The sequence below is a fragment of the Mus musculus genome, chromosome 1 (genome assembly GCF_000001635.26).
Source record: "Mus musculus strain C57BL/6J chromosome 1, GRCm38.p6 C57BL/6J".
NCBI classification, from domain to species: Eukaryota; Metazoa; Chordata; class Mammalia; order Rodentia; family Muridae; genus Mus; species Mus musculus.
Window position 1 is genome coordinate 121,072,732 of NC_000067.6, and position 144,179 is coordinate 121,216,910.

General features: G+C 43.8%; 2 long non-coding RNA genes across 3 annotated transcripts; one reads left to right on the forward strand and one right to left on the reverse strand.

Moving 5' to 3' along the window:
- The first annotated feature begins 14,673 nt into the window (after positions 1–14,673).
- On the forward strand, positions 14,674–48,244 carry Celrr (cerebellum expressed regulatory RNA). 2 transcript variants are annotated; one of them, NR_038008.1, is made up of 5 exons: positions 14,674–14,825; positions 26,308–26,356; positions 41,027–41,130; positions 44,578–44,734; positions 47,127–48,244. It is a non-coding gene; the product is annotated as a cerebellum expressed regulatory RNA (long non-coding RNA). The 2 variants fall into 2 exon arrangements; NR_110450.1 differs by lacking the exons at positions 41,027–41,130; positions 44,578–44,734.
- Positions 44,245–75,256, reverse strand: Gm46155. The gene is made up of 2 exons (XR_001779388.2): positions 75,172–75,256; positions 44,245–44,648 (listed from the first exon to the last, which is right to left on the reverse strand). It is a non-coding gene; the product is annotated as a predicted gene, 46155 (long non-coding RNA).
- Between the last annotated feature and the right edge of the window lie 68,923 nt (positions 75,257–144,179).

Genomic DNA, 144,179 nt, shown 5'->3' on the forward strand with positions numbered 1-144,179 from the left:
AGACTTGATCAGAATACCAAACAAACCCCGCCCCCAAATAAAAAATTCCAGGCATGGTAGCACACATGTGAAACCCTAGCACCCAGCAGAAGAGGGAACAGGCAGCAGATCTGTGATGCTTGCCAGTCTGGGTACCATGATAGACCTGAATTCAAGAGGCTTGAACTCCATTCCTCGTGCTTGCTGAGTAAGCACCTTACCAACTGAGCCATCTTCCCAGCTCCAGAAACACTTTACAGAGATCCCCCACAGACCTGTGTGTTCTCTTCTGCAGTGAGTTATATATCAAACTTGCTGATCTCTGTGTCTAGTTTTGGTGGCTGTTTTGGTGTCCTTTAGCTGAAGGACATTGAAACTAATCAATACGTCCCTCTTCTCCCCAGTTACCATATTAGTCTGTGTTGATAACACAATATTCTGTGTGTGTGTGTGTGTGTGTGTGTGTGTGTGTGTGTGTGTAGACCAGAGGGCAGCAACAAATGTCATTCTTCAGGTATCTGTCATCTGTTTTGTTTTGTTTGTTTGTTTCTTTTTGAGACTGGGTCTCAGTAGTTACTTATTTATCCAACAGGTTAGACAAGGGCAGGCTGGCCAGTGAACCTCAAGGGTCTTCTTGTCTCTGCCTCCCCCATTCTGGGATTACAAGTGTGCATCACCACACCCAGCAACATGGTCTAAAGTTCCCACAGCAGCTCTTGGAGCTGGGCCTTCTAACCCAAAGGTTTAGAAAAGAGAACAGAAGACTAAGACCATACAAGTAGAGATGGTAGGTTGGGATTATTTTCTGTCTGTGGACTCCAGAGTTTCTCTTTTACCCCAGTACACAACAGTAGCTCCACATATAGACTCCATCTCATTTGGAAATGATATTATAACAGGGAATAGGTTCAGCAACAATCTGGGAGCTGAAAACCACAGAATTGACCAGAAAAACACAAGAATGGCTGAGGATGTAGCTTGGGCAGTAGAGGATATGTATCTAGCAGGCAGGGCACCCTGGTTTGATCTCCAGCACCCATAAAAGCAGGCACAGCAGCACTCACCTACAATTCCAGCACTGGGGAAGTGGGGGCAGGGGGAACAGGAATGTTCGAAGTTGCTTTCAATTGCTGTAGCGGTCAGTTTTAGCTGTCAACTTGAGAGGATCTACAATCACTGGGGAAGACTATCTCGATGAGCAATGGTCTTCATCAGATTGGCTTGTAGACGCACCTCGTGGTGGAGCAGACTGTCTCAGTTACCATCCATGGGAAGATCTATCCTGAGAGAGTACAGCACCATTGCCTGGTTTGTGGTCCTAAAACTTGTTTTTTTTTTTATTTTTTTAAAGAATCAAGATGAATACTAAGGACACACGTGCTCATTTCCCTCTGCTCTTGACTGTTGTGTGCAAGCTAACTCAAGTTTCTGCTGCTTGAATTTCTCCACAGTGATGGGCTTTGACTAGGAATTGTGGGCAGAGGCGAGAACACTGTAACTGGGGGGACAACCTGGGCTACATGACATTGTGTCTCAAAAAAAGAAAAAGAAAAAGAAAGAAAGAAAGAAAGAAAGAAAGAAAGAAAGAAAGAAAGAAAGAAAGAAAGAAAAACAGCAGTGCTGGGCCAGCTCCCTGGAGATCAAGATCCACAGCTGTTTTTAAAAATATTTATTGTTATTTTTTATTATTATCACTGTCATTATTGTTAATGCATGCACGTGCATGTGTACATGAACATCTATGTCCATAGAGTCGGGAGGAGCTTCCATGTCCTCTGGAGCTGGCATTACAGACACTTGTAAGCCTGCTGATGTGTGTACTGAGACCTGAACTCTGGTCCTTTGCAAGATCAGTGCGTGGGCTTTACAGCTCTTAATCCCTGAGCCATCTCTCCAACCGCAAGACCCACAGTTATTGAGCCAAATGCTTTACAAAAGAATAAGGGATTTGAGGGAATTTTCAATATCTCAGTTAATAAAAATGAGAAACAAAAGAAGTTAAGTGGGCTGGCTCCAGACCAGCTCCTGTGAAGGAGAGAGGGACAATAACAGCTGGGAAAGCCTTTAGAGCAGCCAACAGGGCAGCCATGCTCCTGCCCCAGGGAGAGCCCAGGAGGGGAAGAGAAAACAAATGTAGAAAGGTAAAGACCATGTTATCAGTGTGAGAGGGCTCCTGGAAGGGCAGAAGACAGTTCCCAGTCACAGCTGGGAGGCACATCAGTGGGAGTCACCTCCTGCTAGCAGAGGACCCTCCTGTGTGTGCCGCTCTGCTGTTTCTGCCTCTGGGGTGGAGGATTCCACAGTCTAAATTTGTTTTCTCTTGGCAATGAGGATGTGTCCTTTCTTGGGAGCAGGGACTGAGCAGTAGAGACAGCCTAGAGCACTCGGTGCATGTCACTTTGCCCTTGAGAACAACATTTTCTTTATGAGTGTAAATGAATCAGAAACATATGGGTGAGATTTCTCTGGTCGGTTTGAGTAGTTCTGCCTCACTCACGTCCCCAGGCACTCCCCTCCAAAAGGATGCTTGGAATGTAAAGGTTAGTGACAAGATCCCAGGATGCCCTAGGGCAGGGAGATGTGTCACAGGTGTAGACCTCACCCTCAACCCTGCATCCCACCCCACAGCAAGGCCTCCATCCGAATCTCCCCAGGCAAGCAAGGAGTTCTCCCTGTGCGACCATCTCCTCCCCCTCAGCTGCATGCGTTCTCATTCAATGACAGGTTGAGCCTACAGGTGTGTACATACATTGTGTGAGCATATCCCTGTTCTCAGAGGATGGTATGAACTAGGAGACCAAGCTATACAAAGAACATAAACAGATAATGTGCATTTTTACTGACATGATGACATCTTCCTAGAGGCAAGGTAACTTATTAAATTTCACAGAAATACTAGTATTAGATAGTTGAACACTTATAGCAAAACTGAGCCACAGGCTTTCAGCATCAAAGTCCCGGTTGTAAGAGAGAATGTTGGTTAAGCACCTGTTAAGGATGGAAGAGGTAGCAGCCTCTTAGTTTTGATGCCAATCTTGCAATCAGCACCTATGTTTCAGGCAGAGCAAGCAACCCAAACTGGACTAGGTTTCATCACTGAATATGGATCAAAAAGGCAAAAGTCAGGACCAGGGAGGCCTAAGGAGATAGCTCAGTGGGTAAATGCACTTGCTAGGAAAGTGTGAAGATCTGAGTTCAAATCCCAGCTCTATGGAAAAAGCCAGGCACGACTACATGTGCACCTGCAATCCCAAAGCTGTAAAGAGTAGAGACAAGAGGGTCACTGAGGAGCAGCTCCAGCTTCTGAGGAAGAGCCTGTGCTGGTTAAAATGAAATGCCTCACCTCATGAGGATACTCCGCCCACATTTGTTTGGGAGGCTTGGAAAGTATGGCTTTTTTGGAGGAAGTGCTTCACCTAGGGTGAGTGAGCCCTCAGCTCGCAGCTTCCAGTTCCAGACCTCATGCTGGCTTGCTGCACATGTACCATTCATGATGAGTGTGGACCCATATTTCTCTGGAACTGTAAGGCCAAAAGAATCCTTTCTTCCACAAGTTGCCTTGGTCATGGTGAGTTTTTTCGGTTTGTTTTGTTTTTTCCCTTTTTATTTATTCTTCTTCCATATATTATATCCCCACTGCAGTTTCCCCTCCCTCTCCTCCCCTCCCCCAGTCTCTCTCTCCCCTACCTACCCCTGCCCCATCCCTGTAACCTCTATACCACATCACACACACACATCTTCCCCCACTTTACCTCCCCCAGAAAAGAGCAGACCATACACGGATATCAATGAAATACAGGCTAACAATCTACAATAAGACCAGGCACATATTCTCACATCAAGGCTGGACAAGGCAACCCAAGAGGAAGAAAAGGGTCCCAAAGGTAGGCAAAAATGTCAGAGACAGCCCTGCTCCTACTGTTAGGATTCACACAAGAACTCAAAGTCACACGACCATAACATATATACAAAGGACCCAGGTCAGACCTGTTCAGGCTCCCTGATCTCTGTGAGGCCACTTGAGTCCTAGTCAATTGATTATGTGGGGAGTGTTCTCTTATTGTTCTTGGTCCCTCTGGATCCTCCAATCCTTTCTTCTCCTCCTCCAAAGGACTCTGGGAGCTCTGTCTAACATTTGGATGTGGAACTCTGCATTTGTTGCATGGTATTTTAACACAATAGAAAAGTATCGAATATAGATCCTGTCTCAGAAGAACAAAGCAGAGAGTAACAGAGCAGGATGCATGAGACAAGACTTCAGGCTGATGGCTAAGGTGTGAGCTCAGCTGGCACAATACTTGCATTGCAAGCATAAGAACCTGGGTTTGATCCTTGGGTTCTATGTAAAGCCAGGTATTGTCCCAGTGCTGAGAAGGTGGAGACAAGTGGCTTCCCTGGGGCTACCCATCCAGCCACACATCAGTGGTTCCAGGCCAATGAAAGTATCTCTCAAAAAAGTAAGAAATGAGTCAAGTGTGGTGGCACACGCCTTTAATCCTGGGGCTCAGGAGGCAGAGGCAGAGGCAGAGGCAGAGGCAGAGGCAGAGGCAGAGGCAGAGGCAGAGGCAGAGGCAGAGGCAGAGGCAGAGGCAGAGGCAGAGGCAGAGGCAGAGGCAGAGGCAGAGGCAGAGGCAGAGGCAGAGGCAGGCATATTCTAATACATTTTAAGCCAGCCTGGTCTACAAAGTGAGTTCCAGGACATCCAGGGCTATACACAGAAACCCTGTTTCAAAAAGAAAACAATGTAAAAAAGGTATAGCCTAAGGGATGACATCTGAAGTGTCCTCTGACCTCTGAAAACACGTCACATACAGAGAGAGAGAGAGAGAGAGAGAGAGAGAGAGAGAGAGAGAGAGAGAGAGAGAGAGAGAGAGAGAGACATCACACATGTTTACCTACACATATAAAAAATTCAGATTTATTCAGAAGAAAATATTCACAGAAGTCTCTCTGTTGGCACAATAGCTCCAAATCACTACAAATGCTACATGAATGTCAGGATGAGTACTGCACAACCCTTGTGTAAGTAGTAAACCTCTTTCTTGATATTTGCTACCTTTTTAGTGTTAGATAAGTCCCTCAAGTCCTCTGAGCAATTTTCTAACACAAGATCCCATGTGGCCAGTGCAGCTATTGTACCAAAAGCACCCAGCTCAGAAGGAATCTTACTCATGATGACCACATGCAGAACGGAGAGCTTCTCAATTGCGCTTTCAAACCACGTATGCTGATTACGTTTTTTGTAATCTTCATACCAAGCTGAAATCATCAAAGAAGAGGCATCCTCAGATGAGAAAATGCCTCCATCAGATTGGCCTGTTAGTAAGTCTGTGGAGCATTGCTTTGGCTAATGATGAATGTAGGCATCCCCAGCCCAAGTGTTGCTTATGCCAGCAAGCTCGTCAGCATGGTTCCTCTGTGGTCTCGGCTTCCCTCAGTGATGCACCATGACATAGAAGTATACATCAAATACATCTTACTTTCCCCCAGGTTGATTCTGGTCATAGTGTTGTCACAGCAACAGAAACCTACTTAAAAAATCAGACCTGACCTTTCCCAACTCTGAGCTGAACTTCGGACATATTCCTTGGGCTTAGATATAAAGGGTCCATCCCATATGCCAGGTTAGAGTCTCATTCCTTGTCCTTGAGTCCTTATCCCTGACTATGCTACCATGTCAGTCAGTTCTCTGTCACCATGAGAGAAGATAGCTGTCTTGAAGGCTCTTCTCCATGGTCAATTGGCCCTATTGGTGTGGAACCATGGCATCCAGGAAGTAAAAGAAAGAAACTGGAAGGAGACTAGGTCCTAATACTCACTTCAGACCACACTCCCAATAAACTAACTTCTTCTCACGGGGCCCCAGCTTCTTTTGTGAGTGTGTGTAGTATATGTAGTGTGTGTGCATGTGTAGGTGCACTTGTCTGTGAGGGTGTATGGAGGTCAGAGGTCACGGTCAGGATCTCTTTACTACTCAATTCCCCACCTCATTTTCAGGCAAGGTCTTTCAGTGAACCTGAGGCCTGATGTCCGGTAATCTCCAGGGACCCACTAGTCTCTGACCCCTTGAGCTCTGACATTATCTCTTGGGGAGTACCAAACCAATAGCTTATATTCCAGAAACTCAATACTACCCCACACTCAATGGGCCTCTTTTCAAAATTCTCCTTATCTTTGTTTTACTTAAGCAAAATAAATCAAAATTATTTGTTCTATATGGTACCCTCCCAAGAGTCTTCCAGTTCTAGCTAGATGCAATTTCCTACATTTTCTCCCAAGCATGTCCAGTTCTGACCTACCCCAGTGTAGTCCTGAACTGTTTTCATACTTGTCTTCTTTTATATATTCCCAAATCCTAGCTTTCTTTCACGATGTCAATGCCCTTGGACTCATTAGGACAGTTAATCTTGACTTTTAGCCTACACAGGATGTACAATCACCTCAGAGCATGTTTGTGAGCAAGTTTCTAAATTGAGTTAGTTGAGGTGGGAAGAGCCACCCTAATCTGAGGAGCACCATCCCATGGGCTGGGGCTGTGGAGTGAATACAAAGGAGAAAGTGAACTGCACACCAGAATTCATCTCCCTGTGCTTCCTGACTGTAGCTGTCATGTGGCCGGCTGTCTCACAGTCTTGCTGTCGTGCCTTCCCCACCATGATGGACTGACTGTGTATCCTTAGACAAAATAAACCCTTCCTTCTTTCAGTTGCCTTTCTCCTGTTATTTTGTTACAACAAGAAAATAATTCCCAGAATACTCCTTCCTATGATAGTCCCTCCTTTTATGATTACTCCAGCACACCTGTCACTCTACCATACTACTGTGTGACAGCATCAGACCTCACTATGGCCACCAGCTTTTGTGTGAAAGCTGGCTTGACACTCTGAGAACATAAGCACCGTGAGGGTAGGAACTATGCTGTGCTATACATACTCCGAAGTGAGAAACCGGTCTGTGTTTTATCATCAAAAAAGGTAGGAAAAGGTGCTGGAGAGATGACACAGCAGTTAAAGCTTCGTACTGCTCTTACAGAAGACTGGAGTTAGCTCCCAGAATCCATATTCGGCCCACAGCAAGCAGAAACTTCAGATCCAGAGAATCAGATAACTTCTGGCTATTGCAGGAACCAGTACTCAAACACACACACACACACACACACACACACACACACACACACACACACAGAGAGAGAGAGAGAGAGAGAGAGAGACAGACAGAGACAGAGACAGACAGAGATCAAAATAAAACATTTTAGAAACTGTAGAAAGTTGGTATATAATCCAATTTTACCAATTTTAAAAAGATTTTGCTGCTGGGTAGGTTCTCAGGTTTCTTGAACCTATAAACCCCTTTGTTTCTGGCATCTCTGGTGAACATCAATGGAAAATGAGGAGGAGGGTCAAAGGAACACACACACGGCCTCAAAGAAACACAGTCAGGTGCACCCTCAGAAAGTGTCTCCTCATTTCCCTCTTGTGCGAGACCTTGGTCTCAGGTGATGTTGTAAAATTGCTAAGGACAAGGAGGTCACAAAGGGCTGAAAGGCTGAGCATGAATCTTGTAGCTGGGAATGATGTGGCTAAGTCTGGGTTTCTGAAGCCTGACTTGTTTTCCTTAGATCAGTGCTTCTCAACTTGTGGGTCCCAACCCAACCCTTTTGGGGGTCAAACAACCCATTCATAGGGGCCACCTAAGAACAAGACCATCGGAAAAGTCATAGACATTTACATTATGATTCATAAAAGTCACACAATTACAGTTATGAAGTAGTAACAAGAATAATTTTATGACTGGAAGTCACCACAGCATGAGGATAGTTGAGAACCACTGCTGTAGAGCATAGCATGTGTATCAGCTTGGAGTAAATGCTACCTTGGCCCAGTGGCCCTGGCAATAAATGAGCAGACCAATACCTAAGTAGCTGGATCTATGGTAATAGAGCTGTTGACATGCCTAGTAGGAGAGAGTTAGATAATCCCTAACCTGAGATTCAACTATTATTTCTTCCTGCCCTCACTTAATGTGGTTGTGACCTTGGGATATGCTAGAACATACGGCAAATAGAAGATTGACTGAAAATGGACTTCATGATGCAGCTTCCGTGATGTCACCATCCATGATGGTGGAGGACTTGACAGGGACCCAGCCGCTATGTGTGCCCCAAGCTCCTGTAAGTAATCCTTTAACTATGCTCTGTAAGTGAGCCAAATAAACTCAATGACTGAGTTTTCTGGATTCATCTCTGTTGCTACAATGAAAAATTCTGGCAATAAGCAACAGGGGAGAAACAGTTTACTTCAGGTCACAGTCTGTGATGTCTTTGCATATGCTCGGCTCAGGGAGTAGCACTATTTGGAGGTGTGGCCTTGTTAGAGTAGGTGTGGCCTTGTTGAATTCAGTGCATCACTATGGCTTAATCATAGGGCTTAATACACATTTTAACTGTGTGGAACTCAGTCTTTTCCTAGTGGCCTTTAGATAAAGATGTAGAACTCTCAGCTCCTTCTGCACCATACCTGCCTGGACACTGCCATGCTCCTGAATTGATGATACTGGACTGAGACAGGAGAATCCTCAGACACTCACAGGCCAGGCAACTTTGTGTATACATCAGAAAAAAGAAGACCCTGTCTTAGAATAGGTGGAAGATAATGACTGAGACCTGAGGTTGAACTCTGATTTCTACAGGTGCCTTGCCCTGTACCCTCACATATTTGTCATATGCCAGACACACACAGGAGCTTTTAAAGGCCATGTATGACATGATTTCATTACTATGAAATGTATAGGGTATGCCATCTACATCTGAAAGCAAAATTGTGTTTCATATAGATAAGGGTATAGTTTTTTGGGCAAGGGGTGCCTATAAAAATGTTATTTAATGACATGAGGAACGGTTAAACAACTTGTATACTTTTTTGGTAAAGCATTGACTTTTAAATTATTTTGCATATTTAGTGTGTGTGCGGGCAAAGGCCCAGATGTCAGGTGTCAGACAACTTACAGAACTCTGTTCTCCGCTTCTACCTTTTGGGTTTCGGAATTCAATTCATGTTCTCAGGTTGTAACAGGCATGGTTTCCAACTGCTTCATCTCACCAGTTTCTCAACTGTATACTTTTAAAAGGTAAATTTTATGATAAACAAATTAATGCTATTTTTTTAAAGAAAATAACATAAACATTTTAATTAGCACGAAGCCCAGTAGATATAAATGCTGTGAAAATTCTACTGTGACTGGATTTACCATTATTGAAAGGAGTAGGAGATAAGAAAGCCATTCAGTGAGGCGTGAAACTCAGGCTATTCACTTGTTTTTGTTTTTATTTATCTTGTGTGTATGTGCACATGTGTGTGGGTACCTATGATGGTGATGCACATGCACTTAGGTTGATGGGTTGGTACATGTGTGCGCATGTATGCAGTGGCCAGAGGTTAACTTTGGGTGTCTTCTTTAGTTACTCTCTACCTTGATTTATTTTCTTTCTTTTATTAGTGTGTATATGTGGGGTGTCTGTACATATTTGGTATGTGGATTCACATGCCTGTGAATATACACACAGAGGCCACTGAGTGTCCTGTTCTCTCAATTCTGGCCCTAGTTCTTTGAGCCAGAGTCTCTCATTCTGGGGGTTAGGCAGGCAACCAGCAATCCTCTTGACCCTCCTGTCTCTGACCACACCCCACTCCCACTGCAGTGCAGGCATTACATATGTGCATCCACATCTGGTTTTTACATAAGTGCTGAGATCTAAACTCTGGACCCTTATGCATGCACAGCAAGAGCCTTTATCCACATAGGCTAGGCCAGCTGGCCGGCTAAACATAGGATCCAGCCTCTCTGGAGCTAGCGTTATAAACACTTGCCGCCAGAGCAAGGTTTTGTTTGAATGGGTTCTGGGGAAATAAACTTGCTCTTTATTTCTGATTGAGCATCTTCTTAGCCCAGACCCTGAGTGCTCAATTCACCGATTATGCTGAGTGACCTTGGGCTAGTTATTTCAGCTCTTTTTTATCCGGCTTCTGCAGAGGTTAGCCCACAGGGAGCCCACACATCCTGCAGACAATGCCAGGTAGCAGCACACACAAAGCTTCTTTGCGCGGTGCTTCCTGGCATGTTGGAAACAGCCAGTAAGCTAGAATCCTCTTCCTATTAAATCTCATTCCTGCAGTAATTCTCAGAACACAGCTGGAGCTGGCCAAGAGCTGGGCTTGCATCCCTGGAACTAATGAGAACCCGGCAGGGATTCGGGTTGGGTCCTATCTTGTGGAGGATGCCCCAGAGAGCCCCTGATGCAGACTAAGCAGGAAGGGGAGTGAGCGTCACCAGAGGAGGAAACACAGAGACCAGGGCAGCAAGGCACACCATGCAAATGCATGAAGTAGGTCTCAGCAGCCAGACTGCAGTCTGAGTGGAGGGACAGGGACCGAGCAAAACAAGCAAGGTCGGGATCTGGAACAGAGACTGATGGATCAGAGTAAAAGGTGAAAAGACAATGGTGGAAGGGCCCAAAGCAAGGCTCTGCCTGTTTATTAAAATATGCTAAACTATGGCTGGGATGGATGATCTAGTAAAACCCCTGCTCCACAAGCAAAGGACCTGTGTTTCGATACCAGCACCCACAAATAAGCTGCTTTGTAGTGGAATCTGTAACCCTAGACCTAGGGCTGGTGGGTGGCAAAGTCAGGTGGTTCTCTAGAGCTAATTGCTTATCCAGTCTACCTACATCAAAGACCCTGTTTCGCAACACTGGGTGGATGACTTTGGAGATTATTCAGTGGGTAAAATGATTGTTGTGCCAGCATGAGGACCTGAGTTCAAATTCTCAGAACTGGAGCAAAGCCAGGTGTGATACTGTGCCTCTACAATGCAGAATTCCTGCAGGAAGATGGGGAGGGGGGGCAGAGATGGGAGAATCTCCAGCAGCTCACAAGCTAATTCGCCTGATTTACGCAGAAGGAAAACAAACAAACCAAGAGACATGGTAGAAGGTGAAGATCTACACCTGAGGTTGTCCTCTGAAGTCTACATGTATACCACGGCATATGGATAGCTACACTTGTACACATACACACACACACATCACACACACTGAAAACACTCATAGATAAATGGTAGAGATAGATAGATAGATAGATAAAATATAGATACATAGAAGATAGATAGAGAGATAGATTGAGTAATAGAAGATAGATGTATGGAGAGAAACATACATAGATACATAGATGATAGATCACAGATAGATAATAATAGGTAGATACATAGAAGATGATAGATAGATAGATAGATAGATAGATAGATAGATAGATGATAGATAGATAGATAGATAGATAGATAGATAGATAGATAGATAGCAGGAAGTGATGGAGACGGAATCTTGACATTGCCTCTGACTTTCACTTGCATGTGCACACCACACACACACATGCATAAAGACACTAAACTAGATTGGATCTAAGACCTGATATCTGTTACCCTCAACTACTCTGTAAACCATTCCTCCTGTCATAGAAGCCTACAGAATGGGAGAGGGGGAAGGGTAGAGTAGGTCCTAGGGACCTGGACATCATTAATCATCACCATCTCTCCCAAGACAATGCAGTTCGGTGTGCAGCAGCTGGGAGTGGGAAATCCTTCCCTGGACATTCTCCATGTCTTATCCTACAGCCCAGCAGTGCTGCTGCCAAAAATGTCACCACAGAGTAAATTTAAGGACAAAATGCACTGATTTGTTAAACTCGCAATCTTTGAGATGCACATCTTTACTCAAGAGCTGAAATTATTGCATTGATAAATGTCTGTCTTTGCCTGCCAGCCACAGCCCAAAGGGTGGGGGCAGAATTTTATCCTATGAAGAAATCCTCCTAGCTGTCTCTTAATCTAGTCTGTGATCAATATTCATGCTGTTGAAATACTTAAACTCTTCCTCTGATTTGTAATCCATATACATATGAATTCATTCCAAAGGCCAGATGCAGGACAGTGCAGTATCCCCAGATATTATCAGGAAAGATTGCAGCTAAGGAGGTAGTTCAGTGGGTAAGAACATTTGCTATGCAAGCATGAGTATCTGAGTTCGAATCCCCAACACTGCTGGCCATGGGTGCATGCATGTCTGTAAACCCAGGACTGTGAGGTATTGAAATGCAAGGATTTTTGAGGCTTGCTAGCTGCCAGACTGACTTCAGTGAGAGACTGTATCAAGGAAATAAGGTTCAGAGGGATAAAGAAAGACACTGTATATCTCTACACACACACACACACACACACACACACACACACACACACACACATACACATACACGCACACATACACGGTCTTCATAAGAACACAGGCATATTTGAACACACACATATACTACATGGACTCACACACCATAGTGTCAGGGAGAATGAGAGGGTTTATTTTATTATGATATACACAGAAGGTTCTTGGTCAGCATAATAAATGACACCAGGCTCCAAACAGGGGGGCATAATTCAGATTTTCTTCCTTCATTCTTCAGCAGAGCTCAAAGGCCATTGGATTTCAAGGCTGAGCAAGCACATGTGTTTTTGTTTAGGACTTGCAACTGCAGTGATGTCCAGGCTGTTTCTTAGGGACCTGGCCTGTAAAGCCCAGCCGAGCTTGGGTTTGCAGCAGTGTTTCAATAATTTCTCCTTTCAGGAGAGCATCCTGTATCCCCAGGCAGAGACTGAGGTTTAGAGCCTGCTGGGAACCAACTATAACAAAGCCTTTGGCAGCCCAGAGGATGCTGGGTCCTCTGTTGGCAGCAGTCCATCTCCTGATTTGCACATTCGTCCACTTCACTGGGTGACACATATGCCCACTTACCTATTCAAATTTAGATCCCACTGTGCAAGTCTGTTGGCACACATTTCCCACACACTCACTGAACACACATCCACACATGCTCAAGTATGTCTGCACACATATAGTTGAAAATACTGGGGCTGGAGAGATGGCTCAGTGGGAAAACTGCTCACTGTGCAAATGTGAGGACTCAAGTTCAAATCCCCAGAACCAGTGTGTGTGTGTGTGTGTGTGTGTGTGTGTGTGTGTGTGTGTGTGTGTGTCCTTATACTCTTATGAGGGAATAGAAAGCTTTCTGGACAGTTAGCCTGGTCTACTCCACAGTGAACATGAGACCTTCTCTTAAGCAAGATGGAAGGAGAAGACTGATGATAACCTAGGTTGTTAGCTGACCTCTACATGGGGTGGAGAAGTTTAAAAACCACAATAGACAACCCTCTCCAAATATTCACACACACACACACACACACATATGCTGACATGACCATGTTAGTTCTCCCACCAAAGGCATGGATTCTATCATGATTTTGTGGCATTCATATTATATTACAGCTGTATAAATCATCCTGCAGACAGTTGCACTGTTATTGAACTGACAGTTCTTAGGAGACATAACGAAAGCAATACCAGCATGTGTTTCACCACGGCCCCTTAGACACTGCACTTTACTCTTTCACAATCGGGAGAGGCAAAGTGTTGTTTGAAGTGTAACTGCAGTATGACCAGGTATGGAAATGGGAGGAACTAATACTAAGTAATGCAAGCCAGTGGATAAAAGCTGATTTGAACACTAGCAACTTCTTTATTTTTTAACCTTGATGTCTGTGTGTGATGAATTTGCGTGCGCTTTTGTGTGTGTGTGTGTGTGTGTGTGTGTGTGTGTGTGTGTGTGTGTGTGTAAGTCAGAAGACAACCTATGTCCTCCTAGTTTGAGCCAGTATCTTTTTGTGATGTCTAGCCTTGTAACATGCCAGGAAAGCCAGTCCACCAGCTTTGGGGGATTCTCTTGTCTGCCTCATGGCTGGTTATACAAATACTGTCCAGTGACTTATATGGGTCCCAGTGATCCGAACTCGGGTCCTCACACTTACACAGCAAGCACTCTACCAACTGAGCCATCTCTCCAGGCCTCTGGCAACTTCTGAAGGTGAGAGTGAAAGACAGGAGGATGTGAGGGCCCTGTTGCATCAACCTTGCCCAGTTCTGGGCATTCGTGAGTGCCTTCTAGTCTGAGGGTATTATTTGCCAACAGGCTTTCAGTGGTTCCAAACGAGCCCTGCGCTTATGGATTTTTTAGGTTGATGAAACCACACCTTGGAAAGGAAACAAGAATTTTGAAGCCATTCACCAAAGACCAAACACCCAATTTACAGACAGCCAGGGCAAGTCTTAGTGGGTTGTGTTTGCTCTTAAATAGTTGGCAGTGGAAATTACAATTTTCTTCAAAACAGCATTGAAGAAACCTTTCTGTTTCCACTTACTCCTACTCCTAAGTAGGACCTCACATACCGGCTTCTGTCCACCGTCCACCTTATACCCTAATAGGCAGACTCTTCTACCTCTGACCCCAGGAAATAGGAAGCAAGTGTAGTCTGTGTTTTGTTTTGTTTTGTTTTGTTTTGTTTTGTTCAAGGTTGCTCTCTCTCTCTCAGGCTCCAGTAACTGGTGAGAGCTATCCCTAGCCAGAGAAGTTGGAGTGGGTGGAGATTAGGAGTGGGTTGGGATGTGGGGGTGGGAATGGAGAAGCCTAGTGCTGCCTGGAATTCCAAAATGGGAAAGAGACCTCAGCTGCTTTCATATGGAAATTGGCCTGGAAGCTGACTTTGTCTCTGCACAGAACCCTAGCCAACACCAAGTTCAGTGAACCTAACACACTGTTCATTCAGCCATTGAAACCCAGCAGAGGAGCAGGCAGGGAAGGGAGGGTGGAAGGACAGAGGCTCCCCTTTCTTCTGGGCTTGGTTCCGGAGGAGGCCAAAAGAGAGTTTACCAGGGAAGCAATTTGAAGGCAAAAGTCCACTCTAAAGTGAAGGTGAGTTTGCACTGGCTGTAAGTGGAAGAAGGGGAGAAAAGAAATGGGGGTGGGGCGGGGGGTGTCCATGATCTGCAACTGACCTTGAATGGGTTAATGTGCTCAGTGTGTCCTAGAGAAGGAAGAGGCCTTGCTGGTAACCAGCTCCCGCAGAGGCACATCCCCACCCTTCAGAAGACCCTTAATGCGAACGTTAATGGTATTTCTCAGGTTTCCTCTGGACCAGTCTTTGCCGCTGCTGTGTTTGTTCCCAGCCTCACTCCGAGTCAAGGAAGCACCTGAATCCACAAGAGGCTAATGCACTTCTTAGATACTTTTTTGGGGGAGACAAGTTTCCTGTCTTTTGTCCTTGATTTATTATTGCTTTTATTTGTTCTCCTCCATTTAGTTCATTTTATTCTGATTTTAAAAGAACAGCTCGCAGGCCCTCCTATTTTCATGGAAATTGCTCAGCAATAACAATTTCAGATAGCTCGCAGAAGAATAGTCATCATGCCAGGGCCAGTTCACCCAAGATGCTTTGCAGGCATTTCACATAACAATTTACTAATTAATGGCAAATTAAATGGAATTTAGTAAGAAGAATCAGAGGTTAGAGTGCCGGTATATATTATGTATAAAAAAGGTATGCAAATATCTTCAGCCCATTTGTGGTTCATAAGTGGGAAATAATAGCTTTTCTGCTCAGAACCCTCACAGACAGGAGGGCTGTTGCATCGAGGCAGAACTTCAAATTACATATAATTCTAATTTTTTAACAGTTTCGTTGATTATACATTGTGCCTCCATTTTCCAGATACAATGAACTTAGTCTTCCTTGTTTTAATAGTTTAGAGTTATGGAAAGTCACCTATACTTTGCTGCTTATATTAACTGCATATTGAAGGCTAGAAGTCATGTTTGGGAAAGTTTTTACTATTGACCTAGTTAGCTTTGATTGTCGACTTGGCACAACCTAGGAGCCTCAGATAGGATTAGCTTATGGGAGGTCTGTGGGGAGTTTTCTTGATTGTTAATTGATTTAGGAGGGGCAAGCTCACTTTGGGCAGCACTTTTACCTGGGCTGGTGGCCTTGTGCTGGGTAAGAAGTCTAGCTAAGCATGAGCTTTCGAGCCAGCAACCAGGTTTTCCAATGGTCTCTACTTCATGTTCCTGTTTGAGCTCCTGTCCTGACTTCCCTCAGTGATGGACTATGACCTAGAAATATAAACTCAATGAATCCTTTCTTCTCCTAAGTTACTTTTAGTCAGAGTGTTTTACCACAGTGACATAATAAAACCAGAACGATCACTGATTCCAATCTCCTACAGTAGATCCAGTACATACTGGAAAACTACAGGCTTTCTGCTTTTGTAAATAAAGCTTTATTGGAATACAACTACATGCATTTATTTGTAGCTTGCTCAGGGCTGCTTTTGAATCACTAATGCCACGTATATTTGAAGCACATAATGACTGCAACATTTCTAATCTGGCCTTTAGTATATAAAACTTGCAACTTGTTTCATAGGTAAAAGTGGAGAGCGAGAATATTTATAGTGAAGAGCAAATAAAACATTTTAATAAAAATATTGCAAAGAAATTAAAAGACTTGCTATTACCCATAAAAGTCTATAAATGCTTATCATTATTCCAAAAAATCTCTCAAGCATTAATGCATGTGCGTATGTGAGTCTCTCTCTCTCTCTCTCTCTCTCTCTCTCTCTCTCTCTCTCTCTCTCTCTGTGTGTGTGTGTGTGTGTGTGTGTGTGTGTGTGTGTGTGTGTGTGGTGAGAGGGGTAACTTTCTTCTCTCTGCTCCCTTTCTGTAGCCCAACCAATAGTCAGCTCCTCTGAAGTGAACACCAGCCATAAGAAAAACCCACTTGTGCATTAGTGGCATAGCTATTATGGGGCTAACCAATTACTTTGCATTTAGATTTGAAATGGCTCCATGAGAAGGAATTCACATCTAGTACTGTAAATTCAACCTGGTCAAAAGTCCATGGCTGGTGAGGTAATAGACCCTAAAAAGAGAGGACGAAAAAGAGTAAAAAAAAAAAAAGTGGGCGTGGGGGGGGTGGGGTCGGACACAGACCACACTAATAAAGAAGAAAATCTTTATCAGGAGTGAAGTATGTTTGTCACGTCTGGAAGCATAAGTTTCCCAAGTCAAATAAGATGATTGACTAAACATATATCAGTTAATACATGTTTACTATGTACTTTGTCTAACTTTGTGAGACAATGTTTCTATTTGGATTTCCATCATAGATTTTGTTCTACCATGGCAACCCCATGGCAGATTATAAAAAAAGAGAGGCAAATTTGCCAAGCTCTCTAAGCCCTCAACTCAGGCCTCTTAGCAATCTCTCCTTATCATTTCACAGGACTTGCTGACACAAGTTACAGTCAGTTCATAGTAGAGTCCCTCAGTTAGTTAGTTAGTTAGTTAGTTAGTTAGTTAGTTAGTTTTGGTTGGTAATGTATTAGGGGGAGTCACTCAACTCTCTATCAGGCACTACAAGAACCTGACATAAAGCAACCCCTAAAGAACAGAGGTTTCTTTTAGCTCATTGATTTGGAGAGTTTAGCCATGATCAAGGTCTCTCAGAAACTTTATTTAAAAAGAAAAGATTTATGTCATTCCAGACCCGGGACGAGGCAGTGTATACCACTGGGGAGCTGTTGATAGAGAAAAGCTGATCACCTCATTGCCAGGAAGCAGAAAAGAGGGGAAAAGACTGATATACCCTGCAAAGGGTACACCTCACTCAGGAGAGCCCACCTCAGAGTTCCCACCACCTCCAAATGCCACAGTAGGGAGTAAGGCTCTGGTGTTTGGGGGAAATATTCCAAATGCTAGCGGTGAAGAAGCAGAAATCCATCATAAGGAGCACACACACACCGAAAGAAAAGAGGAGCACACACAGAAAGAAAGGGAGGAGCACAGACACAGAAAGAAAGGAGGAGCACACACACCGAAAGAAAGGAGGAACACACACACAGAAAGAAAGGAGGAGCACAGACACAGAAAGAAAGAGAGGAGCACACACACAGAAAGAAAAGCAGATTTTTGCCTTTATTTGTTTGTAGTAGGATCTCATGTAGCCCATGCTGGCCTCAAACTCACTATGTAGCTGAGGACACTGAACTTCAGATCCTCCTGCCTGACTCTCAAGCCCCACACCACTCTGCCTGGTTTAATTTAATGCTGGGCTGAAACCCAGGGCTTCCAACAAGCTAGGCAGGCACTCTATCAACTGAGCCACACCCACAGCCTTCTATCTTTAAGTCACACCAGTACTTGTTTCAAAGTTGCTGGGGAAGAGCTGGCTAGCTGATTGATTCATAACTCACTGATGAAACCCTTCCTCACACCCAGGCCCTAAATCCCGACTGCTCAGTTGTCAATTGAAAAGGCTAAAGAAGCTCTAATCTGTGCCTTCGAGTGTGGCTTTCCGATGAGGCTAGCCGACAAATATAAACCTTCCATTTCAAGGGCTGAAGAGATGGCTCAGCTGTTAAGATCACTTGTTTTTTGCAGAGGACTGAAGTTCTGTCCTCATCACCCTTACTGAGAAGTCCACAAATGCTTGTAACTCCGGGTTCAAGGAAGCCAGTGTCTCAGTCCTCCTTGGACACCAGCATATACGCATACCTAGACATAAGTAAAAATAAAAGTAACCTTCAAAAGTCCTTGTCCATTATGAAGGGCTTATGTATTGCTCTGGTAACATCAAATGACCAATGGCAATTTCCTGACTGGCTTACTGCCTGAGTACATTATGCCTATGAAGTACCCAGTGGTTTTCCTTCATTCGCTACTTATCTGTTGTAGCCTACAGAGTTTGTGCTAATTGTTGTTGGAAAGGCTTGGACTCAAGACAGGCAGATTTGACTTCCAAATGCATAGAGTACCAGTCTGTTTACCTTGAGAAAAATCTCTTTGTCTGTGTGTCTCCATCTGTTCCATGGAAAAACCTAAGAAGTGCTATAAGAATGAGCAGAAATAGGGGCTGAGGAGAAGGCAAGACATTAAAGTGCCCGTCATGCAAGTGTAAGCCCATGTAAATGGTGGATAGTTGTAACAATCCTCCTGTAGTTCTACATTTGGAAAACAGAGACAAAGGGATTCCCACACTAGCTGACTATCTAGATTGATGGCTCTGGGTTTGATTGAGAGACCCTTCTTCAATGAACAAGGTAGAAAAATAATGGAGGATGACTCCATACATAAAACCTGGGCTTCCAGACAGGCATGTGCACACACATGTACTCCCATGTAAACAATCATACACATATATGCACATCACACACGCATACAGAAATAGAAAGACAAGTAAGAATTGAAATAAATACAAAACTGGATCACTGACTTACACTGAGCATTCAATAAATGTTAATGGCTACTGATGATTTTAGAAGATTATGATCAGACTCACAATGGAGTCTGGCTTGAACTTGAATTTGAGGGATAAATAGAAATTGGGGAGCAATTTCATAGAATAGCAGACAAAAACATACAGCACTGTGTATCATTTGGTTGAAAACTAACTAGACACTTGGCTGGGTTCTCTTCTCTTTAAATCCAACCCCTCTTTCCAAAGATTCAGGAAATAAAGTAGGGAAAGACCCTTAGGCAGAAGTGCAAAGACTTTACATGTCTGTCCCAGGAGCTCTCCGGTATTTTTTCCAGCATACAATTGAAGTCATCAGGAGAAGAGGACAAAATAGAAACCAAGCAACACAATAAGGAAACCTGGTTGTGTAGCATAATGAATATACAAGAAAGAGTCCAGAAGGAGAGGACCACAGGGCATGAGAGCTTGAGCCTGTCTTATACACTTGAAGTGACTTGAAATTCCAAGCAGTGATTCTTGGGTTTCATTATGACATTTGCATGCATGTAAATAATGTATTGTGGTCATATTCGCCTCCATTACCCCCATTCTCTCCCTTTTCCTCCCTCTGATCCACTTCCTATTTCCAGCTTGTCCCCCTTTACAGTCTAGGCTTTTTACATGTGAGAGCTTACACTTTTATTTAGGGTTAATTAGAGGAGTTTCAGCAAGGGTCATTTATAGGACTATGGGCAACATACCAATCACTGCTCCACTGAAGAAACCATCCCCCTACACTCCCACCCCTACCTCTCTAGCCACCACTGACTGCCTGTGAATCCCAAGGAAAGGGCTGGGTCTTGTGAGCCCCTCCCTGACTCCAATGAGTCTGTGTGTCCAATGTTGTGCTGTTGACCACAGATTTTAACACTCCTGCTATGGGAACATGAATACTTCCCATTCCCTTGAAAATGCTTCCATCTCAGTGACTAACCTCTAAGGCAGAACTGTAAACAAATACATCATGACAGGACTTGCAGGACTAGGACAAGATAAACAGCATTATCCCTTGCCTGCCCTTTCTCTATTAGGCTTATGACTTGGAACTCAGGTCCAAGCTACGAGAAAGCCAAGTTACCCATAGATAGACCATGTGGTGTGTTCACCCCAGCCCTAGCTGCAGTCCTAGCTGATAACCAGTATCAACCTCAGGCACTTGAATAAGACAGTCCCTAGAGGACGCCAGTTTCACCTGCAGTCAGCCCTCGCTTCCTCCACAGCTGAGGGCACGTGAAGCCAGATGAATGCTATTCAGTAAGTTCTGCCCAAACTGCTGTTTTCGAGTAAAATGAATATTGTTGATATTTTTAGTCACTGGCTTTTGGGGTGTTTTGTTACACAGCAGTGGTTAACTAGAAGCAGCTGTTTTAGATGCTGGGTAGGCATCACACAAGCTGTTTATGCTTATGCGTTTTCAGAAGGCATGATCTGGAAATCAAAATATTTGGATGGAACGTTCCCTACCCATCACCCTCTCCGTTTTCTTCATGGCCTTTATCGCGATTTGCTATTGTAGTCTTCATTTGCTCCTGTATTGATTTATTTGGTGTGTGTTTGTTTTATTTCTTCTTCTCCCATTAGGATAGAAATCCCTTAGTCCCCCAGATCTTGTTTGTCTCACTCACTGCTATATCTCCTTACCCATCCTAGGGTCTGGCATGTCAGGATCACATTGTAAACATTTGTGGGATAATGAACAAGCAGATAAACACCATGAAACTTGGACGTGTCCAATTTCATTACACAGAAACCACCACGTTCACAAAGCATGCGCTCAAGTTTTTCAAAAGAGAAAGAAAAAACAAAACCCATACAATTTAGGTCGGCAAACAAAGGGGATGCTTTTCCCTTTTTGTTTATTCGTTGCATATGTATGTAAACGTGTGGTATGCGTGAGTGTTCGGGTGTCTGAATATGTGTACATGTGGGTAAGTGCACGAGTGTGTACACAGGTGTGTACTTACATTGTGTGGGGCCCTAAGGTTTATGTTTGGTGTCTTCCTCAATCACTTTCCACCTTATATAGTGAGGCAAAGTCTCTCCTCTGACCCAGAGTGTCGTTTCAGTTAGCTAGCTGGCCAACTTGCTGTGGGAACCCTTATCTCTGACTCCTGTGAGCTGACATTACAGGTAGACCATTATACCCACCCAGCGTCAATGTGGGTTCCAAAGATACTAATCCCAGCCCTTACCTTGTGTAGAAAGTACTTTTGCCACTGACCCGTCTCCTCAGACTGTGTGTATTTTTTCTTGTTATGAATTGGACCTAAGCAGTCTATGTCCCTGTGTTAATATGCCCACTTTAGCTGGATTCACACCTTTGCATGTGTCCCCAGTTTTCCTATATCAAAAAGCACAGAAATTTCTCATCATGTCAAAGTCTGGGAAGTTCAGGATCAAGGTACTAGAGGATTAAAGTCCAGAGAAAATCAGCTTCAATGTACATCTCAGAATAGACCAAGTTCTGGGGCCTCTTACAAAGGTTGGGATTCCACTCACCAGGGCTCCATCCGCGTGATCTTCTTGCCTCTGCCTCCTTAAGCAAATCCCGAAGGTTCATGCCACCACAACCTGCAAAATCCATTCTCATAAACTAATCGTTCCTAAACAGTTCATCTTCTAATATAATCATACTTGTGATCGAGTTTAAATAAGTGTATAGTAGCAGAGATTCAAACTATAGTTGCCACTCTTGTAGTCACTTAGCAAACTCTTCTTCTCTATGTATGAATATATATATACATATATATATATATGTGTGTGTGTATATGTGTGTATAAAATATTATGTATACATGTACAGATATCTATGTTATACATAGATACATGTATGTATATTATGCCTCACAGAGATTTGCATATATGTGTGCATGTATGTGCATTCAAGCATGTTCACGTGTGTGTGTGTGTGTGTGTGTGTGTGTATGTGTGCATGCACACGTGTGCTATGACACCCATGCGGAAGCCAGAGGATGACTTTTGGATGTTGATCCTCTCCTTCCACCATGTGTATCCCCAGGATTGAACTCAAATTGTCAGACTTGGTGGCAAGTATCTTTACCTGCTAGGCCATCTTACCTGCCCTTCTACAATCTCATATGGAACACATCCTATATGTAATAAGATAAAAACCATGAGCAGATGGGAAGAGAAAGGGGTCATTTACCTGAGAATCTGATTGAAGCCTCTACCAGCTGAGAATCAACAGTTCTAACAATTAACAACATTTTCTTAAAGCCTTTCTCCTTTCCCAGTTATAGATCTATAACTTTCTAGAAATCTTATTAGAAACCCCTTCTGCAACCCTTGTGGCTCTTGGTTTTATCAGACTGATAGATACCTCACCCAAGGTACCTCCCTATACTCTCACTTTCAAAGAGAGAAAAGGCAAGAAGGACAGGTGTTTCTTAGCAGCCCATTTGACACATCGTCTGAAGGTCATGCAAATGTGCCTAACCCTAAGGCACTTCATTGTGACTCTCCTTTGAGAATCCTGTACCACACTTGGATGTGCCTTATTCTTTCCCTTAACCCTTGTGCTTAAAACATGTGTTTCTGTTTTGTTCTCTTTTAAAATAAGCTGTGCCTCTCTCATTGAGAATCCCACACCCATGCTCCAAGGTTGGCTTTGGTCTTTCATTGGACCCCATCTTCCTATTTTTAATAAGCTCTTATCCAACTTTATAATGGCTCGTTCTGAAATGCTTTTCTGGAAGCCAAAGATCCAGTTTTACCTAAGAAACTGTCCCTAAGAGAATAAAGGAAGCCCACCTGTACTGAAGCGGGCTCCAAGGTGGAGTCGTGCTTCTTCATGAAGCTGCAGAAACACTACCGTGTACTGTACAGCCTAGACTACGGTATGCACAGTCTCTAAGAAAACGGGAAGGACAAAGGCCTCTCTAAAGAGAAAGGTAAAGGACTTGGAACTCTCAGGGGTGTTGAGCCTTGTTGAGCCATGCAGCCAAGGCATTGCAGTCACATAGAGGCCTGTACAGACCCATGGCCCTGTGGGCAGGCCCCACCATTAAAGTCATTCTTCATCCCAGCTTCTTCAACACAGGGTCTCTCTTCTCTCCAACTTTAGTCATCTTTCCCTTGAGCCCCAAAAGAGTACTTAAGGCTAAGAAGGAAGCTCTCATTATCTCGGCCCTGGGTAGACAGCACCATGCCTTTTGAGAGCACATAGCTTTCTCCTCCGTGGTAGAAAATGCTGAGGTTGAAGCAAGGAGTTCACCAATGACAGGCCCCAAGTCAACTTTAACTGGATACCCCTGGCAGGATAAAATGTTTTTGTTGTAATATTGTTACCATAAAAGGTACTGTAGTATTTAAAAACTAGCATCGATCCTTCAGTGAGTGTCAGAAATCCTCATGGGATTTGAAACCCTGACCACAGAGGGCATGGCAGGATGCTATCTATCCTTCCGTTTCCTAGGCCACCCACAGGAAAAGGGCTCGAGGTCCCACCAGTGTCAAAGAGAGATACTAGAATCCCCTAGTGTCACCCGAAGAACTGAAGAAAAACTGTTGGAGCTAAGGAATTGAAATAGGAAGGGAGATCACCCTCTTACTTTTATTAGGCCTTGTTCAGAATCAATATAAGCCCCAGGGCCCAGGATGCTTCACACTGAAAGGGAATACAGCCCTTCCCTCCTAAAAGGAAATCAGGCCCCTTAAGTAAAACAGATGTTAGCACTGAGCTCCCAGCCGGCTCTGGCTTCCACTCGCCCCAGCTCATCCTCAACAGCACAGAGAAACTGTCTCCCAGAAACCCACGAGTTCCGGTCTGGTTGGAGAATTGTGAGCCTTGTCTCTTTCCTTAGCTCACTGAAGTTTTCCTTTCTGTTTACCAGGAAGAGAGCTAGGGGGGCTGGGGGGGGGGGGGTGTGGAGGGAGGAGGGGAGGAGGCAGCCAGACTGTTCGCAGAGGATTTGGAGATACAGTGGAGACTGAATGGAGAAGATTTTCATTTCCTGTGTTATGCGGCGCAAATAATATCAGTATGAAAAACCTGGCAGGGAGATGGGAGATAGCAGTTTTTACATTGATAAGTATTTGTTCATTTCCTAACAACAAAAAGAAATAGAAATCTCTCCAGAAATTAAATAGCCTGGCTTGTTGGAGCAGTTTTTTTGTGGGGCTGCTGCGTGCGGGGCTGGCTCCCTTTCTGGGCCCCCGCGCAGATAATCGAGGTTAGGCTATCACCTGGGATCACGCGGGCTGTGGGGGCCCAGCTCGCAGGGCCCAAGTCTCCTACTTTTTTTTTTTTTTTTTCTGTCACTTATTTTCTCGGCGGGCCCGATTTGCATTTTAATGGAAGTAGTTTATAGACTTCTCTGCAGCCTTTGCCGAGCCACAAGTGGCATCATTAAGTGAGCTAAGCCGGATTAATGCCGATAGTAAAGTCAGATAATACAATAACAGCGGCCTCCATTCCATTTGCATTAGGTGAGGAACGCCGGGCTGCCTGGTGCCTAGCGATAATTTGTAAGCGCGATATGTTGTACTTGAGAGGATAAGATTAAATTTAGTGGGTTTAACTGTCATCCCGGTAAGTCAATTACTTCATCTTTTCAGCCTTTGAATTTCTTTTATAAATAAAATAAATGGAATATTGAGCTGCTCCCGCAGCCATTTCGAGCTCCCATGAAGAATTACACAGGCTGGGCCAAATAAATAAATAAATAAAAAGGCTTCGGATTGAGCTCCATAAACAAAATATAAACTCCATTCAGGTGCCGACGTGGCGGCAGCCCCGAAATATTGTCCGTCTCTCATATCACAAGCATGACGGATTCCATTGTGGCTTCAGTTTTTCCATAATAGGAAATATTTATGTCGCGCCTGGGTCTTTTCTATCCCTATCCTCCCATTGTAGGAGGCAAACACAAGCAGACACAGCCATGGGCTTCCTACCTACCCCTCCTTCCCTCCCCTGCCTTCTCTTGCCCCAGTGCTAAGTATTTAGTGATCTAGAGGATAGGAAGGAAGCCCCATGACCCAGGGACTTGCATCCAATTTCCAGGGTGCCTCAAATAAACGGGTACAACTTCCTTCTGATCTTCTTCTTCCGGACCATGGACTAGGGCCCTGGAGATGGATTTTCTGCTAAAGAGTTGAGCTAGGGAAATCTTGATAGGTTCTCACAGCAGAGATGCTGGGAGTAGGGATGAGGCTATGGGACAACAAAGAGAAAAAGAACTGTCAAAAGGTAGGAGGAAGAAAGGAAGGAAGGGAAAGAGCGGGAAAAGAGAAACGAAAGAAGGATAGGAGGGAAGGAACAGAAAGAAGGCAGGGAGAGAAAGTACGGGGGTCGGGGGCACAGAGACAGGAAGGAAAGGAGAAAGGGACAGAGAAAGGAAGGAAGAAACAGAAAGAGAAGAACCAAGCATTCGAAGCCTGCTGGCAGTTACCAATCAATAAGAGCCATCTTTAAGACATGCAGATCTATTGGCCTCCTAGTACACTAACAGACATGCTCACTAAAAACACAAAACAAGACACAACAAAAATAAGTACATAAATAAGCAAGTAGATGACAAGCTAGAGAGTCATAGGGCAGAATCTGTGTGGGGCCCCTATATACTGGTGACTACAGAAATGTAGCCCAGGTTGGCCTCCAATTTGATATGCAGCCAAGGGTTGACTGTGGATTTCTGATCCTCCTCCCTCTACTTCCCACAATACTGTTAAAGCACTGATGATAATATAGTCTGTATTTAAAGTATTGTCTGTTACACTGTGTGTTATGTGCACACACGCGCATTCGGGTGTGCTCATGCACATGGAGGGCAGAAGGGGGTGTCAGATGTCTTCTATCTCTCTTTAACCTCATGTTGGGAGGCAGGATTTCTCACTGAGCCTGAAGCTCACCGTTGTTTTAGTTTGGTGTTCTGACCCGAGGTCCTGGAGATCCTCCCCGAAACGCCTGCTTTGCAGTCAGGTGTGCCTATGTCTGGCTTTGATGTACCTGCTGGGGCTTTGAACATGATTCCCTCTGCTTTCATAGCCATCTCTCACACAATACACCACTTGGCCAATCAAATGTCTATTACATTTTTAAAACATTTTGATATCTAATGCACCACCTTTGTCAATGCAGATTCCTCCAGAAGCCGTCCACGGAGACCACGATCAGGAAGCCTGGGCCGGTAAATAGCAGTCATAATGAGAAGGGTCTGTGTGTGTGCAAACATGCATGTGTGCTTCTCTGACTTCATTCCAAAGCCAAAGATATAAATGACTTTTAGATTGTCCCTTGTTTTGTATTATCCACGCCTCTGCCCTTCACTAGTGCAGATAATCGAGAGCTCACTGTACTGTGATTAATTATATGGCCAGGGCTGACAGCCAAGAGTCACTGAGAGCAGAGGGTTTCAGGCCCTTTCAAAGGTGGAAGGATTCTGTTTGCCTGTTCAACTGTTTCGTTGTTTCTGGCCTTGATCAAGTGTTCACTCGGTGCCGGGCTTCCTGCCTTTTACCTGTAACCTTCCGTATAACCCTCTGTGCATGGTCTGTCTGGACACTGAGCACTTGTATTGTCTCTGGTCAGAGGGGTGATGATCTTCATCATCTCCCCAAGTTACAGAGACTCACAAACATCCAGTAAAATACCACCAATGAATTGACCCGTGTATTATCTAAGAATCAAGACACTACATGTATTTTCACTTTATTACCGTAGTGTCCCTTTAATGGCTTCAACACTGAACATCACATTGCTTTCTAGGTTTTCCATATAGATAGCATGAAGTCTGTTGATTGACCAATAAAGCAAACTTTGATCATTCCGGCTTGTGTTCAAGCACAAGCCTTAGCTGACAGCTAAGGATGCTGCTAATAGCTTAGGTGGCAGTGGCCATGTGTTCTCTTTCAACCCTCTTACGTTAATGTGTGTGTGTGTGTGTGTGTGTGTGTGTGTGTGTGTGTGTGTGTGCATGCGTGTGGTGCATGCTCACATAGAAACCAGAGGTTGGACTTCAGTGTCTTCTCTGTTATTTCTCTGCCTTATTTTATTTGGAGACAGGGTCAGGAACTCACCCATTGGTTGGACTGGTTAAGATTAGCTGCTCCGGCATGCCCCAGAGATCCTCCTATGTCTATGCAATGCTGGGATTAGCTCTCCCAAGCTTGGCTTTTCACATGGGTGATACAGATCTGCATGCTTGTGAAGAAACCACTTCACTGGCTGAGCCATCTCCATAGCCCACATATCCCTGATGAGTGCTTCCGCACAGCAAGGGAGAGAAAAGGCACCAGTTGAGGTGTCGCACTGTGAGCAAAGGTACTGGACATTCCCAGCCCAAGTCCAGACGATTAACAGTGTTATTTTCTTGGTACAGAGGAGCCTGGGGACCAGGAAATAAAGAGTGCTTGAGTCATCTATGCTATGTGGGCTTCAGAGTTCACACTCCCCAAGCTCCATGGAAGCCCAGATTCTCCACCACAGATCTACAGTATTACTTACACAATGCCAGTGAACTATACAAGATGTCAGCCTGTGTCTGTGATATATCACAAAGCCGAGCAGTGGGTTTCTAGGCCATTATCTCAAGAATAATAATTCAGGTCTTCTGTGAATTATTCTTCGTCTGAGTCAAAACAAATAAATAAGCTTTTGTGTTATTTGTTTAGGGCCTAAGTATTCTCCACTTTTTGTCTCTAATGCTACCATTTCATGTTTTCCTGTCTCAATCTTATTCCTATTTCTATACTAGTTGTAGGTGTGGTTTAAAAGCTATCCCACAGAAGAAAAGTTTCCTTAAGTCATCTTTAACTTCCTGTTTCTGTCTCTCAATGTTTTGCTCACAAGTTCTTACCTGCAGGCATACACACACACACACACACACACACACACACACACACACACACGCTCTTTTCATTACTTTTCAGTTATATTTTATTCACTTGCCAAGGGTGAAGTGTATGGGCATACCAGTGCCATGCGTGAAGGTCAGAGGTTAGCTTGGGGCAGTCTCTTCTTTTCCTCTCCCACTTGAGTACCTCAAATCAAACTCAAATTATCAGGTTTGACAGCAAATATTCCTATCCATTGAGCCATTTCGCCAGACTTGTATTTTTCAATTTTTCTTTATTTATCATTGGGAGTATGGACTCAAGGTGTGTGTGAGGGTGGGTGCATATGTGACATGGTGCATGTGTGACATGGGGCATGTGTAGAGATCTAAGGACACCTTCTGGGACTCTGACCTCTCCTTCCATTGTGAGATCTGAGAATTAAACACAGGTCAGCAGATTTATTTTTCAAGTACCTTTACCCATTAAGCTGCCTGGTTAGACCTTACTATTATCACTACTACTTAAATTTTGTTTTCCCTGCAACTAATGAGAAAACTCTCTTCACCATGTACCCCATTGTAGAGTCTCCTCGTGAACTTGAGGAAAATTACTAATTTATTTTTGAGTATACACACACACACACACACACACACACACACCGTGCCACAGTGAAACAGAATTAAACGGACTCCATCATTTCGGAGCTCGGTTCCCTGAATAGCTTGCCCCCTGACTGTTTTATTACCACTCCGTCTCATGAAACCCTCCTAAAGAGCTGACATTACATTTTTTTCATCTCATCCCCAAGAACATTCTTCTAATAATAATATTTCCCGATGCCGACACCGTTTTGAGGTTTGATTCTGTGAGAGGTGGAAGTGTTAATCCGCATCCCAAGCCTGCGTGTGCTTGCAGATATCAGTGTCCCATTTTCTCTAAAATTAGCAATGTCACGCAAGCTTTCAGATGCTGTAATTACAACAGCAACAGACCAGAAAAGCTCCCAACACCCACCCTGTCTTGGGACCAGCCATCTGCAAACTCAGGTCTTCCTTTCTTTTCCTTTCTTCGTGTGTGTGTGTGTGTGTGTGTGTGTGTGTGTGTGTGTGTGTGTGTTTGCACGAGCGTGAGCATTATGTATAGGTGCACACGTTTGCATGTGTATAGGGGCTCATGTTTGTCCATGTGGAGTCCTCAGACTAAGGTTAGGCGCCTTCCTGGACCACTCTCTGCCTTATACACTGAGGCACAGTCTCTCACTTAGAGCCTGCAGATTCAGCGACTCAAACGCTTCAGTTTGCAGTGGGGTCTCTCTGTTTCCACCTCCTGTGTGCTGGAATACAGTGGGGCTGCCACACCTACCCAGCACTTAGGTAGACCCCGAGGATCGGAGCTCTAGTCTCCAGTGCTTGCACAGCAAGAACTTCACCCAGTGAACTGCTGCCCTAGCCCCACCCAGCTCCCTTTCACTTCTGCCTCTTACAATTGGCTTTTGCTTGAGTTCTAGCCTCCTAATTCCCCAACACAATGCAAGTTAGCCCCCCTTAATACATCATTACTGTCCACTGACTGAACGTGTCAGTATCTAAACCAACATTGACTGATGTCCCACCTTCTCTTAGAGGTACCAGGTCACAAGCTGAACCAGTAGAGACACTGGACTCAAGAAGACCAGCTGAAGTCTTACAGGAGGCTAAGAGAACAGCCATCTATCTTTACAGATGTGGAAAAAGCTCAGACGAACCCTTCTCCTAGATACATGCCCTGTTTCTCCCACTTAGAATGTCCATACTACCAGCTCCTTGGGTTTAAAGCCATATGGTTGAGCAAATGGACAGCATCTTTTCTCATCAAATATTCCTCTTTAGTGTCTACCATTTCCTGGTAGAGAACAATACTTCCTGGTGAAATCAAAGACCTATTTCTCCTCCCTCAGTCCCAGCCCCTGTGAATCCTTTCAGTGATAGTTATAACCCTGGATAGTTTAGTTCTATCCAGCCTTAGACACATTACATTAGTTTTAGTTTAGGAGTTTTTGAAATGATTTTAATTTTAATTTCAGCTAAGTGTGGGAGTGGGAGGGCTTGCATGTATAAGTGTGGTGTCCTAAGAAGCCAGAAGAAGGAAGGAGATCTGCTGGAGATGGAGTTACAGGTGAGTGTGAGCCACCCAACGTGGGTGCTGGAAACCAAACTTGGCTCCTTAGCAAGAGCAACAAGCACTCTTAGCTGCTGAGCCACCTCTTCGGGCCCTTGTCTTTGTTACTTTGAGAAAAAAAAAAAGTTACCATTTTAGTCCTGACTGGCCTAGAACTCACTATGTAATATGCCTCAGTCTCCCAAATGTTGTATACATACACAGATATCTGGACTTCCAATACACAGATATCTTCCCCCCACCCCCACAAGAGTTAACCGGAAACTACTTGTTGCATCTGCTCAAAAGTGTCACCAGACTCTCAATGTACCCTACGACATTACAGGAACTCAATAAAGGTTTGTTGAATGAGTAAACAAACTACAGTTCTTTAATGACCTGAAGAAATATCATATGTAGTGAATAAATATTTAGTGAATGAAGTACGTAAATGTAGTTAAGAAAAATATCTGTTGGCAGGGAGGTTGAAAGGATAGTTATAAGGGTTAAAAGAAGTTATCTGCTTAATATAAGATTGTTCACACCTCCCCAAAACAAAGACTGCCTTCTAAATGTGTGTGTCACAGAGCAGCAAGTAGGATATCTTAGTCCATTCTTCCTTCCTATATTTGGATGCCATTGCCTTGGTTATTTATAGAGAGAAGTTAATTGGCTCATTTTTCTGGAGACCAGGACATCCAAGATAACAGGGTTGACATTTGAGGGGGCCCTTTAACCTGCATTATCACACCATGGAGGGAAACACAAAGCGAAGTCAAGAAAACAATGCTCTCACATCACAGCTGCCTGGTCCCCAGCTCATAATCCACTGCTGTGTGGTTGTTCTCTTTCAGGAACTTCCCCTCATGGTCCTACAGAGACTCATGGGATAAAGAAAAATAAGGAAATACACTAGGCTCTGTAAACTCAGGATGTCACAAGCTTCTTGAGACCCCTCCCCAAGATTATAGATAAACAGCAATGGTTGCCGAGGAGAGTAGACTTGAGTGGGTTACATGGAAGCTGTGCAGAGCCCTTGAGGGATGAAGTTTATGGATGCTGTCACCTATGCTAGTGTAGCTTCCCCATGCTGCTTTTAGTCACACTCAGTTCATCGAGCTAGACATGTGTGGAATCATTTTGGAATGAACAAGGTACTTGTGCACATCTCTGAAGGAAAGGTCATGGGATAAGTCTGTCCATGCACATGGCCTTCGTCTCTCCCTATGCCAAATTTCTGCCTCTCAACACTGCTGTGTTGAGGCTGGTTCTAGTTTCATCCTGTGCTGTTATAAAACACTCTGAACAAACAAACAAACACAACAAAAATAAGTGGGAGATAGGAAAGGGTTATTTGGCTTATAATTCTAGGTCATAATCTATCATTGAGAACATTCAGAGTATCGACTCCAGGCAGGAACCTGGAGACAGGAACCATGGAGGGAAATTGCTTACTGGCTTGTGCTCTGCCTCATTCACAGACCCGTGCTTAGGTAGTTTTCTTATATAGCCAAAGACAACCTGCCTAGAGATGGTGCTGCCCACAGTGGTCTGGGCTCTCCTGCATCAATTAATAATCAAGACAACCCCCTCACGCCCCCATACATGGTCACCAGCAAGTCAAGGCAATTCCTCAATCAAGGCTTTCCCCTCAGATGACTCTAGGCTGTGTCCAATTGTCAATTAAACCCAACTAGGACAAGGACCAAGTTTTCAAGACATGGAATTAGGAGATGTCTTCAAACCACAGCAACTGAGAGAAGACTTTGAACTCCCTTATGTCTTTCTAGCAAAAGAAGGAAATTTTAACTGATTTTTTTTTACGTCACAGTGTTTGATAGTCATAACCTGTCGATAAAGGTCGTTTATCTTTCCTTCCATTAGCCTTTTATTAAACAAAAAGACAAAAGAAAGCATTGTCCAAAGGTGGAGTAATTCAAATATTCATCCAGTGGTTTTAAGTGTCCACAGATTCTTTTATGCCCTTTTCCTCAAGGGTATAGCCTAGTTATCTTCCCCTTGAGCATTCTGAACTTTGTTTTAATCCGTGAATTGGAAGTTATTATTTTCAGTCCTAGAAGCCAGGACATAAAAGACTCAGTGGCTTCTAGCAGCAAGTAGCTGATTCACTCTCAGGCAGCTACAGCTGAGAGAAACCTAGCCTGATGAGAAGCATAGACACCAAGGCGACATTCTGCTTAGAAGTGGTTCCCGCCACCTCAGGAAGGTCTTCTCATACCTGTATCCCTGGCCAACATTTGGTCTGTCTCCTCAGAAAGGTCCTGGAGCCAATGTCACTCAGTTAACCTGCTTTTAAACTTGACCCACAGACCCTGTGGGGTCATCAGTGCTTGTTGTAAGCCAGCACATTTTGCAATGATGCAGAAACTTCAGCTCCACAGTGAGTGCAGCCCTGTAAAACCAGAGGCCTGATCAGCACTCCTGGGCTCCTAACTCCTTTGCTTCCTCTGACAGGTTCAGTCCTGGATTGCTGGGGTTTGGTCAGGTGCAGCAGAGCACGCCTACCTTCTCCCCCTGCTGTCCCTCTCATTCCATCTTCTTTCCTGTCTTATTTGCAACCCCACTTTTCTTTGCTTCAGTGGCTTCATAACTTTTGCCTCCGTGTTTTCATCATGGTAAATCCTTGAGGAGATTAAAACACCCTCAGGTCAAACAGGACCCTTCTTGCCTTTCCTTTCTTTATTGGCACTGTGTTTTAAGATGTGAGCTGTGACTGAACAGTTGGAAAGCTAGTTGAGCTGTTCATTGATTCACTTTCCTCCTCTGCTCTTTGTTTTCATTTTGTTTACCTAATAGATGGTTATAAGAAGCAATTGTCACATTAGATATGCAACATGTAAGATATATACACTTGTCATGTATAGTAATGCATATGATAATGAATACATACACATTGATGCATTTGGAGATAAGCATATGCCCATACAGCCATGAAACCACCTTCATGATCAATGCTGTAAATGTCTTTATCACCTCCAAAAGTCTCCTCCCACCTGGAAGGGTTCTTTTAATTAACATGACTGGCAATATATATTTAATTTTTCTCCCATCCAATAAAAAAAAAATGGAAAGGTGCTAGTGACCTGGAAAGATGGCTCATACATAAACCTGTTTGTCATGGAGCCTGCCAACCAGAGTGTGATCTCAAGAACTCACATGGTGAAGAGGGAAGCTGATTCCTGCAAGCTCTCCCTCTCTCAAACCCCGGCATAAGTGCTGTGATCTATCAACAGTTATCTATCTATCTATCTATCTATCTATCTGTCTGTCTGTCTGTCTGTCTGTCTATGGTCTATCTATCCATCTCTTTCTCCCCATCTCCCTCTTACTCATACACACAAATAAGTAAATAAATAAACATAATTAATTTTTTTTAAGATGGAGCTGAGAGATGGCTCAGAAGTTAGGAGCATTTGCTGCTCTTCCAGAGGATCTGGATTTGTTTTCCAGAATGTACGTGGTGTCTTACATCCAACTGTAACTCCAGTCCCAAAGGATCTAACAGCACAAGCACCCATACGGTGCATGGACATACACATAGGTAAAACATTCAAAAAAATTGAATTAAAAAGTTCAATTTTTAAATTGAAGTTAATAGGCCTCAAAGACAACAATAACTGCAGAAGATGCAACAAAAGATGTTAAGAGACTTTTGGAATCAGGAAGAAGGGGAGCTTGTGGGGCAGCAGCAGCCCCACCAGAGTACCTACAGAGGAAGAGCAAATAGCAGCCTTAATGTTCCCTAAACACTCATGAGATCATCCAGGGACTTTGGGTATGAAACTTCACAAAGACATAAAATATATTCTAAGGCTCTCTAGAGAAAAAGAACCATGAGGATAACTGAGAAGACAGTGCATGGATAGATGGATGGATGATAGATACATAGATAGATAGATAGATACATACATACATATATATATACATAGATGATAGATAGATAGATAGATACATACATACATAGATGATAGATAGATAGATAGATAGATAGATAGATAGATACATACATACATACATAGATGATAGATTGATAGATAGATAGATAGATAGATACATACATACATACATAGATTGATACATACATAGTTACATATAGATAGATAGATGTTAAAGTTTGCAAAGGGAAATGAAATAGCCAATGTTCTTGTTTTGAATAAGTTGCTATATCCTTAAGTGGCTCCAAAGAGGGAATGAAGAAATGGCAGACACATGGACATAGGAAAGCTGACATTGGGTAGTCTGGGCTCTCAGATGGAGAAGCTGCCGTACCCCAGAAGCTCAGAATGTTTATTGTATCTAGTTGAACAGGGAGGAAGGATCAGTCATACAGCGAACAGGGAGGTCTTTGAGAGTGCAGCATGTTTATTATACACTGTTGAACAGGAAGGAGGGGTTACTCCATACACCTGAGCAATAAGGCGGGCATATGAGAGCACAGCATGTTTCTTATGTATAGCTCAGAGTGATTACTATATATAGTTAACATGAAGGCAGGATTATTCCATACACCTGAGCAAGGAGGTGGAGTTGTTATATACAGCTAAACAAAGAGGCAGGATTATTATGTACTTCTGAACACAGAGACAGGATTATTATATACATCTGAACATGCAGATGGGTTGAGCTAATCTCATTAGGGACAGTATCTGTAGCAGCACTGTCTTCGGGCTGATTTATATGGGGGCAGAAAAGAAACTAAAGTGGACATTTTCTGCACGCACCGTCAGTTTTCACACTTCTGACCCAAGGAAAGCTTTTCCATCCCTCTGAGCATCACCCTGGGAAGGCTCTGCTCTTCCATGGTGTTGAGGTCCTTGACATGGCTGTGCCCATGTCAACAGCACAGATTCACTCAGGACATCCATTGTTCCATCCAACAAGCAGCAGCATTGCACACAATAGCTATTGGTTTAACCAACAACTGCATCAGAATAGTTCTGAGATAATAAGAAAAGGAGGGAGAGGGGAATAAGGCATCTTGTGAGCAGTGAGAGGTTGGTAGACACTGTTACAACAACAACAACCAACCAACCGAACTAGTACATCAAGGCTGGAGAGATGGCTCAGTTCTTACAACATGTGTCGCGCTAGTATGGGGAACTGACTTCAAATCCCCCAAAGTCACACAAAGTTAAGCACAATACCATTTGTAATTGTGATGCTTCTATGGAAAGGGAGGAGATGGACATAGGAAAATCCCCAACAGCTTGCAGGACAGCTAGCCTGACATACACAGGGATCCTGTCCAAGAAAGGTGCAACTGTCAGCTGAGATTGTCCTCTGACTGCCAGACACATGCCCTCTGGGTGTGGCCATATGCACACACACACACAAATGTGCACATGCATTCATATCACACACACACACACAAATAAATTAATCAATCAAGAAGTAGTTTCTAGAAGAAACTCATGAAAATTCCAGAAGTAGCTAGGGGATGTTGGTTGAGTCCAATGCTACTAAAGTTTTGCTGGTTCTGTCTTTTGTTTTTGATTTTTTTTAAATCATGTGAGGTGGTGAGTCTTAATTATGAACTGGGATTGATAATCACCATGGGAACAAATCTCTGGCCATAGTATGGAGATTCTACTTTAGGTTAGTTGAGGAGCGACCTAAATCCACCCTAGAAGTGGGCAGCTCCATCCTGTGGCCTGAGCTCCTGTATTAAGTAAAGAGGAGAAAGCAGGCCGACCATCGTTCTTCATCCTTCCCTGCCTCCCGACTGTGGATGCGATGTGACCAATGAACTTCTCATGCTCCTGCTGTCACCCTCCTGCACAGGGATGTGCTGTGCCCTCAAGCTATGAGCCAAGCTGAAGCTTTCCTTCCTTAGGTTGTTTTTGTCAGTGTTTTGTCAGAAAAATGAGAAAAGCAACTCCTACAGCACACATAAGTGAAGCGGTAGTATACTAATCTGCTCTAAACTCCCCCGAGGGTGCACGTGCACTCCTCACTATACACACACACACACAGACACACACACACACACACACACATGCACACGCACACACACACAGATACACACACACACACACGCACACACAGAGATATATATACACACACAAACACACACACACACACACAAACACACACGCAGGCACACACAGATATATACACACACACAGAGACACACACACACACCCCATGACACAGACACACACAGACACACACGCAGATATATACACACACAGAGACACACACACAGACACACACACAGACACACACACACACAGATATATACACACACAGAGACACACACACAGACACACAGACACAGAGACACACACACAGATATATATACACACACAGACACACACACACACAAGCACACACACAGATACACACACACAGACACAGGCACACACAGAGATATATACACACACACAGACACACACAAACACACACACAAACACAGATATACAGACACACACACAGATACACACACACACAGATATATACACACACAGAGATATATACACGCACAGATATATACACACACACAGACACACAGACACACACACAGATATATACACAGACACAGACACACACACACACAGACACACACACACAGACACACACAGATATATACACACACACAGACACACACACACAAACACACAGACACACACACAGACACAGACACACACACAGATATACACAGACAGACACACACACACAGATATACAAACACAGACACACACACAGATATACACACACAGACACACACACAGATATACACACACACAGATACACACATAGAGATACACACACACACAGTCTTATTTTTAATATGCCCTAAGCAGCTCAATGGCTAGGCCACTCCAAATCTTCCATGGTGCTAATGCGTCCCCACCAATATTCCTGAATTATTATTTACTAAAATCTATCTTTCATCTCTGCTACCCCAGACCAATCAGGGGAGAGGACCCTGGGGCCACTCTTCCCTGATTCTTATGTGGTTGTATGCTTTCTCTCCTGAAGCTCACAGCCTTGAGGTTTCTACTTCCCATCATGGCGATTCTAAAAAGTCTTCCTCTCTCAGGGCTTTCTTACCTGGGAAATTTAAAGTCCTGACTCTGTCTCCGTGCCCAGCCACTGGCCAGCAGCAACTTTACTTATGATTAGAACCAACTGGGTGCATGGACTCTCAGCATCTAACAGGCAAATATGTGGGTTCCTGAGTGATTTGGGGAGCTGAATAAATGCAAATAGCATATGAACCAATCCACAACATGTAAGTGTTCATGCAACAAAAATGTTTCAGTGGACATTTTAAAATAAAAGTCCAATCTCCTGGTTTCTTTTGAAAACAAGAGGAAATTACACTGCAGGGCCCACATTCTGGTAGGGAACGATCTGAGGGCTGAGCACGGACAGGCAACCTTCAGTTTGCCTTAATCCCCACCGTTCCCATGCCAGTCAATCAGCTGTTCAGACACTTAATGGTCTACTGTGAAGCTTGTTGTATGTAGTGCATGAGGACATATCTGGAAAAGTACTCAAGAATAAAGAAAAGTAGCTGGAGAGGTGGCCCAGTGGCCAAGAGCATGTGCTGTTCCTATAGAGGACCCTAGTTCTGTTCCCATCTCCTATATATGACCGCTCACAACTTCAGGACCAGGGTGTCTGGCACTACTTTGGCTTCTGCAGGCACTACATTCATGTGTACAAACATGTGCATGCATGTGCGCACACACACAGAGGTGTGTGTGTGGGGGGGTGTAAATGAGTTATCAGCAGCCAAAGCAACTAGTATTAATTCTGTAGTGAATGTCTAGCTGGGCAATGTTCCTGAAGCTGTCCCCAGTGATCAAGGGAGGTGGGGGGTGACCCATGAAGAAATGCTTAGTATCTGCTCACATTGACAAATACTAAGTCACCCTTCTGCAAGTCACAGTGATATGCCCAGTGGTCTCATTTACTAATGGTTAGCTGTATCAAGATACTCGTGGGGTTTGGGGTGAGATAATTTAGTCTGTCAGACAGGATCTGAGTTCAATCTCCAGTTCCCACATTTAAGAAAAGGTGAATGTGTTGGGTAGTAAGGAGCAAGGTGGCATTTGCATGTAATTCTTGAGCTAGAGAGGCCGAGACAGCTAGGTCTCTGGATAGGCCAGCCAGTCTGGCCTACTTGATGAGCTCAGGACTAAGGAAGGAGGAACCCCATCTTCATACAAGGTGGGAGCTAGAGAGATGGTCCAGCAGTTAAGAGGGCATACTCTCCTTGTAGAGGTTCATGGTTCAGGTCCCAGTATTCACATCCATTTGTTACTCCAGCCCTAGGGGTTCTGACACCCTCTTTTGGATTTCCCAGACACTTGCTTTCACACCTGAATACACACACACATACAGACACACAGACAGACAGACAGACACACACCACATACACACACACACACACACACACACACACACACCACAGACACACAACACATACACAGACACAGACACACCACACACACACACACATACACACACCACATACACACCCATACACCACACCCACACACTACATATACACACACCACATACACATACTACACACACACACACAGACACACTACACACACATATACCCCATACACACATAGACACACACCACCACACACATACACACAACATATACACCCACACACCCACACACTTTCACACACACCCCACCTACTCCCCCCGCCACACATACACCACACACACACATACCACACACACACACACACACACACACACACACACACACACACACACACACACACACACACTATGTTGCTATAGAAAAGTAGCCCAGGCTTTGACTTTCCCACAAATGGCTAGCTTCTACTTGTAACCTTCACTTGTAGACCATGTATCTCTTCACTAAGGCAGAAGCCACAGATCTGAATTCCTTCCCAGATGTTGGAGAAGCACAAGGCCTTCCCTAGCTTGGGAGTTCCTTGGGATGGGCCAACCTGGGCTGGCAGCAGTGGGTGGGCCTTGAGGACAAGCTGTCCTGGGAGGCCCCTGGTGACTATTACATTGAGAGATCTCTGAGGCCCAAGTCTGCTTAAATTATCCTGGTTTCCCAGAGTGACTCAGAGTCATCATTTTCTGTTCTTGGCTGCAGCGCAAACCTTTCATTTATTGCTGATGGACTGTGTGAAAACAGGAATACACAGGCCATTCATTCCGAGCTCTGTCAGCCAGGAGGACAGCATGCTTTGCAGAGGCCATTCAGAGGGAAGTCTCCTGTTCAGCTCACCAAACAATACCAATTCCTCAGCCTGGCTCTCATTGTCTTTGCTGTTCTCCCCCTTCTCCGAGGCCAGCTGTTGTGTTTCCCCATCCTTTGATGTAATGCAGTCCTCATAGAGTAATATGTTTGTATAATACCCAGACACAAAATCTAATTATCTCTAGAATCCCCTTCTTGCTGTTACAGTTAGGAGAGGGGCCCGCCAAGCTGCCAGCACACTTGTAGACTTTAGCAGGGCTTGGGGCACTGGTAGCACATCACCATGTTCTGTACACTCAGAATGCTAACCACTTTCACAGAGATTTTTTGGGGAAGGCATTGCTCAGAAAAATCTTACAGTGCATATTCTTTCCAGATGTGAGGGTGAGCTGGCTCCAACATCTGCCACCCAATACATATTTGTAATACTTTATGGCACTTTCTGTTTACAAGGCTGTGCTTCTCTGGATGGACAGCCCCTCGTGGGCCAAGACTGTCTTAGACTGAGCAGATGGAAAACAAGCCAAAGCATGTAGAATAAATGGACCATGCTCACTAATTGATTTATTAAGTGTGGCAAGGGTCAGGGTTCCTGGAGAAAAATACTCATTGTGCATCCCTGCCTAGGAATCCTGGGATTTGGAAGGAGGACTCTGAGGTCATCCTCCATTACCTCACCCTTGGCCTTCTAGGAGGGATGATGAGAATTTGGATACACTCCATTTGGATTCCAAAACTTTGGAGGTTTGGTTAACATTGGAAGGAAACAATGGGAGAGGAGCAGGAACTGTGCGCCAACTGCATACCAGTCATGACATGAGATAATGCTGTCATTGTGAGATCTGTATTATCCCTTCCGTTTACACAGGAAGAAAGCAGGGCTGGCACAAGAGCTTCTGCAGAGAAAGAGGTACAGATGAGACCATTTGTACTGACTCTTCTGGCCAGTGAGCTCTCTCTCTCTCTCTCTCTCTCTCTCTCTCTCTCTCTCTCTCTCTCTCGTGTGGGAGGGGTGTGTCTGTTTATCTGTATGTTTGTGTCTGTGTCTGTGTGTTGGTGTGTGAGCGTGAGCAGAGGGATAACACAGTACTCAAGTGTCGATCTTCCACGTTGTTTGAGACAGTTTACCGTTCACCATTGCACATTCCAGATGATCTGGCCAATCAGTTTCCAAGGGCACTCCTGTCTCCTTGCCCATCTCCCCATATGAATACTTAGATTGCAAGGTCATGCCACTGCACTTGGCTTAACATGTGCACTAGGGATATGAGCATGGGTCCTCATGCTTTTGCAGCAAACCTAACTCACGTGCTCACTTCCCTGCCCCCTCACGTGCTCATTCTTATTCCGGTCATTTTGAGGTTGATATTATCAGTTGAATCAGACAGGGGTCACTAAAGTCAAAGTCAGGGAGAGGCTGAGGCTGATGCTCACTAGAAGAGCCATGTGAGACATACTTTGAGAGCTTGGGGACAAGATATTTTTCCCTTTGATTTCCAGAAAGATATGGTTGAGGCATCATAAGTCAAAAGCAATTAGGAGGGCTGGGGAGATGTCCAATGGGCTAAAGTATTTGCCTCAGAATTCTGAAGACCTCAATTTAGGTCCCTAGAACCTGTGCAAAGCCAAGTGTGGTAATGCATGTCTCTAATCCCAGACTGCCTATGAGAGGTGAACACAAGAGATTCCCCTGAAGGTCACAGACCGGCTGGTTGGTGTATGCAAAAGAGAAAGAGAGACCCTGTTTGAAAAAGGCTGAAGGTGAGGTACAATATCTAATGTTGTCCTGTGATGGCCACACAAGTTCAGACACACACATCACATTCATATATACATTAAACACATGCCCACCACATATACACATATGCATGCACATTTGCACATAAAGCACATATCACACAGTATTATCAAACATGTTTTATATTTCCTATAATGTTGTTCCTTCAGCCGAAATATCCCATTCAGAAAAGATTGGAACCATCAGAGAGGAGTAAGTGGATTTTTTTGCCTTCCTTTTACTAGCCCTGATTTTAGCTAGACAATATATTTTTTTCCTACTCACATTCAGAAATCTCGTGAAGGATTCTCTAGGGAAACAGCCAAGGACCTCCCCAAACCCCCAAATTTGTGACTGGAAATTTTATTTAAAGTGGTGGCTTTTTCTTGAATCACATTTCCAGAAGCCACAAATTTCCTATTCAGAATCCCCACCAAACATTTACCACTTTATTGCTTAAATGCAAACTCTATGTGGTCATTCCTGACAAAAATATTGAGTCTGCTTTTCCTCTCCACCAGGGGAGAATTAATTCTTATTGCAACACTGGTTAGACATTAGCTCTCTATAAGTCAGACTGTAGTTCAAGTCTGTGACTTAGGACAGCTGCAAATGCTACTATGCCATAGTCCATCCAGGTCATCCCCCTTCCCCAGCTAGGACTCAGCCAAGGTGTTGTTAATTGTGATATTTTCCAAAAGTCTAAGTCACAAGTGGCAAACTGGTGGGCCATGTCATCATGTGACTTTATCTGGGAGCTAAGAACAACTATCTATGCCACACCAGATAAAGCAAACCAACAGCAGAGCAGAGAAATGACTACACTCAACTACAGCTTGGTGAGCCAGTCAGTTTATTAGGACTATTTGCAGGAGCATGGGTGTCTCAGAGACAGTGACATCACACAAAAGTCCACATAGTATGGGTGAAGACGCATGAAAGTTGCATCTCTGGAGCTCCCTGCATGACCTGCAGACAGCCCCACTGGTTAGAGTTTGTTCTCTTCACTAGTTTTTGGCTGACTATAAAATTTGAGGAAGGAGGGGCTTTTGTGAATCTTAAACATTTCAGGGATTTCCTGGAACTTGTGAGTTGTTTGCTTCCTGAGTCTTAATGACCCTCCCTTCAAGACGCAATGTTTCCATTTTGGAAGGACGTTACTACACAACATATGGTCTAGGTCCATCCCACTGGCACATTTCCCTTCGTCCTTGGTCAGTACCATATTTGGAAATACTGCCTGACTGTCAAGGCTTAAAATGTGTCTAAGAAATAGTATGAATGTTTAGCTTCTCTGAAAAACCTGAACTATAGATCTGAGCAGCTAGAGAAGTGAGGTAGCCACTGCACGTCTGAGTCAACCATACCTCTGGGAACCATGGTCCTCACCATTCTCCATTGTCTTGTAGCAAGTCTGTGCCTATCATCTTCAGCCTTGTGATCTCATATCAGTCCTAGGCTGTTTACTTTTTTTGTGTACACACACACACACACACACACACACAGGAACACACACACACACACAAACACACACACAGAAGAGAGAGAGAGAGAGAGAGAGAGAGAGAGAGAGAGAGAGAGAGAATATGCATAGGCCAAAGATCACCACCAGGTATCCCCCGTCATATATTTTTGATACAATGTCTCTCACTAACCTCACCAAGTCACCTAGGCTGTCTATCCAGCAAGTCCCAGGGCTCCTCTTGTTCCCACCTCTCCAGCACTGGGATTACAGAATGCATCATCACATCCAGATTTTCCTGTGGGTCTGTGCATCAGTTCAGGTCCTTATGCTTGTGTTGCAGACACATTACAGACTAGGTCTTCTCCTCTGCACCCTAATCATATTTTTAACAAGATATTTTCAATAATAAACCTTTTAGCTACAGCTATTGAAAGCTGAGATATACATCTTGTATGCTCTTATATCTGTCTCCTTCCATGAGATGCATATATGCCTGGGGAAATTGCCCCTCCATCCCCAGCACACAGGTGGCATGGACAGACGAAGCAAGTGAAAAGGTTAGACACTCAAGCACATTTGTACTCCAGAGACAGCAGATAACGCTTAAGCCTAAATATATCCCATGAAACTTTCAAAAATGTTTGTGCCCACACAGTATTAAAAAGTAATGCCTTGGGTGTTGATCTGTGGGTAATTTAAATGTAAGTTTAAATTTAAAGTAAGATTTATTGATGATCTGAAACTCAGGGCGGTTATTGCCAACCCGAACATAGAACACTGCCTGGAACTTTACATGTCTTCATAACACTTTGTGAAATGCATGAATACAGAAATATATGAATAATTGACAGCTCAGGGGCTTAAATTGGTTGTGAGTGGCTAGGTTTGATAATTTCTCTGCAATGAGACAAGGGGATGAGGGAAGAAGTGGGAGGGGTGGAGGGAAGAGAAGAGAGGAGAGAGGAGAGAGGAGAGGAGAGTCTCTAGGCATTAGGACAAAGATGATGCCATAATTAGAATTCATTTCATTGCCAGGGCTCATCTTTGGACAACCAATTTTGCTTCTGTTTATGTTTCTGTCTTCACATCAAAGCACTGGGTTACACAAGGTCTAATGCCCTGATCTGAGGCAGCAAAGACCATTGAGATTTTTAACAGGGAGTTTTTCTACTGTGTGTAGAATAACACACAGTAACTATGCATCTGGAATTGGGGCCATTCTTCCTGCCTCTCATCAGCTCTTCAGAGGCAGGCAGAACAAGACTGGTAGGCCTCCATTTATTTATGGAGAAACGGAGAGGCTAAATGATTTATTCAAGATTGCACAGCTTGGAACTGATAAAGGAGCACTTTGAACTGAGCTTTCTAGCATCAAGGCCAAGTGCCTTCTACTGGATCGCATTACCTCCATAAATATGAACCCTAACTCCATTCACTAGGCAGAGCCCCTTTTGTAAGCCAGAGAGGATTCACATATGTAAACAGAGGTTCAGTCCACAAGCCTGCCCAGTACCCGCCCTTCCTGGCTATGGATGTCGGCCAACTCTGGCTCCTGCTATGAAAGATCTCGGATAAAGAGTGCATCCCTTTAAATACTTTGTTCAATGTAAAAGACAATCAATTTTACATTCAGTCAGCTTCAAATGCATTTATTTCACAAAGCTGGCTCCACAGCAGACCAAAAAACTGTAGACAGCGTCTAAATTTGGGTTTTAAAATCTGTTTCCAAGTATTAATTTTGAGTGGAAACAATTTTGGTTGAATTCAGGGATTATAAATATTCCCCAAGAGTTTTGGGGCTCTTGGCCGCTGTCTCTAAGTCTCACTCTGGTTTCAACCTAGGGGGCTGTTAGATCAGAAGTAGACAGCCTTGGCATGTAGCTGCTCCATGCGCCTGTAGCTGTCTTTAAAACATGATCTAGAAATGTTGATATTATAAATGACCATTTTTTTTTTCCAAAATAAGGTTTGCTGAGTTGAATGCCAAAGAGTCTTCGAAGGACGATTTCCATTCAGGGAGATCCGGTTACCCAGCTCCTAGAAAAGGAAGAAGACATTCCTTAGGGCAGCAATCCACACATTGTTGGAACTAAAACAGTGGACACTGTGGAGACACAGGATTTGTGAGTCTTTAGATGGACTAACTTTACCCATCCATGCAGGAGCCATGGATAATTTTAGACAGACAGGCAACTGAAGAAAGTCCCCCAATGTCACTTACAGTGGGATGATGCTCCAGGTACAACAAAGAGCAAAAGACCAGCTATGCATAGAAATCCTGGTGCATAGCATACTAAGGAGGATTATTTAAAAACGAACAAAGGTATATTTTTAAGTCAGTTCTGACTTCTAAGGTAGGAGTTCAAACTAAGCCAAATTTCATGAACATATCATCATTGAAACCATGATGGCTGAACTTCTTGTAAAAGGACCTCATGCTTGGAGGACCTCTGTGTGCCTGTGAACTTAACCAACATGTACGAGATAATGACCCCAGGACTGCTGTGTGCAGCTAAAGCATCACGATTATTATGTAATGATATGGTGTTTGAGGTTTGGTGGATGGTAAGAATAAGGTAGAACCTGTAAAGACAGAAATTCAAGAATCCAGCAGCTCAAGAAGGAGGGAGAGAGAGGAGCAACCCCTGCAATAAATCTTGGCATCTGAGGTTGTAATCGATGGAATTCTTGCCCAGTCTATCATAAGGTTTCCAGAGGAGAGAACCAACCTGGATACAAGAGGCAGAGCTCAAAGGTCAGAGAGTGGCCCGAGAGCAGCAATACTGTGAAGACAATGACTTAATTGGGAGTGTAACTACCAGTGGTTACCACAAATGGAACTCCAGCTATTCCTTCAGAGGCCCTACCTGATCACAGAGGAAGCTCTCATACCTAGGTTGCCCCTTCCCAGTTATCCTTCCTTGAGGCACAGGACCTAGACTTTCCTGCCCATTCCCAGGAAGGACAACTGAGTTCTGCCAACGTTTCTGTCAACTGGAGGAATGCTTTATTCCACCTTAAATGGGGTGTCAAGTATTGGGGTTATACCTGGATCTAGTTTTTTAAACCACTGGGGATTTACGTGTCTTACTAGTTGTTACTAGTGTCAGGGCATGTTGCAAGATGAATAGTGCCAGCAGATGTGGGGCATTCTATCCAAAGCTCCAGCCTTAGTGTACTCATGGAGGCACAGACAACACTCCACTATTGTCTTCTGTGATCTCTAATCTACAGTTTTCTCCAAAGAAATGTAGTTAAACTGCCTCATCTAAAGATGAGAACAATTGAATGTCTTATTACAACTAAAGTGAAACAATGGATTATTTCCTAAAACAACAGAACAGCTAGTAAAATAATGAGTGGTGATGCCCTCCTAGGTTCATTTTATTTTACTGTTATTTTGAAAAAGTCTCACTCCTATGTTTTGTTGTTAGATATGAATTCTATGACACCGTTGAGAGTAAGACCCTCAAAGACCCATCAATCGGAGTCTATTGTTATTAGTCAGAACATTTTATTTGAAGCACATATGTTAAGTCTTGTGACACAAGCCTGTGCATAACCTAAAGCTTCTCAGGAGAATCACAAGATCAAGACCCAACTGGACAACTTAGTGAGATGCTCTCTCAGAAACGTTTTAAGTGAAAGAGCTGCAGATATAGCTCAGTAGTGCAGTGCTTGCCCAGCATGTGTAAAGCCTTAGGTTTGGTTCTCTGACTTAAAAAAATAGAAAATGATAGATAGATAGATGATAGATAGATAGATAGATAGATAGATAGATAGATAGATAGATAGATGACAGATAGATGATAGATACATACACACATACATATACACATGCATATATACATACATACATACATACATACATACATACATAGGTAGTTGATTTATAGAAGATGAATGCTACTAGATCAAACACATTTAAAATTTGTTGACAGTGGTTCTCAGCCTCAGTCAGTCTCTCTCTTGGTTTATTTCCTCATTTTGCTCAACTTTTTTTTTTCTCTAAGTATTTATTATCTACCAGCACATTATACTAACTCCTGTTTTTTCTCTTCTATGGTAGCAAGTTGCATGCAGACAGAGGCATGCCCTGTTTGCTCACAGATACATCCTAAAATCCCAGAACATTCCCTGCTCACACTGTTCCTCTGGTATCTATTGTATAAGAACCACTGTAGTTCGTGCTTAAGACAGAAGTGCTCTTTCATTCCTCATGATTATTCTTTTAGCCCAATCTCATGAAAGAACAGATACTGTTCATCTCATTTTCTTCAGCTCATCCTCAGAGCAGTCCAGAAACCCCAATCCTAAGTCCAGGACATCCCTAGAAGACAACCTGGTGAGGCTCAGAGGCAATTAGACTACTCATCAAAGTCCCCAGTCTGGCTTTTGCTATTGTCTTCATACCCCAAGCTTTGAGTATTTGTTAGGGTTTGAGAAGGAGGCAGGGGCCTCCCTTATCAGCCAGAGGCAGGGAGGTTGATGCATTCCGTATGTTCTGTCTTCTAGGACTTTCTCCCCTACTGTGATGACGATCCCAGTATTTACTGCCACCAGTATTGATCAAAGGTACCAGATCTCCTGTCAAGAGACATTGTACTGAATGGAAGAACTTCTTGATATTCTCCTAATAAAGGATACAAAGTCTTCCCGGATAACCTGGATGGTGAAAACTGTTCCTTCATGGAATGTCACCATGTGGCACAATCATACTTCACTTGAGCCATAGAAAATTCAAACACTCCCAAAACAACTAGTACACCATGGAGAGAGAAAATCTAATGGCTTCATGTTATAGTTTGAATTTGAAATGCTCCCCACAGGTTCATGTATTTAATTTGGTGATACCATTTGGGAATACTGTGTGACATGTAGGGGTCACACCTTGATGGGAGAAGTGCATCACGAGGGGCGGGCCTTGAGAAGCCTAGTCCACTTCCTGTTTACTCTACATGTTTCACAACTATGTATGCCATGTGACCAGCTGTCCTCTGGCTCCAGCTGCCACTCCCTCCATGTTGTGATGGAAAACAGTCCCTTGAACTATAAAAGAGAATAAACAGCCAAGTCCCAACTCACCAAAATCTGTTATCAGTAATGACTTGCCCTATAAAAATTTCACTAATAATGTCCATGAAAAAAATGGTTAAAACCTTTAGGGGTATCCATCTTTTGACATTACAACATGACAATGTCATCTACAAATGTTCTGGGTAGGATTTGTAGCTATAGGAGAGTAGAAGATACCTGAGAATCACAAGTGGCAGCTTGGACACACCTGCCAAATAACAGGGTCCCTAACTTGAGACGGTTTAACTTACATTCTTCAATTTTATTGTTCTACAAGATCGATAAGCATCCGGTAAGTACTATACTTCAAATCTTTCATCTGGATCTTTTCCAAGGCTGGTCTTGTTAAGCAGCTAGCCACATTCTTTCGTTGACTATTTGTAAGTTTTGATGCTCAGTAGGTCCTATTATTAAATGCTTTTTGACACAAAGATAATTTCAATTTATGGATGTTTATGAGGATGTAACTCAGTTCTAACTCAAAGAGCAGTTGGAGCTTCTTTGACAATATTGTTAATTAAACAGGGAGTGTGCACTGTGCCTGCCTGCCTACCTTCCTCTTTCCCTCTCTCCTTCCTTTCTTTCCTCCTTTTATCATCTATATCGTAAAGAGAAAAATATACTCTCAATAGAAAGATACATCTCTCATAGTTGTATTAGATGCTAGCTTGAGTTGAAGCAACAGATTTGCGAGTTGAAGTTGACATGTTTATGGGCCTTCTACTTAAGTGTGGCAATGTGCACACTTAATCAGAGAGGAAAGAGAACACCCTCACCATTCCGAGGCCTCTGAAATAGTATTTCGGGCATAACCAGAAGCAAAACTGCCTGGAAGTTATTTAAAGGCACGGATAAACATTTGAGAACCTGCAGATACACTGGGGTTTACACTTTTCCCACAAAAGATCAACATTTGTCTAAGTCAACTTGCATGCCTGATGTGGAGGCATGCAGATGGGAAAATGCTGACATGGTGAACAGGGCCAAGAGGTGTAAGATTTAAGGCTATTATCGCTCACTGTCGAGACCAATGACTCGTCAAAGTAGAGGAGATTGGTACAAACCCAACAATGCCGTTCCCTGGCAATGGAAGCACAAGAGCAACCTCCACCAATTATTTAGGATCTTGTTTTTCTGGACAATGCTACTGATTGCTCCTTGGCTGTGATGTCCTTATAAGAATTGAAGTTATTGTGTCCCTCTGAAAAGTGCAGCTCAGACAAGGCTTCTATGCATAACACGCACATTTCCCAGGACAGTGAACACAGACAAGGTGTGTGGGAAGAGGCGTGTTTTGCAAACCTCTTGACTTATGGAAATACACACATCCTAAAACCCACCAAGAGATATGAACAGGACTAACTCTTTCCTGGAAGATGGCTTAGAAATCTCTCCATGGAAATGGTATCGCTATTAGTTCAAACAAAAGATCCTGATAGAGAAAGGAGCCTCAGATACTACTAAAGTGAACGCCTTTTATTTCTTAAAAAAATAATAATCTTTTTTTTAATTGTGTGTGTCTGTGTGTGTGTGTGTTTGTGTCTGTGTGTGTCTGTATGTGTCTGTGTGTGAGTTTGTAAATGTGAGTACAGTGATCACACAGGCCCAAAAGGGAATTGGATGCTCTGAGGCTGGGATTACAGGGGGTTGTGTGCTACCAGAGGTAGGGGCTGGGGCACTGTTCCAACTCTCAGCAAGAGTAGATTCTTAACTGCTGAGTCATTTCTCTAGGAGAACTCTAGAGGAGGAAGAGGAGGAGGAGGAGGAGGAGGAGGAGGAGGAGGAGGAGGAGGAGGAGGAGGAGGAGGAGGAGGAGGAGGAGAGAATGGCTCAGTCAGTAAAGTTCTAGCCCCAAAAGGATAAGGACCCAAGTTCTATCCCCTAGAGCCTCCATAAGAAAACGAGACATGGTGGCTTGTGCTTAGGAGTCCAGCACTGGAGAGGCAGAAACACCACGGGAATCCCTGCAGATTCATAGATGAAAATTAAGGTGGAGAGGCACAGCAAAAGACACTGAATGCCAACCTCTGGCTTCCACACACATGTGCACACATATGCAGGAGTATTTACATACATGCAAATAAAGAAACAACATTTTTAAAAAAGAAAAAAAGAAGATGAAGAACGTTAAACTAATGTACTCCTAGCATCTGTCAGCCATAGGGTTGCTGGGATAATGAGAACAGTAAAATTGAGGGCACGCTCATCGCTATTGGCGTGAAGGTTCCATTCATAAGCGCTGCTTGTTTTAATAGGTTTATTGCATCGTTGTGGGCATGTGCTATTGCACTGGATGGATATGCTGTGAATATTTTTATAATTGTGGATAGTACAAAAGTCATTTTCTGTTAGATTGCACAAATCCATTCCATTAGGAGACGGATACATTATTGTAACAGGATTAATGTGCCACACATAAACATAACCAGTCATATTCTGTTTGATAAATTATCTCATTTTAATCGGAATGTAAAGAGATTTGGGGATAACTCCTCGTTTGATTTGCATAATTGTATTATAGACAGGCAAATTGCATTATATTCTTCATTAACAATAAATGGCTTGTATAACTATTGTATTTTTGAAGGCACTGCTCTTACATGCGTCCCGCAATTTGTCATTTGGTGGCATTACCCAGGAGTTCAGTGGGAAGAGAGGAGGCTGAAAAAGATCACTTGATTTCGGTTTAGTCCAGCTAATGTCTCCTCAGCCGACTGTGCCACAGCTGTGCTATTGTTTGTTTTAACAAATTGCAACCCAGTGGCAGAGAACTTCTTTTAAAAATTCTCTAATGTGCGGACAATTCAGCCCTTATAGATTTCCACAACAGAAATGTCAGCGCTCCTAACAAACTCCATGTATGAGAATGTGAATTAAAATTAAATTAGAACCATACGATTGATTTTATGTTTGACTCTGGTAGATGCCCTCTCTGAGGGAGCCTGCCTTTCCTCTCTGCAGCCCAAACAAAAGCTAACAAGTTGTATTTCCTCGTGGGAAGCAGCGGTGTTTACAGTCACTCAGTGGTGATTATTGCTGGCTCCAGGAGGCTCCCTAATGACAACTGTCAGCAACCCCTTCAACCCCTTAAAACAATTGTGTAGACCTCTTAGCATTTCCATGGTACTGCAATGCTTGCCTTTGTGGGTCAGGAAGAGACTCCCCTTCTCTGATAGCTACCCTTTTCACTGGGGACCCTTCAGCCTTGCAAGAAGAGACTTGGGTCTAACATCTTGGCTGCACTGCCACACCCAGCCCAGAGCTGACAGTGGCACAGTCAGGTCTTAAGCTTGCACTAAACATATGAATGAATAAGTGAGCAGATGAATGGACATAGAAATTCATCAAAATTCCTAAGGTTTCCAGGTGGAAACCTGCCTGGGGGTTGGGGGGGAGGACCTTCCCACTCTAACAAAATCCTTTCTTCTGCCTCCTCCACTTGATGGAAAGCAAGACTCTCTCGACACCTCCTACCAATTCCCTCCCTTGCACTCAGCGCTTGAAAGCTTCCAAGACACCTTGATCTTTATTTCATTAGTGCCTCAGAACAGCCCTGTGACACAGGTAGTAGAAGCAAAGAACTACACTAAAGAAATAACAGTTGCCTGGAGGATGCATGCGGGCTTTGGGGGGAATTGTGAGGGAAGATCACAAAAGCTGAGCCTGTCTGTCTGTCTGTCTGTCTGTCTGTCTGTGGGGGTATGTCTCCATGTGTGTATGCGCACGCTCGCACGTGCATGCTCCTGTACATGTATATTTGCATTCCTGTGGAAGCCATAAGTTGAGTTCTTCCTCAATTGTTTTTGAGACAGTCTGTCACTGAACTGATTATGCTAGACCCATATGACCAGTGGTCTCCAGGGCTTCTCCTGTCTCTGCCTTCTAAGTGTCTGGATTATAGGTACTCAGGCCACGCCAAAAAAAACTTTTCACAAATGTTCCAGAGAGCCAAACTTGGGTCTTCAAGCTTGGGTCAGCAAGCCCTACTGAACCTGACCACCCCACAGCTACCTTCTTTGCTCTTGCCATCTTTCTGTCCCCACTGAGAGATGTGTTCTGTGCTCGGGATCATCTTCTTTCTCCTGCTATCTCTCAAACTCCTACGCTGCTTGGGACCCAGGGCTACTGACCAGTCCTGTATCTCTGTCCTTGCAGGGAGTGGTTAGCTTCTCATTACTTCTCTGGGTTCTATCCTTTTAGAGGGGACTACCCAGCTAGCTAGCTTGGTTATTGGAAATTCCATACATACAAGCACACTCATTCAAACTGACAAGACAAATTTTCTCTCTCTTAACAAACACCCATGCTGTGGTAGTTCAAAGATGATGTCAAGAGGCAGGTACTGATCCTTGAAGGGACCCCTCTCCTCTCCATTCCCCGGGCTCTCAGGCTTAGAAGGCTTCTGAGTCAACCTTCTCTACATGGTATTTTCCGACCCAAGACCCTACGGCTTCCTGGAAGTTGGTTTCTGCACATATTGCTGCTCCTTTCTCTACATATCCTAGATATTTTCAGGGACCTTCTGGTCTGCAGCAGCTCATTCAGTATATGTCAGGGTGCTGAGGGGGGCGGGAGCCCCACCATTTTACAAGTTCTGGGTGGTGTGATATATAGTGTGTTTGCTCCAACTTTGGACCCTTTCAAACTCCCTCGAGCCTCCGTGTGAAGTTCCCATCCCCAGATGCTTCGCTAGGGGTCATTCCACCGCAGCTGAGGCTCTGAGCACTTGAGGCAGGCCTTGAGGGGGTGTACAGAGACTTCTGCACGGATGAGTTAAGTCAGGGGTCCAGAGAAACCACAGCCTGGCAGGCTTTGTACAGTGAACCCAATCTTTAAAAGAGGAAAGGAAAGGAGGAGAGGGGAGGGGAAGAGACAGAGTAGGAGAAGAGACGAGAGTAAAGAAGTAATGGAGTGTACAAAGGGGAGGATAGAGGAGAAAAGAGAAAAAGAGGAAGGAAGGAAAGGAAAGAGGAGACAGAGCACAGAGGAGAAAAGAGAGGAGAGAAGAGAAAGAGAGGGAAAGATAAATACAGGAAAGGAAGAGAAATACAGTCACATAACCAGAGAAAAGTCCCTCTTCTAACCAGTCACACAGGGAGACAGAAGATAAATATGCTTTGCTGGCAGAAAGACCACAACAGGTCAGGGTTTGCCTGAATGCCCTAGAGACAGCACTTGGGAACATCTTCTCTGTGGACTGTGATGAATCCAGAGAACACTTTGCATGCCTCTGAGGATTGAGAGATTTGGTAATGCTAGGAAACACCACCATTCCAGGCAGGAGAAAAGCAATGCTTCCATGAAGGCTCTGGGATTAGTACCAGATTCTGTTCTCAAGCTTAAATGAAAATGGGTGGAAATGACCAGAGACAGTGAGAGGAGAGGCAGTGGAGGCCTGTGCAGGACTGGTACACAGATTCCCAAAGCCTTAACTCAGCCACACTCACAGGATACAGAGGTGTCCTGGGGCTATAATACAAAAGCTGGTGATGAGATCGCCTTCTCTCTGGGGTCTTGTAGCCAGAAAGACCCAAGTATCTACTGCTGTCTGTGGAGTGTGATTAATTAAGGTAAGTGAGAGTCTAAGTCCTAAGTATGCTCTGGGATTGCGAACTCGGCATAAGTCACTCAGCATCTGTAGAACTCAGTACCAACACTGAACACACTGGATTTCAGCTTCCTCACGTCTCTGAAGAAATCACTCTGCTGGACCCTCCTGCTCCTGAGACTCCTGGCTGCCAGAGACAAATACTCTAGAATCGCTGTTTATAAGCCAGGGGACATAGAGCGCTCACAGGACACCCTTAGACCTATGAGCTCCAACCTTCTCACTGAGGGCTACAAGCTGCTATTGCTGTAACTGGCTTAGGGTAGCATCGCAAGATTCACAGAAGCTCTTGTAAGTCTTTGATTTTTATCCAGGCACAGGCATCTGCTCCACAATGACCTTTCTGTTGCAGATAGACCACGGTTCCACACATTTGTGTAATAGAGAGAGCTGGATAGATGGCTCAGTCACTGAAGTGCTTGCTGTAAAAGCAGGGAGAGATGACTGCTGAAGCTCAGCTAGCCTTCTCGTTTTAATACTGTCCAGGGCTGTAGACTATGGAATGGTGGGGGCTGCCAGTCGATCTTCTCACCTCAATTAACCCAATGTAGAAGCTCAGAGACATCTCCAAAGGTGTGTCTGCTAGCTAATTCTAGGTCCTGTAAAATGAACAGTAAATATGAACTGTCACGATTATCTAAGTCTCTATCGTGGGTGATAGGGGCATCACAGAGAAAGCGTGGATAGAGACGGCCACCCAGATTTCATAATCTCTGGAATAAAAGGGGGGAAAGAAGAGAGAGGTGACTGGAGGGAGGGAGGGAAGGAAGGAAAGATGGAAGAAAGGAAAGAGTGAAGGAAGAAAGAAAAGAAAGGAGGGAAGAAGAAAGGAAGGAAAAAGCAGTCAGATAGAGGAAGAATGACCAACCAAGTACGGGAAATACCCTGACCTGTGTAGGTGGTGGGGACAGGGCTCTGACTTCTGAACCTCCCATCTTCTGGTTCTTCAGGCTGAATCCACAGAGGGGCAGTTCAGACGAGGAGAGGAAAGAGAATCCCTAACGCCTTTTCTCTCCATAAGCCCCAAGCAAGAACAATGCAAATGAAATGTAGTCTTTCCTTTTATCATGCAAGGAGCATAATTAGGAGACAATGAGGAATGACAACTAATAATGAACATCTTTTCTTCCTAATTAAAATTTAACGACTGTATTTCTTCCATTATTGCCCAGAGCTGCAGTGTGAAGTGTGTGTTAACAAGACCAGCTTTCAAATTGTGCTGCCACTGCTGCCCATGGCTAGGCCCAGCCCTGTGGTTGCACACCCAGAATGACCTCACCATGACTTCTCTTTAGCTGTAGCTGTGGCCTCAGAGCCCATGACATTGTGCAAAATAAACATAAACAAGTAGTGGTAGTCTACTTTCATGGTGTTCTCTAATATGTAATGATTGACAAGTATTATAATTCCTTGGCCTCCATGGAGAAAATGGGCAGGGTTTAGTGATAATTCAGATACTGGCAACTGCCTGCTGAGTGACGTTGGGCAAACTGCCTAGTGGCTACATCCATGAATCAGCTTCACCTATGAGACAGAAGAAAATATCACAACCATGTTATGGTGTCTGAACACAGGGCATAAAATGGCTCAATATTGGGGTGGGGGTCAGAAAAGGTTGTAGATGCCTTCATCTGCAGAGCTTTTGATCATCTTCTGAGCATTCTGGGGTGTGTGTGTGTGTGTGTGTGTGTGTGTGTGTGTGTGTGTGTGTGCTAGTATATTTAAGTGTAGAAGGCAGAGGTCAACTTCTGGTGTCTTCCTTAATTTCTCTCTGCCTTATTTTTTTGAATGAGGATCTCTCATTGAACCTAAAGCATACTGATGCAGCTAGACTAGCTGTCAAGAACAGGGATTAGACAGTGACAGCTGTGCCCTGCATTTTAACACAGGTTCTAGGGGAATCAAACTAGATCTTCAAGCTTCTACAGAAAGCATTGTATCATTGAGCCATCTTTTCAACTCCCATAGAAATTCTTTACCAAAAAAAAAAAAAAAGAAAGAAATTCTTTACCACTCTCTGCATTCAGATGATTTCCTTGTGTATACCTTTGCACACCTTTGCACACGAGATTCACTCCTACACTACATTTCCCAGACTTCATTGTCCTTAGAGGGCAAAAATGGCTGAAAATGAAAAAGAGGCTTTGATTTGAGACAGAGTGATAGAGTGACCAGAGATCCACATGTCATTGGAACAGAGTGTGGCATGCGGGCTGTCAAGGGGACAGCTGAAGCTACAATCTCTTGATGGTGTCAGAGGACAAAGTTGCTTTGGCAAGCTGGTTCTCCTGAGAACTCAGCTAGATCTCCTTGTGAGTCTGACTTCTCTAGCTATATAAGTTCCTACAACAGCCACAGTAAATTGTGTTATTTTATGTATCTGCATAGATACACAGTAGATTATGAACCTGCAACTTCAGGCTCTGATCCTTACAGGAGGTGATATGAACACAGCCTCTTTATCTGTTGTAGGAGAAGTGTTGGCAAGAATATCTAGTGATTATTTTGTAGTTGGAGGAATGAGACCCAGGATCTACATATAACTTGTGTTAGTTGCTTTTTGCTTTACTGGGACAAGATACCTACCCAAACTTACTTAAGGTAGCAAGGGCTTATTTTGACTCTCAGTTTGTGGGTACAGCCCATAATGGGGGGGAGTCACTGCAGCAGGGGTGTGAGGCAGCTGGTCTCATGGCGTCTGTCCTCAGGAAGCACAAAAAGGTGGATGCTGAAGTTTAGCATCATTTAAGTCTAAGACCCTGGTCCATGGCATGATGCAACTTCCAGTTAGGAGGTAAGTCTTCCTACCTCAGTTAACATAGTCTCTCACATAGATGCTTGAAGGTGTGTCTCCTTGGCAATTCAAGTTGACAATCAGCATTAACCACACAAAGGTATGTATATGGAGGTCTACCACCCACAGGTATCTGCCAACTCCCCTCTTTTCCCATCCCTCTGCCAGCACACCAGGTTCCAACCTAGAGTCTTCTAATAAGACTGCCACAGTAACTCTGGGTCACTCTCCCACAGCCAAGGTGAGCCTCAGCATAGCAGTCACCTCCCTTTCTCTATCTACATTCTTCCTAGACCTTGCTTTGTCTTTGACAAAATCAGAAATTCTTGCCATGACCCACAGAAACATACATGATCAACAACCTCCTGTCTGCCTTCCACCACTCCCTTGACACACACTGGCCACCATGTACTTGATCTATGCAGTGCTCCTGAAAGGGCCTCTCACTATCATACTTGCTTCACAATTGGGAAGATGCCCAACCTGATACCCTCTCAACCCACCTTCTTGTACTTTTTAAGTCTGGTGTGCCTTCTGCGGACACCTTGGATATCTTTGTTGTCCACGGGTTAGGGAAGGGCTGTTGAAGTGTTCTCACCACTTCCCTTCACTGTACCTAAGCCCCTTATGGGAAGTTGGTCTGCTGGATATTTGTGATCAGTGGCTACCACCCATGCTGTCCTTAGCCTTGCATGAGCCTGGACAGAGGTGTAGACACATGATGTAACGAGTGTTACTTCTATGCTAAAACAGCTCTATCCACCAACCAAGGAGAAACAAAGGGCAATGTGGCCCTCTAGGGAAGGGTTTTGATGGGGTCAGAAAATGAGAGCATCATAGGACCTGAAATTCTGCCCTCTCAATACACATATTGAGTTGATGTTATGTAAGGAGAGAAAAAGAGAGACAGAGACAGAAAGAGAGACAGAAAGACAGAGAGACAGAGAGGGAGAGGGGGGAGAGGGAGGGGTTGGAGGAGGGGGTAGGGGTAGGGGGTGGGGGTAGGGGTAGGGGGAGAGAGAGAGAGAGAGAGAGAGAGAGAGAGAGAGAGAGAGAGAGAGAGAGAGAGAGAGAGAATTGGGACTGGGACTATGGCTCAGTGGATAAAAGTCATAAAAACCGAAGTTTAGATACCCATGGAAGTTCACATCTGTAATACTAGAATTTCTTTGATGAGTTGTGATCCAGTGAGTGATAGGATAAAGCTGAAAGCTCACTGTTCAGATAGTCTGATATAGATAGTGGTGGGAAAGACAGAGAGAGAGAGAGAAAGAGACAGAGAGACAGGGGGAGACAGAGACAAAGAGACAGAGATATTTGAGTTTCATTATGTTAAAATACCTAGATTTAGGTCTCTAAGCACACACTAGCTAGAGAGCCCTGTTGGGATGCTGAGGGAGTAGACAGACTGTGCTCCCTCCTCTGTATCCCAGCCCTGAGCACCTCATGGCCCACTGGAAGCCTGACTGCATCACTGCATGACTGACAGAGAAACATTGACAGGCCAGGAATACAAGTCTAAATGTGGTAGGATATTAGCCAATTCAAATACCAGGATATGTGTCAGGAACAGAAATGGACTATCCTTCAACAAGCTCATAGTTGCAAAATGCAGACCTGGTGGTTCCTGGTAATGAACGACCAAAAACACAGTATTTCCACACAGCCACCCTGCATGTGCCAACGTCTTCTTTCCTTCTCCCACCGGGAGTCCGCTGAATTCCCAGGGAGATCCTCTAGAGAAGGGAACACAGGGCCCCATTTTCCCCTCCATCGTAAATAGCTGAGTAACTTGATGGCTCAATTGGAAGCACTGGAGTGTAGGCACTATTTCCTCTCTCCATGCCTGTGTGTGCTTCAACTGATGTGTATATTTGTACTGTGCATGCATATGTGGAGAATGAACCTCACAGTGCAGCTAAACTGAAACCAAATACACAATGTGGTCCCGTTTCCTGGCAGGGGGGACTATAAAAACCCTTCTTAGGATTATAAAATTTTAGAACTGAAAAGAACTGTAGAAACTGTTCTGCTGCCACGTCTTATTTTATTGTTGGGGAAACTGAGGCGAGGACAGCCAAAAGGGACAGCCAATAGACTAGCTCCTAGCTCCTACCAAAATAGTTACTTCATGCAAAGACCAGACTGGTTTCCGAGCCTCCATTCCAGGGACGCTCCGACTTCTTTAGTTTGAGATTTTTGTTTTCCTATCGTTTAAGGAATCTAATAAAGTAAGGACCACAAGAGTCTTTAGAGTGTGGTTGTGAGTGCGCACAGGACTTGGCCCCATAAGAGTCTGTTATAAACAGCAAAAAGGATGGCCAGCAGCCTCTTGTCTTGCCTTTGGGCTCATATACAGATTCCTTTTTTTTTTTTGTCCTGTCCCTGAGACCTACATCCAGCTCAGCCCCAGTGTAAACTCTCATTATAAATACCATTTCATAAATACTGATTATGATCCAAAAACAAATGCAAGAAGTGATTTCACACACTCCTAATTACCACACTGCATAGAGGTATGTTTGCTCAACTACAAGTGAGAGAATGGAGGCCTAAGGAGGCTCAGGAGGAGAGAAGAGCAGGTTTAGTTGGTAGAGTATTTGTCTTGTGGTGAGATGTTCTCATTGGATGCCATTAACAGCTCAGTACTCTGCCATCTCTTCCTCAGTGGTACATGGTCTCTTTTTTTGCCTGGACTTCTCTCTCCAGATGTGATGGCGTGCCTCCACACATAAATTCACGAGTCTAGGTTCGCCACAAAGCTCATAGTGTTCTACTGTGGAATGCTGACACTAGAAAGGGACACATGAAGTCCTGTGTTCAGCCCTGGAAGTCATCTGCATGTTAATGCTGGTCTTTCCTTAACACCCATATACTTCCTAGATACAGTTCTGGACTCATTTTAATTTTCTGCCATAGAATACACACCACTATGACTGGAGAGGGTATAGGAAATAAACCATTTAAAAATATTATATACATAATTCATGTATATTGTATGTAAATATATATATATATATACATTCTATATAAGTGGTGATATAGTTAGCCTGTATATGCATTCAGCCTGTGTATATGTGTATGTGAGTGTATCTAACATCCACACACATTTATCCCAACTCTAATTGTTCAAAACTAATTGTCTACAATACATGAAGACTGAACAACTACTTATTTTTTCTCACCAGGGTATGCTTAAATCAAAGGAGAACATCATCTGCTTAGCACCATAAGCTTCCTGTTCTCAAAACTCAGTCCCTCCCTCCTGTGGGCTCCACATGGCCCCAATTTCTTGAGTAAGACCAACCCACTCATACACCTTGTACTTCCAACCAACCTAACTTTTCCGGCTTCCCAGGTTTCTGATGAATGGTAGTTGCATCTTCCCACACTACACCAGCCTTCCAATAGCAACTCTTAATTTGCAAATATATTGGCCAATAATCCATGTGTAGAACTAACTCTGTTTCCCAGAGTCCTCCGCACCATCCTTGCTATAACACCTTTCCTTTTTATGAATTTACTACCCCAGTGACACTCAGGAGTGGTCTGAAGAATGTGCTTTTCCCTACACAAATGCATGTACGCATGTTGCATGCATGCATCACACACACACACACACACACACACACACACACACACACACACATGCACACATACACACAGAGACAGAGACAGGAGCCTAGACCATATTCACTTCACTCCCTTCTGACCTTCAGCTGCTCTGTCCTACTCACTCCAAGGAAACAGACAGGGAGGACAAGGGTCTTCCTAAGATCAGTCAGTTGTCTGTGACGCTCTCAGATATGCACGCCACTGAGGAAAGTCTGTGTTGGGATTCTTCTACTGTGGTTTGGAAGAAGGAGGGAAGGACCAGGTAGAGAACAGTGGACACAGACAGGAACTATTTAACCGATGCTCTTCCACCAGACCACAGGCACTTTATTAAATTGTTCAGTGTGACACACGATCACATGAGGATTGGTGCAACCCATCTCCATGCAGACGGAATATCTCAGCAACAGGAGTTCTGTGGGTCATAGCATAGGAAGCATATTGTGGTATGATGGCCAAGAGACTGGGGAGAGGATTCAGTAGTTAAGAGCATGCACTGCTCTTGCAGAGGACTAGAGGTCAGTTCCCAGAAGCCAGGTCAGGTGGCTCATAACCACCTGTAACTCCAGTCCAGTGGAGCCAGTATCCTCTTACTGCCTTCACTGAGTACCTGAACACACACACACACACACAGAGAGAGAGAGAGAGAGAGAGAGAGAGAGAGTAATATGTGTCAAGTAGCTCCTGGCACTATACCTTAAGCACTGGGCAGTGCTCACCCACAGTAGTTGTTTGGGTGGCCACTTGTTTTTAAGATGTGTTTTTCATTTTAAGTTATATGCATATGTATCTCTCTCTCTCTCTCTCTCTCTCTCTCTCTCTCTCTCTCTCCCTCCCTCCCTCCCTCCCTCCCTCTCTCCCTCTGTGTGTGTGTGTCTGTCTGTCTGTCTGTCTGTCTGTCTGTCTGTCTGTCTCTGTCTGTGTCTCTCATACTTTTTTAAAATACAGTCTTGTGGACTGGAGAGTTGGCTCAGTGGTTGAAAGCACTGCTGTTCTTGTGAAGAGCTCAGGTTTAATTCCCAGCACCCACATGGAGGCCCATCACTTCCTCAGGCACCAAGCATACATGTGGTGTTCAGACATACGTGCAGGCAAAGGACTTATATGAATAAAATAAATCTAAAAAAATTTAAACACAGTCTTGTGTATTCCAAGCTCACCTTGAATTCAGTATGCAGCTTAAGATGATAGTGAATTTCTGAACCTCCTGCCAGTACCTCCCAAATGCTGAGTTTACAAGCATGTACCACTATGCCCAGTTTGCAAATACCTGGGGACGGGGCCCCAGGGCTTTATGTGTGCTAGCCAAAGGCTCTGCCCACTGAGCTCCATCTCCAATCCAGTGTGCACTATCCTAAGCTTCACAGTGCTCCAAGATGAGCACCGCCATCTTCAGAACAGGACTCCAGTAAGAAAGGCTCAAAATGTTCAAAAGAAGAAGTAGTCAAGGTCTTTAAGGTTAGCTGCATTTCTGTTGCTGTACATCTTGGCCAAAGGTAAATATAGTGTTGAGAGCTTTGGGGGTCACTTCCAGGAATTTGGCAGGAATTTGATATCGGGCTGGGACAATGAAGTAGGCTCAAGGCAAACAGAGCCGAGAACTGTGTTGTGTTCCTTATATCTGGACCATCCTGATAAACCCCTAGTGACCACAGGACTCTGTTTATTGCCTTGATTTTTACTCTGCTTATTCCTTGACTACTTTGTTTATGTCTTAAGGACTGACCGCATTCTTTGTATGTACCTTGATTGATATAAAAGCAGACTGGGAAAAAAATTAAACTTGCCTCAGCAAGAACTGGCTGGGGTCATGCTACAATGTTGACTAATTGTCGTTTTTCCTTTTAATTCTGACTCCTGCACTAGAGAACCCGTTGGCTGGCTGAACTGGCTTGGTCAATATGAGCAGGAAGAGACTGACTTACAGTTCCACGATAAACCACCTCTGAAAAGAAGTCAAGGCAGGAACTCACAGCAGCAAATCACATCACACAGTCAAGATCAGAGACACAAACGCATTCTTACTTGCTCCTGCTTCGTACCTAGCCAGCTTTCTCCTCTCTCTTACTGTTTGGGAATCTTGAGTCAGGAACAGTACAAGCATAGCTGAATGGAACTTTCCACACCGATTACCAATCAACACAATCCCCCCCCCCCACACACACACAGCAAGCTGATAAAAATAATTACTCAACTGAGATTTCCTTCCCATGTTCTTCCTAGGTTGTGGCAAGTTGATGGAAATAACCAGCATAGAATCAAATTTAAGTCCCTGGCTTCCTGAATCCCATTCTTTGCCCCACACTGAGCCTGCATCTCACTCATCCCCAAAACAACCAACAGTGAAGATTGTAGTGAGAAAGCCAGTAAAGCTAAGGACACGTGGCATATTCCAGTGGTCTCTCTCCAAAGAAGAAAGATTTATTCTCCTCTGTGTGAGTTCATACCTGTCAGGCTCCATGAAAAGAGAAGTCCCAGCCCCTGTAAATGCTGTACAGGCGTAACCAAATGGCAACCCAGAGGCTGCATGAGCCCCCAGCATAGTAATGAATGTGACCTGACTCAGAAGCATAAACTTATTGAAGACATGAGCTTTATTTGCAGGCATTTTGTTTTTATATTAAGTATATTTTTACTTATTTGTGTTGTGAGGTCGAATATGAGTGCATGTGTGTGGTGTATGTGTGTGGTATATGCACATGGCTGCTTGCAGGTGTTCACACCTATGTGTGTGCATGCAAAAGCCAGAGGATAACACCAGGTGTCCTGCTGTATCATTCTCTACCTTATTCTTTTAAATGAGATCCCTGGAGCGGGACAGGTCATCAGCAATTCGCAGTGATTCTCCAGACTCCTCAACCCCTGAAGAGTTGGAGTTATAGGCAAACACACACACACACACACACACACACACACACACACACACACACACACACAGAGAGACAGAGAGAGAGAGAGACAGAGACAGAGACAGAGACAGAGAGACAGAGAGACAGAGACAGAGACAGAGAGACAGAGAGAGGCCTAGCTTTTACCATGGGTGTTGGGATCTGAATTCAGGGGCCATTGATAAGGCTCTGGATTTCAAGATGGAGGACCTGGGGTCCAAGCAAAGGAGTGTTCTGCCCAGCTGTGTGTTATGAGCAGATCTCAGGAAGAGCTTTCTTATTTCATTCGTCCCTGAATCTCATAGCCTCTGTGGATTTCTTTTCTGTAGCTATTTGTCAGAATACCTGCACAAACTTTAACACAGAGGAGAAAGGGGTTTATTTGGGGGTACCAGACTAAATGGATAGGATCCATTATGACAGGGCAGAGGAAAGAAGAATGTGGAGGCAGGAGTGTGAGGCCAGCCTGGCAGTCAGAAAGTAGTGAGAACAGGAAGTGAAAACAGGCCACAAAACCTCAAAGTTTGCTCTCCAATGAACCTCTTTCTCCAGTAAGACTCCTAAAGGTCCCAGACTTCCCAAATAGCACCACCAACTGGGGACACTTGAGGTGCGGGGTGCAGATTTCACTTTCAAACCATAACACTACCATAAAGGTTAAAGAAAGGCCTCTTATGCGTATTCACATACGTGGAGGTGTACTCCTCTCCCTGAACCTGGACCTTGCCTACCATTTCAGTCAGTCTAATGAGGCTGTTTTCTCTAGAGAGTCCATGTTTCTGCCTCCCACATGTGGGGATTGAAGGCTGGCTGCCACTCCACTCAGCGTCACATGGCTTCTGACCCAAACTCTGGTCCTGATACTTGAAGGACAAGTGTTACCAGAGCTGTGAGGACAGAGAGGCAAGCATATGGTCACATGTCCTTCTTGACCACAGCCCAGCCTGCTGAAGAGGTAACAGGGGAGTCCAGAAGAAGGCACATATTGCTATGTTGTGAGAAGAATTAATAACCAGACACCCTTCCCACATTGCCAATGTCATATCACGCTGGCACCTAATCAACACTTTGAAGCATTAGCATTGTTTTAATCATTCTCCTATTGGAGAACAAATGTTGCATGTATAATTACACTACTGCATTGTACTGTACAAATAACCATGTAATGACATCGTCAGAATTTCTTGGTTCTTCATGGTAATGCCAAGTATAATTACCATGTAATCTGCCGAGAGCAAACAAGGTTGTAATTATTCTGTAATCCAATCTAATTATGGGGCAACGGGATTGTTATTTGTGTTTAGGAGGAAAATATACTTGCAAAGAGAAGGAAAAGAAATGCATTTTCCTTAGTTGAAGGAATGAAAAGGACGGGGGTGGGGTGTGAGTAAGTGCTGTGTTCAACATGCTACCATCTGCTTTGACAGTATAGACTTCCTTAGGAGGTTAAGGTTTGGAGCCATCTTTGAAAGGTCAAGGATTGGAGTCATTTGTAGATGGTCAAGACTGTGAATCATCTTTGGAATGTCAAAGTTTGGGACCAGTTTCAGAAGGACAAGGTTTTGGACCATCAAGGGGTCATCTTTTGAAAGTCAAGGTATGGGACCAACATCTCCAGTGTAGATCCTGGGTTCACAGGGTAAAGACAGCAAGGCCGAATCAGAAGAGGAAGTAGAAAAGCAGATGTGGGTTGGGGGATGGGATAGGCCAATTTTCTCAAGTGTGTCTCTGTGCCTCTGACCCAGGCCTAGAAGAAGAAAATCACATCACTGGGAATGACCCCACTCAGTTCGGTGTAACTCAGCGGCCATCTTTCCCCGTGCTGTGCCTTCTCTAGTGGAGGCAAGATTGATACAAGGTTGTGTCTGATTTGACAGAAATGAGAAAGAAGACTGAACTGAAGGAAAACTGGAAGGTGTCATGGAGTGCGGAACAAAGGCACATGAAGAACTGATGGCTTCCCAGGACTTCTGTCACGATGGGGTGGCCTGGAACAAGAGAAATATATTGCCACTCTGTTCTGGAGCCTGGAAGTCCTGAGTTGAAATGTCAGCAGAGCCATACTCCACAGAAGATTCTAGTAACAAATTCTTCTAGCCCCTGGCCTCCTCTACGCTGGTCTGTAGCCTCTGGGGTCCCAGGTTTGTAATTATGGAGCCTGGTTTCTGCCTCTGTCTCCAGGACACATTGTGCGGGTATCACTCCATAGGGCATTCTTTTCTTTAAAACTTATAACTTTTATTCAGGATAACTGGGTGCGTATGTGTGCAATGTGCATTTGGGCTGTGCGTGCCATGACAGTCAAAGGAAGTAAGAGGACCCCTACTCTTCTTCCACTGTTATGTGGGTTCTGAGGGTGACATGTTTGTACAGCAAGTGCCTTAACCCATGAAGCATCTTATTTGCTCTTTTTTTTTTTTTTTTTTTTTGTTTTTGGATTATTTTTTTTCCATTTTTTATTAGGTATTTAACTCATTTACATTTCCAATGCTATACCAAAAGTCCCCCATATCCACCCACCCCCACTCCCCTGCCCACCCACTCCCCCTTTTTGGCCCTGGTATTCCCCTGTATTGTGAGACTATGCCGGGGCCCAGCAAACACAGAAGTGGATGCTCACAGTCAGCTAATGGATGGATCATAGGGCTCCCAATGGAGGAGCTAGAGAAAGTAGCCAAGGAGCTAAAGGGATCTGCAACCCTATAGGTGGAACAACATTATGAGCTAACCAGTACCCCGGAGCTCTTGACTCTAGCTGCATATATATCAAAAGATGGCCTAGTCGGCCATCACTGGAAAGAGAGGCCCATTGGACTTGCAAACTTATTTGCTCTTTTTAAAGTAAAAGGTTTAGTATAAGCTTTAATATGTGTGTTTTCTATGTGGGCATTGGCCATCTCAGACTAAGAGCATGCTTTTGTTCAAATTAAGCTCACTAATTGCATATGTCACAATTATATTCCATGAAGCTTATATTTAGACACCCTGGGCATTCGGACATCAACAACTTTTTCTTAGACAAAGTCTCAAAAGTCTCAGGTTGTCCTCTGGCTCACTGTGAAGACAAGAATTGATCCTCCTACCTCTACTACCTGAGTGCCTGGATATAAATGTGCACCAAAACATCTAGTTTATAAGGGGTTGAAGGTCAAATCCAGGGCTTTGTGTCTGCTCAGCAGTCACTGCAGCAGCTGAGCCACATCACCAATCCAGGACACCAACAAAGCTACTTGAAGTGTGCTATAGTTTAGATCCTACTGATGGCCCACACCCCTGTGCAATATTGAACATATTAGCCACCATCCTGACACTGTTTAGCGGTTGAAGAACCTTTTAGAACAGTGTTTCTCAACCTTCCTAATGCTTCAGTCTTTTAATACAGTTCCTCATGCTATGGTGACCCTCGCCTCCCATCATTTCCTTTGCTACTTCATAACAGTAATTTTGCTACTGTTATGAATCCTCATGTAAATATCTGTGTCTTCTGATTGTCTTAGATGAACCCTGTGAATGGGCTGTCCAAGACCAAAAGAGGTCATGCCCTACAGGTTGAGAACCAGGAGGGGTCACCAGCAGTGTATCCTTATAGAAAATATTGGGACTCTATTTCTTCCTTCACTGAGCTGCCTCAGACTCAAAGCAACAGGACCAAGTAATGGGCTCCAGCAACCATGGACTGGCATCTCTGAAGCCATAAGAACAAACAAGCATCCTTCTTTCTAAATTTGTTATCTTGGCTACCTTGTTATAATATAAAGCTGCATGGCTTAAGGGCACGTAATTCAGCCTGTGACAGGAGCCGTTCATTAACACCCAGATTCGGCACCCATCTATTAAATATCTAATACATACCTTGGAATGTGCCATCTGCTTATCTTTTCTTTTGTACATGTGTGTGTTTATGTCTGTACATGTATGTGTGCATGCATGTGGAAGCAGGCATCACTATCAAGTGTCTTTCCTTGGATTTCCTCCACTTTGGTTTCTGAGATAAGAACTCTCACTTGCCAGGAGCTCACAGTCTAAACTAGCTGGCCAACAAGTTCCCCAGGTTACCTGTCTCCCATGTCCTAGAGATTTTCCAAGCATGGCTTTTATTTATTTTTTAATGTTGGTTCTATGAGTCTGAACTTGGCTCTTAATGCTTATCCAGCAATGACTTTCCAATTGAGCCATGTCCCCGGACCCATCTTCTATATTTTAAAAAATGAATCTCCTTGGGATGGAGAACTTGCTCAGTGGTTAAGAGAACTGGCTTTTCTTCTAGAGAACCCAAGTTCAAGTCCCAGCATCTACATGGCAGCTTGCAACTGTAACTCCCAGGAGCTCTAATACCCTCTTCTGGTCTCAGTAGGCACCAGACACATGTGCACATAGACATTCAAAAAAACACCCATATACACACAAAGTAAATAAACAAACAAATATTTTTTAGTCCTTAAAATAAATCTTCTGTTATTAATTTCACTTTTTAAAATATTTACTTATTTCATATGTATGCACATTTTGCCTATACGTATATCTGTGTACCAAATGCGTGTCTGTTGCTTATGGAGGCCAGAAGAGGACAGCAAATCCTTGGGATTACACACTTGTGAGCTATCATGTAGGCACTAAGAATTGAACCCAAGTCCTCTTGAAGAACAACCAGTGGTTCTAACTGCTGATCCATCTCTCCAGCCCCAGCCACTTCTTTACTAAATTGAGCATTTATCATATAAACAGTTTGTATGCCCTCCCTTAAGCCTTTTGTAATCCCTCCAGGTAGGGACCACATTGTTTTACATGTGAGGGGACTGAGACTAAGCTTAATTGACTCAGGGTCAAGCTTGGGCCTGAGACCAAGTAGTTGAACCCCACGGTCTGTGCTGTAAGATTCATAGTGAACCTTGCTAGGCACAGAACTGCACTGAGACACCTACAGGCAGATATCAAAAGGGGTGGAGAAACTCCAGCTCCTGAGAAAGGTTTAGGAGGGCAACACTGTACTACAAAGAGTTCTCTAAGAGGCTTCTTCTGACAGTAGCTGGGAATGGATGCCCAGACTCACAGCCAGACATTACTTGGAGTAAGAATCTAAACTGGAGGTCTCCATTAGATGTCTCACCTCCCCTCAGAGATATCACAGAAGATGGGGAAGAAAGACTGTAGGAGTGGGAGGCATGGAGGACATCAGGAGAACACGGCCTACTGGATCATCTAACCAGGGCTCACATGGGCTCACAGAGACTGAAATGGCAAGCATGGTGCCTGCATGGGTCTGTGCAGGTCCTCTGCATATATGTTATGGCTGTTGGCTTGGTGTTTTTGTGGGACTCCTAACTGAGAGCAAGTGGATCTCTGACAATTTTGCCTGCTCTTGGGACTCTTCCTCCTATTGTGTTGCCTTGTCCAGCTTCGGTATGAGGGCTTTGTCTCATCATTTTGTATCGTGTTTTGTTCTGGTTGGCTGTAGTTTTTTTGGAGGCCTGTTGTTTTAAGAAAAGGAAACTGACTGGATCAGGTGGGGAGGGGAGGTGGAAAGGCACTGGGAGGAGTGGAGAGAGGGGAAACTATGGTTGGGGTGTATTGGATAAGAGAAAAAAATCTGTTGTTTTTAATATTTTTAAATTGATCTATTTGTTCTTCTCTCATATCCTGGTTACTATTTCCCTCTTTCCTCTCTCCCTACCCTCTCCCATCATACCATCCCTCTCCCCCAGATCCACTCCTCCTCCATTTCACTTCAGAAAAGAGCAGGCCTCCTAAGGCAATCAACAAAACATGTTATAACAAGGTACACTAAGACTAGACCTATATCTTCATATTAAGGCTGGTTGAAGTAACCCGGTAAGAGGAATAGGGTCCCTAGAGCAGGCAAAGGAGTCTGAGGCAGCCCTTGCTCTCGCTGTTAGGGCACAAGACTATAGGAGTTAGAGAGGTTTAAGGGACACTGCTCCCACAAGAACTCCAAGCTACACAACCCTAACAGATCCATACAGGCTCCCTGATTTTTGCTTCAGTCTCTGTGAGACCCTATGGGTCCTAATGAGTTAGAGGAGAATCTATTTTCAATTTAAAACAAAAAACAAAAAACAAACAAACAAGCAAAAAAACAGTTCTCTGGAACTGGGTATCCAGGAAGCAAGTGAAAATTGGAGGGAGAAAGAGTAATACTTACTAGAAAGTTCCAGATGCCAGGGACCCAAGAGGCTCCCAGGACCCAACAGAGAGGACATTAGCCAAAATACCCAACAAAAGGGAAATATAACCTGTAAAAACCATATCCAATGGATAGGCATGGCTCCCAGTTGAACGACGGGGCCACCTCACCCACCCACCTCAAAAATATTAGTCCAGAATTCCTCCTGTCAAAAGGAAATGGAGAGACAAAGAGTGTAGCAGAAATGGAAGGTAAGGCCATCCAGAGACTGCCCCACCTAGGGATCCATCCCATCTGCAAACAACAAACCCAGACATCATTGCTGATGCCAAGAAGTGCTTGTTGAGTGCTTGCTGACAGGAGCCTGGTATAGCTGAGCCCTAAGAGGCTCTGCCAGAGCTTGACCAATACAGATGCAAGTGCAAACAGCCAAACATTGGCCTGAGCATGGAGATCCCAATGGGGAAGTTAGGGCAAGGATGGTAGGAGCTGAAGGGGTTTGCAACCTCATAGGAAGAATAAAAATATCAACTAACCAGACCCTTCAGAGCTCCCAAGGACTAAACCACTAACCAAAGAGTATACAGGGGATACTCATGGCTCCAGCTTAATATTTAGCAGAGGAGGCCTTATCTGGCACTACTGGGAGGGGAGTCCCTCGCTCCTGTGGAGGCTTGATGACCCAGGATAGGGGAACGATAGGGTACTGAGGCAGAAGTGGGTGGTTGGGTCGGGGAGAACCCTCATAGAGGCAGGGGAGGGAGGAGAGGAGAGGAGGCTTGTGGGAGGGAAACTGGGAAGGGGGATAACATTTGAAATGTAAATAAATAAAATAACCAATATAAAAGTGAAAAAAAGGAGTTGGAGAAGAAGAGGGGACTGAGTTTCATCATGGGAAACCCTATCATATCACACCAAATGTTTTCCGTCTAACCCAGACCATTCACTGAGATTTGTATGAAGAAGAGCGGAAGATTCTATTTCAGCTTGCAAGTTGCAGTCCATTATTGAAAGAAGTCAAGGCAAGAACTCCAGGCAGGGACTTGAAGCAGAAGCCATGGAGTGACATTGCTTTCTGTCTCACTCCCAGGCTTATATCTAGCTAGCTCCTTTATAACTCAAGACCATATGCCCAGGAAATGGCACTGCCCACAATGGTCTGGCACCTCCAACAGCAATTCACGATCAATACAGACACCAGCAGGCATGCCCTCAGTGACTCTGATCTGAGAAATCCTTGAGTTGAGAAGGATTCTCAGGTGATTCCAGGCTGTATTGAGTTGCTAGTTTAATCATTAGTCACAGGCCCCTCTGATGACACCCATGGAGAAGAACTAGTCACATTTTCTTTTCTTCTTCATTTCAGGTCTGCCTGTGAACCTCATGAACCCCCCCCTACACACACACACACACACATACACACACACACACACCCCACTCAGAAGCTTGCTTTGGGTAGAAGCTATAGTCCTATAGTCTTAAACAGAGTGTAAATTCTTTACGGACTTTCTTGTTGGGTTGGTTGATGCTGGTGTTGTCTGTTTTCTAATCTGAAATCAAAGAATCCTCACTGCTCAGAAATTAATCTCCTGTAAAACAAGTTGAAAAGTTGCTTGGTGAGGTGATATTTAAAGGCCAACAAACAGAGACATGCCTTCGCCCCCACTTCTGTAAGTTTGTTTCTGGAAAAAGTTCAAACACCCGATTGTGTGAATGATGTGAAGGAGTTTCATGGCCGATCCTGTGAGGTGATGTTTTTGATGAAAAATGTAGAAGTGTTTACACTTTAAGGCAGAAGGCACAGGGTGTGAGCACGTGTGTTTATCAAACACAACACAAAAGGCAGATGGCTGCCTGTGGTGCAATTTCAAAGGGAGTGGTAAGGCCAAAAGAGATTGTTTAATTAGGAAATGTCAAGGAAAGAGAGCCAAGAGCCATCACCAGAGTTCTCCTATAAAACTGGTGTTAGTTGTTAACTACTACAACTTGGCACTGATTTCATTTGGAATATTCTGCAAGACTTGAAGGGCTATATATCCCTTCCTCTTCCTCATGATTACTGTAGCATGCTACGGTACAAGTTCTCATTTTGGCAGAAAAGGAAATGAAGGCTTAGAGAAGTTACATAGAGGTGATAGTTGCTTTTATCATTGCTGTGAATAAAAAGCAACTTAAGGGAAGGGTTGGTTTTGGCTCAAGGTTTGAGGATACAGTCTATCATTGTAGAGAAGGCATGGCAGCAGAATTCTAAGGCAGTTAGACACGTTGTATCTACAGTCAGGAAGCATAGTGGTGAATGCTTGTGCCCAGCTTGCTTTCTTCATTATATTCAAGACAGGACCCAGTCCATGAGATGTGCCCTAGTGTGTTTCTTTCTTGCTGTAATAAAATACAAACCACAACCAGTTTGGGTTCATGTGGTGGTTTGAATGTTTGGCCCATGGGAAGCGGCTCTACTAGGAGGTGTGACCTTGTTGGAATAGGCATGACCTTGTTGGAGGAAGTGTGTCAATGTAGTAGTGGGCTTTGGGGTCTCCTAGTGATCAAGCTCCACCCTATTCAGAAAAAAGCTTCCTCCTGTCTGCCTCCAGAAGAGACTTTACTCCTGATTGCCTTTGGATCAAGCTGTAGAACTCTGCTCCTCCAGCATCGTGTCTCTGTGCACGGCTACCATGCTTCCCACTACGATGATAATGGACTGAACCTCTGAAACAGCCATCCCCAATTAAAAGTTTGCCTTTATAAGAGCTGCCATAGTCACGTTGTCTCTTCATTTTCCTTTATACCTCCATGTAACAGTTTGTTGCTAAGGAAAATCAGGGCAGGAACCTAGAGGTAGGAACTGAAAGAGGCCACAGAAGGATTCGGTTTCTTAGCTTGCTTTCCACGGCTTGCTCGCCTTTTTTCCTTTTTTCTTTCTTCTTTTTTTCTTTTTCTTTTTTAATTATTTCAATTTTTTTCGAACTAATGAAAAATAGAACAAGGTAAGAAAGTCAAGAATAGATTTCCTAAGACCAAAAAAAAAAAAAAAAAAAAAAGCCAAAGAAAATTCAGTGAAGCTTAAACAATGTTCCATAGATTCTAGTAGGATCTTCCACAGAGAGAGTAGAGAGAGAAGAGAGAGAGAGAGAGAGAGAGAGAGAGAGAGAGAAAGAGAGAGAGAGAGAGAGAGAGAGAGAGAGAGAGAGAGAGAGACTACAAAAGGAAAGAGGAAAGAGTACAGGGAGAAGAAAAGTGAACTAGGAAGCTCAGAAGAGTAAAAGAAAAACCAGTAGCAGTGAAAGCCCTGTCAGAAACAAACAAGACCAAAAACAAAGGAGCAAAGATGACATCAAGACTGTTGCAGGCCACCCGGACTCAGGTTGTATGGAGACTGGATCGTTATACTGGTTTTGGACTTCTGTTTTATTCTGCTTTTCCTTCTTTCCATTTTAGTTACTACTAAATTAATAGTCCAACATCTGGCAGCTTTATTTCTTTTTCTAAACACTACCTTTTGTGTCCCAGTGTCTTCCTACCTTTGTGTGTGTGTGTGTGTGTGTGTGTGTGTGTGTGTGTGTGTGTGTGTGTTAGAGTTGGGAGTGTTTCTGGGATGAATCCTGGGGCTCTTTGCAAGTTCTCTACCACTACTTGCTGCACACTTGGGAGGATCTGTGTTTATATGTCCAACACCTACATCAAAAAAGCCACATGGGCCTAGTGCCGGAGCTTGGGAAGCAGAGACAGGGTATCCCTGGAGCAAGCTGCTAGCTGGACTAGCTGAATCACTGTGCTATGGGTTCAGGGAAGGACCCTTCCTCATCAAACTAAAAATAGAGAAAGATCATGGAAGATACCCAACTGGAACCTCTGACTTCCACATGCACACTCACATTGTAGGTGCATATGCATCAGCCTTTGTGCTTCCTTACATGTGAGCATGTGCACTACATACACACACACACATACACACACATACACACACACACACACACACACACACACATACATACACACAGGAGTATACTATGTTAAATAGTACTACAAAAATGAATCTCAACCATTACATCTTACCATATGTAAAATCTCCTTAAAATGAATTTTTAAAAAAATCTCAGTGTACAAAAGCTGGGGAGGGAGAGTTCTAGTACCTTGTACTTAGTACCTTGTACTTAGTACCTTGTACTTAGTACCTTGGGAAAAGTTCTTAAATATAAGCCCCCCCCCAAAAAAAACTAGAAAAAGTAAATACATTCATATTCAAATTTTTGAATTTTTGCTTTCCAAAAGACACTATTTAACCAAAAATGAAGCCATAGCAAACAGATTGAGGGGGAAAAAATGTGTGCAGAATATGTCTTACAAAGAACTTATATATCTAGACTGTATGAAGAGCTATTACAACTCTAAGTTAAATATTGCTTTAAATGCATGAAATATTTGAATAGAAACGTTGCTACATACAATGGCAGGTAGACAAAAGGATAATCCTTTTATTTTAGTTGAAAATAGATTATTCTCTTAAACAACACATCAAGGACCACAGTTTTCCCTTTCCCATTCCTCTTAGCTCCCTCCTACCCACTATCTCCAAGTCCTACTCCCCTCACCTCCTGGGCCTGCAAGGGTTTTTGTTTTGCTTTGTTTTGTTTGTTTGTTTATTGGATATTTCCTTTTTTTACATTTCAAATGCTATCCCCTTTCCCGGTTCCCGCCTCCTGGAAACCCCCTATTCCATCTTCTCTCCCCCTGCTTCTATGAGAGTGTCCCTTCACCCACCCACCCATTCCCACCTCTCTGTCCTTGATTCCCCTACACTGGGGCATCTATAGAGCCTATCCATCTATAGGACCAAAGACCTTTCCTCCCATTGATTCATGACAAGGCCATCCTCTGCTACATATGCAGCTGGAGCCATGTGTACCCCTTTGTTGATAACTTAGTCCCTGGGAGCTCTTGGGGGTGGGTGAGGTCTGGTTGGTTGATATGCAAGGGTTTGCACGAGGTCCTTTACATGTACCTAAGGCTGTTAGCTTGAAGTTTCTGTGGGACTCCTAACAGTGGGAGCCGGTGTGGTACCGACTCCTTCGCCTGCTTTCTTTCTCCTGTTGGGTTGCCTTGTCCAGCATCAATATGTAGGCTTTTGCTTTGCCTTACTGTATTTTGTTTTGTCATGTTCAGTTGTTGTCTCTTGGAAGTCAGACTGCTTTCTTATGTAACTCAAGAGCATCAGCCGTGAGTAACCTACTCACAGTAGGTTGAGCCCTTCCCAATCATTAATTTAAAAAAATATATAATTTCCACAGACACACAGAAAGGCCACAGTGATGGAAACACCAAGGGAAGCCAGGGCAAGAACTCAAGGCATGAACCTGGGGGCAGGAACTGAAGCACAGACCATGAAAGAGCACTGCTTGCTTACGTGCTCAGCTTGCCTTCTTATATAATCCAGGACCACCTACCTAGAGGTGACATGACCCACAGTGGACTGAGTCCTCTCACAGCAATCATTAATCAAGACAATGTCCCACAGATAGGCCCAATGGGCAATTACATAGCCGCAGTTTCCCAATTGAATTCCATCTTCCCATTTGACTCCAGTTTGTGTCATGTTGATTAACAACAAACAAATACAAAAACTAACACATAAAACAAGCTAACAAAAAAACCAACAACTAACTAGCACATGATGGTGCTGCCCACCTTCATTAACTCAGTGTGGAAACTCCTAGACAGACTTGCTCAAAAGTTCGTTTCCTAGGTGATTCCAACTCCAAACAAGTTGTCCATAAAGATGATCCATCATACTACTGAAGGTCACCTGGTTACTGAGCAGCAGAGGCTCAGATGACATGGAAGCAGAGAGTTCTACCAATCCCTGGATTCTTGCATCTTTTTCTAAGAGAACAGGCTAGAACTAGACACCCTCACTCGGACAATTGTCTCCCTTTCTATTGTCAGGTGGCCTGTGTGCTTTGTCACCAATAGAGGTTGACTCAGATCTCTTTGCTTTTTAGACTATATAAAAGAATTGTCTGGGGACCTGCCTCACTGAATAAAGTGCTTAGTGTGTAAGCATGAGGGCCTAAATTTGGATGTCCAGCACCACCATGAAAAACAGGAATAGTGTTGCATGTGCCTGTAATACTAGTATTGGGGGCAGAGATGGGCAGGTTTGGAGAGCTCACTGGCCAGCCATTCTAGCTGACCCAGTGAATTGTGAGTTCAATGACAAACCCTGTCACAAGTGAGTATGTTAGAGAATTGGTTGAGAATACCCCCAGATGTCAACCTCTGGCCTCTGCATGTGCCTATATGGATAAGTATAAAGTGTGCAAGTATGCACATACACACACACACACACACGCACACGCACACGCACACGCACACGCACACACACACACACACACACGCAGTGAATTCTCAGGTCTAAATGCTAGAACTTATGCAAGTCTTACCTCTCATCTTCTTCAATATACCAGTTTTATTCACTCTCAACCTCTTTTGACCTACAAAAGAAACAAACAACAACAACAACAACAAAAAAACCCTTCTCTGTGAACCTGGGTGCAGGTATGCAAAATAGGAATGTGAAGTAGGCTTACAAATCAAACATTTACTGATAATAAAACATAAGAAAATTTATTTTAAAACAGTTCTTCGGTATGTGTGAAATTTTGACATTTATTAAGGACAAATGCAAATATGCATACTAATGAGATGGATGTGTTTGAATATTTTTAGATAAATAATTAGAGGGATGAATACTTGGTACTGCAGGCAAGAGAGAATCCTCAGTGTTTGTCAGGGTTGGCCAGTGTTTTGATTTGATAATCGGTGATGCTGAGAACACTACTTCATAAAGTCTGTAATATAAATAGGCAGAAGTATTTTAGGACCATTTTAGAAATCATTAGAAATTCTGTTCTACCCTTAAGTCAAAAGTCATTGAACAGTTTTTGGTGAAACACTGGCCACTAACTCAAACAGCAATTCTTAAAATGAAATGTTCTAACACAATATAATCCAAAAATATACTAATTTCATACATGCTTAAGAGATAACTGTAGGAAAATATGAAAAGTCTTTGTTTCCTGTAACTTAAGGATTATTTTTATGTTTTAAATTTATGTCTTACTCTATTGTTGTAAAGGGAAACCGTGACCAAGGCAACTATTATAAGACAAAGCATTTAACCTGGGCTTGCTTGCAGTTTCAGAAATTTATCAACATGGCAGGAAGAATGGCAACCCATAGGCAGACATGGTGCTGGAGGAGCCCAGAGCTCTACATCCACATCCACAGGCAGCAGGAAGAGAGAGAGAGAGACTGGGCCTGGCTTGGGCTTTTGAAACCTCAAACCCCACCCCCAGTGACATACTTCCTCTAATATAGCCACACCTACTCCAACAAGGCCACACTCCCATTCCCCCTCAGGTAGTACCACTCCCTAATGACCAAGCATTTAAATATATGAGCCTATGGGGGCCATTCTTATTGAAACCGTAATTTCTGTGTATGTGTTTGTATATATTGCATGTGCAATGGACCCAGAGTCCAAGGAGGCCAGAAGAGGCCCAGGTGCTCAAATTTAAGGTGGTTGTAAGTTAGACATCATGAGTACATAAAACTGAACTATTGTCCTCTGCAAACATGGTACATGCTTTTAAGAGCTGATCCATCTCTCCAGTCCCAAAAGATCATGTTTCTATATAGATGCAGACAACTTTATATGTACAGTAAAAACACCAAGATTCATAACATTGAATAGTCTCGAATCTGCACTGAAGTATTTCAGACTGCATTTGTTGGTGTTGTATGAAGTAGCAGCATGAACAGGGCAAAATACACACGGCTGTGTGTCCAGATACATGAGTGAACACTGCCAGACACACTGTGGATTTATGTTACATAAATGATTTCAGATTAATCTTTGCTCATTGTGTGTTCAGAAACGTTTTACTGTTCCCAGATACTCCATGGTTCCTACATTCATCCACAGCTTAAGAAACTGATGGTTAGATGATGGTCACAAGTTATTAAACCTCTTGTCAGTGACAATAAACATATTGCTTACAAAACAGTGTACAGTCTTTGGATAGCTGTAGGTATTGCACTGAGTCAATGGTTACCTAATTATATATTCAAAGCCTGCTGGATATTATCTGTCCCTCTGGCTCTAGCCTGAGTCCCCTTGCTGTGTTTTTGAAGAAATACCAGGAAATGGAAACTTCCTCATTGAAACTCAGCTCGCTCTCTCTGTCTCTCTGTGTCTCTCTGTGTCTCTCTGTGTCTCTCTGTGTCTCTCTCTGTTTCTCTCTGTGTCTCTCTGTGTCTCTCTGTGTCTCTCTCTGTGTCTCTCTGTGTCTCTCTCTGTCTCTCTCTGTCTGTCTCTGTCTCTGTCTCTCTCTCTCTCTCTCTCTCTCTCTCTCTCTCTCTCTCTCTCTCTCTCTCCCTCTCATGCACACACACACACACACACACACACTTTTCCCTTCGAGTTTCCATCCCCTGTTGAGTTCTGTGAGTTGTTTTTTTTTTTGTTTTTGTTTTTGTTTTTTTCAAAAAAGTCCGAATTTGTGCAAACATGGTACATGTGAACACATACATTCATGGATTCTGTATGCACACACGTGCAGGTTAAAGGTCGAGCCTGGATGTTGTTCTTTAGGGACTGTCTACCTTATCTTTTTGAGCCAAGGGTTTCTCACTGCAACCTGGAGCTTGCTACAGCTGGCTGACAGCAAGTCCCTGGGAGCTTCCTCTCTATCTCATAGAGCTGAGGTAATAAAGTGAACCCCGGGCCCTGACTTGCTGCTGAGGATTGAACTCAGGTCCTTGTGCTCATGAGGCAAGCATGTTACCAACTGAGCTATCTCCCCAGCCCTTCATGGCAAACCCTTGTTCTTCATCTACAGTCTTTTGTTTCCCACCTAGAGGGAGGGAAATTCAGAGTTCTTGTCATGACCTGGTCCTATTCCTTGAAAACCATGCCCTTCCCAACAGCAGCTTATCCTGTGCCATGTATGCACTAAATTTTAAATATTAGATGTTTTTGAAACTCTTGTCTTCAGAGCTAAACCCTCTTCAAATAACAATTTTTAGCACAAAGAAGAAAGCCAGAGAGGAGAGAGCAGGAAGCCACAGCTTGTCTCTGGATTCTCTTGATCTGGAGTGCTGTGGAGAGATTTCTCTTTTGTTTTTGAGCCTTTGGTTTGAATGGAGCTCTCTGCTTCTCTCACAGGGGATCAGGAGGGAAGAATGAAATAACATCAATGGCTGGCTTGATAATCCTACAGCCATTGACTTGAAGAGCATACTGAGCAAGCCCCCCCCCCCCCCCCGCCTGCCTAATGCTCTGTGTTGATGCACATTCTTAGCAGGCCTTAATTGATGGATTATTGACAGGGAGCAGGGATGCAGGCTGAGAGGCTGCAGTGAAGGGACTACGGGGGAGATGTGGGCTCCTCCAAAGCCCTTATCTGATATTGGGTCACGTGTTCATCGGGCTCCTCTAGAGGACCAGAACCAATAGAGTGAATTTACGCACTACAAAGCAGATGTATTAGATTGGCTTTCATAGTAGGGACTGGGTAGTCCTACATGGACCATCTACACACTAGAGGCTGAACACCCAGTCACTGCTTAATCCACAAAGCTAAAGACTTGGTAGTCCTAATTTGATGCAGAGGATCTGAATGATTCTTAGAGAATTGGTGGTCTTCAGCCTGTGTTGGAAGGCTGAAGAATTTTGGTTCTGATGACAGCAACAGCAGCAGCATCACTATCTTCATCGCCATCAACACCATTATCACCACCATCATCATCATCATCAGTAGCAACACCAACAGAGAGCTAGATAAATTTATCAGTAAGAAGTAAAGGCAGGCAAGCAGCACTGTTTTTTCCTTGGCCTTCTATATATCTGAGCAGGCCCTTGGAAGTTTGCTTGGTGGGGAGGGGGGATTTTCCTCCACCCAAATTTTACCCTTCCTGAAAATGACCTCAAAAGTCCTCTCAGGGTATATCTCAAACTCAGTCAGAATTAACCATCATAAATCAGGACCAAGAAAACCAGCCCTGGAAGATATCCCAATCCACAGCTTTTCTCCTGCGTGATTAGTCAAGTTCTTCTGAAGCCAGACATCTTCACACTCCCCTAAGCTCATTGAAAGGCCTATGCCCCACACTACTGTACAGCCCAAGGAGGCTCTCATCCCTTTATATCTTCAACTGGTAGGACATAGGATAGGGTGGGAGGTGGGCAAGAAATCTAATCACTTTTATTATAGCTACTATTTCGTCATCCACAGAGGTCTCGAACATTCCCTGGTGAAGAGCCAGAGCTGGCTGCCTTCCTAAAACATAAGACCAGCCTTTCATGCTCACATAGCTTAGCTTTAGGAGAACATGAGACAGAATTTGGTGAAGTCGATAAAGAAAAGACTTTAGTGATGGGTGGGCAAACATGTTTTAGATTCAGTGGGTACCAGTCTTAGATGAAGGCTCCAAAGAGGGCAGTGAATATATGCACCCATGGGGAATGAATTCTGTGTAACGTTATTTAAATGATCACAGCTCAGCCTTGAGTGGACAGAAAACCAACTGTAACATTGACTGTATTGTAGGCTCCTGGAAACAGAGGAAATGATAAATTCCTCCAGAGCCAAACAAGCTACGGGTGGTCATAAAATGACTCTGGCTTGAGAATTGGGATGCTAAGTTCTGATCCTTTCTGGAATCAATTTTCTACCTGATGTTAAACAAGTCCTTTACCTTTCAAGAGTAAAATTAAGGTGCAAATTAAGAGTAAAAACGATGTGTCCTCAAGAATCTATTAATTTCTATTATTCCCAAATAACTCTATGTCCTCCTGCAGAAACATTTGTGCATGTGTATTTATTGCTGCATTAGCCATGGTAGTTAGGAAATGGAACCAGCCTAGATGTCTGCCAGCAGATGGATGGATAACCAACTGTGCCTATGGGCAACAGAATCATATTCAGCCATGAAGCAAAAGGAAATTATGAAAATTTCAGGAAAATGGATAATTAAAAATATTAAACACTGTACCCCAGACTCAAAAACACACTGTGTGTTCTCCCTTGTGTGTAGATCTTAATCTTTCAAAGTGATTTTAGGAAGGACCAGAATGCAGAGCTCTGACTTGCAAATCGGCCATCCCTTAACTTCTGGGGATGCAAATGAAGGTATGCCTCATATAACCAGAAATGAGTTCATAGGATTGAGGAAACAGAGGGGTTGAGGACTGGGGGGGGGGTGGAAATATGATTAAAAGTGGGTAAGGATTGTGGGGCTGGGACTATCTCAGTTGTGAAGAGCTTGCCTTGCAAGTATGAGGACATGATATAGATCTCTCAAACCCATATTAACACTAAAAGATCAGGCATGGTAGCTTCACACACTTATCATCTCAGCACTGGGTAAGCAGAGACAAGTGAATTCCTGGGGCTCACTCATGTAACTTTGCCTGATTGACAAGTTCCAGGCCAGTGAAAGACCCTGTCTCAAATATAAACAAACCTAAACAAAACAAGAAGGAGAAGGAGGAAGAAGAGGAGGAGGAATAGGAAGAGGAGAAGCAGCAGCAGAAGATGAAGACACCAAAGATGCAGAAGAGGAGGAGGACGGGGAAGGGGAAGATGAAGATGAAGAAGGTGGAGGAGGAGGAGGAAGAGGAGGAGGAGGAGGAGGAGGAGGAGGAGGAGGAGGAGAAGAAGAAGAAGAAGAAGAAGAAGAAGAAGAAGAAGAAGAAGAAGAAGAAGAAGAAGAAGAAGAAGAAGAAGAAGAAGGAGGCGGCGGCAGTGGTGGTGGTGGTGAAAAGCTTGAGTATGACACCTAAGCATGTATGCATGCAGGCACCCACACACGCACACACACACATGCACATGAATGCACACAAATGTATGTACACATACATGTATACACACACACAGAGTGGGGAACTAAATGAAGTCACTGGGGGTGGAAAGCCACAAAGAGAGGGGATAGGAAGAAGAGAAGGAGGAAGACCAACATCCCTTGTGTCCTGTCACAGGCTACAGAAAACATCTGGGCTTTTCTTATTTGATTTGGTAGTACTGAAGACTAAAGCTACAGCATCCACGTGTGAGGGGAGTGCTCTACCGCCAAGGTACAGCCCACATCCAGTAAAATCATCCATGTCATTTCTTGGCTGTTCTACCTCATCGTTGCTCAATGGGAAGCACTTTGCCAGACAGCACTGTTTGTATGCCAAGCACTGAGCAAGACACAGAAGGAACATCAAGATAGGTCAGCCAGGAGAACATCCTGACATTCTGCTCATCCCTTAGAAGTGGCTGTGGGGAGGACTGGACGTTAACTCAGCCAGTGAGGCGCTTGCTGTGCAAGTGTGAGGAGCTGAGTTTGATTTTCAAACCCCCTATACAAACTCGAGTGTGGTGGTACATGCATATAAGCCCTCGTGCTGGGGAGGCAGAGACAGGCAAATCCGTGGGGCTCACTGCTCAAGCAACCTAGACAAATAGGCAAACTCTAGGTTTAGTGAGCACAGGGTGGGAAGCCAATGAGATGGTTCTTCAGGTAAAGTAGCTTTCAGTCAAGCCTAACGGGTCTGAGTTCAAGACCTGTAAGCCAAACAATGAAAAGAAAAAACCCAGCTCTCTCACATTGTCCTCTGGTTACCATATACATGCTTTGGCACACACAAGCTTCACACACACAAAATAAACAAATAAGTAAATAAACACTATATAAGTCAATATATTAGGGGGAAAAGCAAACTAGATGGCTCCTGAAGAACACCCAACAATGACATCTGACCCCCAAACACATGAACGTGTACATGCACACACACACACACACCTACATGAAAATGCACGCTCACACACACACACACACACACACACACACATACCCGTGAGTGTTGGAATAAGGGCACACCCTGACATTTCCCATCTCTCCCTCCCACCCACCCACCCTGAGGAAATCTTCAGTAAGAAGCATCCAGAAACTTCTTGTCCCACCATTAAATGTCTGAGGCACCCTGTCTCTTCCTCTGCTTTTCCCTTTTATCCCTGTAAACTCGGTTCTGGTTGGGAATACGTGTGGGAGTGTGCAGAATTAAAACCTCCCCTTGTGTGCATGTTGAAGTCCAAAAGCAAAAATAATTAAGTCCCTGGCCCTCTATCTCCCATCTCCAATTCCACTCCATTGTTCTGAGAAGGGTTTGAGCGGTGCGCTTCCCCTGCTGTGTAATTTAAAATTGAGTTCACACTTAGCTAAGGTTCTGAGGCTCTGAGTGTTTCAGGAGCGCTGCAGCATTGCAGGCTCCCTTACAGGCGCAGATTCTCATCTGGAGCTCAAAGAGGAACCATGGGCTGGTATTGTAAGAATGTGTTCCAGCCTTCTGCTTTAGTGGCTTCCTGGAGGCTGGGCGGGCGGCTGCAGATGGAAGCCTTTAGGTGCAATGCTAAGACTGAAAGAGTGCGGGAGTGTAAACAAACCTATGACACAGAATTTCTTTTCTTGATGCTGTTTGTTGGACGCAAAGCCACTATTTGATGCACACAGTGGTAGCGCTAATGAATCTATTCAATCTAATCTTCATAATCATGGCATCTCCAAGGTAGAAAATTAATTGGATGAAGTTAAATATCCCCTTTTCATGTCAACAAAATTGGTTTTTCCAGGGATTAAAGGATTAACGTGGTGTTAAGTCCCTAAAGAGGTTAAAATACTTTATTATTCATTACAAAACACAAAGATAGGGCTGTAATTTTTCTTCCTCCACCTCTGTCATTCATCTCATTAAAATGAAGCACTGAGGAGCGCTGCTCAATTTCAGGGGCCCTCCATGCCCTTCAAATGTAAGGCTTCCCCATTTGCTCTTTTGAGGGGAAATGACCTGAACTGTGCGGTGGTGAAGCCTTTTCCAGCTTATTGATAGATCCAAATAGCCAGCAGGTGGGGGTGAGCCTGCTGTGAAGTCACAGAGGCTGTAAACTGTGCCTCTTCACATTGACTCTCTTGTTGCTTCTAACCAAAAAGGCTTAATTCTTGCTCAACCCCTGATACAGTGTTTTCAGTTTGGGTCAAAGAATAGAGAAGGCAGCAGTGTCTTTTCAAAGTCAGGGGTAAGCAGATAAAAAAAAAAATGAGTACTTTCAGCTCCTCCAGTTCCTCTTTCATGCTTTACATAATTCTGAGTTGGAAAACTTCTTTTCTGTGTGAGTGTGTGGATGAGTGTGTGAGTATGCGGGTGTGGGAGGGTAAGTATGAATGTGAATGTATGTATATATGTGTGAGAATGTGTCAGTCTGTGTGGATTGACTGTGTATGCGGATGTGTAGGTGTAGGGATGTGGTGTGTAGATGTCTGAATGTGTGGGGTTGGGGATGTGGGTATGGATAGGTGTGTATGCGCTCGCACAGGTGCACATCAATGCCTATGCGTATACAGGTATGTATACGTATTTCTAAGTCAGATGTCAACCTCAGCTGCTTTTCCTTGGGAACTCTCTCCATCCTTCTTGGTTTTTGAGACAGGCTTTCTCACTAGCACTTAGAGCTTGTCAATTACACTAGTCTGGCTGCTCAGCCAGTCCCAGGGGTCCTCTTGCCTTTGTCTCTGTGCTGGGATAGCAGGTATAAGCCATTGCATCCAGCATTTTAACATGACTTCCAGGAATTGAACTCAGGTCCTCATGCTTGCATGGCATTCAGTACCAATGTTTTGTACCTAGAGGTGACCTAGGAACATTTCTGTGATGTAACTCAACATATAAGCACCAATGGCCCTGGATCCCTCAAGTCCCAGCCCAGAGGCTTTCTTACCTATTTATCCATCACTCAAACACTCTCCATTCTCCCATAGCTGTGGACTTAGTGATCAAGGGCTTACACTTGGAAAATATATGCTGAGAGTAAGATCTTAGACTGTGACCAGAGTTAGATCTTAGACTGAGACCAGAGCACAAGTGACCAAGGTCACTAGCTCACAGTATGGTCATCCATGACTCCAAGTTTCAAAACCAAGTTTCTGGATTCTCGGGACACATGTTCTTCAGGTCCAGCAGGCCATGGCTCCATCCCCCATTGAAGTCTGTCCTGGTCCTTTTCAAGGAGCAATATGAGAAAGCTATTCATTCAGACACTGTTGGGACAATCTTGAAAAGCTCTTTGCTGAGGAAAATATGAATGGTGACACCGAGCTTCTAGTGTGAAATAGTTATGATGAAATCAAAGCAGAGACACATATTCACAAACAGTAGGCATTCTGGACAGACTAGGAGGCAACAACTGTCAATGAAGACATTAAATCTAGAAGAAACACATATATAGGAAAATGTAGATATGATGAAGGTGTTCAGCCCAGAAGAAACACATATACAAGGAGGCAAGGAGGGTTACCTAGGAGACAGTACAGGCTAGCTTTCCCCAAAAGCAACTGACATATCTTCCCATCTACAACCCAGCATTCTCTAGGGAAACAGAACCTATACAGTAAGTATATACTTAACGAGTATATATTTATTAGACTGACTTGCATGAGGTCTAGGTAGTACAACTATGGCTATCTCACACCGGAACTTGGCAGTTGATCAGTCCATGAGGTTGGATGTCTTGGCTGACACTTGGAGGACTTCTGGAGAGCCACCTTAAAAGCAGTGAGGTTTCCCTTCTTCCACGTCCCTTAACAAGATTTCTACCAGAAGGTGCCCCCACCCACAGTAGGTTAGGGCTTCTCATATCATTCAATGTAATCAAGATAATTCCCCTGCAGATACACCCGAGGCCAATCTGATCTAGCCAATCCTTCACCTCTCCTCTCCTCACACCATTCTAGGTCATATGAAGTAGATATTTTAAAAGCCAACCATTTCACTACTTTCCCATTCCAGCAATGCTTCCTTGGCTGCTCACACCTGCGACTTGGGCCTTCTCTAGTGTTGGAAAGGAGGTTTGGGGCCTCAGGGGAGCTGGATTTCTGAGGGGTGGGGGGGGGGGTCTGTGATCTATTCAGAGGATGATGAGAACCATGGAGGTTTCCAGAACAGGAATCCACGTGACAAGAGCTGCATGTTGAGAAGACTATGCCAAGTGGGGAGTGAGGCACAGGCATAAATGTGGAGGAAATTCAAGCGGGTAAAGGAGGTAAAAAAGACACAGCTGGGCACAAACTTCCTGGGCCACACAGGCAGCTGGGGATACAGGAGAACTGAGATGGCTTTTCCACCTATCTTTATAGTGTGCTTTTTGGTAGGCAAGGTGGGCAAGCTGTGCTTTCTAGGTGAGATTATGCATAAAATATATCTACTGCTTGTAGAGCAGGAACAGTAACTGTAAGTGTGTGTGGGGGGGGGGGGCTCATTTCCAGACCGTCCCCAGAGAAAGTATCAGCTGGAGATGCAGGGGATCCAACTAGGTAGGCACTACTTCTCAAATGGCCTTAGGGACAGGGGTGCTCACGTTGAGCGTTCATGAGTCCAGGTACTCACCAAAGCTGACAGTGCATCCCCAAGAGTTTGTTATAAACTTGAGCCAAATTCTAGGGGGTCTTCCTAACCATGTGCCTTAGTATATCATGCTTAGCTAAGATGCTAACCAGAATGAGTCAGATACCAACTTGGTAACTGAGTAACTAATTGGCCAGATCCTACACACACACACACACACACACACACACACACACACACACACACACACACCAAGAAGAATATCAGCTTGCAGTGGACATTAAGGCCCTCAACATTGGAGCTGGAGTGTAGATGAATAGATATAGATAAGTGTCTATGAGGGTTGAGGTGGGGCATGGAGGCCCATGGAGGCAAGAAGGTAATGGATTAAATTCCCTCAAGTTGGAGTTACAAGTGGTTGAAAGCTGCCTGATGTGTGTTCTCAAGTTTGGATCCTCTGCAAGAGCAACAAGTGACATGTCTCCAGTCCTAAAACACTTTTCATATTGACATTTCTGTCCCTTGCTTTAAAAAAAAAAAAAAAAACAAAACAAAACAGGACGGAAGGTAAAGGATCAAGTTTCTGATCTCTTCCCCTAGGACACAGCAAGTTCTGAGATGAAAAGATGTATTTCAAGGCCGGGAATCCTTTTTAAGATGGGGATTGAAATTCTTTGGCCCAAGGCTCTCTGTAGAATGAGGTATCTGAAAGACAGAGGTTGAGGGCCAACTATCTTGTGTCCTGCCTTGGAGTTCCTCAGATGTTCTCTTTTCAACATAAATGATCATGAAACTAATGCAATTGGGCTTTATCATCTTAGTTGACCACAGGAAAACCTGTGCTGCAATTGGACTTAATGCGTGCTCTTCCTCTTCACTGAGAGTCCATAGGAGAAGAGTTGAGAAGTGGTTCTTTAACCCTACAAGTCCCAGTGAAGAAATCTGTCCTCTATGCTCCCTGGTGTCCTTACACAGCCCCAGAACAGTGAATGCTCTCTCCACGGAATGCCAGGGCAAGTTCACCTCTTCTGGTTTGCCCTCTTTTTCTCTTTAAACCCTCCAGGTTTAATAAAATGTTGTGCATCCTTTTCTTTCTCCTTCACACCCAAGTTCTCAATATATGCTCAGCATTGAATGTGATACTCAGTTGTAATAACTGATTATTACAATGGTCAGTGATATTTATCAGCACTTGACGGATATGTATACCCCATGTGTGTGTGTAGGCAGGTTGTCTATGCATGTGTGCTCAAGTGTGCATAAATGTGTGTGTGTGTGTGATATGTGAGAAGTGATTGTACAGACTTATGTATGAATGAGCATGTAAAGTCCAGGGGACACCTCAGGTGTCATTCTGCAGACACTAGTCACCTTCTAATTTTAATTTTATTGTCAAGACAGGGTCTCTCACTTATCTAGAACACACCCAAGTTTTCAATATGTACTCTGGATTGAATGTGACACTCAATTGTAATAACTGATTATTACAATGGTCAGTGGCATTTATCAGCACTTGATGGATATGCATACCCGTGTGTGTGTGTGTGTGTGTGTGTGTGAGTGTGTGTGTGTGTGTGTAGGCAGGTTGTCTATGCATGTGTGCTCAAGTGTACATACATGTGTGTGTGCTCAAGTGTGTGTGTGCTCAAGTGTGTGTGTGTGTGTGTGTGTGTGTGTGTGTGTGTGTGTGTGTGTGTGTGTTATGTGAGTAGGGCTCTGCTGGCTGTCAAGTGGGCCCCAGCAACTCGCCTGTCTCTTCTTCCCTGGTGTTAGGATTACAAGCTTGTGTTACCACACCCTATTGCTTTGCTTTGGCTCTAAAGATTTAACTCAAGTTCTCATGCTTGCAAGACAAATACTACCGACTAGAAAAAAAATCTTCCTAGCTTTCTCTATTTTATCTGCATTCACCTACTTTAAACATATCTCACATATGGCCAGTTCTTTAGACTTTTCTCCCACTTACCCAAAGAAAAATAAGAAGTGGATGAATTTTAAGTAGAGATGCCTTAGATCATAATTAGGCAGATCTAACTAGCTTTTGGTGAACAGATGTTGGAATGGGTGGTAAAAAGATTGATCTGAACTTCAGAGCACATGGTTAGCCACAACTGGAACCAAACATGCAGGGTCAGCTCCACTATTGGCCCGAGTTTTCCATTCAATCCAATTTAGCCAAAATAAATAGAATTTCAATAACCAGACAGCCAATCTCTCCAGCATAAGAGTTCATGTTTTATTCACATAGAGAATGAACAGCACCCTGCTGTATACTAGGTGCTCACAAAATGTCTGAGGCAGGTTGAATTTAATCACAGTCGAAATGTGCCTGCCAGCTACAATCCACAGTACCCAGAGTCTACCAGACCCTTGGGGAGGTATAGCTCATGGACCTGAATAGATAGGAATGGCCACATAATCAATACAGCCTTCCTAGACTGTCCAGGCTGATCTCCCTGGGCCCTGCTTACTCCTGCTGTGGGTCTTTCCCATGCTGGCTGTCTCCTCTCAACAGCTACTCTCTTCTCATTTCTTTAACCAGATCCCTCCAACCTAGAAGCCTTAAATCAAGTCTCCTCACCATAACACTTGTTTCCAATTCTGGCTAACCTACATTGATATCCCTTTCCTCGTTATCCATAGCACACTGAGATCCTCTGGGGTGTCCAAATGCCTGTAACTTCCCCACCCCAAGATTGTATAAACACTGTGATTTTAGCTCTTTCTGAGAAGACCCCTCCCACTGTTGTGCAATCTGAGTCAGAAAGTGTTCAGATACTGGCATGAAAGAGCCAGAGGTCAGGTCCTCCCTGCATTACTGAGGAAGTGTTACACATTGATCAAGTTTAATACCAAGAGCAAAAACCACTAAGAGATATGGATGGATCAATGTACAGATAAAAAGATAGGTATGTAGATAGTTAGACAGACAAAATGGATACATACATGGATGCATACATACATGCATATATATGCACAGATCTATACATAAATGCATAGAGTAGACTAGATAGTGGTAGTTAGACACATACACACACACATACATCTATACATACATACATACATACACTGACATGCATCTGTAAATAGATATGTATATGTACATTCACATGACTCATAAATAAAGATGATGATGCATAGTTTTACATATATACAGGTGCTTTTATAGGACTTTGGCCCTATACAATTGCAAGAGCTTGCCCTTGTATAAGGTGCTCTATGTCTGACTCTAGAGCTGATAGCTTCTGGACAGGTACCTCAGGAAGGAGATAGACAGGAATCATCTGGGATTCACACAAAGAACTAACTAGGGCCCATGAGGATAGGCTAAAGACAGGCTGGCTTTTGTTGCCTCTAGTCTGGTGATGGGAGTACCCTGTAAAAGCTGGAAGATTTTTTTTTTACAGACTCCATGGTTGGAGTCAGGAGATCAGGTGATTCAAGTGGGAAAGCATCTTGGCTTACAAGCATGAGAACCTAAGTTCAATTTCTAGAACTCACATTTTGAAAAGAACAAAGGGAGGCATTTTGTTTTTTGTTTTTTTTTTTTTCCATTTTTTATTAGGTATTTAACTCATTTACATTTCCAATGCTATACCAAAAGTCCCCCATATCCACCCACCCCCACTCCCCTGCCCACCCACTCCCCCTTTTTGGCCCTGGTATTCCCCTGTACTGGGGCATATAAAGTTTGCAAGTCCAATGGGCCTCTCTTTCCAGTGATGGCCGACTAGGCCATCTTTTGATATATATGCAGCTAGAGTCAAGAGCTCCGGGGTACTGGTTAGCTCATAATGTTGTTCCACCTATAGGGTTGCAGATCCCTTTAGCTCCTTGGCTACTTTCTCTAGCTCCTCCATTGGGAGCCCTATGATCCATCCATTAGCTGACTGTGAGCATCCACTTCTGTGTTTGCTGGGCCCCGGCATAGTCTCACAAGAGACAGCTACATCTGCGTCCTTTCAATAAAATCTTGCTAGTGTATGCAATGGTGTCAGCGTTTGGATGCTGATTATGGGGTGGATCCCTGGCTATGGCAGTCTCTACATGGTCCATCCTTTCATCTCAGCTCCAAACTCCGTCTCTGTAACTCCTTCCATGGGTGTTTTGTTCCCAAATCTAAGGAGGGGCATAGTGTCCACACTTCAGTCTTCATTCTCCTTGAGTTTCATGTGTTTAGCAAATTATATCTTATATCTTGGGTATCCTAGGTTTGGGGCTAATATCCACTTATCAGTGAATACATATTGTGTGAGTTTCTTTGTGAATGTGTTACCTCACTCAGGATGATGCCCTCCAGGTCCATCCATTTGGCTAGGAATTTCATAAATTCATTCTTTTTAATAGCTGAGTAGTACTCCATTGTGTAGATGTACCACATTTTCTGTATCCATTCCTCTGTTGAGGGGCATCTAGGTTCTTTCCAGCTTCTGGCTATTATAAATAAGGCTGCTATGAACATAGTGGAGCATGTGTCCTTCTTACCTGTTGGGGCATCTTCTGGATATATGCCCAGGAGAGGTATTGCTGGATCCTCCGGTAGTACTATGTCCAGTTTTCTGAGGAACCGCCAGACTGATTTCCAGAGTGGTTGTACAAGCCTGCACTCCCACCAACAATGGAGGAGTGTTCCTCTTTCTCCACATCCTCGCCAGCATCTGCTGTCACCTGAATTTTTGATCTTAGCCATTCTGACTGGTGTGAGGTGGAATCTCAGGGTTGTTTTGATTTGCATTTCCCTGATGATTAAGGATGTTGAACATTTTTTCAAGTGCTTCTCTGCCATTCGGTATTCCTCAGGTGAGAATTCTTTGTTCAGTTCTGAGCCCCATTTTTAATGGGGTTAAAGGGAGGCATTTTGAAAAGAGTCATGCTTATAAGTACAGCACTGGGAGAGGCAGAAACAAGCAGATCTCTGGAATTCACAGACTAGCAAGTTTAGTCTACTTGGCAAGTTCAAATCCAGTGAAAGATATTGTCTGAACATAGAGTTGAAGGGTACAGCACACACACACACACACACACACACACACACACACACACACACCACTACCCTACACAAAAGGCAAAGAGACCCAGGCCAGGGGAAGGTGAGCCAGATCCAACTGCTGTCCGACGATGATGAACTGATCTCTCAGAACAGCACCCACATGTGCCAGGTATGGAATCTCCATTACCTGCCCCCACCCTCAATTCTCCTTGCTAAACCTTACAAGCAAGAGTGGGGTTTCCCCCTTTCATTTACAAAGTTTGCTTAGTCTAGCCAACCTGAGACATTTCAAAGCCAGCACAACCATTCAGGGTTTTGTATCTTGGACAAGTGGCTTTTCAGAGAGATTCAGTTCACCTATGTCCAAAAGAGATATAAGACAGCAAAACCTGGTCATGAAAATTAAGTAGGATTTTAATTTACCACATTCCTAGCACTCAACTATGTTGACTGTGCTCAAAAAATGATAGCTATTGAGATTAATATGGATTCCCTTCTTATTCTTTTAGCTCAGCTGGAGTCCTTAAAACCCCATCTTTTCAGGTTGGGGAGGGAGATGGTTTCAGGTTGGGGAGATGGTTTCAGTCTGTTTCAAGCATGAAAACTTGAGTTCATTACACACACACACACACACACACACACACACACACACACACACATGAGTGGTGCTGATTGGCTGCCCAATGTAGCCAATCATCAAGCTCCAACATCAGTTAGAGATCTGTTTCAACAAATAAGTTATACCAATACCCTCAGGAAACAAGCTCATAGCTGACCTCTGGCCTCTACATGCACACATATCCCACCTCACAAGTCTACCCTTCATCCAGGTTGATTCATTTTGAATTAGCCTTGAGCTCTGCCTAGTCCCCCTGCCCCCCTTCCATGCCTACCACCACACACCAGTGTAGAGCTCTTGCTTTGTGCCTAGCACAACAACTTAACTTCCGTCATGTTCCTCCAATCCCATGTGGTCTTGCCCCTATGCAATCACAGTGAAGTATTCAAAGTAAATCAAAGGCAAACATGACATATCACACTTTAGTTTGCAACTGGCTCCCCTGCTCATAGCTGACCTCTGGCCTCCTGCTATCGAGGCCAACTTTCAAGATCCCCACATGTTATCCTGTCTCGATGGCCCAAAAGAGATCGGCCATGGTCCTTGATTCATGTGACATTCTTACCACTTGTCTGTGTATGGCACGGTTACATTTTGACTTACTGTGTGTGTACCCAGGTGAAGGAAGAGGTCAGTGTCAAGTGTCATCTCTTAGGCACTAGCCACTTTGCTTTTTGAGATAGAGTTTCTTACTAGATTGGAACTTACTAAGCTAGCTGGGTTGGCTGGCCATTGATGAACCAGGACTGCCCACCACTGCCTCTTCAGGCCTGGGATTGTCACTGCTTGTTGCCACACTCACTTTGTTATTTCTCAACATGGATTCTAGGAATGAAACTTGGATCCTCATGCCTTCCAGGCAAGCACTTTATAGATCAAGCCACCTATCTTCTCAGCCCCTTCCAAGAGACTTTTCTCCAGGGCCCTTACTGTTTTAAGTCCCTGATGAAGTATTATTGAACAGGAGATGCGATTTCTGAGGTTTGTTTCAACGATGACATAGGTAGCCAGGAAGTAGGTAAGGACATTGGTGAGTCAAATAGATGTGTCATTTCAGCAACAGGGTGATGGGGACACAGAGATTCACAGTGTGGTTTCTTTTTATGTGTTCTTGAGCGGTCCCAAAACAAAAAGCTTACATTTGTGGGGAGAAGGGAGAGTCTTAAGTGTGCTATTGCACACGTGTATGAAAGAGTGTGCATACACATTATGTGTGGAAGCCACAGGTCAGCTTCAGAAACTCTCTGCCTGGCCATTTTGAGGCACAGTCTTTTACTGGAATCTGGGGTGTACCGATATAGCTAGGTTTGCCAGGGAACATGGAGAATCCACCTGTCTCCATTTCCCAAGCACTGGAAGCACAAGTATGAGCCTCATCCCCAGTGTAAAACTGGCAGACAGCCCTGGCTAGAAACATCACATGCATGCGCGTGTGCGCACGTGCGCGCGCACACACACACACACACACACACACACACACACACACTATCCTCAAGTGCACAAGGAGGGCATTGTCATTTTGTTGTTGGAAGAAATGTGAGTTCTGTGGAGAAAGGGGTTATACGAGGAGCCTACCAACAACCCCATAACTCTTCCAGTGAGTTTGCGTGAACTAGCTCCTAAGGGCCCTTCCAGTGAACCTACAAACATGAGAGTGGACTCAAACCCCAAAACATAATAAACATTTTCAAATGTGATTTGTACAGTTACTCTGCCTTTCTGGTTGAGAATTGAGAAAGATGGCAAGCCTCCACTTTCACATGGAGTTGATCTTGGTCTCTTCATTGAATCAGTCCTGGCCAGTTTGTCATTGATGGCTATACCCTTTTCTTATAGTTACACCCTTAAGCAGGAGGAGGAATCCTCCTGGGTGTATCTGAAACATGGTTCTTAGCCAGGCCTAGCTGCACACGATTGTCACCACAGCTATGCAGAAGAAAACTGTGAGTTCAAGCCCTTTCTGAGGTACAGCAAAGCTCAAAACCAGCCTGAGAGACTTAGCTGGATGTTACCTCAAAATAAATGAAAAAGAGGACTGGGAAGGTAGCACAGTGCTGGAGAACTTGTCTAGCATGCATGAGGGCCTTGGTTAAGGAAGGGAGGGAGAAAGGAAGGGATAGATGGAGGGAGGAAAGGAAAGAGAGAAGAAAAAAAGAAAGGAGAAAGAAAGAAAAATTGAGAAAGAAAGAAAGAAAGAAAGAAAGAAAGAAAGAAAGAAAGAAAGAAAGAAAGAAAGAAAGAAAAAAGAAAGAAAGAGAGGGGGAGGGAGGGAGGGAGGGAGGGAAAGGAGAGGGGAGGGGAGGGGACGGAGGGGACGGAGGGAAAGGAAGGGAAGGGAAGGGAAGGGAAGGGAAGGGAGAGAGAGAGAGAGAGAGAGAGAGAGAGAGAGAGAGAGAGAGAGAGAGAGAGAGAGAGGAAGGAAGGAAGGAAGGAAGGAAGGAAGGAAGGAAGGAAGGAAGGAAGGAAGAGAGAAAGAAAGAGAGAGGGGGATGAGGTAGGGAGGGAGGGGAGGAAGAAGAAAAAGAAGAAGAAGAAGAAGAAGAAGAAGAAGAAGAAGAAGAAGAAGAAGAAGAAGAAGAAGAAGAAGAAGAAGAAGAGGAAGAGGAAGAAGAAGAAGAGGAAGCAGAAGAAGAAGAGGAAGAGGAAGAGGAAGAAGGAGGAGAAGGAGAAGAAGGAGAAGAAGAAGAGGGAAGGGAGAGAGGGAAGGAAGGCAAGATATAAGGAAGACAGGAACAGGTTTGAGAGTCTGTGTTCAACAAGATTTGATTCAGTTTGCACTGAAGTTTCCTTGAGGCCCTTTAAGTCCAAAATGTTTAACAAATATTTACAAAGATGTGGGTTTTATCGGGTCTTGTGTTAATTATCAGCCAATAATAACACCATCAACTTGTTTCCACTAAGGTTTCCTTGCCTGGTTCATAATCCTGAGAACACAAACAGGTAGAGTGTAGAACTACCATTTCCTAAGTCCTTCATTCTGTGATTATCAGGCATCAGGCAAAGACATGTTTCTAGGCAGTGGGCACAAGGGAGTCCCTACTTCCATGGCTTTACAATTTTACCAGCAAAGACAGCAAACAAATCAACAAATGACTCAGGGTGGGGTGGGAGGAGGGTAATAAGTGTGGAGGGAAATCAAGGCAGCAGAGGGAGCAAAGAAAAAGGGAGCTGAGTCTATAGGTCTCAGAAGGCCTATTCTGTGGAGCTAACATCCAACCTGAATGAGGTAACAAGGGGCCCTGGGCAAAGGCTCAAAGGAACAGTTTCTGGGGACTGGAAAGTATGCTTGCCAATGTTCTGGGCCACCAGTGACCTTGGCTGATCTGCCTTATTAGAGGCCGTGAGTAAGAGCTTGCTGAAAGAGGCCAGCAGCAGGCATGGGATGAGGGCCCTGGAATCATGAGGAATACTTTGGATACAATTCAGGACCAGATGGAAAAATATTGGAGGATTTTGAGCAGTAGGGAGAAGCAGAGTTAGATGAAGCTTAAGAATAAATGTGACAATGCCCATAGAATCTACAGGATCATGCTTACATGTAAGCAAACATCTAATCCTTTCTTATGGGCTCTAACAACCAATTACAGCTCTATACCCACAAAGCCCAACTTTGGGCATAAATTACTTTATTGACTTGCTTACAGAATATGGGTAAGAGATTACTTTCAGGGGCACAAGTGACCTCACCATAACCATGCTACCAGAAATCTCACCCAGAGTGCATAGCTCCAAAAATGGAGTTCCTTTCCCACTTCAGTTAACCCTTGACCCTCTACACAGTCTTACACTTCTAGAGAGCACAGAACAACGCACAGCTGGGGTGGCATTGTATACAAGTGGCCAAGAGGTGCAGGAGGAAGCAGTAGAATCTCCAACTACCCTTGGCGTCTTTGAGGAATTGTCAACAGTCCACAGGCATGCTCTACAGTATGTCTCTCAAGATGTCACAGGGGCTCTGATGAGATCATGGGTATTATAATATCAAGTAGCAGAGTCGGAGTTCAGTGCTAGAGATGCAGGGTTTTTGCCTCTTCAAGGGCATGGCATAGGAATCTCCCTCTTCCCGTCAATGTTCTCTTCATGGCATGCATGCTTCTCTTTGCACAAGAGGCCCACTCCCATAATACCATGATGGGAAAAGTGTCCCAAGCTAAGGATGCACATCTATTTTGTGCAGCTCTTTGGCCAAGATCAAGAATGTATGGATGCTCCCTAACGATCACTCAAACCTAGGAGCTGAGGAGATGCCTCAGTTGATAAAGTTTTTGCTGCACAACCATGTGGATATGAGTTTAATCTCTAGCACCCAGCTGAAAAGTCAAGCATCATGGTCATTTGCAATCCTGGTGCTGGGGAGGCAGGAATTAGAGAATTCCCAAGGCTTGCTGTTCAACCAGTATAGCCAATGAGTAAGCTCCTGTTTAGTGTATTGAAAAATAAGATAGAGGGAAAGTAAGAAAGAGAGATAATATTGACCTGGGGCCTCCATGTGCATACACACACACACACACACACACACACACACACACACACCAAAGAATCTGCTCACATACTCAAATTAGTAATAAAAGTACATACACCATATGAATCCTACCATAAGAGCTTTGTCAACCAAATTACTTGACAACCATGAATGTGCCTGCATTTAAAAGAATTCCAAAGAAAACCTTATTAAGAAAAAAAAAACCTTCTTTTAATACAAATCACAAAAAAAAAAAATCCTATTCACCAAAAAAATTTGCATCTCTGTATATGGAGTTTTTAAAAAGTAATTCATATTCAATTGTTACTGGCAACACCATTGCAAAATACAATTACCACCAGTGAGATAGATACATTACAAATAGCACAATAACGGTTACATATGGTTACTACACCATCATCTCAGACAGACGTCAATAACACCAAAGAGCACCGGCCCATAGAATCTGGAGTGTATACAACCTGTGTAGGTTTTTCATTTCTCTTCTTTCTGTCATGTTAAAATACTCCCCCAGGGATGGTGGGGTAGGTTTTTTTTCTTTTTGTCCTATATATGAGTTTTATTTGACCAAACAGAACCAGCCCTCAGCTCCCTGGAGAATTCCCACAGGAAGCAAGTGTAGGTGTGTTCTGAGTGCGGCAATGATCAAAGAGAGAAGCCAACTCTTGTGCCAGCCACTCTCTTGATTATTCAGGGAAGGATGATCCAATTTGTGGATTAGCTGGGCCTCTTGGCCTTTTCTGATTTCACTGATCATTAGCCCATGCCCCCCTCGGGCCAGGAAGATAAAAGGAGCCCGGCAAAGCGGTCCACTGGCTTCTTGGCTGGTGTGGTAAAGGGGCAGAACTAGAGGCAGTCATTTGCAGTGGGGAAAATGAGGTCTGGGGATTATCTGGCTTTCAGTAAGTTAGCTTTTCCATAGCTCCCTAGACCCCCACCTGAGTCCCTAACATTGAGTAACAGACAGTTTGCCTTAGATGAGTGGTCTACAGAGGCAGCCTATGGGCTTCACATGTGATCATTTAAAAAACCAGAGGTGTGCTGAGCTCTCAAAGGCTGAGTAAACATGGCTACACCAAACTCCCACTACCTCCATGGCTGGTTGGAGTGTCGGAGCAAATGTCAGGGAGCAGGTGTTAGCTTTAATACCATTCTGCACCTGGGAACAGATGTGCTGCTTTAAACCCTGGAAGGGAGAGGCCCATCTCTAACACAGAACTTTCTGGGATTACAAAAACTGCAAAGGGGGAGAGAGTGAGGAAGGAAAAGAGTAAGAAGCAGGGGATGCGATACAATAGAGAGGCAGAGGAAATAGAATTGAACCTGGAATATAACCCCAATGAGGTTTTGGTTCCTTTGAGTAACTCCTCAGGGACCAGGCCAGACTGTGGAACAAGGGATATGGAGGTTATATGCCTCACCCTTCATTGAAGCCATGCCATTGGGAAAGAGGTCACCAAAGCCTCAATGGAAGCTGATGTGGGTCTTGATAGACAAAACCTGCCCATCATCCACTTGGGTGGATCCATCTCAGAGCCTAGTTTTTCATAAGACTAGCACAGACAACCGGAGTATGGAAGATTGAGAAAAGCAATTGAGATTCCCTAGTTCAAAACCCAGTAGGGTGTGGGCCTACAGAGTGTTCTGGGGGGGGGTGGTGGTGGATAGAGTCAGGAGGGAGCAGTGCAGCTAAGCCACACGTGCAGGACTAAGCCTTCATTCATCCTTGGTACCTTCCCCATCATTCTTCATTGATTTAGCCTCTTCCGTGCTAGGGAAGCAGGACATATGTCAGCTTGTTCCAATTTCCTAGCCTCATATACCACAACAAATATCTGATCTAAAGGAAGTTGAGGCCCGGATCCTTGATGACACTGTCCAGCACGATTGGTTCAGAATTTGCAGAGGCTCTGAGGAAGACCAATGGGCACCATCCCGGAACATCTATGTGGAGAAGCCACCTTGAGAGAGAGCTCCAAAGAGTGCTGCCCAGGTGCAGATGCATTAAGGAATGAGCTTTTAGACAGCTTTACTTTCAGAATCATCTGACCCTCACTGTCTTAAGAAATCCAAGCAAAAATGGCCTACTTGATGAGAGCAATAAAATGCTTATCTGAAAGCACAAGGACTTGGTTTCACACCCCGGCACCCACATACATAGACAGAGTGAGGTAACAAGTAACTATCATTCCAGTGCTGGGGACACAGGGGAGACAAACGGGTCCCTTCTACTTTCTGGCCAACCAATCTATTCTAGTCATCACATTCAAGGTCAGTGGGAAAATCCATTTCATAAAAAAAAACAAACAAACAAAAAAAAAAAACCCAAAAACAAGGCAGATGGCCCCCAAGGAACAATACTCAAGTTTGACCTCTGGACTCCTCACAAAAGAACACCCACAATGAGCCCAGTTAAGCCTCTGATCTAAATGTAGAATGATTGTGAGCCTTGTTTTGGGTGTTTTTATTGTACAAACAGAAGGGGATGAATTTGGCTGTCTATTAATCACAGGATTAAAATTCCAGAGGTTAGGTCCAAACAAGAAGCCATTGAATAAAACCCTAGTTCCTTTGAACCTGCCGTCTCTTCATAGGTTCAAGAACATACTACCACTGTAGAGTTTGAAAACTGTCATTTCCATGAGCATCCTCCATGAACCAGCCACCCAAGGACAGTTCAGCATCCTACCATCCTGTTAAGGTGAGAAAACTGAGGTTCGAGGATATTGAGGAAGGACTTCAAATGATGGAGCCAGGCCATTTAGGATAAGGAAGTTTGGCATTATTTTTTTTCCTGGAAAGGTGAACAAATGCCTATTCAACACAGATAGGGCTCCAAAGGCAGACCAAAGAACTCATCCTACCAAAGTCCAACTTAGCCAACTTTTCTTCTGGTGGCTTACTTACATGAGTGAAAAGTTGCTTCCCACGAACATAAGTGACCCCCAAATGCTTATGTCACTATGACGTGATAGGTCATGGCCTCATGGAAGCTGAATCACTCAGCCTCTTTTAGTCAATCTTCTACTTCCTAGGTATTCCCTAATGTCCCAAGATCACTTGCGTCTGAGAGAGGAAAGAGGAGCAATGGCTGGAATTCCAGGTGAGATGTGGAACCCTTCCCACTTCCATCTACTAGGGAGTATAAACAGCTCTGTTTCTGTTACCGTAGACCCATACCACCAAGGTTTTCCTACTCAGTTGCCATGGCCCCCTTGACAAGGTGTTCTCTATTCCAAGATGGCAAGTGGATGATCATGTTTTTATCCCCAGAGGGGAAACAGGAAGAAATCAGGCCCTCGGGCTGCTGTACCTGGAGTGCAGGCTCTATGCGACATTGGGTCTCCCATACCAATGCCTCATATAGGAGAGCTTTAGAGAATTCTCACCACTGTGAGCTGTCATGAGAAAGAAGTTCAATCGTCACACTGTCACAGGAGCAGAGTGAAGTCTGGTGGCTTCCATTAGATACCAGATACAGTTCTTTCTTGGGCATAGTGCCGACTTCATTGGCTTCTATGATTTTCAAGTGTAAAACCTTTAAGGAATGAGAGTTTCCTAAAATTTCTTCAGGATCCAGAAGACTATGCACTTATTGTTCTCAGTCAACATTGTTGGCAGCTTGCCTGTTTTATGTGTGTGTGAGGGTAAAGGGGTAGTTGTGGGTGCGTGAATGTGTAGATACGTTCCTGTGTATGCAAGTGAGAAGGACAGAAATAATAAACTCAACTGTGGTATCTAAGGTACTGTCCACCTTATTTTATATTCATTGAGTGTGTGTGTGTGTGTGTGTGTGTGTGTGTGTGTGTTTGTGTGTGTGTGTGTGTGTGTGTGTATATGTGTGTGTGCAGACATACATTCCTGAGACATATGCAGAGGCCAGGAGAGGATATGGGTGTCTTTTTGTATGACTTTCTACATATTCCCTCGAGACAAGGTTTTCTCACTGAAACTAAAGTTATCCTTGCATGGAGCAAGCCTCTGTCTGCACAATTCACAGCTCTGGGGCTGCCAAGTCACGTACAGCCAGGTTCAGCTTTTTATGTGGGTGCTGGAGTTTTAAATTCCATTTTTATCTGCTGAACCATCTCCCCAGACCCTACCTTGCTTTTAAGACAGACTTTCATTGGTCAGGGGCTCTCCAAGTAGACTAGGCTAGCTGACTAGCAGTCCTCAAGGGGATTACAAAGGTACATCACCATATCCGTCTTTTTTTTACGTGGGTTCTGGCCTAGGGATTTGAACTCAGATCTTCATGGTTGCAAGGCAAGTGCTTTTCTGACTGAGTGATCTCCCCTGACTCATTTATTCTTAAATTTAATGCTGTAGCCTTCTATTTCATATGGAAGGGCACAGAGAGCTGTAGTGACTCAGAGCTTTCTGTAATGAGATAGAATCTTAAACTACACAAGGAACAGTGGTTAAAGACAGAGGCACCTTGTCTGGCAAGCCTTGGGGGACTTCTTCAGGATTTAGAAAGTATGGCGTTGGACACATGGGTTTGAATTTGAACTCAGCCATTGAGTTGGGGACATTCTCGGTAAAGTAGCGTGACAACATCCACGAGGTTGAGGTGATTCAAAATGAATTTAATGTAAGGCAGGCATTGACATGTAGAGATCCTCTGTAGACAGAAATGATTATTACGGTTATACATGAATGGATAAACTCCCTGGATTATGCATTTTTCTTTGACAATCCCGTGGATCAAATGGGAGTGGACTGGATGAAGCTTTCAAAATATTAATAAAGTTCAATGCAAACAAAGTTGTTAAGAACCAGACTAAAGGCTGGAGAGATGGCTCAGTGTTTATGAGAGCACACTGCTGTCGCAGCAGATCTGAGTTCAGTTCCCAGTACCCTAGGCTGGCAGTTTATCAGTGCTGGTAACTCCGTCCCCAGAAATCAATCCCCTCTGGGCTCCGTGGGCCTCTCTATACTTCCATGAACACACACACACACACACACACACACACACACACACACACACACACACACACACACTCAGATACATACTCATAAATTAAAAAGATGAAAGTTTACCAAAAATGTAAGAATCAGACTAAAAATAACCTGCCAGATGTAAATATTGATTCTGTTGATTCAGGCGAAGCAGACAGGGACTATAAGAAGCTTGGGCTGGGAAGCTGGTTCAGTTAGTAACGCGTTTGCAGTGCAAGCATTGAGATCTGAGTTAGATTCCCAGGACTCAGGTCAAAAGCTGAAGAGGACGATGCCCACGTTGAATTCGAATGCCAGGTAGATTCCTGTATTCCTTTGCTGTAAAGGGACACCGTTACCATGGCAACTCTTATACAAGAAAGTATTTAAGTGGAGCTTGATTACAGCTTCAGAGGTGGCAGAGAGGGTGGCAGTGCACAGGCAGATGTGGTATCTGAAACTTCTACATCCAGTTTGGAAAGCGGCAGGAAGACAGCGACACTGGGCCTTGCTTGAGCTCTTGAAACCCCAAAGCTCACGCCCTGGGACACAACTCCTCCAACAAGACCAGGTCTACTCCAACAAGACCACACCTTTTAATCCCTGTCATGCAACTCACTCCCTAATGAACAGCATTCAAATGTATAAGCCCACGGGGAGTCATCCTATTCAAACCACCACAGGGTATGTAGAGGTGAACGTGTGTGTGCACTTGCATGTAGAAGCCAGACAACAACCTTGTGTGTCATGGCTCGGGTGCCATCCACCTTTTCTTTGAGACAGTCTCTGGCTGGCCTGGAATGCACCAAGTAGGTTGTCCAGGAAACCCCCGGGGCTTTCTCTTTCTCTGCCTCCCCGGTGCTAGGATTACCAACACATGACTCTACCTGGCTTTTCCCACATGGATCTGAAGATCAAACTTAACTCCTCACTCTTGTAAAGCCACCTCCCAGCTCCTAGCTTTTGAAGTCCAGCAGAGGTTCAGCTGCAAGGCCAAGTGTCCATTTATTTGACAAAGAAAGGGCCTATGCTGTAAGAAATCTCATCCGTATAGAGTCTGTGTTTCTGTGTCATCATGAGGACCAGACAGTCTGTGGGAAATACTGCATTCAAAACATTAAATAATATTTAAGTTCTTACATCGTTCTCTAGTTATCCTAATCACCTTTGTCTGCCTATTGGCTCATAGCTCTGGATCCTCTGGCCATCAGCCTGTGATGGTTAATCCCAGTTTTCAACCTGAGATCGACTGGGCAAGCGTGCCTGTGAGATTATCTTGATTATGTTAATTGAAGCAGGAAGACCCACCAACTGTGGGTGTCACCATTCCCTGGCAGGGGTTCCTGAGCTGCGTACAGTGAGCAGCTGCATACATTCATTCCTCTTTGCTTCCTGATTGTGGGCCTGATGTGACCAGCTGCTTAAAGCTCCCGTTGCTTTGGTGTGATGGACTGTGAGCCAGAAGAAACCTTTTCTCCCATAGGTCACTTTTGGGAGAGTAGTCCCTGAGCTGGTTTGCAACAGCACTCAACATATTACGTCTTTACCACAGCCATAGCACCAAGATGTCAGGATCCAAGTCTTCTCTGGTGTGATACTATTTCTGGGAAGACATTAACAAGTAACTGCTCAACCCAGATAAAGACCAAAATAATGATACACTCAAGGTCTAACTTGGTGAGTCAATGAATTTGTTGGGTTTATGGAGTATGCATGAATCATGACTTATAGGACATGAGTGACTCAAAGGCAGCTGCATTGCTGAAAGGCCACCTCCACATTGATGATCACTCAGAAAAGCTGGAGACCTGGAGCTCTCTGCATGAGCTCCAAGCAAGTGGATAGGTGAGGCACCTCTTTCAGACAGCTCAGCTGCTCTCTGTCTTCTCATCAGCCCTTCCTGCTTATATAAGCTTGGAAGGAAAGTGCCTTGTGCATCCAATCACTTTCAGGGACTTCCTGAGACTCCTGAGTTGTTTCTTGTGTCTTAATAAGTTTCCTTTAGAATACCCAGAGTCTTACTGAGTTATGAGAGAAAATACTACATGAGAGCTTTATAATCCCACATGTGGCCATCTAAAATATCCCCATGTCTGTTACCTCAAGGCACCATATCTTAGCTGTCTCTTCTTTCATTCCTACCTTGGTCTCCTTGGTTTGCTGACTCTACTGTACTTCCAGAATCTCTCTTCTATGTTTCATCAAAATCTGAGATACCCTTTATAACATGGTTGTGGCCCACTTGGTGGCCATGCACCTTTGTCAGAGTCCCTTCCCGTGACCTCAGAACACATGTCCACACACTTCTGATATCAACCCCCTTGCCTCTCACAGACACTTCCAAGACAGATATTCTCTGTGTGCAGAGAATCCAGTGGTTTAGATGTGTCCAATCAATAGTCCAGAGACCATGCGCATCCCATGATAGTAACCTACCCAAAATGATAAATTGAATTTAAAAATGATGAGAGTTCTTTGTGATTTATTTTTTATAACTTGATTCTGTAGTTCTCCAGGGTGAACTTTGTAGATGACAGTGTTGTCTCACAAACTCCAAGAGGTAGACATGTCTGCAGCTGAAGACAGAATTGTGTACTTTGGTTCTTTCCAGGAGGTCACTGAGAAAGTCCCCATGCCTCAGTTTCCCCAACTGTGACCACATGACAAAGCCCATTTTCCTCATTTCACATGACTACTTGTATTCACTTACAAGGTAGTAGTGTCATGCTGATCTTCTTGAGTGTGTGTACATGTGTGTCTTTTAATACATTTATTTTTTATTTATTTGTTTCATGTGTGATCTGTGTGCCTATGAGTGGATATGATCATATGTGTGAGTGTGGCACACATGTGAGAGTCAGAAGAGAACTCTAGGCATCAGTACTCAAGGTCTACCACTTTGGGAGCAGGGTCTCTTTATCATCCATCACCAGGTAGGCTAGGCTAGCTCCTTCTGACCCCAGCTATCTGGATTCTCCCTTCTCCATCTCCCAACTCACCTTGGAGGTACTGGGATTAGAGTTTGCACCATGATCAGCTTTTTAAAACTCTGGGCTCTGGGGATCCAAGGTCACATAGGCAAGTGCTATACCTACTGAACCATCTCCCTAGACAGGCCATGTTTTGTTCTTAAGCAAACTATGTACAAAGACCTGGGAAATGCTGTTTGGAAGAGAAAGACCCTAGAACTCCCTTAGTTTAGAATTCATTGCCAGCCCAAGGGAGAAAGAAAGGGTAAGTCAGCCAGAGGGAGGAAGAGAGAGAGGGAGGGAGGGGGATGGGAGGAAGGGGAGGGAGGAAAAACACTGTGTGTGTGTGTGTGTGTGTGTGTGTGTGTGTGAGAGAGAGAGAGAGAGAGAGAGAGAGAGAGAGAGAGAGAGAGAGAGAATTTCTCTCCCCAATCAGAAAGCAAACAAACATCTATGGTAACAGATGTCGATGACCCTGATTATTCCAAGGTGCTTAGCATTTAGGTTTCTCAAGTAGTCTCCCTCCCCCCTCCCTCCTCCCCCTCCCTCCTCCCCCTCCCCTCCTTTCTTTCTCTCTCTCTCTCTCTCTCTCTCTCTCTCTCTCTCTCTCTCTCTCTCCCCCTCCCTCCCTCTCTCCCTCTGCCTCTCCCTCTCCTTCCTATTCCCTCTCCCTTTCCCCTTCTCCCACTCCCTCTCTCTCCCACTCTGTCTCATTCCTCCTACTCCAGTTCAACTGGCTCCCAGAGTAGAGGCTTGAAAAGAAAACACCCTCTTTGCGATGTGGTTCCTTCTCTCTCCTCTGCCAATGCCCACACCAGGCCACCCACCACACCCACAGGCTCCTGAGCTCTACTTGCTTCTCTCTGAACACAGAGAACAGGAGAGCGAACACTTTCATCCTTTGCCCCAGGTCCCTCTGAGCTTTTTGTTTCTATGGGAAATCACATTCAAGGTCAATGTCTCCCAAAGTAAACTTCTGAGCCCACCCAAGACTTTATCTGAATACTAAAACGGGGATGCCTTTGTTCTCTCTAAACTTACTCCGAGATGGCTAAAAATGAATTAATGATATCACACCTTCAGGGGTTTGAGGATTTTTTTTTCCGGGGAGGGGAGTTGGTGAGATCCGGAAGAGTCCTCATCTCTTTTCTCAAATAAAGGGAGAAGATGAGCGGCTAAGGACAGGGAGAAGAAGGTCTGTCCAGTTCTCTCTAAAGTAGACCCTGCGGAGAACAGGCCTGTGATTCTGGGATTAAAAGTTGTCTGCCGAAACTGTAAGGGCCATGTATATGCAAGCAGTTAGGAGTTATTACAGGGCCCCAAATAGGAAACCGTTCGCTTGATCTTTCTCTTCAATCCTATTAGGGGACCCCTGTAGCTCGAGAGAGATACCAGCCTGTCATGTCCCGGTTGCTGTGACGACCCTGTCTTTATAGAACAAGAAAGGGAGACGGTAGTGATTGGCAGACCTTGCTTGCCCCCGTATGTACAACAAAGGGCGACAAAACGAAGAGGAAGTGAGGCCCTTCTGGGCTTCTTAACCCGACCCCACCTTCCACCTGGCCATCTCGCCCCCCTCCCCTCCTCCGGAAAGGACAGCACCACCGCCTGTGTACAGATGTCAAAAGATCATTAATCGTGGGGTGGTGGTGGGTGTTTCTAATTGCAAGGGATACATTTTTTTAAAAAGTCTGTCTACCATCAAGTTCATTTAGCTAAAGCGATGTGGTGGGGACTTGAAGCAATGAAGGGGGTGCCTAAGGCGTTGCCCTGCGGGTGACTACCACACAGGGCCCTGTTGGTGTAAGGTTTGGGAAACCGGGAACCTTGGGGGGGGGGTGCGGTGGCCTAGCCTGAAAGTCCCACCATCTGGTGCCACAGTACAACTCGCCAGTCATAAATAACAGCCTGTCTTTTCACGTTTTCTCTGTGTCCTCCCCCCTCAGAGTCCCTCTAAAGGGGCTGCAAAATGGAAGATGGAGTTGGGGTTCAATTTCCCCTGCCGTCTGCGCGGGAAGGAGAAGGCGCGTCCAGGGGCGGGCACCAGGGGAGGGGACCACGAAGCCTGAAGAGTGGCAACGACAAAGGCCGCGGAGTTCTAGGGCCCTGCTTTTCTCCGCGAGCCACCCAGCCCCAGCCGGAGCCTTGGATTGCAAAAGAAAACCCGAATGAGCTCTGCCGAGGTGGCATTTTCGTCTCTTTCTGTCCCTTTCCCTAAAGCCGGCAGCCCTGCGGGGACGCGTCTCGTGTTAGAACTGCGCGGTACGCGGGCAAGGGGTGCTGCCGGGCGTCCCTGGAACCTGGAGCTCGAGGATCCTGGCTCCCAGTCTGTGGACACAATTGCCTCTTTTAGGTTTGCAAGGCTCCCGGGCTCTGCGCGCACACTCACTGCTGCCAAAACATTTCTCAAAGGTCCCCAAATAAAATCAAACCCGAGTAGTGGCCGAGGCCCGGGATTGCCCAGATAATGCACAGGGGAACAGAAGTGAAATCTGTTCTTTGGGGAGTCATGGGCAATAAAAGCAAAGCCGAGTTTAAAAAAAAATATTTTTTTCCCTTTTCTTTTGGAGGAATCGAAGGAGGAAAAAAGACCAAAAAAAAAAATGTTAAAGACGAAAGTTTAGAAAGAAAGAAAGAAAGAAAGAAAGAAAGAAAGAAAGAAAGAAAGAAAGAAAGAAAGATAATGAAATAGGAAATGAAGACCCACCCTGCAGCATAGCTGCAAAGTAAGAAAGTAACAACGTTTAACTTTGACGTGTGTCCCACTTAAAATAAAACTCTTTTATCTCCCTGAGAGCCGAGATCCCCAAACCTTGTTTGGACTCGGACAGAGAGAAAGAGGTGGTAAATAGGCGAATTTTGTTTCCCTACGGGTGCTGTGAGCACGATCTATCCAGGATCGTCAGACAAAGCCGGTGCCATGAAGCGGGTAACTTTTCCAGGTGAGACTAGAAACTCGGTTTAAACTCCAGGGCACTCCATGAAACCGGCCAAGAAAAAGTTGCTGAAGAAAACCCACCCATCCTTCCAGCAAAGCCCCCCCCCCTTCCATTCCCACCCCGGATTCCTCTCTCAAATGAATTACAATCCACTCTCTTCCGTGCCAAGTCCATCGGCTTCATAACCAAGCCCCCAAGATTTTAAGAAATAAACTTGAGGTTCGGAATTGAGAGGAACTGGAGTGTGGTTCTTTCAGCCAGACTTCAGTGTTCTTGGTTCTCTTCCCACCAGGCGTGATGAAGCAAAATATTTTAACTACAACTTACAAGCTTGTTTTTTATTTCATTTTCCCCTCTTTCTATACATTTTCTTTCCTTAGGAGAAACAGATCAAGGAAGACTAATTACAAGGCATGGCGAGAAGTCAAATGAAAAAGGATCCCATCAACGCAGAAAGTAAATTAATTTTTTAGAAGATAGGTTTTAGTTTGTAAGAAGAATACATTGTATTTAGTAACATTTGTTAAGATTTAGTTCAATCTTCAGGTTGGAATATGAGGGCTAAGCCTGAGGTCACTTTCTTAGTTGGAATTTCCTTAGAAATTCTAATTTGAAAACATCCTTGGGATCTTTGGTTTGCTTTATTTATAAGAAGCTTTGGGAGTATTTTTTAAAAGATATTATCATTTTGTTTTTGTTTTTTTTTTAAACAGACCTTTTAGCTTTAAACCACGGCTTTCAACTAGAATGTAAAAAATGCTTTTTGTTTGGTTGGTTTTGGGTGTTTGAGTTTTGTTTTTTACTGTGCTTTAGTTAGTCGGACCTTTAATTAAATTTTTTTAATTAAAAAAAAAAAAAAACCCTTTCTTCTTGATGACTATCCAGTCCCTAAAATATTCGAGAATGTTGGGGAAAATGTCCACTAACACAGGCATCTGACCAGCTACTTCAGGCAGAGCTTGATTCAGGGGCTACCCTCACCGGACCAAGGAAGCAGATTTTGTTATTCTGGTTGGCATTAACGGTGGTGGCTTGGGGGGTTGGGGTGGGGTCTCTCCTTTTGTGTCTATGAGCTCACTGTCACATCCCTCGCTCTCTCTATTAACATTTAATTTTCTTTTGGAAAATACAGAAGAAAGCTCCACAGCGTCTGGTCCTAGATGTTCTAAAGACGTCCAAATACCTAAATATCATGAGTATTTTCAAAATAAAACGCAATGTGTGCCTTACAACTTCTTTATTTTTTGATGTTTATTAGAACCGTCAACATTAGCCATTTCTGAATATGGTGGTTCTTGAACACACGAAGCGGCTGCTTAAGTTTCTTACACAAAATCCTGGAAATTGTCCTCCACAAATCTTTATCCAGCGCTTCTTCGGCTCTTTGACTCTCATCAGAAGAGGCGCGCTATAAAAACGTGGACGATTGCAACCTGAGAATGATTTATTTTTTACAAAGACGAACCTTTTCGGGCCATTCGTTTATTTTTAAATAGAGAACGGGCTTGGGTGGGTTTTTTTCTTTCTTTCTTTTTTTGGGGTGTGTGTGTGGGGGGGGGGAGGTTGTTTTCTTTCTCTCTGTTTTACTAGGCTCACAGGGCCAGGCGCAAGAAAAGAAAGCCTCGCTGCTGCTGCTTCTTTGCAGTTTCAACGGTGAATTCGCGCCACCTTCTGGTAGCTTGGAGGACAAAAACACCCGACTGGTTCCATAAAAGAATTCTTTTATTCACAATTGTGTCCGGTTGGTATCTGTAGGCGGAGCGTCCCTCTGCTTCTCTGAAAACTCCTGGCAGATTCCCTACAGCCTGGTTTTTATAAAGATGCTTTAAACTAGGAAACCAGTTTTTTTTTCCTTTATCTTGTCTTTGAAAGAGCTCTCTGAAATGAAAGCTGCATCTTTACATGATAGTTTACTGAACCGTCTCTGCCTGGTATATGGTTGGACTTCAGTAAAGGATGCGTGTAGTAGACTCCGCTATCCCACATGCGCAGTCCTCCGGGGAATGCTTGCAAACAAAATGGAGCCTATAACTGTAGCAGCAGAGAAACAAACGCCTTTCCTTCTTGGGTTCATAAGACCCCCATTGCCCACAATTAATCACAATGACATGTTGTATTCAAGCTCTTTGGTGAAGTCGGCTAGGTTCACATACATCTGGTTTTTCATAGATTTCAATCCATTCTGCAATACGGACTTCATGATATTAAACTTGTTGGTACAGCTCTTGGGTCTCCAAAATTAGCAGTTCAAAAATTTTTAAAAAAAGTTATCAGTTCAAGCCACTTTGGTGGCTCAAGACTTTAACACAGGCATAGTGAGGTCAAGGCTAGCCTGGTCTACATAGTGAGACCCTGTCTTCAAAGGGCCAACAAAATGAAACAAGTTAGCAGTGTGAAAAGAGGCAATTCTTCTGGTGAGAATTACCACAAAGATGGAAGTTGATACTTAGACCCTCAAGCCAAGCTCATTTTAAAAATCGAATGGGTGGCACAGAGCATGTGGCTGGGTTGGCCCTCATCTAGTTTGCACTATGTTCTGGGCTCTGTCCTCAGCACTGCATGAACCGAAACTCCAGCACTGGGGAGGTGGAGGCAGGAGGGTCGCTCAAGGTCATTCCTGTGCATAGCTCAAGGTCATTCCTGTGCATAGCTCAAGGTCATTCCTGTGCATAGCTAATTCCAGGCCATCCAGGAACTACATGAGATAGAGTTTCAAGGGAGGGAAAAAATGTATTCAACCAAAACACATAGGCATATATAGCCTACGTCTTCCTTCCAGAAAGTTCTTTCATCCAAGGAATAAATGTACTCTGTACTGCCATTTAAAGACTCTGTGGAAACATGGGGATGGGAAGACTGTGCCACAAATAAAGTATTGAAAGCTACGCAAAGATAAAGACTCCATGATTCACCCTGAGATTCTACATTTTTAAAAATTTCAGTCACAGCAGCATGCTTGTGATCTCAAGGACCCGCACCCTAGCTGTCCTCTACCTCCCATATGCAGTCACACATACATGTACCTGCACACAATGTGCATGTTTGTCTGTGAACACACACACACACACACACAAAACACACTCTAAGAGGAGTGAAAAAACTAACACTTTGCTGCAGTCTTGACGGGGCTCCAAATGTTTTTGTCAGCAAAGCTGTGCACAGAAAGATGGGTGCTATAATTGGGCTATCTCAGTGCAATCATTTTCTCCATTAGTCATTCATTATTTACGAGAACCATCCAAGTCCCAGTGCATGCCAGACCTGTGAAGTTAAAATAGCCCTGCAGACAGCCATGGGTGGGCTACGCAGCACACGGCAGTATCTACGCCTGACTTAGCAGGGGCCTCTCCAGAAGAATCATGCTGAAGGCATCTGTCCAGACAGGGCAGGTGACTACTTGCATGACATGAAGACAACCCCAACAAGAGAGACCAATAATTATTTTGTCATCAGCGTAATCTCAAAAATCTTTACTGCCAATGCAAGAAGGTTTTGAAGAAAGCTTCGATGAAGACTACATACATAGTTTCTTGAAGCATATTCAAGACCAGGACGCAAAGGATGGAGAAGAACACTTAAAAAAAAAGACAAGGCTGGGCTGGGAAGGTGATTTAGTGAATAAAGGATTTGCTGCCTAAGTGTGAGGAACCTGAGGTCTGATTCCCCCACCCCAGACACCGTAGCATGTATCTGTAATCAGACCACTTGTATGGGGAGATAGGGCATGGAAACAGGAGGTTTCTCAGGAGCTCATAAGCCAGTTAGCCTAATGGATAGAGCAGTGAACAACAAGGGAGTTTGCCTCAGACCAGATGGAAGAGGATCCACATCAAATGTATCCTTCAGCCTACACACATGTGCTACTGTGCACAAACACCTACACTCCTACACATGAACATGCATATGTATAGGTGTATGTGTATGTAGACACACACATGCACAAAAAGTCAATGTTGGGTAGATTTCAGTCATCAAATTAAGTGTGTGTGTGTGTGTGTGTGTGTGTGTGTGTGTGTGTGTGTGTGTACTTGTGAACCAATATGCTGGGAGCAGAACACATAGGTTAGGAAGGAATTTAACAAAATAATTCTAATCACTTACAAGAACAATGTGTTGAAGGTAGCCAAAATATGTGTGGGGAAAGTAGTAAAACCTGACTTAATCATTTGTTTCATACAACAACATGTGTAATAGGGTCACATGACAATCAGACCGAAATAAAAACCAGACAAAGGACACGGAAAGAGTTTTGTGTATTTACAAAAATTCAGTAAGGTAAAGTCAAATTAATGGTAGAAATTGCCAAATTTTATGGAGAGTTTTTTTGCTTTGTTGTTTTGTGAGTACATTAATTATTTATTCCAGAGTAGCATGTACACAACACACATGTGGAAGTCTCAAAACAACTTTCAGGAGTCAATTCTCTCTTTTCTCGTGGGTTCCAGGAACTGAATTCAAACCGTCAGAGCCGGTGGCAAGCAACTTCACCCACTGAGATATCTCCGTGGACTCTGATGTCCAAAGTTAGTAGAGAGTGTATATTGTGCAACTGTCAAAAAGGATACTCATCTTAATGAAAAATAAATTTCATGTTGCTAAAGGTTTACAAATAAAGACTAAATGTAGAAAGACACCCAAAGGGCACAAACTGGCATCTCCTAGCAAAGAAAACATATACTTCAAGAAATACTGAAATGGACTTCAGGAGGGGTAAGGAGGCTGACTCTGTTGATAAAGTGCCAACTGTGAAACCGTGAGGACCTGAATTTGGATTCTCAGAACCCATGGGTGGTTTTTGTGTTTGTTTTGTTTTGTTTTTAAGCAAGGTGTAATAGCGTATAGTCTCAAATCTGGGGACACAGAGACTGTCAGATCCCTAAAGCTCACCAGCCAATCTAGCCAATCCAGGGAGATACAAGGTCTCAAACAGTAAGACTCAGAGTGGTTAAGGAACACACACAACACCAACCTTTGATCTCCACACATGTGTGCATACACACACACTCACACACACACACGTGTTCTACATGTGTGTGAACACAGATGAAGATGTGTACACATTCATATTCAACACACTAGCAGCACACCAACTAGAAGATATTGAGGTTCCGTTTCCTATCTAATAATGCACACATACTATTCTAGATACTGTAACTTGATTCAACTGACAAAAATCTTAGAAGTCTCTTCACATCGAGTGTTGGAGAAGATGTGGGACCGCCAATCTGTGAACAAAGCTTCTAGAAAGAAAAGAGTCACCACAGAAAATGGGTTGGCATTTAAATCCTATACAACTTGACAACTCGGCTCTGGTTTATAACTAAGGAAAATCTTTTACAGGTAAATAAGACAAAACGTTTGTGAGTATTCAGAATGATGGTGGGCATGATAGTGGGGCTAAGGCCAGGAATGAGGAGTGTATGAAAAGATGTAGAATACGGCACAACTTAGCATGTGCAGCAGGTAGCCAAGATGAACAGAGTATGCTATCATTCAATGGAGTAGATCACAGGCAGTATGGTCCTTGTCATGATAATAAAATGGCTTGGGAGAGGTTAAGTGGGTCTAGTGCCTGCTGCACAAGTATAGGTCCAGCGTCTGAAGTCCAGAATCCATATAAAACCAGGGTCAGTAGAGGATGTCTGTAATTTTAGAGCTCCTATTATGAGACAGGAGGCAGAGAACCCCCAGAAAGCCATAAGGCCAGCCAGCCTGCTATATGTAGAGGGACACACACACACACACACACACACACACACACACACACACACATTACACATAGACAAAGATAGAAAAATTATACAAGCAATTAAAAACATTAAAACATTTCAATGAGGTCACATTTCGTAGGAAAGCATGTAGATAAGGTGGAAGTATAGAAAGAGAGGGTAAGGGCAGGATTCGAAATAGTTTCTCAAGGGATGTGGGGCAGGAGGATTTGATCAAAGACATTACTCAAGGTCCTAATTACTGTGTCATCGGTGCTTTTACAGATGTCTATTACTCTTGTGAAAGCTAAGAGAGCGCTACACAGAAAAGGACCATTGATGCAGCCATGATGAGAGTCTGTCACAGGTGAACAGGTCTCTGCACCCAAGATCCAGTCAGAATTAAAGGGAACATAACCTACAGATCTGCAGCACTTTCTTCTGGGGAAGGCTCCTACAGACAGCACATTGATAAGAACAGTTTGAGGGGATAACTCAATCAGTAAAATGCTTGCTCTGCCACCACAGGGACCGGAAATCAACCTCTAGAAACATACAAAAATGCCTGACACAGCAGCATGTGCTTGTAGCCCCAGCACCAGAGTCATAGGGACAGGAGGACCCTCCCACCTCTGGGTGGTGGGGGGAGGTGTGGCCAGCCAGGCAGCTTTGCCAAACCAGTGAGCTCTAGGGCAGTGTCTCAAACCCAAGAAAGGAATATAGGTAAGGCATGGAAATATACATGTATATACATACATATACACACACAGATAGGTATATACACACATGCACCTAAACATGCATGGATATATACTAACACATAATACATGCATACATACATACATACATACATACATACATACATACATACATACATAGTATGTACATACTCATGCATACACATGGAGAACAAAAGCTTCCATAAGAAGCTGCACCTTCCACACCTCCCACTGACCCTTCTACAAGGCCGATTAACCGATGAGAACTTCAGTGATGTTGGACTGGGTGGGATCTTGCAGCTCCAGATTAATCACAATTATCTTGGTTTGACTTCAGCTGCCCTAGCAACCATTCCTTTCCTACCTCTCTTTTCGAACTAGCATCTTTACTTCTAGCAGGTAAAACATTTTAGAAATGTATTAAATTAACATACTACTAGCTTCCACCAAACAAAAAGCTGAGAGTGTCGATCAGACAGCAGCCCCTGAGTCCTGTAGTTAAGAATTTTCCTCTTTGCTTGAATCTGTGCACCTCTTCTTTCCACCAAAGTATTTGAATGTGCTGTAGGCTGCGCCTTTCTTTGTCCTGTTATTAAAAAGGCTTCATCAAACTGTGACCATGCTGGAACAAAGACTTAAGATAACCTGAGTTTGTGTTTCCTGATCATGATCACCCATATTTGGCTTCAAAATAAACTCTTATTCCCTTACGGTGAGAGTTGTGTTTTTGTAATGACAATACACACATATATACACACATATGCATGCATATATATCCATCTATACACACATACACAAGTAACCAATAAATACATAGAAAATTTGTTCTAAGAAACAAGAATTCAGACAGCCATGAAAGGAAATAAGTTACTTGGTGGATGTGGCATCTGCAAGACTTTTCAGGAAGGTTTCTTCCAGCAGGTCAGCCGCACCCCCTGCACCGTTCTGGCCTTGGTCATAAATGCAGTGACAACAGCAGCAACCATCACATCTATTGAGCTTTTACCATGTGCCATGTCTGGCTATGCTCCCCACATACCTATAATAACCCAGGAGCTAGCAACTAGTCTGAGCCACAGTGTCCACAAGAGGAGACCTTCCACGTGCTTGTGAAAAGTTCCTAAGATTTACGTACGAGCTGCACCAGCTGCATCCTGCGGCTGTTGCTCAGACACATCAAAGAGACTGACATCTGTCACGAATAGCGAATCCTTCTGTACTTTGGACAGAGGGTTCTGAAAGTGTAGGAAGATAAGGAAGTCCATGGTTGTCAGTTCCATTTCTAGGGAAATATAAAAAGAAAATGGGGGCTGGAGAGATGACTCAGCAGTTAAGAGCACTGACTGCTCTTCTGAAGGTCCTGAGTTCAAATCCCTGCAACCACATGGTGGCTCACAACCATCCATAATGAGAGATCTGATGCCCTCTCCTGGTGTGTCTGAAGACAGCTACAGTGTACTTAGATATAATAGATCTTTAAACCGGAGCAAGCAAGGTCGACCAGAGCGAGCAGAGGTCCTGAATTCAAATTCCCAGCAACTACATGATGGCTCACAACCATCAATACAGCTACTATGTACTCATATACGTTAAATAAATAAATAAATAAATAAACAAATAAATCTTTTTTTTTAAGAATGAAAGTGGATAAGGAGGAATGCCAAACATAATTGCAAGAACATTCATTATGGCACTTTCTGAAGTAAAATTATGAAAACTCATGTGTTCAATTGAGAAGTGGTAGTTGGATAAACTGCAGATAGGTAGATACATAGGTACACAGATACATAAACACATAGATAGTTTTGTGGTTGTGGATTGGTGATAGACTGGATAGATAGATAGATAGATAGATAGATAGATAGATAGATAGATAGATAGATAGATAGACAGACAGACAGATAGATAGATAGATTAATAGACCAATAGATTAATAGATAGTTTTGTGGCTTTTGCTTGATGGTAGAGTGCTTATCTAACATTCTCAAAGCCTTGAGATTGATTACCAGTACCACATCACAAACAAACACAACAGATTTATATGCAGCTTAAGAAGAAACTTAAAGACCATGCACTCCTAACCAGTTCCCTCAAGACACAAAACCTTTCCAACATCACAATGATTTGCAAAACTTTTGTAAATACTTTCTCACACTTCTCCCTTTCCTTAAGTTCTGATGACCACTATTCTCTTTCTCCGTTTGCATAATCCTGTTTTTCTAAAATACCAAGTAAATGGAGTTCTATCTTGTGTAGCTTTGAGAACCAGTTTTTCCACCTAGTATATTGCCCACAGAGCTCCTAGGGTGTTGTATGTATCAATAACTTGCTTCTTTCTATTGGTACAGAGACACCAAATGTGTTTAACAATTCTCCCACTGAGGGGCATCCTGGTCATATCCAGTTTTGGAGCAATTACAAATAAAACCACTGTTGTGGTTATTATGCAGAATTTTGTGGGACAAAGGTCTTCATCTCTCTGGTACAAATGCTCAACAATGAATTGCTAAGTTGTGTGGCACTCTGCATTTTTGTTAAGAACTACCAACCTCCTGGCAAAATGGATGCACCACATTGGCAGCCCCACTAGCAATGTGTGAATAATCCATTTCTCCTTTCTTCCTCATCAGAATTTGGTGCCATCACTAAATTCCATGGTAGCCACTTTGATAGCTGAGTATTGATATTTCATTATTGTTTCTTAATACCTAATGATGTTCAATGTTGATTATGTGCTTATTTGAATCTGGATATCTGTCTCATGAAAGGTCATGTCTTTTGTCAATTTTTTTAGTTGGATTATTTAGGTTGTGTGTGTGTGTGTGTGTGTGTGTGTGTGTGTGTGTGTGTGTGTGTGTGCTCTATGTGCACATGTGTGAGGCCACATGTGCCTGGAAAGGGAAGAGGAGGACCTCTGTCACTTTCTACTGTATCTCCTTAAAACAAGAGTCTCCCTGTCTTCCTTTGTCACTTTACATAAACTTTAGGATAATGCTATTTCAACAACAAAAATATAGCTATGATTTCATAGGAATTGCTCTAAACTTATATATCAACTTAGAAAACATTCATATTCTGATCATGAAGACTCATGTGAGTCTTGAACACAGGATTCCTCTCCACTTCTTTGGAGCCATAACTTTCAGCACACAATGTATATTGGTTTTTTTATGTTTAGACCTGGGTGATAAGTGTTTGAGTGACTGTGAGTCACACTGTATTTCTAATTTCTTTCCCCCACTTACTGCTGACACCTGCAAATATCACTAACGTTGTATGATCTCAGGTATGACAACATTGCTAAACTTTTTTTTATTATTAGTTTTAGAAGCTTTGCTTTGTTTATATTTTGGAAGTATTTATTGAGGTGGGTAAGAAAAATCAATTCATGCACAAACAGGAGCTGCTTTATTTTATTTTATTTTATTTTATTTTTTTTATTTACCAAAGTATATGTTCATTTTTTACCTTATTGCAAGGACCAGAATCTCCAACACTCTCTTGAACAAAAGTGAGAGTGGGCATCCTTGTTCTGTTCCTGATCATAGGAGACAAGCATTCAGTCTTTCACAATAATATTGCATACTGCTTTATTGTGACATTTTAAATGTTGACATTTTAAAAATGCAGATGTTTGCTGTCAGGTTAATATACTTCTCTCTGTACATTTGTAGAATTTTTGTCAAGAATGAGTATAAAAATTTGTCAATCTCCATGGGCTGCAGCAATAGTTCAGTGGTTAAGAGCTGTTATAGAGGACCTGGTTCAATTCCCAGAACACACATGGAAACTCACGACCATATGAACTCCAATTCTAGAGGATCCAGTGCCCTCTTCCGGCCTCCAAAGGTATTGCATGCACTTGGAGCACAGATATACATGCAGGCAAAATACTTGTACCCATAAAATATAATAAATAAAACTTAAAGAAGAAAAAAGAAAAAACCTCTCTGTCAAATGCTTTTTGAATCAGTGTATATGGTCACATGATTTTTCTTCTTTAGTCTATGCCTGGTGGATTACAGTGAGTGGAGTCCTGTGTTAGAGGATCTGCTATAGGCGGAGCTCTTCCTGTTATTTTTAAGCTATTGATTTATGCTTTGATTTTACAGTGGTTAGGGAATATATTTGTACATTTCCAAATTGTTGAGGTTTATTTGGTGGCCCAGAGTGTGAACTGTTTGGGTACCTGTTCAAGGAACACTGGTAAAGAGTGTGTTTGACTCTTGTGCATACACCCAAAGGACACTTCATACCACCTCAGGGACACTTGCTTGACCATGGTCACTGCTCCATCAGAAACAACTTCAATGTTTCTCAACAGAAGAATGGATAAAGAAAATGTGGCACATTCACACCATGGAGTATTACACAGCTATTTCAAAAAATTATATCATGAAACTTTCAGCCAATGGGTAGAGCTAGAACAAAATCATGCTAGGGTGAGGTAACCCTGGTCCACGGAGATAAATATGATATGTACTTGCTTTTATGTGGACCTAAGCCATTAAATAAATGATAACCAAGCTACAATCTATGGGCCCAGAGAGATTAGGCATAGAGCAAGGAACTAGGGAGACATGTGTGTCTCCCTGAGACGGGGAAATAGAATAGATTTTATGTATGGACTGGTGCTGGATGGGGGAGGGGCAAGACAAATGAGGTGGGAACGGGAGGGGAGATGGGCTTGGGTGGAGACAGCAGAAAGAGACAATTATAATTGAAGGGGCATTTGAAGGACAGTAGGGAAATCTAGCCCTGTGGAAACTTCCTAACTATCAGAAAGTAATCCTATTGAAGTCTCCAAAGAATGAGGAAGATGGAGCCCCAACTGGCCATCTCTTGTCACTAAAAAAGCTTCTAGTACAGGGACTAGGTTAATCCAATTGAGTTGTTGGCCAAACAGGTCCCATGGAAATCCCCTAACAGGCTGCTCTCCACAAACTGACAGTGACTCCCCATTGCTGAAGCCAACACACACACACACACACACACACACACACACACACACACATCATTGAACGTGCATAGTTAGAGCTTGTGCCTATGCAAAACCTTCACTCACATGTAAGTGTCTTTGTTACAGGAAGGTACTCTACAGGCACCAAAAGAAAAATGTAAACACCAACCTAGCCACAAAACCTTTGATCTACAATGGTGAAGTACCTACAAGCTATGCTGGAACATATGCAGCAAGCACAGGCCAACACGGATCAGTACCAGGTCCTCTGTTTATATTACAGCTCTCAGTTCAGTGCTTTGATGGTAATCCTGAGTGTGTGAATGCGTGGGTATCTGACTCCCGTGTCTTCCCTTGGGGCTCACTTTCGTCTGTTGGTTTGCCCTGTCCAACTCCAATGTGATGGTGATGCCTTGTTTGCATGCTTGTTTGTTATTTTCATATTATCTTTTGTTTTGTTAAAAAAAAAAGAGTGTATTATTGTTGCAGAGCACCCTCTAGAAGAATTGATTTGGTCTTTGGGTTCATAATCTTGTTGAATTTTCTATTTCCTTGCTAATTTTATGTCTAGTTGTTATATTAGTCATTGAGAGATATTAAGTTCCCTCCCCATTATTATGGATTTTTTTGTACTTTTAAATTATATCGGTTTTTACTTCAAACATTTTAGCTCTGGTAGTTGTTGAATAATGCATTTGGAATTTTAAAAACAAAATATATTCACGTTAGCTTTAGCGGTGTGTATGTTTATTTTTCTGTGTGCACGTGCACATGCCTGTTGACACCTATGGAGGCCAGAAGAGGGCATCCGACTTCCCTGGAACTGGAGTTACAGCTAGACCCAGGTGCTAAGAATCAAAACCCAGGCTTTGCCAGAGCAGCAAGTGTTCTTAACTGCTAAGTCATTTTTCTAGTCACACATTTAGATGCTTTAGAGTCACCGTTGCATCTTAGCATGCTCCTTTATGCCTGGAAATTTCCTCACTCTGGTTTGTTTGTTTGTTTGTTTGTTTGTTTGGAGCAGGTTGTCCTGCAGCCCAGACTCTCTTCAAACTCACTATGTAGCTGAGGATAGTCTTGAACTGCTCCTCCTGCTGCCATCCCCCAGCTGATGAGCTTAGAGGCGTGCACCATGCTTGCTGCCATTTCTCTTATTCTGAATTATTCCTAAAGAAAATTATCAGGTGAACCTGATATTCATGCAGACACATCTGCTTCCTTCAGGCACTCCTATGTACATCTTTCTCCATCCTTTTACTTCTATCCTGCCTATTACAGTGTATTTGGTGAGAAATATCTCTAGTCTGAAGATAATTAAGCAAGCTCTTTGATACACTCTGTTGATTTCTATGTTTAACAGATATTTTACAGCTTTTCGCATTTTCTTTTTGTTGCAGCTTGCTCTGCATGGTCTTCTTTTCTCTGAGATTTTTTTTCTCATTACTTGAATATTTTACACAATTCCATTTTGAGGTAACCCACTTTTTGTTGTTTTTGTTTTGTTTTGATTTGATTTTACTGTAACTCTCAGTACAGAAGTTTTGCAGGCTACTACAGGTAGGTACACACACACCACATCATGCATGCATACACACACATCATGCATGCATACACACATACATACACATACAAACACATACACTCACACACATGCCACAAATTATGCATGCATACACACATGCACGCACACACACACACACACAGATACATTTATTCTCTGTACTGTAGGTCTGTTCCCTTTAGGTCTGTGGACACACACACACACACGCGCGCACACACACACACACAGATCCCTTTATTGTCTGTACCTCAGGGATGTTCCCTTTAGGTCTGTGGACTTTGTTAAGACACTTGGCTTTTCTTTGACTCAGAACACCTTCATCCCTTCATCTCTAAGGGATGCTTTAACTGTATTCACACTTCGTCTGTCTGTCTGTCTGGCATCCCTGAAGAGCACTCTCCACTGCTCTGGCCCCTAAGGCTCCTGACTAGAAATCCTCTCCCATTCCAGCTGGCTTTTCCTTGGAACTAAGGCACCACTTTTTTTGCTGGATCTCTTTGAGTTTTCTTTTTTTCCCAAGTTCGTCCAAATTTAATTACAGCATGTCATGGTGTAGATTTCCTCATGATTATTAGGATTGAGGCTCATTCAGTTTCTTCACTATGTCTGTTTCTGTCCTTTACCAGTTTAGGCAGTTTTCAGTATTTATTTCTTCATGGTTTTTAAATTTTATACTGTATTCATTTGTGTGTGTGTGTGTGTGCATGCACTAGTGTGCATGCACATACCCTTGCATGCACACATGTGTGCTTACACACACACATGCTATGGCATGTGCAGAGGTCATAGAAGGACAACTTGAAGGACTTGGATCTTTTCTTTGGTCATGTGGGTCCCAGGAATTGAACTCAGATTATAATACTTGGCAACAAACTCCTTTCCAAGCTAAACCAGTTTACCAGCCCTCATATACTTTTTTATCAGTCCCACTTTTTGTCCCTCCTTTCAGTATCTGAATGACACTGATAGACCTTTGGTTAGTGTGGGTCTCCACTGTTCTACTCATCCTATTTCTTGGTAAGTCCCGTTGTTTATCATAAGTTGCAACTCTCTTCTCTGTTCTTTCTAGTCAACCTTTGAACACACCGATTAGCTCTTTGCTCTGGTTATAAATTTTCAGTCCTGGAGTTTCCTCTCAACTATTTTCCATATCATTATGTTTTTTGCTGAGGCTGTTTCTTCTCTGGGAATTGGTATTTTAAACTGGCTCATATAGTGTATATATAATTTTTCATGGAGGTGTTTCTATAATGGCTGCTTTCAAATTTTTGTCAGAAACTTCTAATTTAGCTGCCATTTCTGTATTGCTCTATGTTACTTGTCTCACTGCAGTGGCAACATACCTGAGAGCAGAGACTTAAAGAAGGAAGGCTTTCTTCTGGCTCACAGCTTACATCATGCAGGGAGGCATGGCAGCAGGAGCATGAGGCAGCTAGCTGCTCACACTGTCTGGAAGCACAGAGTGATAAATGCTCAGCTAGCGTTCTCCTTTTTACTCAATCCAGGACCCTAGCCTAAGGAATGCTGTGGACCATATGCAGGATGAGGCTTTCCACCTCCATCCAGCCCTATCCAATATAGATAATCTCTCCTAGAAAAGTCATGGCATCTGTTTCCGTGATGACTCTAAGTCTCATCAAGTTGACCATCAATATTAATCAGACTCTACTAATAGTCTTTTTGGTCAGTTTGAGATATGCCCAGAGCTGGGCGGTGATGGCGCATATCTTTAATCCCAGCACTTGGGAGGCAGAGGCAGGCGGATTTCTGAGTTCAAGGCCAGCCTGGTCTACAAAGTGAGTTCCAGGACAGCCAGTGCTATACAGAGAAACCATGTCTTGAAAAAAACAAAACAAAAAACAAAAAAAAACCCAACAAAACAAAAAGAAAGAAAGAAAGAGAGAGAGAGAGAGAGAGAGGGAGGGAGGGAGGGAGGGAGGGAGGGAGGGAGGAAGGAAGGAAGGAAGGAAGGAAGGAAGGAAGGAAGGAAGGAAGGAAGGAAGGAAGGAAGGAAGGAAGGAAGAAAGAAAGAAAGAGAGGAAAGAAAGAAAGAAAAGGAAGAAAAGAAAAAAGAGATATGCCTGGTTATTGGTACGGTGAGTGACTTATTAAATCCTTCTGGTAGACCTGTACAGGAAGAGACACTATCTCATTGTTCATAACGATGGCAGAAGTTTGGGTTCTCTGCTGAGCTTCAGTGTACTCTCTCACTGCAATGATCTCATCCTTCTTGCAGTGTGGCATGTGAACTCCTGCCCTTTACAGAATCCATAGTGTTAGGCTCAGGACAAAACTTTCTGCCAACTGACAGAGATGAGAGCCCAGAGTCCCTACTTGATCTACCAGCAACACACTCCATCACTTGGATGTTGGTGTCCTCCAGTACAGCCCACTCTTTACTGTCCTTTGAACGTTGGGACTGGACACTATCTTTGCAGTATGTTTGGCAAGGAGTGCAGTAGTTCTTGCTACAAGTATTCTCTAATCAGGTCTCTGTGATGGTTATCTTTAATGTTCGTTCACCTTGGTAGAATGGAAAATCACTTGAAAAGAGAGTCTCAGTGAGAAATTTTCCATGTCAGGCTTGCCTGCAGGAATTTCAATAGGGGATTAAATTAATTAATATGGAAAGACCTAGCCCACTGTGGGTGCCACTATTCCCCAGGCAGAGGGAACTAGAGATAAACACAGACAAACAAACAAGTGAGCCTGCATGCATTCGTTTCTCTCTGTTCCTTACTGTGGTGGTGATGACACCAGCTATCTTAGGTCCTGCTCCTGTGACTGCCTCATAGTAGTGAACCTGGAGCTGTACTATAACCTGGGACTATGAGCTAAAACAACTCATTCTTCCCTAGGTTGTTTTTGGTAAGAATATTTTGTCACAGCAAGAAAGGAAACTGGGAGTGCTTCCTCTTATTGGTCCTAGATTGGACTAGAGAGAGCAGTCTTTTGATTTTGCCATCTGTCTCTACTCATTGGTCTTTCTCTGTGTTCTGTAGCTATTTCCTACCAACTGAAACATTCCTTCCTTTGGAGAAGAGGGAGGCTCTGGGGATTGACTGGAGAATATCCTGAACCTCACAAGGCTCAGAAAAGCCATTTCCAAGGTCTTAAAGGAAGTAGCAGTTGTTGGGGCGGAGACTCTAAGGGGAACCATGGATAAGTTGAACAGAAAGCTCCAGGAATTCAGGTTCATGAGTCATCACCCATGCTGCGGTAGACTGCTCGGTGATGCAGCTGCTTTTGGATCATCCTTATGCAATTCCAATAACCTCCTATATGTAGGTGGAATCATTTGGCTCTCCAACCTATATGTAGTTGGAATCGTTTGGTTTATCTGTCACCAGTGCCCTATTTGGAGTGAACAGACCCTCATCCAATTATCTCCAGGAGAAGTCACACAATACAGAGTCACCAGCTTCTCCTATTCAAGTGTTATATATAAGTGTTTGGGTTGGGACTGGAGAGATGACTCAGTGATTAAGAACATTTTCTTTATATATATATATATATATATATCCTTTATTAGATATTTTCCTTATTTACATTTCAAATGCTATCCAAAAAGTTCCCTATACCCTCCCCCACCCTGCTCCCCTACTCACCCACTCCCACTTTTTGGCCCTGGCGTTCCCCTGTACTGGGGCATAAAAAGTTTGCAAGACCTAGGGGCCTCTCTTCCCAGTGATGGCTGACTAGGCCATCTTCTGCTACATATGCAGCTAGAGACATGAGCTCTGGGGGTACTGGTTAGTTCATGTTGTTGTTCCACCTTTAGGGTTGCAGAACCCTTCAGCTCCTTGGGTGCTTTCTCTAGCTCCTACATTGGGGTCCTGTGTTCCATCCTATAGATGACTGTGAGCATCCACTTCTGTATTTGCCAGGCACTGGCATAGCCTCACATGAGACAGCTATATCAGAGCTCTTTCAGCAAAATCTTGCTGGCATATGCAATAGTGTCTGATTTGGTGGCTGATTATGGGATGGATCCTTAGGTGGGGTAGTCTCTGGATGGTCCAAGAACATTTTCTGATCTTGCAAAAGAGCAGTGTTCAGTTTCTAGCATCTACAAGGCAGCTTACAATCATCTGTAACTTCAGTTCTATAGAATTCAATGTCCTCTTCTGGACTCTGCGGGCACTAGGTATGCACATATATAGGCGCTCACGCACGCGAGCACACACAGAGAGAGAGAGAGAGCGAGAGAGAGAGAAAGCGAGAAGAAAAGGATTTATACACAATAAAAACAAATAAATCTATTAAGCGTTCTTATTTCATTACTGTTACTGTGATCAAATATCCTCACGAAAGCAACACAGAGGAGGAAAGGGTTTGACTTACAGTTCCAGGTTACAGTACATCATTTGGGGTAAGGCAAGGCCTCAGGGAGATCACATCACATCCACACCAACAGCAAAGAAAGACTAAAGCACAACCCTGTATAGTGCTCAGCTAGCTTTCTCTACTCTCACACAGTCCATGAAATATGCTGCCCACATTCAGGCTGGGTCTTGCTACTTCCGTTAACAATGAAGGTAATCCTTCCCACATGCATAGGCAAGCCTGGTCTAGTCAGCTCCTTAGACCTCAGCTAATCCTGGATTGAGATAAATTAACAGAAGCTGATCATCACAGTAAGATAAAGAAAAACGAAACAAACCAGCAACAACAAAACAGGAACTTCTCACTGGACTGCCTTGGGATCCCAAGGCAGCTGCAGGCTGCCTTCTATCCATCATTCTGATACTTGTGCATGTTTTACAGTTTTTTAAAAAGCTTTTTAGTGATACTAAAGAAATAAGAAGGACAACTTTTAACTACTTTATCTTCCCATGAGTAGAAGAGCTGTATATTTCATTAAATAGGTTTTTAAAAAAATTATTGATGATCGATCCCAGTATGTCCATGATGTAATTAAAACCTAGGTATCAAAGTCCTACACCTCTACTTCAGCAAATGTACCTGTAAAAGTCTAAAATAATTTCTCCAGTCAGCAGCAGGAAGGGAACCCCAGATGCGGAGATCAAACCTGGATTTGGTTTTGCTTTTTGGGCTTCCTATTATTTCCTACTATGCCACATGAGAATTATGTTCATGGTTTTTTACATCATTCTTTCTATTTATGAATTTATTTGTGTGTGTGTGTGTGTGTGTATGTGTTTGTGTGTAAGAGAGCACACGTGCAACAACATGGCTGTGGAGGTCAGAGCACAACTTAGGTAGAGGACCTGCCTTCCACATTATCATTGCTACACTCTGTACTCTAGGCTAGCTGCCCTTCAAGCTTTGCAGGAACCCTGTCCCCACCTCCTATGTTACTTTAGGAGTGCTGGGACCACAGACCTGGGTCACAGCATTTGGCTTTTACATGGGTTCTGGGTTCCAAACTCAGGTCATTGGGGTTTGTTCCGCAAGTGAGTTTACTTCATATGCACTATCCCCTGAATTCTCATCTCTAGAATGGAGAGGCCCAGCAGCTAGAGAAGAAAACCTGGAACTGTCAAATTACTGGGCCATTGTTTGCCAAGTGAGCAGGAGCAGAGATTCTAACTCAATCCCACTGGCTTCCTACTTCCTCCTAACAATCGCGCACATATTTGTAGTACTCTCTGGTTTACCTCAACTATTTTTAACTGTGTTCTTGCTTCCTTTACTCAATAATCTAAGGACAGAGTTGAGAAGGGCCTATTTTGACTCTTAAGAATTTGGTTTGTAACTACACCTTTAGCCACATGGCTTGATGATGTCTCTCCAACTCAATTTGTCTGACTTCTTAAAGATGCCCTGTGGAGTTGTACCATTCAGCTACCCATAAAATGTAGGCGACTTGTGCACAGAAGGCCTCCTTGTGAAGATGTAGAGAAGATGAGTCTGTGTTCCCCAGGTCCATTCATTGGACAGTGGAGTCACTGAAGGGAAGAGGGAGGTCTTTGGATCTTGTCTCAAGACCCAAAGTCCACCTCATTCCATGCCAATCTACCTCTTTCTCCATCCAATTCCAGAGACAGAGAGAGACAGAGATGGAGGGAAGGGGGAGGGGAGGGGCAGAGGGAGAGGGAGAGGTTCTATAGCATTTCTAAGACACTTATCTTCTAAGTGGTCCATTTTCTTTAACAATTAATATGATAAGGTCATTGCCTTTCTAATTTTATTTTTGTATTGAACATCATTGAGTTTTTATTTCTTTTATTTTCCTTTATTTTTGAGATTGTAATATAATGAAATTAACTGCTTCCCTTTCCTCCCTCCAAACACTCCCATATAACTCCCCCTGCTCTCTTTCAAATTAATAACCTTTTTAAAAATTAATTGTTGTTATATGCACATATTCCTGAAATACAACCTCCTCGGTCTGTATGAGATTACTTGTATATATGTTTTCAGGACTAGCCATTTGGTATTGGGTAACCAATTGGTGTGCTCTTCCATGGGGAAGACTATTTCTCCCACTCTTAGCATTCCTTAGTTGCCTGTAGTTCTTCTTGAAGTCCAGGCCCTGTGGATGTATCTAGGAAACACTCATGAACCAGTAGCTTAGGGAACATTTCAGAAGAGGGGGGAAGAGTTATTGTAAGAGACAGAGGATCAGGGTGTTTGCTGTGAGATTGTGTGTTCTGTGGATCTATTTCCCACTCTTTGATCTATTTTCTCTTGTTCTAGCTTCATTTCTGTTGCTATAATAAAATGCCCTGACAAAAAGCCACTAGGGAAAAAAAGGTTTATTTCGCTTAATTTTGAGTTTCAGTCCAGCTCATCCATTACTCTAGAGAAATCAAGGCGACTAATCATATCACATTCATAATCCAAGGCAGAGAGGAACGAACTCGTGCATATTATCTTGTTTGCTTGTGTTAGTTCCATTTCTTCAGATGTATTCCATGTGTGTGTTCAGGATTCTATTAATCTATAATCCATGTATGTAGAGGTAGATAGATAGATAGATAGATAGATAGATAGATAGATAGATAGATAGATAGATATAGAAGATAATAGATGATAAATAGATAGATGGTATATGTAGATAGATAGATAGATAGATAGATAGATAGATAGATAGATAGATAGATAGATAGATAGATAGATAGGGAGATAGATAGATAGGGAGATAGATAAGGAGATAGATAGGGAGATGGTAGACAGAAGCTAAACCATGTAGATGCTCTAAGTGTGTGTTGGGGTATTGAGATGTGTACAAAGACAACATAAAGGAGGAAGGTCATGGGCTTCCACAGTCTCCAGAGACACATCGGGTTGGGTGTGCAATTGTGCCTTCACTACTCTTTCTTCCTAAATTAAGTCTTGGGCTCTCTCTCTCTCTCTCTCTCTCTCTCTCTCTCTCTCTCTCTCTCTCCCTCCCTCCCTCCCTCCCTCCCTTCTCCCCCTCTCTCTCCCTCCCTCTCCCTCCCTCCCTCCCTCCCTCTCCCTCCTTTCTTTCTTTTTATGTTTCTGCTTGAGACAGGCTCTTGTTTAGTCCAAGCTGGACTCAAATTTGATATGTAACATTGGATGACCTTAAATTCTGGATCTTCCTAATTATCTTTCCTGGGTGTTGAGATTATAGTCATGTAATCTCGTACATCCAATCTGGTGCTGGGGATCTAAACTAGAGCTTTGAGAATATGAGGCAAGAACTCTAGCAATGGACTTGCATCGGCACCCTGAGTCTCTTTCTTTCTTTTTTTCCTTTTCAGTCTAGAGGGACAAGGTTAAGCTTCTGATCCTTTCTATGAAGAATTGAATGGATTAAAGCCTGTGGATATGAGGACGGTAGCCTTCTTTGAATTTATTGAACTGCTTGATTACAACCAAGAAAATAAATGTATGAACTATTTGGCAGATGCAGAATTTGAATGAAAAATAAGACATGAATAATGAATGAGCTTAAGCGACAGAACCTTCAGCTACATTAGGCTGCTCTTGATGGCTTTTGAAGGCTTTGAGTATCCTTAAGACATCAAGGAAGAATTTTTCTCTGTGGGAAGTAGTATCAGCTTTTTGTATATTAGTTCAACTTCAGAAGTCGTCAAATAACTGACAACATGTCTGAATTCTAGAGTTTAAAAAAAATGTGCAAATGTGGAGTTTTGCCTGGCTTTTAGATATACTGATGATACATTAGAGGGAACTATCAGAGTCACAGGCTACCTCTGAGAAGCTGCAGCCATGACAATGGCACAAACATGGAATGTGGCCTTAGCCTTGCTCCCAGTGACTGTGGGCAAGTTCTTCATTTACAGTGGAATGGCCAGGCTCCCTCTGAGCTGTAATCCTTCCTCCAACTGCTCACATGTTGGATGGCTAGCAGAATATGAGTCCTGTTCCCACTCCCCAGACCTGTGAAAATTACAATTATGATGTTTAAAGTAAATGGCTCTGCTATTTTTATTTACAAGTAGTGTTTACGTTTCTGTGTATGTGCAAGTGAGCACCGTAACTGTGGAGACCAGAAGAAGGCATCAGGTCCTCTGGAGCTGGAGTTTTAGCCAGTTGTTAGCTTCTCAATTCAGGTTCTGGGAACTGAACTCTGGTCTCCTGCAAGAACAGTAAGAGCTCATATCTGAGCCACTTGAAAAAATGACAAAGGATGCTATGAAGTAGTGACCCCATCTATCTCAAATGAGTTCTCCCATAGCTATATGGTTTGTCCCCTATGAAAATCATGCTGCAATTTAGCACTGAGTTGAGAGTAGATATCATAAGAGCCAGACTGATGAGAGATATAGCGATGGCTCAGTCAGGAAATTGCTTGATAATGGAGCATCAAGACCTGAATGAGGATCCCTAGCATCCATGTAGAAAGTCAGGTGCAGCAGCATGGATCTGTAACAGCACTGGGCAGATGGAGACATGAGGATCCTTAGGGCTTGATGGTTGGCCAGTCTAATCCAATCAGTGAGCTCTGTTTTCAGTGAGAGACTCTTCCTCAAAAAAAAGGTGAGGACCCACTGAGGGAGCTCACATTGACCTCCGGCCCCCATATGTGGGCACAAACATATACACCCACTCAGATACACTTGTGTACACACAAAACAGTTTATTCAAGTATCTGTTTACCTCCCCATTTTTTGCCATGGGATGTCTTTAAGTACCTTGGAACTATTTGAATCAGAAGATCATCAACAGATTCAGCCCCTTGACCTTGGACCAAGAGCCAAACATTCTTCTTTATGATTTATCCAGTCTGTGATTCTGGGTCATTAGAAAAACAAAGAAGATAGCCACAGTAATCCTACCAGTCTTTAAAAAGAGACATTACACAGAGGAGGAGCAAACAAAGTGACTACAGAGTAGATATCAGAGCCATGAGCTACCTGCTGCAATCCCAGATGGATACCAGAGGACTGGAGACAGGAGCCATACAGTTCTCCCTGCAGCATTTACAAGAGATAAATCCAGCTCTAAGTGCTGAGAACAAGCAGTGTCGAATGCTCAGCCACAAATGGACATTTACATTATATTACTCTTTCTAAAGTCCAGGAACATCTCAGAGGGTAGGATTGACAAGAATTTAAGAGCCAGACAGGGATGGAGTGTGGTGGAACATTGTTTTCCAGGCATAGGGTAACATTACGCTCTGTTAGCAACTCTCAGTAGGACCAGCAAGAACAGGCCCATCGACATTCCATCATGTGGGGAAGAGACTCACTCTCCCACAAAGACCTACGGGGAGGGAGAGACACTTTCTTCAGTGGTGTAGTCCCTGATAAGTTGCCCATGCTACTATAATAATCTTAAAGTAAGTAACCTTAGTTAACTCTTTGGTTCACCCTGTTATCACATGTGAAATTAGAGAAACCATTTGGAACAGAGAAGATTGTCAGAAGGGGGGAGAGGCTCCTGAGAAGGTCACAGGTAAAAATGATGAAAATACATTATATACATGTATGAAAATATTGTAATGAAATCCATAACTATGTAAAGTTATTATGTGCTAATAAAACATTTAAAATGGGACCAGTGAGATGGCTCAGTCAGAAATGTCATTTGTAGTCATTTTATGGCTATGTTCCCTTAGCAGAGCAGTAGAATTTGATTTTCCACCATGGCCTACCTGATCTGTAGTTCTTGGCCTCCTGAGAAGTGTCTGGGATAGGTTCCTTTTCATGGACTGGACCTTCAATCTAATCAGTGGTTGGTTACCCCACTAGCTTGTGCCACTATTACACTTGTGCGTCTTGCAGGCAGGGTGTCATTGTAGACTGAAGGTTTGTAGCTGGGTTGATGTTTGACTTTCTCCTTCGGTAGCATGCTGAGTACTTTCTAGTACCGTGAACACTAGGCCATAGGTATGAAAGCTCTAAGTAGGCCCCAGATTGACTTCTCCATGTCCAGTGAGGTGCACAGGTGTTGTTTTCAGCAAAAGGGCCTTAGCTTGTAAAGGGCCTTAGTTTGTAAAGACCAACCACCAGCCTGAGTTGTTCCAGGGTTTCCATGGGACCACTTCAGACAACAACTTTTCCAACCCATTCCTGGTACTTGAAGCTTCATTTGGTGACTAGAGATGTCTAGATGGGCAACATCTTGGCCATTTGATAATTTCATTTAAATTGCCTTCATACACATAAATATTTTGTAAAGCTATTGAACTAGATTGTCATATGGCCCCTCAAATGGTCTTTATTTCTAGCTTTATCTTCTCGTATTCCCCACCCCCCCATTTCTGGTCAATTTCTGCCACACATACCCCATCCATCCATAACTATATGTATTTTATTTTGCCTTCATGGGGAGTCCCAATCATTCTCACAATCCTCTTATCTAACCTCTGTAGTCATAGAGATTGCAGTTATAGAAAACTTACCGACAAGTCCCTTCCGCTCGACTCGAGACTCGAGCCCCGGGCTACCTTGCCAGCAGAATCTTGCCCAACACCCGCAAGGGCCCACACGGGACTCCCCACGGGACCCTAAGACCTCTGGTGAGTGGATCACAGTGCCTGCCCCAATCCAATCGCGCGGAACTTGAGACTGCGGTACATAGGGAAGCAGGCTACCCGGGCCTGATCTGGGGCACAAGTCCCTTCCGCTCGACTCGAGACTCGAGCCCCGGGCTACCATGCCAGCAGAGTCTTGCCCAACACCCGCAAGGGCCCACACGGGACTCCCCACGGGACCCTAAGACCTCTGGTGAGTGGACCACAGTGCCTGCCCCAATCCAATCGCGCGGAACTTGAGACTGCGGTACATAGGGAAGCAGGCTACCCGGGCCTGATCTGGGGCACAAGTCCCTTCCGCTCGACTCGTGACTCGAGCCCCGGGCTACCTTGCCAGCAGAGTCTTGCCCAACACCCGCAAGGGTCCACACGGGACTCCCCACGGGACCCTAAGACCTCTGGTGAGTGGATCACAGTGCCTGCCCCAATCCAATCGCGCGGAACTTGAGACTGCGGTACATAGGGAAGCAGGCTACCCGGGCCTGATCTGGGGCACAAGTCCCTTCCGCTCGACTCGAGACTCGAGCCCCGGGCTACCTTGCCAGCAGAGTCTTGCCCAACACCCGCAAGGGTCCACACGGGACTCCCCACGGGACCCTAAGACCTCTGGTGAGTGGACCACAGTGCCTGCCCCAATCCAATCGCGCGGAACTTGAGACTGCGGTACATAGGGAAGCAGGCTACCCGGGCCTGATCTGGGGCACAAGTCCCTTCCGCTCGACTCGTGACTTGAGCCCCGGGCTACCTTGCCAGCAGAGTCTTGCCCAACACCCGCAAGGGTCCACACAGGACTCCCCACGGGACCCTAAGACCTCTGGTGAGTGGATCACAGTGCCTGCCCCAATCCAATCGCGCGGAACTTGAGACTGCGGTACATAGGGAAGCAGGCTACCCGGGCCTGATCTGGGGCACAAGTCCCTTCCGCTCGACTCGAGACTCGAGCCCCGGGCTACCATGCCAGCAGAGTCTTGCCCAACACCCGCAAGGGTCCACACGGGACTCCCCACGGGACCCTAAGACCTCTGGTGAGTGGACCACAGTGCCTGCCCCAATCCAATCGCGCGGAACTTGAGACTGCGGTACATAGGGAAGCAGGCTACCCGGGCCTGATCTGGGGCACAAGTCCCTTCCGCTCGACTCGTGACTCGAGCCCCGGGCTACCTTGCCAGCAGAGTCTTGCCCAACACCCGCAAGGGTCCACACGGGACTCCCCACGGGACCCTAAGACCTCTGGTGAGTGGATCACAGTGCCTGCCCCAATCCAATCGCGCGGAACTTGAGACTGCGGTACATAGGGAAGCAGGCTACCCGGGCCTGATCTGGGGCACAAGTCCCTTCCGCTCGACTCGAGACTCGAGCCCCGGGCTACCTTGCCAGCAGAGTCTTGCCCAACACCCGCAAGGGTCCACACGGGACTCCCCACGGGACCCTAAGACCTCTGGTGAGTGGACCACAGTGCCTGCCCCAATCCAATCGCGCGGAACTTGAGACTGCGGTACATAGGGAAGCAGGCTACCCGGGCCTGATCTGGGGCACAAGTCCCTTCCGCTCGACTCGTGACTTGAGCCCCGGGCTACCTTGCCAGCAGAGTCTTGCCCAACACCCGCAAGGGTCCACACAGGACTCCCCACGGGACCCTAAGACCTCTGGTGAGTGGATCACAGTGCCTGCCCCAATCCAATCGCGCGGAACTTGAGACTGCGGTACATAGGGAAGCAGGCTACCCGGGCCTGATCTGGGGCACAAGTCCCTTCCGCTCGACTCGAGACTCGAGCCCCGGGCTACCTTGCCAGCAGAGTCTTGCCCAACACCCGCAAGGGTCCACACGGGACTCCCCACGGGACCCTAAGACCTCTGGTGAGTGGATCACAGTGCCTGCCCCAATCCAATCGCGCGGAACTTGAGACTGCGGTACATAGGGAAGCAGGCTACCCGGGCCTGATCTGGGGCACAAGTCCCTTCCGCTCGACTCGAGACTCGAGCCCCGGGCTACCTTGACAGCAGAGTCTTGCCCAACACCCGCAAGGGCCCACACGGGACTCCCCACGGGACCCTAAGACCTCTGGTGAGTGGAACACAGCGCCTACCCCAATCCAATCGCGTGGAACTTGAGACTGCGGTACATAGGGAAGCAGGCTACCCGGGCTTGATCTGGGGCACAAACCCCTTCCACTCCACTCGAGCCCCGGCTACCTTGCCAGCTGAGTCGCCTGACACCCGCAAGGGCCCACACAGGATTCCACACGTGATCCTAAGACCTCTAGTGAGTGGAACACAACTTCTGCCAGGAGTCTGGTTCGAACACCAGATATCTGGGTACCTGCCTTGCAAGAAGAGAGCTTGCCTGCAGAGAATACTCTGCCCACTGAAACTAAGGAGAGTGCTACCCTCCAGGTCTGCTCATAGAGTCACCTGAAGAACAAGCTCTTAACAGTGACAACTAAAACAGCTAGCTTCAGAGATTACCAGATGGCGAAAGGCAAACGTAAGAATCCTACTAACAGAAATCAAGACCACTCACCATCATCAGAACGCAGCACTCCCACCCCACCTAGTCCTGGGCACCCCAACACAACCGAAAATCTAGACCCAGATTTAAAAACATTTCTCATGATGATGATAGAGGACATCAAGAAGGACTTTCATAAGTCACTTAAAGATTTACAGGAGAGCACTGCTAAAGAGTTACAGGCTCTTAAAGAAAAGCAGGAAAACACAGCCAAACAGGTGATGGAAATGAACAAAACCATACTAGAACTAAAAGGGGAAGTAGACACAATAAAGAAAACCCAAAGCGAGGCAACGCTGGAGATAGAAACCCTAGGAAAGAGATCTGGAACCATAGATGCGAGCATCAGCAACAGAATACAAGAAATGGAAGAGAGAATCTCAGGTGCAGAAGATTCCATAGAGAACATCGACACAACAGTCAAAGAAAATACAAAATGCAAAAGGATCCTAACTCAAAACATCCAGGTAATCCAGGACACAATGAGAAGACCAAACCTACGGATAATAGGAATTGATGAGAATGAAGATTTTCAACTTAAAGGGCCAGCTAATATCTTCAACAAAATAATAGAAGAAAACTTCCCAAACATAAAAAAAGAGATGCCCATGATCATACAAGAAGCATACAGAACTCCAAATAGACTGGACCAGAAAAGAAATTCCTCCCGACACATAATAATCAGAACAACAAATGCACTAAATAAAGATAGAATATTAAAAGCAGTAAGGGAGAAAGGTCAAGTAACATATAAAGGAAGGCCTATCAGAATTACACCAGACTTTTCACCAGAGACTATGAAAGCCAGAAGAGCCTGGACAGATGTTATACAGACACTAAGAGAACACAAATGCCAGCCCAGGCTACTATACCCGGCCAAACTCTCAATTACCATAGATGGAGAAACCAAAGTATTCCACGACAAAACCAAGTTCACACAATATCTTTCCACGAATCCAGCCCTTCAAAGGATAATAACAGAAAAGAAGCAATACAAGGACGGAAATCACGCCCTAGAACAACCAAGAAAGTAATCATTCAACAAACCAAAAAGAAGACAGCCACAAGAACAGAATGCCAACTCTAACAACAAAAATAAAAGGGAGCAACAATTACTTTTCCTTAATATCTCTTAATATCAATGGACTCAATTCCCCAATAAAAAGACATAGACTAACAGACTGGCTACACAAACAGGACCCAACATTCTGCTGCTTACAGGAAACCCATCTCAGGGAAAAAGACAGACACTACCTCAGAGTGAAAGGCTGGAAAACAATTTTCCAAGCAAATGGACTGAAGAAACAAGCTGGAGTAGCCATTTTAATATCGGATAAAATCGACTTCCAACCCAAAGTTATCAAAAAAGACAAGGAGGGACACTTCATACTCATCAAAGGTAAAATCCTCCAAGAGGAACTCTCAATTCTGAATATCTACGCACCAAATGCAAGGGCAGCCACATTCATTAGAGACACTTTAGTAAAGCTCAAAGCATACATTGCACCTCACACAATAATAGTGGGAGACTTCAACACACCACTTTCTTCAAAGGACAGATCGTGGAAACAGAAACTAAACAGGGACACAGTGAAACTAACAGAAGTTATGAAACAAATGGACCTGACAGATATCTACAGAACATTTTATCCTAAAACAAAAGGATATACCTTCTTCTCAGCACCTCACGGGACCTTCTCCAAAATTGACCATATAATTGGTCACAAAACAGGCCTCAATAGATACAAAAATATTGAAATTGTCCCATGTATCCTATCAGACCACCATGGCCTAAGACTGATCTTCAATAACAACATAAATAATGGAAAGCCAACATTCACGTGGAAACTGAATAACACTCTTCTCAATGATACCTTGGTCAAGGAAGGAATAAAGAAAGAAATTAAAGACTTTTTAGAGTTTAATGAAAATGAAGCCACAACGTACCCAAACCTATGGGACACAATGAAAGCATTTCTAAGAGGGAAACTCATAGCGCTGAGTGCCTCCAAGAAGAAACGGGAGACAGCACATACTAGCAGCTTGACAACACATCTAAAAGCCCTAGAAAAAAAGGAAGCAAATTCACCCAAGAGGAGTAGACGGCAGGAAATAATCAAACTCAGGGGTGAAATCAACCAAGTGGAAACAAGAAGAACTATTCAAAGAATTAACCAAACGAGGAGTTGGTTCTTTGAGAAAATCAACAAGATAGATAAACCCTTAGCTAGACTCACTAAAGGGCACAGGGACAAAATCCTAATTAACAAAATCAGAAATGAAAAGGGAGACATAACAACAGATCCTGAAGAAATCCAAAACACCATCAGATCCTTCTACAAAAGGCTATACTCAACAAAACTGGAAAACCTGGACGAAATGGACAAATTTCTGGACAGATACCAGGTACCAAAGTTGAATCAGGATCAAGTTGACCATCTAAACAGTCCCATATCACCTAAAGAAATAGAAGCAGTTATTAATAGTCTCCCAACCAAAAAAAGCCCAGGACCAGATGGGTTTAGTGCAGAGTTCTATCAGACCTTCAAAGAAGATCTAATTCCAATTCTGCACAAACTATTTCACAAAATAGAAGTAGAAGGTACTCTACCCAACTCATTTTATGAAGCCACTATTACTCTGATACCTAAACCACAGAAAGATCCAACAAAGATAGAGAACTTCAGACCAATTTCTCTTATGAATATCGATGCAAAAATCCTCAATAAAATTCTCGCTAACCGAATCCAAGAACACATTAAAGCAATCATCCATCCTGACCAAGTAGGTTTTATTCCAGGGATGCAGGGATGGTTTAATATACGAAAATCCATCAATGTAATCCATTATATAAACAAACTCAAAGACAAAAACCACATGATCATCTCGTTAGATGCAGAAAAAGCATTTGACAAGATCCAACACCCATTCATGATAAAAGTTTTGGAAAGATCAGGAATTCAAGGCCCATACCTAAACATGATAAAAGCAATCTACAGCAAACCAGTAGCCAACATCAAAGTAAATGGAGAGAAGCTGGAAGCAATCCCACTAAAATCAGGGACTAGACAAGGCTGCCCACTTTCTCCCTACCTTTTCAACATAGTACTTGAAGTATTAGCCAGAGCAATTCGACAACAAAAGGAGATCAAGGGGATACAAATTGGAAAAGAGGAAGTCAAAATATCACTTTTTGCAGATGATATGATAGTATATATAAGTGACCCTAAAAATTCTACCAGAGAACTCCTAAACCTGATAAACAGCTTCGGTGAAGTAGCTGGATATAAAATAAACTCAAACAAGTCAATGGCCTTTCTCTATACAAAGAATAAACAGGCTGAGAAAGAAATTAGGGAAACAACACCCTTCTCAATAGTCACAAATAATATAAAATATCTTGGCGTGACTCTAACTAAGGAGGTGAAAGATCTGTATGATAAAAACTTCAAATCTCTGAAGAAAGAAATTAAAGAAGATCTCAGAAGATGGAAAGATCTCCCATGCTCATGGATTGGCAGGATCAACATTGTAAAAATGGCTATCTTGCCAAAAGCAATCTACAGATTCAATGCAATCCCCATCAAAATTCCAACTCAATTCTTCAACGAATTGGAAGGAGCAATTTGCAAATTTGTCTGGAATAACAAAAAACCTAGGATAGCAAAAAGTCTTCTCAAGGATAAAAGAACTTCTGGCGGAATCACCATGCCAGACCTAAAGCTTTACTACAGAGCAATTGTGATAAAAACTGCATGGTACTGGTATAGAGACAGACAAGTAGACCAATGGAATAGAATTGAAGATCCAGAAATGAACCCACACACCTATGGTCACTTGATCTTCGACAAGGGAGCTAAAACCATCCAGTGGAAGAAAGACAGCATTTTCAACAATTGGTGCTGGCACAACTGGTTGTTATCGTGTAGAAGAATGCGAATCGATCCATACTTATCTCCTTGTACTAAGGTCAAATCTAAGTGGATCAAGGAACTTCACATAAAACCAGAGACACTGAAACTTATAGAGGAGAAAGTGGGGAAAAGCCTTGAAGATATGGGCACAGGGGAAAAATTCCTGAACAGAACAGCAATGGCTTGTGCTGTAAGATCGAGAATCGACAAATGGGACCTAATGAAACTCCAAAGTTTCTGCAAGGCAAAAGACACCGTCAATAAGACAAAAAGACCACCAACAGATTGGGAAAGGATCTTTACCTATCCTAAATCAGATAGGGGACTAATATCCAACATATATAAAGAACTCAAGAAGGTGGACTTCAGAAAATCAAATAACCCCATTAAAAAATGGGGCTCAGAACTGAACAAAGAATTCTCACCTGAGGAATACCGAATGGCAGAGAAGCACTTGAAAAAATGTTCAACATCCTTAATCATCAGGGAAATGCAAATCAAAATAACCCTGAGATTCCACCTCACACCAGTCAGAATGGCTAAGATCAAAAATTCAGGTGACAGCAGATGCTGGCGAGGATGTGGAGAAAGAGGAACACTCCTCCATTGTTGGTGGGAGTGCAGGCTTGTACAACCACTCTGGAAATCAGTCTGGCGGTTCCTCAGAAAACTGGACATAGTACTACCGGAGGATCCAGCAATACCTCTCCTGGGCATATATCCAGAAGATGCCCCAACAGGTAAGAAGGACACATGCTCCACTATGTTCATAGCAGCCTTATTTATAATAGCCAGAAGCTGGAAAGAACCTAGATGCCCCTCAACAGAGGAATGGATACAGAAAATGTGGTACATCTACACAATGGAGTACTACTCAGCTATTAAAAAGAATGAATTTATGAAATTCCTAGCCAAATGGATGGACCTGGAGGGCATCATCCTGAGTGAGGTAACACATTCACAAAGAAACTCACACAATATGTATTCACTGATAAGTGGATATTAGCCCCAAACCTAGGATACCCAAGATATAAGATATAATTTGCTAAACACATGAAACTCAAGGAGAATGAAGACTGAAGTATGGACACTATGCCCCTCCTTAGATTTGGGAACAAAACACCCATGGAAGGAGTTACAGAGACGGAGTTTGGAGCTGAGATGAAAGGATGGACCATGTAGAGACTGCCATAGCCAGGGATCCACCCCATAATCAGCATCCAAACGCTGACACCATTGCATACACTAGCAAGATTTTATTGAAAGGACGCAGATGTAGCTGTCTCTTGTGAGACTATGCCGGGGCCCAGCAAACACAGAAGTGGATGCTCACAGTCAGCTAATGGATGGATCATAGGGCTCCCAATGGAGGAGCTAGAGAAAGTAGCCAAGGAGCTAAAGGGATCTGCAACCCTATAGGTGGAACAACATTATGAGCTAACCAGTACCCCGGAGCTCTTGACTCTAGCTGCATATATATCAAAAGATGGCCTAGTCGGCCATCACTGGAAAGAGAGGCCCATTGGACTTGCAAACTTGATATGCCCCAGTACAGGGGAATACCAGGGCCAAAAAGGGGGAGTGGGTGGGCAGGGGAGTGGGGGTGGGTGGATATGGGGGACTTTTGGTATAGCATTGGAAATGTAAATGAGTTAAATACCTAATAAAAAATGAAAAAAAAAAAAAAAAAAAAAACAAAAAACAAAAAAACAAAGTGCCAAGGGAAAAAAAGACTATGTGTCTTTTTGGTGAAAACTCATAAAAGTAATCTATGGTGGATTTATTGATGACTATAATGTAAGTATATTAAAAATAATTAACTTGTATAATTTCAATGAGTTGGTTGAACACTGTATAAGTGACATTTAAATAAAATTGTTACCAAAAAAAAAAAAAAAAAAAAAAAAAAAAGAAAACTTACCAGCTAGCATGCATGTAGAAGAGAGTATATTTGTACACTGTATTTGTCTTTCTGGGTCTGAGTTACCTCACTCAGAATGGCTTTTTCTTGTTCCACCCATTTACCTAAAAATTTCATGATTTCATTTAATAAAAATATTTTTAAGGAAAAAAACAAGTTGAAAGAAGAAACAGATTTGCTGAAACCTTGACCTCAGCCCCATCAAACTCATTCAGACTTCTGGTCTCTGGAACTCTTTTTTCCCCTTTTCTTTTTCTTTTTCTCTTTATTTCTTTTCCTTTTTCTCCTTTTTCTTTTTCCTTTCCTTCTTTTTCTTTTTCTCTTTCTTTTCAAAATTCTTCTCTCATATATTAAATCCTGACAGCAGTTTCATTCCCCTTTCTCCACCAAGTCTTGTCATCAAAGACCTTGAATGGAAGGCTGGGTTTAGCACTCTGTTTTTGTTGTTGTTGTTATTGTTGTTGTTGTTAGTATTTCAGGGTGCCTGGCCTTCAGGTACTTTGAGACATGCCTGAATGAATGGATGGGTGAACGGGTACTGTAGCTTTGTTCTGCTAAGGAAAAGAGCATCAGGAACTAATTCCAGTGCCTCTTGAAGATAAGCAGGTAACATCTTTCACTACCTCTTGTTAAGACTAAAATTTTTGTTGTTTTAAGCTTCTCCATCATCGTTGAGGCTTCATGGGTGGGGCATCTAGCACCCCCTATGGTAAGAGAGATCATGGCTGGGGCATCTAGCAGCCTCTTATAGTATACTTTAGAAGATGTTGCTTGTCTTCAAGAAACACTGGAATTAGATCCTAATGCTCCTCCCTTAGCAGAACTAAGCTACAGTACCCGTTCACCCATCCATTCATGCAGCCATGTCTCTGAGTACCTGAAGGCCAGGCACCCTGAAACACTAAGAATAAAGGCAACAACAGCGATAAACCCAGCCTTCCACTCAAGGTCTCTGGTGACAAGACTGGGATTGTAAACATCCTGACCCAGGTGGATAGAGGGATGTGGAGGGGGCAGGCACTGTTAGTTACCATGTGAGGGCTCCAAGAGATCACTAGGAAAGCTCTGGCTGCCAGACAGTGTTCAGAATGGAAGGCGGCACTAGGTCATAGTGTCTCCCCATTTTGCTCTTTATCATCATGGGAAGGCAAACCCTAATTCCAGGCCCAGCCAGTTCCCCAGAATCCAGCCCACACCCACTTGCTTCCCAGACCTGTTCCAGGACAGAAGCTCAGGTTGCCTCACATTCCAGAACTTTCTCAGAATCCTGCCTCTGGGTGGTTTCAATTAGAGCCTTTCAGACTGAGAGGCATGTCTCTCTTGAGGATTGTGAAATCTATTTATTGGGTCACAACCAGCCTTGTGGAAGTGGTATGAAACTTAATAGAAAGTATTAGTATGTTTTATGCTGATAGAGATACTGCTTTGGGAAAGTTTAATTTTGGGAATATATATATATATGTATATATATATATATATATATATACACACATATACACACATATATCTGTATGTATATAATGTTATGTATTATATTTTATATGTTGTACATCATACATTATATACTATGAACTATGTATCATGTATATGTATTATATATGTATTATTATTAAATTATATATGTGTGTGTGATTGTTGCGGTCAATGCTGAATGCCAACTGGACCTGCACAGCCTCTGTGCATGTCCATGGAGAAAATTATCGATTGAATTAGCTGAGTGGGGGAAGACCCATCAGGAATGTGGGTGGCATCATCCCACGGGTTGTAGTCCTGGAGTAAATAAAAAAAGAGAAAGAACTGCATACCAGTCAATGTTCAGCTCTTGGTTTCCTGACTCTGATTGCAATGTGATCAGCTGCCTCACCTTCCTGCTACCAAGATTTCCCTGCCATGGTGGTCTGTACCCTCACACTGTGAGCCAAATAAAACACTCCTTCTGTCCCTTGTTAGGTATTTTGCCCCAGCAACAGGACAAATGCCTAATGCAAGGTAAACTATGTTTGTTCCTGAGGGTCTCAGATCACAGTGAAAATGAGCTTCTCATTGAAGTATTTCAAAATGCGATAAACTGTCTTGATCCTCTCTGGATAAAGGCGGGCAAGTGGTGCTCATTCCATGCTTAAAAATCAATGCTTGTTCAGTTTCATATGTTTTACATATTGTACCTTATATCTCGCTATACTAAGTTTCTGGGTTAATATCCACTTATCAGTGAGTACATTTCATTTGAGTTCTTTTGTGATTGGGTTACCTCACTCAGGATGATGCCCTCCAGGTCCAACCATTTGCCTAAGAATTTCGTGAATTCATTCTTTTTAATAGCTGAGTAGTACTCCATTGTGTAAATGTACCACATTTTTTGTATCCATTCCTCTGTTGAGGGACATCTGGGTTCTTTCCAGCTTCTGGCTATTATAAATAAGGCTGCTATGAACATAGTGGAGCATGTGTCCTTCTTACCAGTTGGGACATCTTCTGGATATATGCCCAGGAGACGTATTGCGGGATCCTTCGGTAGTTCTATGTCCAATTTTCTGAGGAACCGCCAGACTGATTTCCAGAGTGGTTGTACAAGCTTGCAATCCCACCAACAATGGAGGAGTGTTCCTCTTTCTCCACATCCTCGCCAGCATCTGCTGTCACCTGAATTTTTGATCTTAGCCATTCTGACTGGTGTGGGATGGAATCTCAGGGTTGTTTTGATTTGCATTTCTCTGATGATTAAGGATGTTGAACATTTTTTCAGGTGTTTCTCAGCCTTTCGGTATTCCTCGGGTGTGGACACTTTGCTCATTCTTAGAATTGGAAACAATCACCCATGAAAGGAGTTACAGAGACAAAGTTTGGAGCTGAGACAAAAGGATGGTCCATCTAGAGACTGCCATATCCAGGGATCCATCCCATAATTAGCCTCCAAGCGATGACACCATTGCTTACACTAGCAAGCCTTTGTTGCAAGGACGGTGATATAGCTGTCCCTTGTGAGACTAGGCCGGGGCCTAGCAAACACAGAAGTGGATGCTCACAGTCAACTATTGGATGGATCACAGGGCCCCCAATGGAGGAGCTAGAGAAAGTATCCAAGGAGCTAAAGAGATCCGCAACCCTATCGGAGGAACAACATTATGAACTAACCAGTACCCCAGAGCTCTTGACTCTAGCTGCATATGTATTAAAAGATGACCTAGTCAGCCATCACTGGAAAGAGAGGCCCATTGGTCAGGCAAACGTTATATGCCCCAGTACAGGGGAATGCCAGGGCCAAAAAATGGGAATGGGTGGGTAGAGGAGTGTGGGGGGGGACATTTGGGATAGCATTGGAAATGTAATTGAAGAAAATACGTAATAAAAAAATTTTTTTTAAAAATCAATGCTTGTGGTAAGAAGTGAGTGTAATTGTAATTACACAAGCAATCTTCAACCACCAAGTCACGCTTGCCCCTTATGGTGTCTGCAGCGGTGTCCTAGGCAGTCTGGGAAACAACACCCAGGTTTCAAGTTTCTTGTCAGAGAAGATGGGCCACAGCCACCCAGTGAATGTGACTTAGCAAAACTAAGTCTGCACTCTGAACAGATGCTCTGACAGTCTCTAGACTTAGGCCCTGCACATGCGATCACAGTTCAATCATGTTTGGACTAGTCCTGACTTAGTGTAGTGCCTGTGAAGGTGGGATGTGGAGGGTCAGCATAGATGAAGACGAAGTAAGGTGGCAGACATGAAGGCACGATCCCATGCTGTCACCCCTGGCAGCCTGATGAAGCCCCTCAATCTTTCAGGTACCTCCACCTGGGTAAAACGGGATAGTAGCTTCCATGCATAAAATAATTTCAGGATGAAGCCAGTCTAGAGTAATGCTAATGTTTATTAAAAATGGAAAGAAAGGCACCCAGGGAAGGAATAAGGCCCCCATTAGAGAGCATGGGTTCAAATGTCTCCAAGAAGAGTCACAGTTAATCCAGGCATTTTAACACAGAGTTTAAGCACAGGAGTTAAGGAAGAAACATGCTAGGAAAGAATGAGACATACCCAAATGTGGGTAGGGGCTTCTTAAAAGAGAGCTGAACTTCGTTATCCCATTGTGACTACATATAGAAATCTTTATATGATTACATATGAGATTTTCAAACCCTCTGGAATCCCATTGTTCAGCAGATATCTAAGGGATGTCTTGATTCTCTATTTTGATAATTAAGATTATAGGGTGGCTCCAGAGGTACCTTGGACAGGGTTGAAATCTGATAAAACCCGGAGCCACTGGAGTTGCACAAGAGTGTCAGGACACATCCTTTTAGTGTAAAGGGGGTTCTGGTGAGATACCTATGAAATTGCAGGCTTGGAGCTCAGAAAGGACAACAACCTTAAGTAGGTATTAACTGTGCTGGAATTTTTGCTTCTTTGCTGGGAGAGGCTTCAGCCAGAGTCTTGGGATGCCTACCAAGAACAATTTCTCAGAGACCCAGCAGAAGGCCTTTGGTAAGCCAGTAACACTGTGTGACCGTGTATTTCTTGTTTACACAACAGTCAAATGCCATCACCTCCCTGGATACCACTGTACTAGGAAAAGTCACTGAGCCTGGCTGTCCATTTCACCCACTGCTTTCCGCAACCACTGCCTGCCTTCACAAGCACTGCGAGGCTGGTGCTGGTGTGAAATCACTCCTTGGATGAGCAGTGCTCAGCCCAGTAGTGACACAGAAGTTCAGAGAACAGACTGCCCAGTAGGGCTGGGAAAGAGAAACAGTATCCCTGTGGTCGAGACACATACCTGAGCCTGGAGGGTGAGTTGTCATTTGTCAGGATCAAAAGTAAAGGGTCTTCTAGCAAAAATCAAAAGCAGACCAACCCATTCTTCTGTACAGCCTGGTGGGTTTGCCTGGTGCAAATAGGCGCATCCCTGAAGGCTCTTGGGGAATCTAAAATGTAGTCTTTCTAGAGCCACCAAGTCTTCTTTTTCCATTCACACAGAGGTGCCATCTGCTGGCCAACTCGTGTGCCTACAGGGACAGGTCTGCCCAGGTAAGAATTTAGGAAAGAGGAACTCTTTCCTCTCCCTCACCCTTTTCCTCTCCTTTTATTCCCTTTTCCCCTCCTCCTTCCTCCTTTTCAAATTTTAATTTGTTTTTTGAGCATTTCATACATGAGTAAGAAATTTATTTACATCATTTTATCCCTTGCATTCCCCTTCCAATTTCTCCTGCATCATCCTACTCCCATTCAAAGTTGCAAACTAGACTTCTCTCCTCTCTCTCTCTCTCTCTCTCTCTCTCTCTCTCTCTCTCTCTCTCTCTCTCTCTCTCTCTCACACACACACACACACACACACACACACACATACACACATGCATACAAACACTCATGTACACACACTCACACACACACACATATGTTTAGTGCTGATCACTTGGGATTAGATATCCTTATCAGGGGGCTCATCCTGACATAAAGCTGATTCTCCTCTTATTTGCACAGCAAGCACTTTACCAGCTGAGCTGCCTCACCGGCCCCATAAGTCTTCATTTCTAACAAGCTTCTAGACCATGGTGGTCATGCCAAACCCTGGACCACATTTCAGGAAAGAGATTCTTCTCTCCTTCTTTCAGCAGGACTCCCAGATCCCAATGCCCACCTTCCATCTCCCTATAATGTAACAACACACATCTCGTCTCCACTTAAGACTTTGGGTTTTCTATCCATACTTCTAGGCCTGGTAGTAGACAAAGGGCTCACCCTGTCTTTCTGTTTAACTTTATATCTACTCCATCACTATACTGAACTGCTGCTGTATCCCTGTATCCATGGGAACATACTCTTAAGACTCCCAGTGGATTTCTGAAACC